At 44.9% G+C, this 143,383-nt stretch overlaps 2 protein-coding genes across 3 annotated transcripts; one reads left to right on the top strand and one right to left on the bottom strand.

Annotated features, from left to right (window-relative positions):
• Window positions 1-31,097: 31,097 nt before the first annotated feature.
• Window positions 31,098-77,687, top strand: SPATA6 (spermatogenesis associated 6). Its single transcript, XM_054165448.1, has 13 exons — window positions 31,098-31,212; window positions 37,844-37,981; window positions 39,474-39,522; window positions 40,602-40,643; window positions 42,976-43,100; window positions 48,455-48,535; window positions 51,862-52,140; window positions 55,157-55,244; window positions 56,922-56,959; window positions 58,481-58,656; window positions 66,952-67,051; window positions 71,637-71,725; window positions 77,414-77,687. Exons 1-13 carry the CDS (start codon window positions 31,165-31,167, stop codon window positions 77,580-77,582), a joined length of 1,422 nt encoding a protein of 473 aa, XP_054021423.1. The 5' UTR covers window positions 31,098-31,164; the 3' UTR covers window positions 77,583-77,687.
• Window positions 77,688-93,311: 15,624 nt separating this feature from the next.
• Window positions 93,312-120,312, bottom strand: SLC5A9 (solute carrier family 5 member 9). Of its 2 annotated transcripts, none has more exons than XM_054165175.1 (14): window positions 120,220-120,312; window positions 118,855-118,926; window positions 116,239-116,343; window positions 114,198-114,362; window positions 110,832-110,937; window positions 110,018-110,098; window positions 108,093-108,298; window positions 106,918-107,053; window positions 105,551-105,658; window positions 105,218-105,368; window positions 103,901-104,069; window positions 103,065-103,280; window positions 97,106-97,247; window positions 93,312-93,554 (listed from the first exon to the last, which is right to left on the bottom strand). In XM_054165175.1, exons 1-14 carry the CDS (start codon window positions 120,295-120,297, stop codon window positions 93,346-93,348), a joined length of 1,944 nt encoding a protein of 647 aa, XP_054021150.1. In that variant the 5' UTR covers window positions 120,298-120,312; the 3' UTR covers window positions 93,312-93,345. The 2 variants fall into 2 exon arrangements, with proteins under 2 accessions (XP_054021150.1, XP_009907314.2); XM_009909012.2 differs by having other exon boundaries at window positions 93,312-93,546; window positions 97,125-97,247; window positions 120,220-120,294.
• Between the last annotated feature and the right edge of the window lie 23,071 nt (window positions 120,313-143,383).

The following is a 143,383-nucleotide window of genomic DNA, read 5'->3' on the forward strand; positions in this document are numbered from 1 at the left end:
GAGGCAGAGAAGCTGTGTGTTCTCACTTCCCTGTGCCTTTCAGGTCTTCCTCCCAGGGTCCTCATTTATTTATTTTTGTCTCCGTGTTTATCTCTTCAAAATACCACTGTGCCTTAGGTTGGTGATTGAACTGCGGAGACACAGTCGATGGTGGCAGCTGCGACAACAGTGAGGAGGGGAGGGCTGGTGGAGCTAAAGCCTTCTAAGCCCTGTGCCCTGTCGGCCCCTACATTATTTTGATTCTTTTAAAATGTATTCCAAAACCTCCTTCTGCAGATAAAAGCAGAAGCACTGACAAACACTCTTCTGGTCTTTCTGTGTGTCTGTCAACAGGCATGTCTGGTGGGGTCCAGTTTCTCAGGTGTGGGGAGATCAAGAAACCTGGGTTTCTCCCTCGGCTCTTTTCCTTTCAGTTCTCCCCGAGTCAGCTGCATGGCCTTCAGTAGGTTACTCCTGGTAGTGTGGCTGTGGGAATGGATAGGTCTTTCCCTTCCTAGATTTCGTGTCTCTATATGAATTAGTACAGCACCAACACCACCTTGGCCTGGGTCTCCAACTGCCATAGTGAATACAAGTAACCACTGTCAGAGGGAGCAGACAGAGTGCTTAAAGAACAGATCAGGCACAAGCACAGGAGCCTCTGCATTTGTACCCTGCCATAGCAGTGGGGGGTGAATGAGTGAAATTGGCAAGATATGGCAGGTACTAGAGGGGCCAGGAGCTGACTGAGAGGGCATGTTAAAGGCTCGTTGGAACCTCTTAGCTGGTGTGAGCAAGGGTGACATTGTGCTTTGATTTCCTTCCTTGGGATGGGAACAGCTGGTCAGTTTTTGCTGCTTTCACAAAGCAGAAGCCATCAAAAGGTCTATCTGCTTTTACGTCTGCAGCACTGGGGGAGGTAAGTCATGCTCTTCCAAAATAAATAGGAGGTGCAGCACCACAGAGTTGGAGCTTGGTACATGCGGGGGTTGATGACGGCTGCTTGGGCTGAGTGTGGAGGGACCCCGTTCTTGGCAGTCAGTCCAGGCAGCGCTGTAGGGCTGCCACATCCCCTTGCAATTCAGTCTCCCATAAAAGCTGAGCACAACGGTGTGAGATGTGCCACTTGCTTGACAGAGCAGGGCTTAGGCACAGGGCAGGGCTGTGACTGTCTGGTCACTTGTGCCCAGCTGGCTGTGAAACACGAGTGTGACAGGACCTGGAGGAGAAGTGGTGAGAACACTGAACTGTGAGAGGGAGGATTTAAGAGAGGCCTTTAAGTAAACAGGTTATATAAGTAAACAAAATAGAAATGTTACAAGATTAACTGATAATAAAGGATAGAGAAGTACTTTTCCTTAAAGCAGCAAAAATTGATCTTGCACACTGTAAACACACACCCAGCAGCACTTTGTCAGAGAAACAAGTAGCAAGACTTATCAGAAACCAAAGCCTTACAAAGTAGGTCTGTTCCTCTGGACAAGCTGTGGGAAGCCAAGGAGCTGTTTGTGTGATGCTGAGTTGTGACGAGCTCAGATCTCATCCCATGAACTCCTGGGGCACCACCACAAAAGTACTTTGTATTTAGCATAACTCTGCTCCTGTGGAGGTCAATAGTTAAACTCTTGCTCTGCTAGGACTGTAGCCCACAAGGTACACTGGAAATTGAGCGCTGTGCAATAGTGACAACTACAGTTTTGCATGACCATTAGATAACTGGAGCTAATGGACATAGAGAAATAGCAGTGTCACATCAGAGTCTTTGAAGGCATTGGTCTGGATACTGGAAACACCAGATCATGTGTTGGGTGATGGGTGTTCCCTGGCCACGCAGCAGGAGTCTGTCACTACAGAGTTTAGCCCCAGCTGTGAACACCCCTGGCAGTGGGGTCAATCTGCTGGTGAGAAGACTTGTAAACAAGCTGTCCTCTGAGGAGCACATGACCCAGAAAGAAATATTCACCGTGATACAAGGGCTGTTAATGAGCAGAAATTAAGTGAAACATTCCAGGCATGTGGGGACTGCAGTGAGGAGAAAACAGTGCCAAGTGCAGTAGCCCAAAGGGAAGCAGTCAGGACCTTCTCTTGGAGAGCTCAGAGCTAACACAAAGCCCTTGAAGTTTCCTGGAAGGACTAACCCTGCTCTGGCCAGAGGAGGATGGGACCAGCTGGTCTTTAACCACCTTTAATTTGTCTCTGGCTGCCAAAGCTTTCCTTGCAGATGTACTTCACTGCAAGACTTTACACATGGCTTCTCCACAGAGCACACTCCACAGACACTGTACCTGCTGCTGAAACTCCTGTGTTTTACAATACCTGTCCTCTCTCTCTCTCTTCCTTTGGCAGGAAGGAAAAGCTGCCGGTTTTTAAAGGCACCACCCAGAGGGGCGAAGGGAACAGCCATGCTGGTGGCAAGCCAGAGAAGAGAAGCCAGGTGCATCTGAAGGAGTAGTGTCTCTCCACATGGTGAGAGGAGAAGAGGAGAGAAGAGCTGGTCTGTGAGGCATGGTGGAGGAAAAAGTTGTGGTCTGGAACCGATGGTGTTTCTCTCCTTTTCCCAGACAAGTATTTCTAAGATAACAAATAGTCCAAGGGAGAAAGAGGGAGAGAGAAATTAGCTAGACATTTTACTATTGATTCTTTTTTATTTTATAGATGGTAAATCAATTTCAATGCTTTTTCTTCTTTTTGGTTTTGTTTTTGACTTTTTGGTTGGTTGGGTTGGGTTTTGTGTTGTGTTTGGGGGGGAGGGGTGTTTTTGGTGGGATTTTTTGGTTAGTTGGGGTTCTTTTGTCTTTATCTCTGGGGGGGAAAAAAGAAGAAAAAAAAAATATAGAGTGACCCAATAGATTTACAGAACTCATTTGTGGTGGCTGAAAAGCTATTTGTTGAAATGAGAAAGCCTCCCTTTTCTCCACCAGCCTCTCTCTCTCTCTCTCTCTTTGAAGGGGTAATCCATACGATGGGCTAAGGAGGGAGTCCTGGCTCCCCTGCTGCACCATGTGATTTGTCCCCTTTTAGTGTCAGGCTCAGAAGCTCTTACACCAATTGCATGTGCTAGCCCTGTTAGCTTGCATTAAGAGAGCCTGATAAATAGCTTCTGGGAGTCAGGCAAGTGCTCCTCAGTGTGCCGTTCATCATCTGCTGCATGGGTAGGTTTTTTGCTCTTCTATCAGATCATTTGAAAGAAAAGGGTCATATGAGAAATGTTACTGTCAGGCTGCAGGCATGAAGCCCACTGCAAGACCTGTCTAACAGGGAGGAACCATTGTCCTCCAGTATAAACTAGCTGGGGCCTAGAAAGACTGGACTTCCCAACAGGTGAGGCAGTGTGAGCAAGGGGTAGGGCTGAACTGGAATAGCGAACAGTGTTGTGCAGGCAAAATCTCTGCTTGAAGCCACCATCTCTAGGCAGTCTTGTCTCTTGTGTTCTGTGATGAAACATCTGCCAGTGATGTGGATTTGAAGTGGAAGGTCAGTGATTCTCTAACTGGAGGAGAGAGTAAAAGAGAATGACCTTGAGAAGAGCCCAGGTGTCTCACAGGAGAAGGGAAGAGAGAGTGCACTTCAAAGTGCCTCTTGCCAACCTATCAGAAGCCTTGGGAAGCAGCTTCTCTTCACTATCTTCTGCTAGTGGCTGGGTTGCCATAGTGGCTTGGAGGAGAGAAAGTGCCAAGACACAGGAGAGACGGAAAGGAACCAGACTGAAGATGAATAAAGACATGTGAAACAAGACAGAATGAGCTCCACTTGGTGTGGGGTGACCCTGAAGAAGTAATAGCCCCAGGTACTCCATTCTCTAATAAAAGAGCTGGGTTGGTTGTTCCTCTTGTCTTTCCAAGGATTTGAGTGCCATGGTCTAGGAACACAGTCAGACTGGGTCCTTGTGCTGGCCTGTGTGTGAGAAGAATGCATCCTAAGGATAAATGAAAAGGTACAGAAGAATTATAGGCTAAAATCAGACCTTTCAGGTAACTTAAACTTACTGTCCCTTGTGAAAGAATACTCCCTGATTCTTAGCAATGGAGACCTGGCTGCAAGGCCTGAGTGTGACCAACACTGAATCAAGGTACAATCCCAGAGGAACTGAAAGCAGCCTGGGCTGTATTTGTGCAGCCAGGAAGCTGGCAGGCCCTCATATGTGCTTACATGTCTTTGAATATGGTTCCCATATCTGTATCCTGAGCAATAGAAGGGAGTTCTGTGTAAGGTCCTTGAGCTCCTGCCCATGCAAGTAAACACAAAGCAAGCAGGGTTAAGGCTGAGGTCTGTGTTCTGTATCTCAGGATCCACCCCCCCATTTCTGAAGTCCCATTATGACAGCCCTCCTGTGAGCCACTGGCACATGGCTTTCATCCAGTTAGCATTCCTGCAGCCAGAAAGAGTGAGCAGGTGCTAGTCAGGACAAAAATTTGGCTTTGCCTGCCTCTGAAAAAGGACAAAGTACTCCGGATCTGACAAGGCTTGAGCTGATTGTGTCTGTGCATTAGCCACCTGTTAGCTGGGCTTTCATTAGTTAGTGTATCTCTGATAAGGGGAACTTGGTTGAAAACAAGAGAGAGACACCCCCACTGGAAGGAAAATGATTTAAAATACCAAGCAAACCTGATGTCAGTATTTCAAGGTGAGGGGGGTTAAATTGTGCACATTTTTAGGGAGAATAAAATGCTATGATGAATTTCAAGGCATCCAAAAGGCACAGGGCTGGCTCTCTGTCTCCAAAAGCAGAGTAATGAATAGCAGTGACAGTGTGATAATTAAAATGACCTCTTGGAGATATGGATTAGAAGGTATGTGGAGGGGGGGATAAGTTCTCCTTTGAATTAATCTAGTTCTAATTTATGACTCTCATTGGGTTTTATAGGGCTTTAGTGGAAGACTTTCAAAGTTGTTTTACTGGGGTGATACTGCTCCTTCTGCATATTCATTGGAAAAACACTGGCAGAATTCCTCATTATTTATTTCTGAATGATTATATATATACATGATGAGAGAGTTTCAGGTATTTGCTTAGCTGCTAAGGAGTCTACTTTAGAAATGTGAATAAAATTATAAAGCAGCTGTGGAACGAGCGTGTTGTTTCATTTTCATTCCTTCCTCCTCACAGGCCTCCAGAGTCACTTTGAAACCAAGATGTGGACAAGTGGCTTCTGGGAAGCCCTGGTGTTGCCCTGCTCTTGGTTGTCAAGAGGCACATAGATTCACAAATTGCACAGGGGTGGAAGAGACCCTCAAAGGTCATCTTACCCTGTAGTAAGCAGGGACACCTCCAACTAGACCAGGCTTCCCAGGGCCCCATTTTGTCTTGAATGTCTTCAGGAACAGGACCTGGACCATATCTCTGGGCAACCAGGGCTCCCTCAATCTGACTTGCAACTCTATAAGTTCAGATTTAATAACTGTCTCCACTTCTTTTCTCCTGCCACCTCTATCTGCAGGTTCCAGGTCTTAGAACAGACCTAATGTAGACTGCTCATCTCCACCAGAGATGCATCTGTTCTGCTGAGATATCCCAAACTTTTAGCTGGACAGAAAGAACAGATTGGAGACAGTTACCCATATGGGAAATGATGACATCCCATTTGTCAACTCCCATGCTGGTAACCTTCTTCCCATCCTCTCCACCTGCCTAGCAGTACCATGATATCCAAACATAAGGTTATCTGCCAAGAGCATCTGCCTTGTTCCTCAGTCAGGCAACATGCCCATTCTGGAGCCCACCCTCTCCATCCTTGTTCCAGCACATCATGTTCAAACTCTTTGCTTTTGCCTCCCATTTCACTCCTGTCTCAGTTTGTCCCTGGCACCTTCTGGTCCACCCACAGCCACAGCTACCCTTACCCATTATTTTACCCTGAGATCCCAAGCGTGTCTCTTCTGAACCCTACAGGCAGAACTGACTCTATTGTGCCTTCCACAGAGACCCACCTCTGCTTTCAGGGTCCACCAAAAAAGCATGTTTCTTGAAAGTTGTCCCTAACCAGCTGAGGATGGGAGCCTCAGCCTTTCACTGTGGGGTCTTTGCTACCTTGCAGAGGGCTTTCACTTTGGTGTGGCAGTGTGCATGATATGCACCTACCATTTCTCAAACTCTCGGGGGGACCATCATGGCAGCCGAACACCTGAGACCTTTCACTCCCAGTCTCTAGTTTGCTTTCCTCCCACATGAGCACTGAAGTTGTTCTCCTCCACCTGAGCAAACAGATCCTGCTTCAGAGCCTACTTCTAGCCTGCCATGGGTCTCTTGTGCCTGGAGAAGAGGATCTGTGTCTCGGATGTAAGTAACATGTTGTACACTCAACAGTTATTCTTTACTAGTCACTTGTGTCAGGTTTAAGGTAAGGAAACACCAAGGATTTTGAAAGGTTCAGAAGCCAATGTGGGTCCAAAAGTGGGCATCTAATTTGACAGAACAGCATTTAATCTTAGAACAGAAGCACGGATTTATCTGAGCTCCTCTTGTGGGGAGACCTGCCTGGGGAGCTGGACGTCCCTCCCTTGGAGCAGGAGCAATGTATTTATTTCCCTTTGTACAAGACTGGGAGATGAATATTAAAATGCTGAAATTAACTTGTTTTCTGTGCATTCTGCTCTCCTGACAAGAAAATCCTCCTACAAACCCCTGCGCAGGCCGCCTAACTGCACCGCATTGGACCCTCACTGTGAGGGGATTATATATTCTGATTGGGGCTGCATTTGCAATTATTTTCTCTGCCACACCAAAGACCTTTACTGCAGAGCGGCAAACCAGTTATAGGAACATGAAATGCTTTGACTTCTTCACTAGGGAAACATTAATCCAATCACGGGTTATGTCCATTACAGACTATGGCAATATTGTATACAGGAATCCCCTGGAGAAGGTTCTACAAAAATTGGAATCTCTCTATAACCATGTTATGAGATTTACTGGTGTGGATAAAATGGGCAGAGTTAAAATTACCAGGCTGGCTATCTCTAAAAGACAGGTGAAGTCTGCTGGCTATCATTGCTTCATAATATTACAAATGGAATAGCCCTGAAGTAATTGAATAACACATCTGCTGAAAAAGCCTCCTGAACTGCTAGAACCTAGAGATAGACTGCAAGGGAACAATGTATGTACAGCACCTCTTACCCTGTGCAAGAAGATACCACAAATGCAGATACAGATTCTCTCTTTGCCTCCTAGATTATGTGTGTGTGTGTGTGTGTTTGTGTCTAGCTACCTCTTTTCATATAAAAATAAGTTAAACCAGTTCCCTCAGCAACCAGAGGCATGGTGCTGGATGGTAATGATTCATAAGCAGAGCTCACAGCACTTCCTTTTGTACTGGAGGTTGCTAAAAACATTTGACATGGCTTGTGAAGGAGGTAGTTCCTGTCTCCCTAAAGTGTCTCTGTCCTGGTGCAGAAATAGATTTCAAAGTACCCTGCAAGAGCTGATGAAGCTTTTCCCTATGCTTTAGTATCAGCATTCAGCGGACCACAGCCATGGTTTAGTAGAGAGCAACTTCAGCGGGTGGCTGCAAGCCCAGGGCTACAGGGAAGGTGTGTATTGACACTGGTGCTGCAGCCAGGTGCAGACTGTCTGTGTAGCCAAGTGTACCCTGCATGCACCCTTCAGAGGAGGAGGATCACCCCAGCCTGCAGACTGCCTCAGCACTGCTGTGTAATGCAGTTGGCTCGCCTCCGGCCATGGAAGAGCCACATGCTCCAGACCCGGCAGGGCTGACCAGCCATCACTTCATCAACCATCTGTTCTCTGGAGGTAAGTGTGCTGCACTGGACTTCCCATGGTGTGTAAAAGGGGACTTCAGATCCAGTAAGACACAACACATCCTTCTGTGGTTCTGCCTGGGCATGGAGGAGCACTTCTCATTACTCATGTTCTTCCCCAGCTGGTAGCTCTGAGCAGAGATCCAAGGGTACCTGACATGAACTGCACTGCAGCAGCATGGCATTCAGGGGTTGTCACTGCTGGTCAGTACAGAAGGTGTGCTTTATTTCACATTTTATGCACCTCTCTGTGGCACACTAGCAACCATGGAAGGCAGGCATACATTTGAGAGAGTCTGGAGGAGTTTGAATCCTCCTGTGGAATGGACACAGGGTAGGCTTAAGAGCATGAGTACTGATGGAAGCAGTATGCAAAAGGACTTGGGAATCAGAGTTGTTAATTAAATAAGCTCTTTATCATTTGAAATTATTTGGGTTTTGGGTTTGTTTTTTTCATTTTTGTTGGTGGTGGTGATTTGGGGGTTGGTTTTGGGGGGTTTTTTAATACAAATTTATGAAATCTAAGCCCACTGCTTTTCCAGTAAGGGTGGAAATTTGCTGTTTGGAAGCAGTGGGAACAGCTCTAACTTAAGCTTCAGTATCAATAGCCTGGCTGCTAAAAGGAAGATTTTCTTGCCAGGTAGTATTTGGAAGAAGAAAGTACAAGAGCAAGTTTTACCTTTGGAGATGAAGTCTTTCTCACAGTCATAAGGGTGCCAGTATCCTACTGTGGTCCCTTGTTGCATACACAAAATTATACTGAGTACAAAGAGTCCCCTGTTCACTTGGCACATTCAGGGCTGTTACCCCTGGTACTTTCAGCCAAAGCAGCCCCAACAAGTACTGAGGATTTGTGCACATTTCCCTTCAGTGCTAGGTGACAGTGGGGGATGTTTTGTACCATGTGTGTACCACTAAGGTTAATGTTCTGTATCATTTATGACTCATTTTAAGGCTGGATTAATAGATTCCTGGAGGTGTAGGCTTTCCAGGCCCTAAGTGTTACCCATGTTAGGTGATGCAGTTGCAAGACACCCCTTCACAGAGCCCTGCTGCCATAACTGATGGGGCCATTTGATGGTGTTGGCAGAGCTGAATGCAGAGCACAGTCCTGCATGGAGACAGTGTGCTCGGGGTTGGGGAAGTTGGTGTCTGGCAAATCCATGTTGTACTTAGCACTTTCATTTCTTTCTCCCCCAAGGCAGACTCCTTTTCCCTTTCAATTGGTCACAGCCCTGTCACACTCCCAGAGAGTTTGAGCAGCTGATCCTGACTCACCAAGTGGGGAATAAATAGCACATCTTGGCTAAGGAGTAGGAGGAAGATGGGACAAAAAAAGATGAAGGAGGGTGATTTAACTTCAGCTCAGAAAGCTGGTTAGAGTACAGAGGTGCTCTTTAACATGGAGATGGCTCTTGTAGAACTTGTTCAGCACTGAGGGCTAGGTGATATCTTTGGTTCTTTTAGGTGCAGAGGAGTTTTGCTATTATTCTAAACAAATGCAGGGCTTCACCCTAGAAGTCTTCCATGCAACTCTCAGCTCTTCCATGGATCCTGATGTTGTAAAATTGAGGCTAAGGTGAGGGATATTTCTTTTTGTGATTGATTTAGAATAGAATAGAATAGAATTAGCCAGGTTGGAAAAGACCTTTGAGAACATCAAATCCAATCTATCACCCAACACTATGTAATCACCTAAATCATGGCACTAAGTGCCTTGTCCAGTCTCTTCCTAAACACCTCCAGGGATGGTGACTAATTTCTACCATGCAGAACCCCACGATTATTCTACCTCATACCAGGATATACCTTTTTCCCATGTGAGGAAACACCCATTTCTTACATGGTGGCCCAAGACTCAGGCACCTGAAGTGAGCTGAAGCAGGACAGAAATGGGTCACAGAGTTAAGGAGGGAAGTGAATGAGACTCCACAGCTGAGCCACAGCAGCCAGCTGAGAGATGGCACTGGGTGCTTTGCTAAATCATCACAGATGCTTCCAAGGCGGTGCTGGCAGTGAGCAAACAGTAATTAATAACAGCTGTTAAATGCAGGTATTTCATACTCCTCAACCTTGAAAAAGTGGGGGAAAGGATTTTTGCTAAATACTTCCTTTTCTATCACTTTCATGATACATGTTCAGTTTTCCATCACTTTCATAGCACATGTTCAGCACACTGTCTCCCTAAACTGAGCTGTCATTGAGCCATCCTGAGACTTCCCAAACTATTCATCTATGGATTTCTGACTGAACCAGCTGTAAATATCACAGTCTCCAGGTTATTAGCTAGCTCCATGCCCACAATACCATTCCAGGGATGTGTCAGATAACATAGGTTGTGTGGAAAGACACACAGAGAACCACCCCAGAAATCCCCATGCCGCTTAGAATCATAGAATCGAAACCTCTGTCAATCATAGAATCAATAAGGTTAGAAAAGACCTCAAAGATCAGCAAGTCCAACCTGTCACCCAACACCTCATGACTACTAAACCATGGCATCAAGTGCCACGTCCAAGCCTTTTTTGAACACCTCCAGGAGGGTGACTCCACCACCTCCCTGGGCAGCCCATTCCAATGGCTAACAACCCTCCCTGTGAAGAACTTTCTCCTCCTTGCTATAATCAGTGTAGGTGCCACTTTTGGGGGTTGCCCAGGACACCCTCAAGAAGTCTTTGATGACAAGTCATAGCTTTCCTTGCTCATCTGTATAGTCCATAAACAAAAAGCTAAAAAGAACACACTTCATTTAGTCATTGCAGATAGGTACTGAAGCTACTGGAGCAGTTCTGCCATGGATGTCATCTGTCCTCCTTCCTGATAAAGTGGAAGTGCAGGACATAAGAGGGACGATATGATCATGCAAAAAAAAAAGGTCTTCAGCATGAGATGGTGTTTGACTGAAACTGTTCCCTGATGCCAATGCCACTTTTAAACAGTTGAAACTATACATTTCAAATCTCTAACTGGATTTAGAGCAGCCTGTGCAAAAATCTCTAGCATTCCTTGATTTAGAAAAACGGTGCCAGTCTGCACAGTGCAGGGCCAGAGGTGGAAACCCAAGCTCTTTTTTTTTTTGAGCTAAGGTGCCATGCAGCATAGAATAAGCCAGGTTAAAAGGAGGGCACACTCTGGGAAGAGGAACCTGTATTTGAAAATAAACAAGAACTATCAGAGCAACTAGTGCTGTCCAGGGCAAATTTGCCTGAATTTTGTTCCAACCTCCTTGCTCTTTCAGGATCTAAATGCCTGCAGTTTGTATAAAAAGAGGTTTGTTCTCCAGGCTGTAGGTTCAAAACATTGCAGGCACAGAGAGGGAAAAGGAAATGTGCATTGCTGTTTCTTTGACATGAGTTTATCAGCACGTTTGCAGTCAGTGTCCTCTCTGCGTGTTTCCATGATGCAGAAGGGGTCCCTGGGGGTAGCAACAACCCTCAGATATTTTTGTAATCCCTTACTCTTAATTGCATCTGGGCCAAAGTCCTTTGTTATAGTGAGTGCTTTGGTTGAACAGCTCTAAGTGAGTTAATACAAAGAGCAATAATGATCATGAGCATAGGTATGAGCACAAGCCCTGTGCTTCCCTACTCGAGGAGAAACACACCCATCATAGCCCCCTCTTGGCTGCCCCAACGCATTTCCTTGTGCTGTTGGGAAGATGAAGAGTGCTGTGTGCTTCTAGAAAGGGGTCAAGCAGTGAAGCTAAACACCACTAACCCGTTGTTACCCCTAGGCTGGATGTTAGGAAGAAATTCTTCACAGAAAGAGTGACTGGCCATTGGGAATGGGCTGCCTAGGGAGGTGGTGGAGTCCCAGCACTGGAAGTGTTTAAAAAGAGACTGGATGAGGCACTTAGTGCCATGGTTTAGTTGATTAGATGGTGTTGGGTGATAGGTTGGACTTGATGATCTCTGAGGTCTTTTCCAACCTGGTTAATTCTACATTCTGTATTCTGTTACTGCCTGCCACAAACTTAACCAAATCTCGCAGAAATAAGGAAGCATTCCCTGGCGTAACCATGGACAGAAGTCTGGTGTAACCCCCACAGACCACACACCCAGGCAGGGACAGGGCTGCTCACCATGAATCAGGCACCTCCCAACCCCAATTGGGACAGTTGTGGCACTAGAAAAACAGTTCAGTCCCAAACTGAGCCATGAGGCTGGTCACTCAGCAGCACAACTGCACCGATGCCAGTGCTGAACAGCAGGAAAGACTCTATCCCCATGAACTTTTACATCATCAAGCTAATAAGTACTCTGGATGATAAGATGTAATCTTTTAAATGCAGTATGGATTTCTTCCCTGAATTATGCATGATAACATCTCTAGGTGTGAACTTTTTTTTTACTGAAAGAGCTGTCTTTTGTGGTGGTGGTAATCACTGTGTTTTACAATTCAGCAGGCTGGCTGGGGGGAAGGCTGCCTAGCACTAGACAATCTCTGCTAACTACCTAGGAGTGCTGGGCCCTAGGATGGTGCCAGAGCATCTCCTGGAGATACAAGGCTGTTAACTCACTGGTTTAACGAGCTGATCCTGGTGTCCAGGCAAAAGTAGCCAAATCTCATGCTTAGAGAGATCAGCAGGGGGAAAGAGAATGAATACTAGGATTTCAAAGGCAACCTGACAAATTCAGGTCAAATCTAGTCACATGCAGTCCCCATCTGCAGCTTGCTTGCTTGTTCAGGGGTGTATGAGCACAATATGTTATACAAGAGGCAATGGGCACAAATTAAAACAAATGCATGAATCTCCACCTGAACAGAGGGAAACTTTCTAATTGTGGGGATAGTGAAACACTGCAGCAGGCTGTTCAGAGAGGCTGTGGAATCTTCATCCCTGCAGATATTCAAAATGTAGCTGGATGTAGACCTGGGCAACCTGCTCTAGATGACCCAGCTTGGGCAGAGGTGGTGGATGAGATGACCTCAAAATCCTTTCCAACATTACCCATTCTGCTTCATGTTTCTTATACCCATTTCTGCTAATTTCACTGGTCATTTTGTGGCAACTGGCATCTCAATATTTGGCTCATTGATCTGAAACGCTTTTAATGAGGTTTGTAGTTAATCATCTCTTTTTAGGAGCCAGGTGAACTAGGGCAGTCAGAAATCAAGTCATTTGCTTAAAGACATTGAGGAAGGTAGGAGCAGAGGGACATAACTTCCTGAGTGTCATCTCCCACCCCTCAACCACCACTGCAACTGCAATGCCTGCACAAGTGGTGTTTCAAGAGAGATGCCTGGTGTATCCAGCACCCAGTGACAGCAGAGGCCAAAGGCACTGCATGCACTCCAAAGGCACTCCATCCGGGGATGCAGCCTGTAAATCACAGCAAAGGAGAAATGCTTTTGTGCTTTGCCAGGGAGACAATGGCACAGGCAGCTCTGCTCCACTGAGCTCAGCTGAACCACAAACAAGCAAGCTGGTGCTTTAATGAAGGCACATTCACAACTGGTAAAACCAGTCTTTACTTCCCAGTGCTTCAAGCTGCAGCTCTTCTTACTGTAAATCACAGAATATTTATTTTTGTGCTCCAGTGCTTTTCCTGCAGGTCGCAGATTTGGCCAAGTTGCAAGATGTAACAACAGAAACATTCCTTCTTAATAGTACTGTCATTACTGGTCCTTAGAGACTGATGTTTCTAATAGCATAGAAGTTCCTTCCCTAAAGCTCACATGGCTGTGATTTTGCATCTCAGTGTAGTTTATCTATTGACAAGTACACATTTATGTAAGTTCTGATGTTTCTCATGAATATTGAAAATCAGACAGCAGAGCAGATGTGTGTGCACGTCTACAGACACACAAGCACAGAGCTACCATTTAAGTGCTTGCTTAAATCCCAGATCCTGACAAATAGGAATGATCTGCTTGTTACTCTTTTGGTGAGCTGAATAAATACATTGTCTGTGTTTGTGTGGAATAGAGGAAGCAGGCAACAGCCATTTATGGACAATTAATCACAGCCATGTATTCTTTATTTCCTATTTATGGGTGATACAGTGGGCTGAATTTTAATCAGCTCGCACGATGATGGGTTTTCATGTTTCTCCTTTCAGCAGTTAATGCTTTAGAGATATCAGGAAAGGAAATTAGTAGAATGGCTATGGACTGGGATCACACTCTGCTTTTAGCAATTGTTTTGCTTACTGCCTTTAGAGATGGAATAAAATGCCATCTCAGGAGTGTGGGCTTCTGGGAAGGTACCTTGGAAATGGGTGCAGTTAACGACAACACCACGTAACAGTGAGGTAAGTTCAACTAAAACCAGCTCTGAACCCAGATTTCCTGCTTCTAATACCAATGAAAAACACAGACCAAAACGGTCCTGCTAGCATGAAGGGAATATTCTTGTCTGGAGGTGCTGCACAACCATTCAAGTGGGATAGTTGTAAGCAAGTAGAAAAGGGAGGCTCCTATGTTGTGCCCGGCTGAGTCTGTGATTTCTCTGACATCAGGAATGTCTACAAATGAACACAGGGATTTAACATGGGGGGGTGGGGGGGTGGGTTAACTTGTCATTTGATAGCCAAAGCTGCCTTTCCTTAATGCTCAGAACTGGGAGCTACCCTAGCTTGGGAGCTGCCTCCCATGGCCTCTGACCCTGATACCGTTGTAGCTCGAAAGATTGGCAGAGCAAGTGCTGTAAGACTTCAGGTAGAGCTCAGCAAGGCTCATTTAGAGATTACTGCAGGAATGGCTCCTTGTTTCTTCCTTGGTTTTTCAACTTAAATATGCAGTACAGCGGAACACACTTCAGCAGAGACACAATCTTCATTCCTTTGTTCAGGGATTGCAGAGAAGAATAATTAACAGAGCCTTTAACTCTTCTCCTTGGATGATGCTCAGTTTGAACTTTACAGTACTAAAGTGGTATTAAGATAAGAATCGTGTACTGTATCCTGACCTCAGTTACACCATGGTACAGCTGAATTTGGTATAAGACCACTAAAGTAATTAGAATTGACTGGGACTAAGACTGTTGCAGGCAGCTATTTGGTATTTCTGGCATTTATATTCAAGGCAGTCAGTGGGATCCATCACATCACCCCACACGTGCCCCGTGCATGCCACACACAATGTGTTTATTACATGTGGCACTAATGGCACAGCAGGAGATTAAAATGGAGAGCATTTTAAAAGTCAAATTGGCCTTTTACACCACATAATTTGGGATGGAGGCCAGATTGCCCTGGATGATTTAGCTACCTAACTCAATCAATGAGTATGAGGCATCGAAATGCCTTTGGAAGAAGGGGGTGGGGGGGGAAAGAAACCCTGCAGTCCCTAATCTTTAAATTTCATCTTTAATTTTGGAGTGAAATTGGTGCTTAGAAAATATAGCTCAGGGAGGGCAGAGAAAGAAGAGTCCAGTGAGCAAAAGTGAAATCTCGCTGAGCCAGGGACTGTCGTCAGCTGAAGAGGAGATGGGAAATTAGCACGCAGCTCAGCCTGGCTCACTCGCAGGAATACATTGACAAAATCGATGCAGGCAGATGATGCCATCCAGCCCCTAAAACCCTACAGTCCTTTAAAATGAGGTCCTGGGGTGACAGATACTTTCCCAGGCATTAAGACTCTGGCATCCTAACCAAAGTACAAGATCAAGAAAGTAAATTTGAAGGAGTTACTTTATTACAGATAACGCTGCCTTTTCCAGATAGCCACGCTTCAGTTAAACCCACTGAACCAAACACCACATTGCAATTCAGTCAGGAAAAGCAGCTTGCCCCAAGATATGATACAGGACAAGCAAAATTAATAATTTTGAGACCTATCATCATGGGAAGAATATGAACAATTTTTTTTTTTCCCTCCCCTTCTTTTTATTGCAGCTCTTGAGATTCTTCTCCTGGGCTACCACTTCAAGCCAAAGTTTGTTCGTGCCTCTTTGGATCCAGTTCTCATACCCTGGCCTGAAAAAAAAGGCCTCTGAAGAGGAAGCAGTGCCATGTTCTGCTGTTTGCAGTGGGCAAAGTGGAGAAGAGCCACTTCATCAACGGGTGTTACTCAACGATAGGAAGAATTTATGTGATTTTCATGAAATGAGGCTTTAGCCCACAAAGGGGCTTGAGGATATGAAGACTTTAGAGATTTGGAGGCAAAATGATAGAACTTTCCCTCAAAGTCAGCCTGTGACTGCAGAAAACCAGTCTGAAATTACCTGTTGGCTTCCCTTGGTGTTGAGAAGAGGATGCTTCAACTGAAGCTACTCAAAGTCTTCAGAGCAGCCAATATTCCAGCACAGGAGATCTGTGTAAGTTGCAACAGACAGGACTTAAAAGGAAGAAGTGCTGTGCAAGTACAGTCATGGAGGTAATGAAGTCTATTCCTGGACACACAAACCGCTTCTGGGGTGTCTCAGGGTCTTACTCTTCTATCCCAGAGAAGAGAGGTACACTGTTCACTTGATCACATATGTCTGAGTGTTTGTGCAAGGGCACATAGGTGTGCGTGGCAGTCAGGGGTTAACAAAAGATTTCTGTCAGTTCCCATAGCCAGTTTGTCCTCTGCTACACCTAGAAAGTGTGAGCAGCATGGAAATGCAGATCTGCTCCTCGTGAGTAATAATTTAGCTCTTTTACATAAAATACTGTAATGAAGATCATTAAAGCTGTCTTCACAACTTCCAAACCCAATTGTTCCCTATTTCATTAGGAATCAAACTTTCAGATCCCACATGTGGCTTTGAAAATCTCCATTTTTAGGTCAGAAACACTGCAGAGATTTGTAACAGCTTACTCCTTGCTGTAGGCTTTGTCCACAAACAGACACAGATCGATGGAGTGAGACTCAAACAATGGATGCAGGCCAATGACCATCACTTTGTATCTTCCAAGCCCTAGGCCAACACACTGTATGTGGGAACCACAGCAGAGAATCCAGCTGGCAGAGCATGCCCAGGCCAGTCTTAGCTTACTGCATGAAAGTTTCATCCAGTTGCTCTTTTTACTCTGGGCTTCCAGGGAATATCATCTTAGAGCCATGATTTGATCTTCAAGGGTTAGACCATACAAGATGCAAAGCCAGCCTGCACAATTCTTCTTCCACAGGCAAGCAAATTAGTATGAAATTCAGGTGCATATTTGATTGTCCAGCATGGGGGGCTGAGGGCTCAACAATGTTGGAGACAACCATTACAGCATAAGCCTCAGTTGTGAGGAGCCTTATACTAATTTCCTTCTCTGATTTCTAAAGTACATATGTTTTGTTTTCTAGTTTATATCTAGGCAAATGTTCAAAGACACCAAAACTACTGAAGAATAGACTAAAATCTGAGCTAGAGGCCAAGCCAACAGGTCAATGGAAGTGTAGGTCAAGATGTCAGCATCACTCAGTCCCCCGTGCTCATGTATCAGCTGAAAGGAGTCAGAGAAGGATTGTGCCTTCAGTCTGCTTGGGTTTGTCCTCCACTAGGCCTTTGTAAGTCATGACAGCAAGTGTGGGTCCCCAAACCCCAACAAGTTTAGAACAGCAAGCTATTCTCAGGGTGTCTTTCTGGGAGCCACCAAGTTGCAGCTTTAGACTGATGTTTATTTTTATTTCACGATCATGGCTAATTAAAAGAAATTAATAGAAACATAGCCAGATCCAAAAGTTTATGAGAAAAGAAGCATTGTAGTTTAATTATGCCACTATGTTGTGTATGACACAAAGCCCACTGAAACCTGAATACTTGATGATCTCTGGAATTTGACTAAGAGCTCTTCGGCCTCAGGGAGAAACTTGACAATTGCTAATCTACATATGCTGACAATCTCTACGTATCAGGGGCCTCGTGAGGGTCTTTAATTGCTCTGTAAACTTCAAACTGGAGTGTTCTTCAGCTGAAAAAAAACAACAAGATGCTGAATTCAAGCTAAAGGAAAGTGGTAGTTGACATGTTTATTAAATACCAGCAGGCCTCGAAGGATTGCAGGGTGGAAGGTTCTCTGAGTAGAAGAGGTTATAAATGCAGCATCAGATTTATTCAAGACAGGACAATTATGTGTGAATGCTCAGGAGCAACCACGGCATGGTGGATACAGGAAAACATTCTGCAGAAGCACTTTTCTGTTCTCTCACTTCCACAGCCCTTTCTGCTATGTTTGCTTGAGCTTTATATCTGTGCACACAAGATGTCCACATGAATGGAAGTGAGCAGTGGATCTGATAAGGTGCTGACCTGAGCTTTAAGAAAGAAAAATGCCTTACTGTTGCATAATTGCAAGCAATGAGTTTTGTCCATTGTGATGGGTTAATGCCCATCCTAGAAGCAAGGCGGGGAGAGCTTGTAAGAGCATTGCCCTCCCTGAAGGCTGTTTTCCCCCTGGACCACAATTAATCTGTTCCACTCTCCCTCCCCTGCCCAGCAAGGGTATAAAGAGGAGGACACTGCAGCCATTAGCTCTTGGGCCCTGCCTTTGCCTGGACAAGGACTGCTGGTGGCTCCCTGCTTCTCTGCCACGTGGTCGGGCCTGATCCTTCTCCCTGCTGCCTCCACGCCTCTTCAGAGAGGCTGGTTTTGTATTCTTGGGTTTTTTTCCCTCCCATCCATCCTTGCTCCCTTGTGAACCTTACCTGTTATTGTTTTTTTTATATATATATACATATATATATATATATTGTTTAAAGAAAACTCTTTACCTCTCTACTTCTAAGCCGACTCCAAATTATTTCTTGGTGGATTTGCTCCTTCCCTTTCTTTTTCCTCTCCATTGGGAAAGAGGAGGGAGGGAGCAGGAGAAGGATTCCCAGCCTTGCCCCTATCTGAACTCTTAAGTCCCAGTTAAAGCTCAAACCACTACACCCATGTATCTGGCAGGGAAGGGAGTTCTATCCTGCAAGGCACCTTTAATACAGGACCTGAATTTATGCCAGTAATGTCAGTAGGTCTAGCTTAAAATGCTGCTGCAGGAAAACTGATCATTTCATAGGAGGACTGATAGCTCCACATTCCTTCCTTTTAATTTACAGGTTGACACAAGCTCACACTTTGATGATTAAGGTTACTTGTGTGTTATGGCCAGTGCAGAAGGTTATTCTGGCTCATCCTCCTGTTGCCCTATTGATTTGCTGATGTTGGCTTTGATGTTTACCTTGTACGTTGCCATAATCACCAAGCAAATTCTGATTGCTTGCTTTCCAATTTTATTTCTCTGTATTTCAGGAATGTCTAGAGTTATCCTCCTGCTGCCCTGAGGCTTCACTATCCCTGCTGAACTGGCCACAGTGCATGGAGAAAGAAATAGCACTGACCCCTCCAGAAGCCATCTGACACAGCAGCATTGGTTTTGGCGAGGGGTTTTACAAAGTGCTTTATCATTTCTGGGGAGCAGAAGGAACAGAGGGAGCTTGGACTGCATCTCAACAGGATGTGCAGTACTCACCATTAGATGAACGCCTTATCCTACCAATGAAGTTGAGCATTGAATCAATGAAAAGACCTCAGGGATCATCAAGTCCAACTTATCACCCAACACCTCATGACAACTAAACTATGGCTTCAAGTGCCAAGTCCAATCCCTTTTTGAACACCTCCAGAGATGGTGACTCTACCACCTCCCTGGGCAGCACATTCCAGTGGCCAATCACTCTTTCTGGGAAGAAATTTCTCCTCACCTCCAGCCTAAACCTCCCCTGAGGCAGCTTGAGACTGTGTCTTCTTGTTCTGTCACAGGTTGCCTGGGAGAAGAGACCAACCCCCACCTGGCTACAACCTCCTTGCAGGTAGTTGGAGAGAGTAATAAGGTCTCCCCTGAGCCTCCTCCAGGCTAAATAACCCCAGCTCCCTTAGCCTCTCCTCATAGGGCTGTGCTCGACACCTCTGACCAGCCTCGTTGCCCTTCTCTGGACACATTCAAGTGTTTCAATATCCTTCTTAAATTGAGGGGCCCAGAACCAGATATAGTACTCAAGGTGTGGCCTAACCAGTGCTGAGTACAGGGGCAGAATGACCTCCCTGCTACTTCTGGCCACACAAATGAAATAATTGGAGGGAATAAATCTGGAACCCCCCCCAGTGCCAGCTGCATTCTGGGCTCGAATGACACAATCCCAACTTCTGAATTTGGGGAGCGAGTTAGCGACAGAACACGTTAAACAACCTTAACTCCAGCACGCAATGGCACCACTATAACACTTGTTTATTAGCAAAATGCATCTGATCTCAAAGGCCTGCATGACAACTTCATTACATATCAATTTAATTAGCTGATTTACATTTAATTTACATTTCAATTAATGTCTTTAGCAACAAAACGTTGCCTTAATAGGGTAATTGCCTGTTAGGCAATATGTAAAAGAATAAATAGCCACATTCTGAGGAAGAATTCCTATTTTCAATTTTTTATTACCATAAATAACCTAAATAATTATTGCTCTTAAGGGGCCATGTCCCAGTTCCCTTCTGGGCCTAATTATAAAGACTTAGTACCTCATTAAGCAAAATGGTTTCGGAGTCACAGAAAAGCATTACTCTAATCGTGACTCATTAGTTTCAACAAAAGAGGGGAAAACTGCCGAAGTCGGCACATTTCGCCATATCCTCCTCGTGGTTCAGCAGCAGCAGCAGCAGCATTTGAGTACTGGCTGTTACAGCTGTGCAGGAGTTTCTGTCATGAAGCCCTGTTTTCAGAGGTTTTGGATGGTGGGTTGTTTTTTTTTGGTGATTAAGACTCACATCCAACTGGAAAAGCTGGCATGTGCACCCCTGGCATGGAGCAAGAGGGACCTTGACCAGCTGGACAGATGGGCAGAGTCCAACATGATGGCATTCAACAAGCCCAAGTGCCAGGTGCTGCACTTTGGCCACAACAACCCCATGCAGTGCTACAGGCTGGGGTCGGAGTGGCTGGAGAGCAGCCAAACAGAAAGGGACCTGGGGGTGCTGATTGACACCCACCTAAACATGAGCCAGCAGTGTGCCCAGGTAGCCAAGAAGGCCAATGGCATCCTGGCCTGCATGAAGAATAGTGTGGCCAGCAGGAGCAGGGAAGTCATTCTGCCCTATACTCAGCACTGGTTAGGCCACACTTTTGAGTACTGTGTGCAGTTCTGGGCCCTTCAGTTTAGGAAAGGACATTGAGACACTTGAACGTGTCCAGAGAAGGGCAATGAGGCTGGGGAGAGGCCTCGAGCACAAGCCCTGTGAGGAGAGGCTGAGGAGCTGGGGTTGCTTAGCCTGGAGAAGAGGAGGCTCAGGGGAGACCTTATTGCTGTCTCTAACTACCTGCAGGGGAGTTGCAGCCAGGAGGGCATTGGTCTCTTCTCCCAGGCAATCAGCACCAGAACAAGAACACACAGTCTCAAGCTGCCTCAGGGGAGGTTTAGGCTGCAGGTGAGGAGAAAATTCTTCACAGAAAGAGTTGTTAGCTGTTGGAATGTGCTGCCTAGGGAGATGGTGAAGTCACCATCTCTGGAGGTGTTCAAGAGGGGACTGGACGTGGCACTTGGTGCCATGGTTTAGTCATGAGGTCTTGGGTGACAGGTTGGACTTGATGATCTTTGAGGTCTTTTCCAACCTTATTGAGTCCATGATTCTAAGAGGCTTGAGCAAATATTTGATTTTCTGTTCTCTAAGTGCTCATCTTTCCCCCATGGGGCCACATGCACAGTGGCTTTGATTGAAGCTGTTAATGTAGGATCCATCTTCTCCCATGCCAAAAGCATTGCTTTCATTACCATAACCTATCCCAGTGAGTAGAAAATGGATGTGTCCTTTAAGATTTGTTGGAATTGAATGATGCTTTATCACAGTGATTCTTCCTTGTAACTACATAGTGTGTGACCAGACTGTGACGTTAAGCCTCCTAGTGTTGGATCCAAACCACTGTGGCAGTGTGATGTCTTTTCCAACCTTGTTGATTCTATGTAAAACACTGATCTCACATACGCTTATCCTGCTGGTTTAAGTTTGTTCAGTATACCACAGAAGGTTTGGCATGGTGCTGGCAGGGTTTACACTATGTTAGGCATTGCCTCTCTGAGCTAGTCTAACATACACTAGATGCAACCTCATCTGTCCTTGGGCAGCCACTGCAAAGCCAGTGTTAAAACACGGAGGTGGCACAAACTCTGTGTCAGGAGCTCTGGCTGCCTTGATCCAGAACTGATGACTGGAACTAAGGCATTGACTGCATTTGTTTGAAATGAGGGACTGATTAAGATTTTGTTCAGCAAATAATAAATGAATAATATCCTAGGAATATAGAGAGCTTTGAAAAAGAGAAGTGTTTAACTAATGAGAAAACAATCTTTTCATAGAGTGTTAGTTTCCTCATTAACCTTTAACAATGACTCATAGATAAAAGAACCCCAAACTCATGACCATGCTATTATTTCTGACATTGCAGATAAAGCCAAAGCTGGAAACAGGATTTATTTATTTTTTAATAATGGCATTGTGCAGCTTCTAAGAGCAGATAATTGGTGGGGGTTTCTTTCTCTTTTAAGTGACTGCTAATGTTCTCATTTTACAGGTAGCTAAAATGGCAGCATAGAAATGTTAAGCAGTGCTTTGTACCTTAAGAGCTGGATGGAGAATCATCCCTACCCTCACAGTTCAGCCACCCTGTTCCAATGTCCACTGAAGTCAGCAACAGTTCAAGCGAATTTTGGAACTCATCTCCAACCCCAAGGTATTCAGAAAACTCAAAGCTGTGATGCACACACTGCTCAATTCTGTGTCAGATGCTTGCCTGGTGGAATGCATCCAGCTCCAGAGGTAATTCACCTGAACTATGTGCTTGGGCAAACTTATTGCCAGAGACAGGGCAAGTTCCAGTTCCTTGGTGCTTCATTTTCCTGTAGAATAGGAATAGGAATAGGAATAGAATAGAATAGAATAGAATAGAATAGAATAGAATAGAATAGAATAGAATTAACCAGGTTGAAAAAGACCTTCAAGATTATCGAGTGCAACCTATCACTCAACACCATCTAATCAACTAAACCATGGCACCAAGTGCCTCATCCAGTCTCTTCTTAAACACTTCCAGTGATGGTGACTCCACCACCTCCCTGGGCAGCACATTCCAATGGCCAATTACTCTTTCTGTGAAGAACTTCTTCCTAACCTCCAGCCTAAACCTATCCTGGCACAGCTTGAGACTGTCTTCTTGTTCTGGTGCTGGTTGCCTGGGAGAAGAGACCAGTCCCCACCTGGCTACATCCTCCCTTCAGATAGTTGTGGAAAGCAATAAGGTCTCCCCTGAGTCTCCTCTTCTCCAGGCTAAGTAACCCCAGCTCCCTCAGCCTCTCCTCAATGGGCTTGTTTTCCAAACCCCTCCTCAGCTTTATTGCCCTTCTCTGGACACGTTCAAGTGTCACAGGATCGTTCTTAAATTGGGGGGCCCAGAACTTGTCACAGTACTCAAGGTGTGTCCTAACCAGTGCTGAGTACAGGGGCAGGATGACTTCCCTGCTCCTGCTGGCCACACTATTCCTGGTACAGGCCAAGATGTCACTGGCCTTCTTGGCCACGTGGGCACACTGCTGTAACTGGGTGCTGTATGCATATACTATTAAGACAGTGAAAATCAGGTGAGAGTTACTTTCTTCTAATACTAAATACAGCCTTCTTTAGGGTTAAGGAAGACAGTGCTGCCTTAAGAGAGAAAAAGAGAGGGAGAGAAGCTTTCCCTTAAAACAAGCACACAAAAAAGTCTTACTACTTTCAGAATTTAATTGCTTAGGGCTCAGAGCTATCTCCTGGTATTCTGCATTTTTGCTCCCACACTTGATGGATCTGGAATTCTCTTCCAAGCTGCTAACTCAATTTTTGCTTTTAAAAGCTCATTGAAAACATTTCCTACTTTCCTATGTCTGTGATTAACACTGATGCACTCTACCCTTTCTTTCCTACTGCTTCTTATACTTGCCCCTTGCTGCAGACAGCAAGGATTCTAATTGGCATCTGCTCCTCTTTTTGGGTTTCCATTTTCTTCTTTCTTCCTGCTCCATTTTCTCTCTCTGTTACTATCTGGGCTGCTCTGTGCCACCCTGTTATACTTTCTAGCCCAGATCTGCCTAGTGCTGGAAAGGATTTGATGATTTTCTTTAGGAAAGACTCTAATAATAGCCTCAATCCTGCCCCTTTACAAATCTTCCTTACAATGAAATGTAAAAAATATGTTCTGCCCTCCAGAGTGAATTCCATTGAAACCCAAAAGTTCTTGTTAAAAAAAAAAGAGAATCCCTCTCTGTTCTTGATGGATTGGAAAAATTTTAAAGGAGACATGTTATAATTTATGGGGAATTTGAGCACAGATCTCAGAGCTCCCTATTAGACCCTGCTAATAACTTCAGTTGTTTCAGTTTTCTTCTCAAATACAAGAAAAAGCTTCCATCTATAACGGGAAAACAAACCAGCCAGAAAGACCTTGAGGTTCTCTAGTGACTTTGCTGTTGCCAGTCAAATTAACATGGAAGATGCTCAAACACAGCTACTCTAATGGGCAGAGGGACAAACCTCCTGACACAGTGCAGAGAGGCTTTTGAAAAACAAGCAACTAGATGCCATCTGAGCTGGATGAGTCCAACAGAAGTCAGTGACCAGGACTATAATGGAATGTGATGGATTTCAAGCTTTAACTGCCATTTCAGGTGGCCTATGCCAAAGCTGTGATTTCTCAGCCCCTTATTCAGCTGCTGCCTCAGCCTGGCTGCCCAAAGGTGTTGCTTTTTTCTCCTGAGGATTGGTGTCTGACACTTGCTTCCTGGCCATGCTAAGAAGCAGCTCAGTTAAGACAACCTGGGTAAGCTTGAAGCCCATTTTATGCCTCAGCTTTCAGGGCCTTAGAGCTACCAGCACTGCCCACTACCCCCAGCATCTCCTTTGGCAATGCCAGGTGCTGCACTGCACAAGCTCCAAAGTGAATTATTCAGAGCCCTCTCCTCTGTTCTCTGCTCAATAAGCAGCAGCAGCACTTTACCATCTAATTTCTTAACACAATTTACAAAGTCAGAATGTTTACAGACTGAACATTGAGTTAGACCATTAGGGTAGCTTCCTGTACATCAGGGACCATTAAATGTTGTTGCTACTCTTCTTGCTGTTTGAATGAAATATGTTTTGTTTTGGCAAAGTATTTCTTTAGTCAGCCTCTAGTTTTCCTTTGGTACTGTCAGAAAGTGGAGAATTCACTTTCTTTTTGATAGCCTGTCCCAGTGGTTACTCATTTTATCTGTTATGTTATAATGCTCAATATTTAATTCACATTTTTTTAGCTCTGGCTTCTAGCAACCGCCTCATGCTATGCCCTTCCCAGTTATATTAAAGATCCATACAGTATCCTGCATTTTTCAATACACAAAGGTACTATCCACTGTAATCAAAGCCACAGCTTTTGGCTTTCTGCTCAGGCCACTGTGCTACTGCTGCTGCAGCTAGAGCCATCGCAGCTAACTCCCTGTGAGCAGCAGCTCTTCGGTGCAGAAAATAGGTGCCCTTTTGTACGCTTCCAAGCCAGCTGCTCTGAATTACTGCAGGACCAGAGTCATTGTCTCTGAGATGGCAGAAGAATGGACAAGAATAGTTGGTAATTTCTGCTTCCTCCCCGATGATCATCTTGGGCTGCTTTGCCAACCCAACAATGCTCTTTTCTCTGCCTTTTTTTTTTTTTTTAATACAAAGCTGTACATACAGAAGGAATAAAAAGCTCTAATTTATTCTGCAAAAGTGTTCATCAAGTGAGAGACAGGACTCTAGGAAAAGATTAAGAGCTTACATTTTTCATTTGACTTATTTCACATAAAATTTCATAGAGGATAAAATGATGGGAGGCAAAGAAGCAATGATATTTCTGTTTTATCTCTGTCTAAGGACTATAAATCTTCCTGAAGTATCATTAATTATAGCAGCGCCATTCACAAGGCTATTGTTAAGGGCCTATCAGCAGCCCCATTATAAACCCCCTATTTTCAGGGGTTTATAACTTCGTTAGAAGAATTTTGTTTCAGGCACAAAACTTCACTGGAGCAACGTCTCTATCTCAGACATGCATGTACAAAACACAAAGGGAAGTGTTACCTCTTTTGAACTGACTTAAGGGAGAGCCCAGGAACTTTCTAGGGCTACAAAGCTAATGCTGCCTTGGCTGATTGTATCTGCAGCATTTGCAAATTCATAAGACTGTGTTCATAGAAGTTACCTCTCAGATGAATTTAGATAATTCCTTTACAACACAAGTTTCCAATTACTGCAACTGAATTCAAGCTCTGGAATATTCCTCTGGTGGCTGTAATCGAAGCAGATTGGATTCCTTCTTTAGCTGCAGCCAGTCAGAAAAGAATTTAGCAGACCTGGAAAACACTTTATGTGTTAAGAAATCTTCACTGTCTTTAGGTAGCTTGCCTTTTTTTTTGTTGCAGACATGAGAGACATCAAGGATCAGTGAAGTTAATGGTGACACCCACCACAGCAAGTATTGGCTTAGCAGGAACACAGAGGAATTTCTCTGTCACGGCAGAGCCGTGGTGAAATGTTAGGAGAGCACTGAGTTTCCCCAAATGCACAGTGAAAAACAATCACTAGGCACTAGTGAGACCAGAAGGACACAGGGAAGAAAGGTTGCTGCTTCATCTGTGTAACACAACCAGGTGGCCTTTTGCCTGTAGCGACTTGCAGGTTCATCAAGGAAGCCAGAGAGCTCTTTCCAGTTGCATCCTTGCACATTAGGAAAGAGCAAGACGCTCAATAAGATGGGATCGACAAAATCACTGTGGCCTTTCTCTAAAGCAATAGATATTAATGAATACTAACTTCTGGGCAACTTTTTTTCCCCCTGCTTTAAAGTAGAAAGATTAGATGAAAATGTATTTTGTGAAGAGTGCGCTGACACCCTCAGGTAATCTCCATCGTCTGTCCTCATCAATAATCTAACACTCTGCCTTCCCTGCTACATTACTGTCTGCAGTAATACAATTCACTTTGGTCCCCTTAGATCCTATTAGAATCTCTCACATTACAGAATTCTTCCAGCTCTGCTCTACAGCGTACTGGGATTGTTTAGTCATAGCTTCTGCTGGCTGTTTTCCTCCACTACAATTCTTTGCACAGGAATTGACTTTTGTGAATTGCACATTTAACCTAGCACAGTGAGTGAGAAGATCAAAATAAGTAATGCATGTGGGTATTGTCCTGGAGGGTCCCTAAAGCACTCTGATTCTGCTTTGAACACAGTTGAATGTATCTTGAGATAATGAGTTTCACTATCTAAAGTACTTTCTTCTATCAGTTTTGATTGTGTTGTCTTTTAATTTCATTGTATGTGTCCTTTGAAAGGATAAACAGGCATGAATAAATAGAAGAATCCATTTCTACATATTATTCAATCCCTTATGTACCTCTTCTGTATTACATCTTATTTTTCTTCTCTCCAAAGTAAAACAGTTTTAATGCTTTGCTTGTTTGCCTTTTCTAGTATGGAAATCTTTCCATAACTCAAAATTTGTTGCTGTTGTTTGAGCAGGTGTCTTCCTGGAATTCTCCACAGTTAGTCATGACAAGGCAATGGTGGTGATGTCTAAATAAAGGGCTCGATGTGCCGTAAGGCAGAGGTCTCTTCTGGCTGCTCCGTCAGCAGCAGGGCCTGAGAGGAGACAGCAATGGCTCTCTGACAACACTTCTGAGAACTGCAGTAGAGGGTGGAAAAAATGTGGAAAGCTCCTTTATTTCCCTCATTCTTATTGCCAGAATGACTGTGCAATGACACCTTGCACCCAGCATAATGCTTCCTAAGTTTATGAAAAAAACCCTCTTGGTTTCTTAGCCAAAAGTGAGTCTCTGACAAATGCAGTGATGTTAGACTTGCTCTCTGATCTCCAGTCTTATCTGATCTAACTCTATCTAACACGTAATCCACAGTATTTTTTAGATTCTGAACTCTAGAATATCCCCTGTTTGCAAACCTAACTCTTCCTATTTGTCCCACTTTACACATTTTGTAGCGTATTTCAATGCACTGAAAATCCTGAGGCTTGCTCATCACGAGCCCCCCAACAATATGGTATAAATCGTCTGGCAGTTATTGTAAACCAGTGCAATCTCACTCTTTTGACAATTACTCTGGGTTTGCAATGACAGAAATAAGAGCAGAATTGAGTATTTTGATGACATCGGGGTTCTTTCACAGAATCAAGTCAGAAGGCCTGGAGGACAGAAAAAGATGAGGCTTTTATATGGAGGAGATTGAAAAAACCTTAACATAATATAGAGCTGTCATCCAGGCTCTGTTATTACATGGAACTAAGCATAAGTAGCATTACAAGAAGATTTACTTTAGTAAAAGCAAAGGAATTCATGCACTTTCACAGCAGGGAAAATTTAGAGCAGTTAAAACCTCTCAGGTCTATTAAAGTAGCACACGCTTTCTGTGTGTGTGGTTTTGCTTATCGGTTTTGACTGTCAGCAAAAAGATTTGTGCTGAAAGTCAGAGTTTCCCCAAACTGCCCCCCAGATCTCTGCATCATCGATTTAGCAGTGTAAATGTAAGGCTAAATCAGACATTTCACTTCAATGAGAGGATCCAGATGGATCTCACACTGCTGCAGAAAGGGATGGACAGGAAAAACACTGCAGCAGCAGCAGCCTTTCTTTCCAAGGCCCAGCAGGGCAGAGTGGCAGAAGCTCTGCAGACCAGAGGGATGGAGAAGCATTGCTGTGCAGAGTGCATGTCCCTCCCATCTACCCTTGATTTCCCCTGGTTTACCAGGAAAAAGCACTGAAATTCATCGCTGCCTTATCACCCTGGAGAAGCTTTCTGTCCTGCCTTGTGCTCCTTTTTCAAGGGTTATAAAGTACTTCTGTTCCAGGGCACTGCACATGGATATTAAATTTTCATCACAAACATGATGCCATTTTTGATTCCAGCATTTATCTATCTTCTGTTCTTATATGGCCACACTTACCATAATATCTCATACTTCACAATCTTTAACACATTATTTATCCCTGCAAAGTGCATGTATATGAAAGGTACCTGAAAATAAGCAATAAACCATTTTAATACTGTTACCAGCTGATGCTATGGATCTTTGACGATTTTCCTCTCACTAACTCTGGAATGCTATCATAGCCTTGAGACTGACAATGCATAGAAAGTTATTTTATCCAAGTGTCAGCCCCATCTTAATAGATGTATTATAGGTCTGCAATTCAAAAAATGAGTCTTTTCCAGGCTCAAACTACAGAGCTTTGCTCAGGAAAACAAACACACACTCCCACACACCCCCAAAACAAGCAAATACAAAGACTTGCAGCTGTTACAGAAGTTGTGCTCATGCGTATCCAGCCATTTATTTATTGATTTTTAATGACTGGTATCAAGTACTAGCAATGATATTTGAGCCACCTATAAATTTCACTTTTCTCTGCACAGGCATGTTATGCTTTGTGCAGTTACAAACAAACAAACAAAACCCCACAAACAAACATTTTGAGAAGGCTGCTTCTTTCTAGATCACTTAGCACTAGCTTTCTAGATTACTCAGTAAGAATTTTCTTTGACATCATCAAATTAAAGTCATAGGACGCATTTAAGTCACTGATCTCTTTTTGAGGGGACTGAAATTGTCCTTTCAGTTTCCTCCTCTCTCTCCAGCTGCATTTGTGAGTTTGCACAGAATATTTAAAGGCTTGAACTTCCTCACAGTCTGAGGCTGAAAAAGAAAAATCAGAAAGTCAAGACTGTTTTGGTGTATTACATGACTACAAACACTCTGAGAATAACATAACAGCGAAGACATAGAGGAATGCTCTTGCCATTGTCATATGGTGATCAAGACCAGTGGCATATGTTTGAATTTGTATAGCAATGAAAGCAGAAAGTTAGGCCTGAGGAGACAGCTTCAGATAGAAGTGTGAAGATGAAACTGAAGATGGGACCACTCAGCATATGCCACATCCACTCTGTCTCTCAGAGAGGATATTAAAACAGTATCCTCAAACAATCAAAAGGACCTAGATACCTCAAGCAGGGTGTAGATGAAACATAGGTATGTATCAAAAGAAAAATACAAAAGAAAGCTTAGAAATTCACAGCTTTTTAGCTATTCAGCCCTTGAGCTGTGTAAAACTTGGTTGGCATCCCCATTTCTGCATGGAAGGTTCTCTTTGCCCCCTTCTGCAGGAAACCCAAGAAGACAGAGGGATACAGATATGTCCCCTGCTTCTGGATCTTTGTCTATGCACTAGCAATCTATCTCTCGACACAGTCACAGTGTCACTGTGGCTGTGTGTCCTTTGGGAGGCAAAGGGATGGGAAATGATTCCACTCTTGATACACCCTAGCAGCACCACAGGGTTCTGTGGGAAATGCCAGGAGAGGACAGACTGCTGAGTTCAGTATTAGGGAAGTGATTGTTCCCCCATACTTATCACCCTGAGTACTGCGTTCAGGTTTTGGCCCCTCACCCTGTGCACTGTGTTCAGGTTTTGGCCCCTCAATACAAGAAAGTCACTGAGGTCCTGGAGTGGATCCAGAGAAGGCCACCAACACCGGTGAATGATTTGGAGAACAGGTCTTTTCAGCAGCAGCTGAGGGCACTGGTGTTCTTTAGCCAGGAGAGGATGCAAGGGAGGTTGTAGCAAGGTGCACGTTGGTGTTATGTCCCTAGTAACATGGCACTTGGTGCCATGGTTTAGTAGTCATGAGCTCTTGGGTGACAGGTTGGACTTGATGTCATCTCCGAGGTCTTTTCCAACCTTATTGAGTCTATGATAGGACAAGAGGAAATGGCCTGATGTTGCACCAGTGGAGGGTTTAGTTTGATATTAGAAGAAACTTCTCCACTGGAATCCCCATTCCCTAGAGGTGTTGAACATACACAGAGGCTGTGGTGAGGGACATGGTTTAGCACCAGTCTTGGCAGTTAACGGTTGGGCACAATGACCTTAAAGGCCTTCAGCAGCCTAAGCGTGTTTATGATTCTAAGAGAGCAGGCGGCATCAGCTGCGCAGACCGTGCAGTTACACAGGTACACGGGCAGAGGAGTACACGGGCAGAGGCGTACCCAGGCGAGCCCGGGCAGGGGCTTGCTGGGAGGAGCACGGGATGCAGCACGAGCCCGACATTGCAGGAAGGGCAGCCGCCCCTGGCGCAAGGCATGGTGGGAAGGGGCATGCGCGGCGTCGCGGAGCATTGTGGGAGTGGTGGTGGCCGTGAGCCTGTCGGAGAGCGCAGGGCCTTGTGAGCAGACGGCAAAGCGCCGCCGCAGCCGGGAGCTGGTGCCGCCAGGTGCGACGAGGCAGCCGGCGAGAGGCCAGCCCAGTCTGGCCCACTGTGACCGCATTGGCCCCGCGGCTGCTCACCTACCCGCCGTGCTTGGCGCGCATGTGCGGTGCCTGCCGGAAGCGCCCTGGTTGCCATGTCAACAGCGTCGGCCCCGCGGTGCGGCTGAGCCGGAGCGGCCCGGGAGCTGGCGGGCATCCGCCCTGGCCCTCCCATGCCGCGGAAAGCGCTGGTCTGCGTCCTACAGCTCGACGTCCGCTCGGTGAGTGTCTGGACCGCGGACTCCCGCCGTTCTGAGCCGGGGCGCGGCGAGTTGCAGGCTGGAAGAGAAGCCGCGGCTTGCTCTTCCGGCGCTGCTTCCCGCCCGGCTTCCCCCCTTTAGCCGCTGCCTCACTATCCCGGCCCGGGGAATCTTAGGGGAGGCTGCTTCGGGCGTCGTTGTTAAGCGAGAGGCCGTCCTCCGCCTGCAGCTCCAGCTCAGGACTGGCTCCTGAGCGGCTTCTGCTCGTTCTGTGTGCGCGCCCTCCGGGAGCCTGTCCCTGTGCCCCCTGTTGATGGTGCAAGTAGACGCCCTCCTTCTCCTGCACAGTTCTCACGTTCCTGTAGAAAAGCATATTTTCTAAGAGGCACTGATTCACTGAGAGGCTCTATAGTGCGAGGAAAACACTCACGATAAGAAAACAAACAGCCAAACCCAGCCAACCAAACCAACTCCCACCGCCCCCCATCAAAAAGAAAAATAAATCCAAACAACTATTCCCCCCCGCCTTCCCCCCCCAAAAAAAAACAGGGCAAAATGAACCCCAGGAAACAGTAGCTTGTACATGGTATATGCAGCCGTGTGAGGGACTGGATATTGCACCGAGCAGCTCAGAAGGATGTGGGTCTTACATGGTGGGGGCAGGTCAGTCCTTGTGGAAGTTGAAAGTTTATACATTAATCACGTTAGAACCTAGTGCACTTTGTAATGGCTTCTGCTGATATATAAGCTGGGAGCAAAGCAAAAGTCTGTATTGCTCCCCTGACAACTTTTACAAAGTAGTGGAGGTTGTCTGTTACTCTGGAATTGCCTTCATATGCCATTGTCACTGTGTGCTAGAGGTTAGTGCACCTCATGGGGCAAGGAAAAGCTGAGGTGCCATCAAGAAACGAAATCAAGTAGAGATTCAGGAAGTACATACTGGGAAATGGACCCAGTATAACCACTTGCTTAGCCACCTTTGTTCCCACCCTTGTGCCAACTGTGAACTTCTCCACACTGATGGGGAGAGTATCACCCTAGCAGTGCTGCTCTAGTCTCTAACAGCTAGTGTTCATCTTCATGCTGTTCCTGGAAAAGAGTAGCTCTACTGTCCTTTTCTGTTCCTGTTGCCCTGACCTACTCCTTTACTGGGGAACGTGTTCTTCCAGCGCTAGGCTGCTTCAGATGTGGGTATTTGTTGTTCACCCTGCTGTCAAGGCTAGAAATAACCCTGCAAGAGGTCAGAACAGGAAGACTACAACAGTGCCTGGACTCAATGATCTTGAAGGTCTTTTCCAACCTGGTCTGGTCCTGTCCTATCCTATCCTATCCTATCCTATCCTATCCTATCCTATCCTATCCTATCCTATCCTATCCTTTCAGCACATGTGAGCCATTCAGTTATGTCCCTGCTATGCTATATAATTTCTCTTAGATAATAATTTAATTTTAATAAGTGTATTTAGTCTGGTTTTGAACCACTTGTTTTGCCTTTATTTTTTCCCTGCTTGGAGCCTACTTTGGCATTTCATTCCCAAGATGGTCTGGAAACTTTATAAACTTCCTTCTAGCTAGTTGATGCCCTACAGAAATGTCAGCACTAGCCTTTCACTTAAGTAATTTTTTTTCCTTCCTTGGTGTTTGCACTCTTGATGTATTTTTTTTGGTCAGTAGTTCTGTCATTTCACAGTTGATCTTTGTTAGCTAAAGAGACCTGGTTCTGTTGGTAGTACTTTTTGTGATAAGCTCAGAAGTCTTCTGATCATCATGGGGATGTGTGCTACTCTTCCACTTTGAATTTGCATTAATCAGGAGATTTAATTCAGCATTCCAGAAGGCATCTTGCTGTTGCCTTAGGTGATGTCATTTATTAACACACTCCTCATCTTCCTCTCAGCCAGTCTTGAAAGTTAGCCCCCGCCACAGTGAAAGCAAAGAGTGGGAGCATCTCATCTTTATTACTGTGGTCCCACAAACAGGTTTTTCTCTATCTTTTGATGGACCTCTAATGATTTTGGAGTTTCAGTTGGAAAAAAACCACAAGAACACTCTGACTTCTTGTATCAGGGTCTTTAAAAATATTAAAAGGCATGAATCCCAGGATATACAGAAGAATGTTTTTATTAGTAACCCTCAGCTTGATGCTTCCCATTGTTGCATGTTATTGATACTGTCCTTTTACTGGTCCTCTACCACCTTAGGACTTTCATGCTGACTCCCATCTTCTGCATCATAAGCTAAAACTTGTAGTATCAGATGATATCTTTTGCCCAGAAAAGAGGCTTCCAAGAAAACATCAGATTTGGTTTGATTGATCTACAGCTGGGCTTTTTTCTTGTCAAGCTTTCATCCATGTCTTTGTTCTTTACTTTTGTGTATTTAAATATCCTGATTGATGGGGCTATAATTTTTCAAATTGCATTCTCTGCCTCACGTGGACCTTGTGTTGTTTGGGGGTTTTTGTCAGCAGCTGGTACTATCCTTGTTTTCATAACATAGGTTTTAGTTATGTACAGATCCAGCAAGAAAAATTACATTCTTTCAGAGCCTGGGCTGAGAGTGACTCAGCCTCCCTGTAGCTCCTTGGTCCTGGTGCATACTGGGTACATTCTGTTTCCATAATTTCACTCTTTAAGTTGTTTGTGTGTTTGTTTCTGGCCTTGATTACGTGTCATTAAAACATAGGCAAACTATTCAGTTGTATTTGGGACACAGATTTGTTGGTTTTTTACATCTTGGCTGATTTATACTACATAAAGTCTTGGCCAAATTTCTGATACCTTTTCCTGCTCTTTTACAATGCTCTGCCTATTCCTTAACCCTCTTTTAAACCTATCCACTTGTGCTACAAGTTCAATTTTCTCTGGTTTTCTTTTCTTTGGGATGCTGATGGATTTTGCTCCTTTTGTCCTAATGTTATTCCAACACATGTTTTGATCTGAGTCTACCAGTCCTTTGCTTTATCTCACTGCTGGTTTTCTTCCTTTCTGAAAGGCTGCTCTTCCAAAATGGAAAACCTGAGTTAAAGACCTCATTTGGTTTACCCTGCCATTAATTGAAATTGAATAATGCATGATTGCTCAGACTGAGATTTCATTGTTATTTGGGTTTTTGAGACTAATTTTGGTGCCTACCTCTGCTGCTGGCATTTAGATTGCTCATGTAGCAACAGAATGAAATTCACATTTTTCTTCATGTCATTCCTACACGGAGAATTCACAAATGAGGCCGTGAAGTTGGATAAAGCTATAAGCACTAAGATGAATTAATAGCATTGTGGATTATTGCCAGGTAAGGAGACAAAAATGGCATCTCTTCCCATTGAGAGAATTATTTTTGCAACTATTCTCTCTGGAAGCTTGCACTCAGCAGAAGTTAATTCTGTCCACTACCCTTCATAGGGAGTTACTCTTGTTTTGATGGTAACAGGCAATTAAAGGCATTTTTTCAAGGCCTGCCCTTTCTTCATGGGTTACATGTGCAGGTGCAGGTTTAGAATTGCACATAACAACCAAATGCCATAGGGCACTGGGGATCAGTAGAATTCTGTTCATTTCCATGAGATCATAGAATGGTAGGTGTTGGAAGTCATCTCTGGAGTTCATCTAGTCCAGCACCCCTGCTCATGCAGGTACACCTAGATCAGGTTACACAGGAGTGTGTCTAGGCAGGCTTTGAAAGACTCCAGAGAAGGATGCTTCACAACCTCTCTGCAAAGCTGGTTCCAGTCCTCCATCACTCTTGAAGGAAAGAAGTTTCCCCTTAATTCAAGTTAAACCTCTTATGTTCTAGTTTGTATGTGTTTCCCCTTGTTCTGTTACTGGCCACCACTAGAAAGAGCCTAGTCCCATCCTTATGACCTTTAGATGTTTATATGCATTTATGAGTTCTTCTCTCAGTCTTCTCTTTTTCATGCTCAGGTCTCTCAGCCTTTTCTTATGAGAGAGATGCTCCAACCCCAAAGCATTCTTGTGGCCTTCCATTGGACTCTGGTCCAGCAGTTCCTTATCTCCCTCTTCAACTGTGGAGCCTAGAACTGGATATAGTACTCCAGATTTGGTCTCACCAGGGAAGAAGAGAGCAGGAGAAGATTCAACCTGCTGGCCACAGTCTTCTTACTGCACCCCAGAATACCATCAGCCTTCTTGGCCATGAGTGCACGCTGCTGTCTCATGGTGAACTTTTTGTCCACTGGTGCTTTGGTGATTTCATTATGTGGCTGTTTGTGACAGTGCACATTTTCCATTCTCTTGGTGCCTGCAGCAGAGAAGTCCAGGGTAACACTGTCACAGACACTGATCATAGGCCTCTTAGCTTTTGTAAGATCAGTTAGTTGTAGCTATGATATTCTGTTCCATAGGTAATACTACTACAGTTTTACAATGATCCCTCATCCTGTCTGAACAGCTTGCAGGCAGATACCAGCTTCAGTCTGTCTCATTAAGAGTTGTGCAGCTCCATGCATCACACATTACACAACAGATTTCCTGAACTGCAGGTGTGTGTCATTCTCTTTTGGAGCTGCTGTTAAGTTACATGAAGATGTAGATTTGGCGTTCCAGTCCAGGCACTGAATTGTGCAGTTTATCTCACGGCTAGCAGAAACACAAGCTTCCACTTGTGCAGTCTTTGCCCCACATGCTGATTTGTAAGAATGTCTTTTCTTTCACAGGATAGCCAGAATAGATGGTGCCTGTTGTTTGCAGTTTTGCCCTCTCTAATGTCTTCAAACCTCTCATTTTTTATCTCAATAAAAAGCCAATGTTGATTACCTTCTTAAAGGTGAAAGACATGAACCCCCAGATAAAAATGGTTATGAATTCTACCAAAATGTCAAGAAGAAAGTTGAGAACCAGTCTAACACAACTTGTAGTATGTAGTTTGAGGGGTCTTGCCTTGTATGAGCGAAATCTTGTGCACTCACTCCTATGAGGAGAGGCCAAGGGAGCTGGGGTTGTTTAGTTTGGAGAAGAGGAGGCTCAGAGGAGACCTTCTTGCTCTTTACAACTACCTGAAGGGAGGTTGTAGCCAGGTGGGGGCTGGTCTCTTCTCCCAGGCAGCCAGCAGCAGAACAAGAGGACACAGTCTCAGGCTGCACCAGGGGAAGTTCAGGCTGGATGTTAGGAAGAAGTTCTTCACAGAAAGAGAGATTGGCCATTGGAATGTGCTGCCCAGGGATGGGGTAGAGTCGCCATCACTGGAAGTGTTTAAGAAGAGACTGGATGAGGCACTTAGTGCCATGGTTTAGTTGATTAGATGTTGTTGGGTGATAGGTTGGACTTGATGATCTCTCAGTTTTTTTCCAACCTGGTCTGGCCATTCCATTCCAATTCACACTTGCAACTGCCTGAGTGTCAAACAAACTGTTTAATGCTTCACAGTCTGATTCAATTGGGGGTATCTATTATTCTGGCACTTTTCATGCAGATTTTAAGCCCATATTTACACAGAGAGGAAACCCTTTTTTACCTTTTTCCTTCCTCAGATATTTATGAATAGGAGTACTATTTTTTTTTAAGCTTATACTGTATTTATTATCATCTATCACAGTTTGTTTTCTGCTGTTTCTTTCACCTGAGGCTATTTTTCTGCTGTTTATATAGTTTTCTTTTAAATACAGTTAGGATTTCTCAAGTAAAACATTCATTTTGGAGTAGAAGACTGTAACCAAAGCACTTATTTTAATTCTTGTCACTCTCCTCCTTTGTCTTTCTACTTGGCAATTGAAAGTCTGAACGCTTTCTCTAGCAACCTTATGTTGGAAGAGACAACCTCATATTTATTATACTGTGATAAAAAGTGAGCAGTAGAGCTGAAGTGAAAGGTGACAATTCTCTGGCTGGGTAATAGAATAAAACCATGGGGCCTGGAGAAAATAGCAAGTAGTTTTGCAATGAGCTGTGTACATCCTTGCAGTGAAAACACAAATAAGAACATCTGGTGTTCATCAAAGCTTTTAAAAGATACCAATTTCTTCTCACTTAAAGAATACAAATTGTCCAGAGAAGGTTAAGAGATTAATGGCAGGATCTGGCAGCCTGATGAGGAGCCTTTTCTGCCTTGAATTACCCTCCCAGGTGGTCAAACATCTCAGGTAAAACTTTGTGTGCCATGTGTCTGATAGTAATAGGTTTCATTTTCTCATTTACATGTTAGAAGACAGAATTCATATAATATTTGCAAATAAACTTCCCCTTTTTGATGGCCAGACAGAGTAGGGATTTCTAAGCTTCAGTCTCTCTGTAGCTAGGCTAAAATTTGTATGGGCTTTTGCGTCTTGGCATCACGTAAACTTGTTCTGTGTGACTCATCATGTGGAGCCTGATGGGACCCTTGATGATTAACCATCATATAGTCAGTGGGACTGGGATACCAGGTTTCAGTTGTGCTTGAAGACACCGGAGTATGTTTATTTACAGCAAGAAGAATCTGTTCCTGATTACTTTCCAATGGCCACTATTTTTCCTGGTCAGTCTGTACAAATGGAATTGCTTTAGAAAAGAAATTTTCTAAAGGACAGACTTCAGTCTGCTATAATCTGACTCTCAGAAATCAAACATTTCAGCCCTGGCCATTTCATTTTTATCTTGAAAACAGCCATTGCTTCTGTAACTCAAGTTCAGTTTGTTTAACGAATGTGTTACTCTTGCAGATAACTTGCCCTGGAGTGCTGCTGAAAGACAAAGAGGAACTTTATCTCAGCGTCTCTGTGCTTGGGCAGTACAAAAAAACTCAGCGTGTCCCTGCAGCATTTCCACTCTTCTTTCAAGAAAAACTAGTATTTGAAAAGGTAAGATAATGTCAAGAGCTAACACAAGCCAAACAAAACCCATCCCAAAGTCCACAAAACCTCCCTGTGAAATCCCTGCCTACAAGTAATCGCACCGAGGATGGCGTAGTATTCCAACTCCTGCTTCTCTACAGCACAAAGGAGGTGTGTGCCTACCTTATCCACACAGTGGCTCAAGAATTATGTGGCATTTATAACGTATGATAAGATTTCTTAGGTGTTCTTTTTCTTTTGTGAGATGTCTCTTTTCAGTGTCTCTTTTGCTGGCTTGGAAGGAAGTGAATGTTGTTGTCCTAAAAATTATGGCAAGGTGAAGAACAAAGACTACAGGATATAGGAGAGTCAATTTAGTAGACAGAATAGCAGCTCAAGCCTTTTTGGTGACGTCTTTCTCCCTTTGAGATACTTTTTTTTTCATGGTTTGTCACCAGAATTCCCAGGCTGGTACTCTGGCCTTATAATTTATAGCTGTTTATCACATATTCTGAGTCCCTACTAGCTTCATTATTAGTACCACAGGGATAATGAAACACAGTATCTTAGAGATATGATCTGGCTTCTTGACTACCTGTGAATAATAATACTTTGCCCTTTCTACTTCTTTTCCTTTAAGCATCCCCCAGCACTTTGAAAACCAGACTGAGTAAACATCAGTGATGCTCCGGTGGTGTGTGTAAGAGACAAATGCTGATAGTTTCACCAGCTGCTGAAGAGTAAAAAAGGCCATAGTTCTTTAAAGGCACACATACCCCACACTACTTAAGGGAAATGTACTGAGTCCTGTTTTCAGTGCAATTTAGGGGAGCTCCACTCTATCTGCTTACAAAACAAGAAAGCTGAGAATAGTATCAGAGAGATGTCTTCCTACAAATTGTTATTGATTAGGTCTGGATACTGGTGGTACTCCAGTATTTGCTGTTGTTTCATCTTTGGTGCCTTGAACAGCAAAGTGATCCACAGCACTGTGCTGTGACTTTTGTACAGAGGGAGGGGCAAGTTATTACTTGGTGAATACCCAGTGCAACAGCCTCTCCTGTTCCTTGCCATCTGTTCACATTGGATTCAAGTTAAAAAAAGCCCTGAATATTACTCCATATGTGAATAATCACTTCCAGGAAAATGAAGCTTAAGTCTTTACCAGTATATTAGAGAACATATTCTTCATTAATCAGAATTGTGGTACATTCTACAATTTAGCTTGAAATTTTTCTTGAACACTACTTATCTCTACATGTCCAACTCTTCACAATACCCCCTAATTTAAATATGGAGAGTAATCCAGGCTAGAAAGCATATGACAAGAACTGCTAGCTTTCAGTTAATTTGATCCTGTGCCAAATGGTAATTTCACTTTCCTTTCTTTTTTCCAGTGGGGATTGTACTCTTGGCAACCATTTTGGCAGTGAAGAATATTAATATTTTATTTCCCTTCTCTTTTCCCAGAGATCCATCTGACTGTGCCATTATTACTATTTGTTCATTTCTTTCCCAGGCATTTGCTGATATAGTTGATCCTGGAGACCTCGTGAAGTTGCTGGAATGTAGGTGCTACTTTTTGTGGGTACTATCTTGTGTGCATTAATGTTTTGTAGGTATGGGCTCTAAAGACTTTTTAGAGGTTTGAAGTATGTGATAACTTTTCAATCAGGAGCCTGTTCTCTGAAAAGCTAGTGGGTAACCAATGTAGTATGCCATGTACTAAATACATGGGGGAATGGAATGAAGCTGAGGTGGGGAGATTCAGGCTGGACATGAGGAGGAAGTTCTTCACCATGAGAGTGGTGAAGCCCTGGAATGGGTTGTCCAGGGAGGTGATTGAGGCCCCATCCCTGGAGGTGTTTAAGACCAGGCTGGATGAGGCTCTGGCCAGGCTGATCTAGTGTGAGGTGTCCCTGCCCATGGCAGGGTGCTTGGAGCTAGATGATCCTTGTGGTCCCTTCCAACCCTGACTGATACTATGAAATAAGTAGGACTAGCACTAGTGAGCTTTCAAAACAGTGCAGGCAGAGGCTTTTTGATGTCTTTGGTTACTGGCAACTTAATCCAAATACTGTTACCTAATAAAATGCCTCTAGAAATACATGCTACATGCTTTAAAACAGGCAAAGGTTAAAAAGTCATCCAGATAGGTAATGGATTCCTGTATCTGGATTAATTTTTAAAGACTACAAGCAGAGACATTCAATTTTTTAAAACTCATTCTTCTAAATTTTAAAGAAAATGATGGCTTGGCACATGCAGAGCATAATAAACTACTGTGAGACAACACTGACTCTGAACTTGAACTTCAGGAATGTGCTCCCTCATACTAAGAGTTGTCTGAAAAAGTGGCAAAATCTGCATCCTCCCCTTTAAAAAAGGGACAAACTTGGCAGCAGATAGAACACAACAGTTTCTGAGTAAAATTTAGGGTTGTCATTTGCTGCTAATGCCATTGTGTTCTTCTGTGGTATTTATGCAAGCTGTTCTTAATTTTATTGTTGGTGGAGTAGAAATAGTGCAGCTATTTACAGTGCTGTGAAGCTTCAGTCAGTGAGCCATTTTTCTTGGGTTGACTAAGAGAATTACTTTCTATTTTGGTTGGTTTTAACTCATGAAAAACTTTTTTTCTCCTTTCTAGTTGACACAGCAGTACTTGAATTAATACAGCTTGTTCCTCCAGGTATTGTATCAGGCTCTTCATAAATTATGCAGTTTGGTAGGTGAATTTCCATGAAGGCATTGCTCATTACAGCACAATCACCTTTTTCAACACACAAACAACACAGAAAGCTCTTGCACAAATAGTCCTCTGACTATACAATGTTAATAGATCAAGAGGATCTCATTCTTGAAAGAGAATAATAACTGAATATTGAAATGTACCATTCTCGGGCTTAGGAAAGTGATAATGTTTTAAAATGGAAAATAAACTGAAATCATCCAGTGCACACTTATTAACTGCATCACAATTCACTTGCAAAGTGGCTGGCTGTGAAATTTCAGAGTGCATAATCTTGTTCTCAGAATGACACCTTTTTTTTTCCCCCCCTTCCATTTTAATGGTGACCATTGGGAAAACTCTCATCCTCCCTGTAAGTATTATAGGCCTCTTGGGATATGTGAAGATAATAAATAGTAATTTGTCATACTTCTGTTATTGGTTTCTGTGATTATAAAAATCTATTTTAATGAAATTCAAGTGTTCCCATGAATAATGTAAATCTATATTTTATTGGAAATAAAGTCAAGTTTTAAAGAGGACTCGTTTGGAAACTGTGGTATTGAAAGCACTCTCTGTCACTTGTCCTTGGTACTTTCAAGGAAATGAGTGCTTCTTTTGGGTACCTCACCAGACTTTTTATTTGAAGAAATTTACTGAATGTAGAGTCTTGTTGTGGGAAGGTAAAAGATCTTGCATAGGGAGTTTAATTTCAGGGGTAAGCGTGATGCAGCCCACCATAAGCTGAGATTACTACAATACAACTTTGGTTAGCACAATTTTTTTTGTATAATACCTAGACAAGGTTTTCTAATATACATGCAAGGGTTTCCCTTGGAAAAAAAAAATAAACTAATAAAAAGTAGCAATCAATAATAGTGGAAAAAAAATCTTGAGATAGTGATTTTGATGTTGCCTGTTTCTTTCTTTCTTCTATGCCTACTATTACTACTGCTATTACTGTTCTGTAATATGGAATGATAGATATTTTCATAAGGGATTGGCTGCCAGTAAAAAAATACTGGTTTCTTCTGTGGCATGGAAGGGAAAGAAAGAGGAAAACTACTGAAGAATGATCGGGGGCTGGAACACCCCTCCTGCGAGGACAGGCTGAGGGACCTGGGGTTGTTCAGCCTGCAGGAGAGAAGACTCTGGGGAAACCTAATAGTGACCCAAAGGGCACCTACATGAAGACTGGAGAGGGACTGTTTACAAAGTCATAGGACAAGGGACAATGGTTTTTATTTAGGGAAGAGTAGACTGGACATCAGGAAAAAGCTCTTTGCCATACAGGTGGTGGAACACTGGAGCAGGTTGCCCAAAGAGGTAGTTGGGGCCCCATCCTTCGAGATAGTCAAGGTCAGGCTCAACAGGGCTCTGGGCAACCTTCTCTAGTGGAGGATGTCCCTGCTCACTGCAGTGGGATTGGACTAGATGGTCTTTGTAAGTTCCTTCCAACCCAAACCATTTTATGATTCTAAGATTCTTTATTATTATTTCTTTGTGTGTATGCTATAACAGTGAAACACTTTTAGGGTAGATTCTGCACATTGCTGCTGATGATTTAAATTGCTGAGTTCAGTTTCTAGTGTGACAGCAGTTGTAGAGCCATGCTCTTAATTTGTGAAAGAACAAAACAGCTCGACATCTTTCCTAAACTGAGGGGCTCAGAACTGGCTACACCTTGAGTCCTGTGTCCTGTTCTGAGCCCCTCAGTTTAGGAAAGATGTTGAGTTGTTGGAAGGTGTCCAGAGAAGGGCAACAAAGCTGGGGGTGAGGGGGGTTGGAGCACAAGCCCTATGAGAAGAGGCTGAGGGAGCTGGGGTTGCTTAGCCTGGAGAAGAGGAGGCTCAGGGGAGACCTTATTGCTCTCAACAACTACCTGAAGGGAGTTTGTAGCCAGGTGGCGGTTAGTCTCTTCTCCCAGGCAACCAGCACCAGAACAAGAGGGCACAGTCTCAAGCTGTGCCAGGGGAGGTTTAGGTTGGATGTTAGGAAGAAGTTCTTCAGAGAAGGAGTTGTTGACCATTGGAATGTGCTGCCCAGGGAGGTGGTGGAGTCACCATCACTGGAAGTGTTTAAGAGCCTGGATGAGGCACTTAGTGCCATGGTTTAGTGGATTAGATGGTGCTGGGTGATAGATTGGACTCGATGATCTCAAAGGTCTTTTCCAACCTGGTTAATTCTATTCTATTCTAAAATTTATCTGAGTTTCAATGTGCTCTAGTGTGTGGTGTCTGTACTATATGGCTTTGTCTATTTTCCCATTAAAGTATATATTTATTTTTTTTAGTAGGAAAAATTCTAGCTACATATGAAGAAAATACAAGAGATTTCCTGTTCCCTGAGCCTAAGCTTACCTGTGGGCACCATGGTTTAAATCGTGAGATTTTAATGAAGAGGTCCTCCTCTTTCACAGTGAGTGAATATCTGTGGATTGTATTTATGATACAGTGTGTTTCACTGAAGAAACCCCTTGAACTACTTCAAATGACAAGTGATTACTTCTGACAGATGTTGCCATTTCAGGTGTTGAATGTACAAATCCGCAGCTGAACTGTGGTGAAGGGATAATCTTTTCATCAAAATGCTTCAGGAAATTGCTTGTTGTGAAAAGTTTGTTACCACTTGGTTTGCAGCGTGGCACCATGACAGGTTCTCCACGCAGTTTAAACTGTGCTGCAGCTGGTGGTTGAAGGAATGCAAGGGAAGAGGGAGATGTCATAGCCGCTTCACAGTCCTTAACAGATAAACCACGTAACCCTTCTCTGAGTATCTCTGTGGCATTTTGTTACAGACCATTTAGGGCAATGACAATCAGTGAAAATTTACAGTGCTGTGCCTTCTGACCTGATGGCCTCTCTGAGGTGCAAGACCACCATGAAAATAGCAAGCAACTGAAACTTAGCTTAGTACTCCACGGCTGTTTTTCAGTTCCATAGCCTATTTTTTGAGGTCTGTCCAGGCCATTCACTTTCATTTAGTAACTTGCCTTTTTTAGAGTTTCAAAAAACTTATGATAAATGATAGCTAATAGGCAGAATAGGCACAATGGATCAATGCTAATTTTCTGGAGATAAGGGCTTAAGTGCACAGTGAATGAAAATGGATTCATCTCCCACCGCCCTTTCATGGAGTTTGTTGAATCTTAGGTGGAGTAACTCAGGAAGGCACTTTGAAGAGGATGGTGCTGATGTGGGGGACACTTGGGGGCTTTGTTTTTCTTATTTTGGTTAAGTTTTACTAGTGGATTGTCAGGACATTTGGTGTGGGAAGAGAGGGACTCGGCTGTGATTGGATTAAAAACACATGGCAGGAGGGAAATGCTGATTAAAGGTCACTGGCATCTTTTAACTGCTGTAATCTTTCCCCTGCAAGGGCAACCTGGAAATTGTGCAGTCACTTGCAATTAGAAGTGCTAATTTGGTGCCTAATGCCGTGTGCTACATTGGAATGAATGAAAATTGTCATTCTGTGATACAGAATGTATGGTTCTGTGGCAGATGGAGGTGTCCCTGCAAAAGCAGCCATTAAGTTTTGGCTCTGGCACCTCTTTGATATGGCTTACCCTGTGCGTGTTAGTGGTGGCTCTAAAGAGGGGCTGGGCCTGTATTGCTTTCACATGACTTACAGAATGGGTGGTTTCCTGGTACTGAGAAAGAATAGCTAGGGAAGCAGTAATAAAGGAGGTGGTTGTAGCAAAATGGTGTCAGGTTTTTGTAAATGTGTGCTATAATGAATCTTTGTAGCAGCAGAGGCACTAGAGAAGCTTGAGAGCTTTGCTAAATTCTTTAGTACAAAAAGTATGTACTTTCTACTGAAATACATTAAATATAATGAGGCACATACAGTTCTAATAAATTTCTCTAATAAAGAGAAAGTGCCACTATGTGTGAGCTGTGAGCAGATGTGATTAGTGTCATTTGAATGTGTAGCTGACTGGTGACACTCAACTAGGTTAAAAAAGTTGACTGATGGAAGGCAGACATGTACTTCCATGTCCTTGCCAGCAGTGTAAATGAAACCCATCTTTGCCCTGGAATGAGGACTGCAGAAACATCTGTTGCTGTCACAGAAAGAATAGTTTAAGAAAGAATTTTGGCATACTGACCTGGTTTCCAGGAAAAATAGAGAAGCTGTGTTTGATGGGACTGGAGGGAGGTCCCCAGAAAGACCTTGTGCTTCCTCTCCTTGCGTGCGAGAGTAGCTGCAGGAGGCTTTTTACCTCCAGTAGAAATGCAGTCTCAAGTGCACCCATCTTCTAGTGTTCCCTAAGCTTCACTGGCAAGTATCTCCTGCTAACTCTGTCAGCACTGAGCACTGAATGTGAATGCTAAGCAAAAGAGAAAGTGGTAAAAAAGGTCGTGAGAACCTGCACATTATTCCTATGCTAGTCAAGCCATGTTCTTCCCACATGAAAAGTTATTTATAGCTGGCTGAGATGTTGAATATTTCTGACTGACAGCTGTGCTTCAGTGCCACTTGGGTTCCCCATAAATTTGCCTTTTATTAAAAAAAAAATAAAGGTAGCAACAGCAAGGTTACGGTTGTGGAGTTCAGATAGGCAGTGACAAGCAGTGTCTGATTAACACTACTAATCTGCCAGTTGGAAGGAATCCCAAGTTGAGAGGATCAGAACTCCTCCAGAAATCTGGCACTTGGCTGATAATGTCTCTGGCTAAATGTCTTATGAGGCTTACAAACACAATACGTGTACAAGACGTGCCTCAAGTTATCTCTTCTGGTCCAGTGTTGCCCAGCTGAGGCTTTTGCTGGCTCCTCTGTATTTCTCTGCAACCCTTGCCTTGCAGAATGTGTTTAAGCCCTGACTGCTGATTTCTTACAGACTTTCTTATCTCCATTCCCCACTCTCATGCAGTATGTACCATGTTGCTTAAAATAGTTTCTTTTTGGTTATGCTGTCTTTCATTAGCATACCAGTACAAGCCCTATTATATTAATATATACTTTGTGAAGCTACAGACTTGTACCCATGCTCCTTATAGTCAAAAGCATTTCTTGGACTTGTTTTCTAACTTGTGTTCTTCTAAATATGAACCACCTTTGCAGCTTTTGTATGACCATCTGAATATTATGTCCATAACACTTCTGTTTGGTGACTGGTACAGGAGGAGCCTGCTCAGGAGGGCTGCAGACACCACTAAGCCAAAGGCAGAGAAATTAGTTCAAACATATCTTTCTGGCCTATAAGTTACTTTTGACATAGCCATGCCTTTGTGTGTGAGTGCCATCCTGTATTCCCTAGTCACAAACCTGAAGAAACCATAGGTTGGTGTGATTTGTAATTGTTTGGGTATTCTTTTTAGCTATGGGTATTTTAGAGTTCTGTAATCATTCCCAGTCTCTGTAAGAGCAGTAGGTCCTTTTTTATTGCTTTTTATAGAAGACTGACTAATTCTGATGGGTCCTTTTTTAAATTGTTGATAGCACTTGACAATTCATTAGTAATAAAAATGAGTTGATTAAAGATGGACAGCTCTTTTATATGCTGTAACTTGACTTGATTGAGTCCTGGACTCTGTTAATTGCTATAACTGAGCTTTCCTGGCATTTTTGTCATTTCATTTCCATAATCTAACCTGGAGCTAGATCATATTCCCTTATGGGAAATCAGTGTGTGTTTAGGCAGGTGGTAGAGTAAATTTCACTCATGAAGTTCCTTCTAACTGTTAAGGAAGAATCACAAACAGACCAGCTCCTTTTCATTTCTCAGGGATTTTTGTGTGCTGTTGTGCACAGCTCCCCATGCATACAGAAGCATTGGGGCAGCAACTCCATCCATGTTGGAAGAAGAGGGGCTAGAAAGTTGTAGAACACTTGAATTCCCTCTTTGCTTCTGAAGAGCTGGTTAGGCCACACCTTGAGTCCTGTGTCCAGTTCTGGGCCCCTCAATTTAAGAAGGACATTGAAGCACTTGAATGTGTCCAGGGAAGGGCAATGAGGCTGGGGAGAGGCCTCACGCACAAGCCCTATGAGGAGAGGCTAAGGCAGCTGGGGTTGTTTAGCCTGGAGAAGGGGAGGCTCAGGGGAGACCTTATTGCTCTCCACAACTACCTCAAGGGAGTTAGTAGCCAGGTGGGGATTTGGTCTCTTCTCCCAGGCATCCAGCACCAGAACAAGAGGACACTGTCTCAAGCTGTGCCAGGGGAAGTTTAGGCTTGAGGTGAGGAGAAAATTCTTCCCAGAAAGAGTTGTTGGCCATTGGAATGTGCTGCCCAGGGAGCTGGTGGAGTCTTTGTCCCTGGAGGTGTTCAAAAAGGGATTGCATGTGGCACTTGAAGCTATGGTTTAGGAGTCATGAGATGTTGGGTGACAGGCTGGACTTGATCATCTTTGAGGTCTTTTCCAACCTTACTGATTCTATGATAAGAGGCACATAAATGATTCCTGTTTGTTTTTAGAATATGTGCCTTTCTTTGCTGTTGCTGTTTTGGGAAATAGCACTTCTATGTCATAAGCTCTGCTATTTACACCCAGTAAATCGAGCTATATTTAACAAGAAATAGAACTCTCAGATGTAGACATGGCTGTAGTAAAAGAAGATGAGTTGAACAGAAACTTTTAGCCATGTAAAGATGGGGGAACCTGCTGACCACTAGTGCATGTTGGGTTACCTGCACATTAGTGCAGTGCTGGTTGAGCAGGATGCCCAGCTGTATCACAGTATAACTAAGGTTGGAAGAGACCCCAAGGATCATCAAGTCCAACCTGTCTCGACAGACCTCACAACTAGTGCCACGTCCAATCTCCTCTTCAACACCTCCAGGGACGGTGACTCCACCACCTCCCTTGGCAGCACATTCCAATGATGAATGACTCGCTCAGTGAAGAACTTTCTCCTCACCTCGAGTCTAAACCTCCCCTGGTGCAGCTTGAGACTGTGTCCCCTTGTTCTGGTGCTGGTTGCCTGGGAGAAGAGACCAACCCCCTCCTGTCTACAATCACCTTTCAGGTAGTTGTAGAGGGCAATGAGGTCACCCCTGATCCTTCTCTTCTCCAGGCTAAACAATTCCAACTCCCTCAGCCTCTCCTCATAGGGCTTATGCTCAAGGCTTCTCCCCAGCCTTGTTGCCCTTCTCTGGACACGTTCAAGTGTCTCAATGTCCTTCTTAAACTGGACCCTACTTAAGCTGGACCCTACTGTTTCCACCTAGGGCTGCCTCTTGCCAGCCACATGTGTAAGACTGAGAGGAAGTGGAACATGGTTATAGAGCATGGGAGACAACCCGCAGAAGTCAGACTTTGCTCTAATGGTTACAGAATAAAGGGTGTTCTCAATCATACTGATACAAAGTAATAGTTATTTGCAGTGTAACTGACTACTTTTCAAAATGCTTTTACCAAAAAAAAGATCACACAATTGAGATTTATTTATAAATAAGTTTGCAAACTAAGGAAACTTCTAAGAGTATGACTGGAATTTTTATTGATGTTACATAGCATGGCATGAAAAAAATCTTTGAAAGTGCTTTTGGCAAAAAAAGGAAATGCATTGAAATAAAAGTCAGACCTTAATTGTTGTATGAAAGCAATATAATCATCTGTAATTGAATTGTCAGAAATGCAAATGTTAGCATCTTGACATTTAGCATTGCTGTTCTGTCTTTTCTAATTATCTTTATTAAAGGCTGAAATTAACAAAGGAAATGGCTGAAAATTAGGAATGGTTTGTTACATTAGGTGACATTTACTTCTTTGGTACCCTTTATCTTGAGTTGGAGCTTGATGTTCAATTATTGTCTCTCTTCTAGGGGATTGCACCAAAATTGAGATTTTCTACAAGCTCCCTTATTACAGAAAGACTGTTAAGCTCAGGAAGGAGTCACATACAGGTTAGCATAATTTAATTGTTTGCAATTTAATTCCTAGATTTAATATTGATAGCCCTGGTTCCAATTTTTTGCATGTGCTGCTCACTTCAAACTTTCTCTCATTCTTTTGTTGTGGTTAAAGCAGTTATCATGGGTGCTTGACAACTTGATTAAATTTTTAATAAGTATGAGTAAAGAGTGGGTTTGGTGCATGACAGTAAATGCTGAGAGTTTCTTGAATCTGAAACAATTATCAGCTGCTGTGTTCTATGATCAGCTGAAGTGCCAATCCCTGGTGTATTTGTAGGTGGGAAGAAGCCTTCTCACCATTCCTCCTGACACTTAAAATGAAGAGCAGCGAAAGCTAGGTGAAGTCAGAGAAGCTGCATGACCAAAACCAAGCCAATTAATTTAATTGTTTTCCATAACAATATCAGCAGCAGTAATGGAAATGAAGATTTTTGTTGAAAAGGCTGTCAGCAATATTGTTCTGGAAATGCTGCTTCTGCAGTGAGCAAAATTAAAAGGGAAGTAGCTGAAGAGACTAGAGGGTGGGGGGGAAACACACCGCTGTGATGGGTTTGTTCATTTGATAGCACCCTGATCCCAGGGACTGGAAATCTGGTTGAATTTCCTGGTACAAGCTGCCACATGAAGTTACTCTTACTTCTTCCCTTTTTTCCTATATTATTGAAAAATGGTTCAGCATCATGAAAATGGAATGGTTGTGAGGAGGGCTTGCATGCAAAGATGTTGAGGTGAATTTTGTGGCATTGTTCATTGAGAAGGTTCTTCCAAATTTGTCAAATGCAATGTGATGAAACACACAGATAAAGAATTAAAAAAGAAATAAATCTGTGACATTGTCATTGTCAGAAAACTTAACTGAGGCTGAGGGAGCTGGGGGTGTTTAGCCTGGAGAAGAGGAGGCTCAAGGGAGACCTTATTGCTGTCTACAACTACCTGAAAGGAAGTTGTAGACAGGTGGGGATTGGTCTCTTCTCCCAGGCAACCAGCACCAGAACAAGAGGACACAGTCTCTAGCTGTGCCAGGGGAAGTTTAGGCTCGAGGTGAGGAGAAAGTTCTTCACAGAAGTAGTGATTGGCCATTGGAATGTGCTGCCCAGGGAGGTGGTGGAATCACTGTCCCTGGAGGTGTTCAAAAGAGGATTGGATGTGGCAGTTGAAGCCATGGTTTAGTTGTCATGAGGTGTGTTAGGTAATAGGTTAGACTTGTGATCTCTGAGGTATTTTCCAGCCTTCTTGATTCTATTCTTTGAACTTACCTGAAGGTGACTTCAGTAAAGTCAATTTGATTTAAAATATAGAAGATCCTTAAAAGTATTCAACCTGTTATGAACAGCCATCCAATTTGCATGTATTGCAGTGAAGGTCCAGTTTTACAGCTGGTGCAAGCCAGAAGCCCAGCCTACTTCTGGTGAAATCGAAATTAATCTTAGAGAATTAGGTGTGATTTTGTTTGGCCCAGTTCCAAACTCTGGCACACGGTGAGCTGCTCAACCTTTAGCACAGGCATGAGAACGACAGTGGCATGAGGGGTCAGTGCTGACCCTAGGTTCAGACTGTGATGATGCAGAACAGACAGCCTCAGCCTCCCTCATTGGGTCTCTAGGGAAAGGCTCGAAGGCAAGCTGGACCGTTCAGATTGGGTGCTCTGAAATGAGGTAGTGCATGCAGCTTTCAGGTTTAAGACCTCCATTTTCCCCTGCTTGGAGAAGAATTTCTAACAGGAAGAAAAGTCTTGCCGTGCCATGATTTTTATCTCTTGCAGACAAATTTGACCAAAATGCTAATTATCCATTCAGAGGCATTCAAAGTTAAAGCGTGCTGCTAAGTAGCCTGATAAGAGTTGTGTAATCTAGAGTGCCTTGACCTATTTAGCTTGCAGACTAATTGAATGCTCATTTAATGCCAGAAATTACAAGGGAGTGTTAATGTATTTCAAACAAAATGTCAGTGCTGGAAGCAGTTTCTCAGAATCTGAAATCAGTAGCTGAAGAAGTTAATGGTTTCTTGGAGGAGGTGTCAAACCTGAGTGTTAGGTAAGCTTTGCTTGTAACAACAACTGCAACAGCACCAGCCCAGTCCTGTTTTGTGGGAATAGAATAGAATTAACCAGGTTGGATGAGACCTTTGAGATCATCAAGTCCAACCTATCATCCAACACTATCTAATCAAGTAAACCATGGCACTAAGTGCCTCATCCAGTCTCTTCCTAAACATCTCCAGTGATGGTGACTCCACCACCTCCCCAGGCAGTCCATTCCAATGGCCAATCAATCCTTCTGTGAAGAACTTCCTAACATTCAGCCTAAACCTCCCTTGGTGCAGCTTGAGACTGTGTCCTCTTGTTCTGTTGGTGGTTGCCTGGGAGAAGAGACCAGCCCCCCACCTGGCTATGACCTCCCTTCAGGTAGTTGGTAAAGGAAGGTTGTGAGGTTGGTTGATCCCCCCCCACTTTCCTTTATTCTGCCATTTGTAGGCATTGTCAAAGCAATATTGACTCAGGGACAGACTTTTCAGGCAATAATGGATAATGGCAAGATTTTTTACGAATTTTAGGTTAAAAAAAAGAAAGAATCCCTGTTTTGTAGGTTAAGTGCCACTTAGGCAAATAAACAGCTGCTTTGCCTCTTCTTTTGCAAAAGCAATGATGTGATTTGAGAGGATCTTTGGAATACGATCTTTCAAGTTGGGGCTTTTTAACTAAACATAGCTTCTTGATTATAACTCTTTTAAAGTACTAGTAAATTCACCATGATCTAAGAAGATATACATTTCAGAGAATGTAATTACACATCATTACAATCATATTACACTGTGAAGCTTTAGGCAACTCTAAATGCATGTAATTTGAACTATTAAACAGGCTTCTATTTTTATTTGTGTGTTTTATTTTAAAGGGTAAGAATTTTAAGAGGCTGGGTTGGGGGGAAAGGTTTAAACAGATGAAAAACATGCTTCAAATCTGTGTGCATCCACTCCAGGGAGAAGTTTGTTTTAAATGAGCTTGTGACAAAAGTCAGTCCCCTTTTTTTGCAGCCTTTGTACAATAACTGTGTGAGAAAGCTAATTGGGTAGGTATCGAATATTTAACCTAAGCATCTGACATGTGGTAATGTGTGTTTTAACCTCCTTCTGGCCTCAGAGAAAATGGTAAATACATTGTTGTTTTCAAAATTGCTCTTTGATTATAGTTTTGTGAGGAGAACTTCAGCTGACACGGCACCTATTTCCGTTAAAATTATTAGTTCCCGGTGCCATTATTGTCAGTGATCTTTGTTCTGCATGCTGTCATAACAGATAATTTCTCTCTTTCACTTTAGGGTGGTTTGAACTGGGTACATCACTGCACTCCAAATGGAAAACTGCAAACAAAGTTGCCCAAGAAAAATACTTTTTCACCCGAGAAAAGCAGGCACAGCTTAGCAACAAAGAACTACGAGCAGCCTACGATCGCTTCTAAATCGCGCTCTCCATCTCCGTACACCAGAAGACGAATGTGCGAGCTCTCAGAAGCAGCCAGGCAACGACTGGCCCATTTAAACCTCGGTCCTTATGAATTCAGAAGAGAAACAGATAAACCTCCATTTGTAGTTAGACGGGTTTGTATTCTCTCCAAAGTGCTTCCAGCTTAAGCTCAGCTCAAATATTGTTCTTGCGCTAAATACTGTGCCAAAGATTCATTCCTTCAGCTCGTAGTTTAGATGAATAATTTTGCTCTCCTTAGCAGTCTGTCACATAGTGATTTAAATGTGAAATTAACTAAAATAAAATTTCTTTTATCCACGTTAGTAACAGACAAAGATCAAATTCTTTCATGAATATCTTGGTTAAATTCTCTGAGGCTCCATTTCTTTTCTTCCAGCGCACTAGACAGGATAATAGGTGTATAAATTCAGCTTGGAAGTAATTGATATTAGTATTAAAAACTCCTGAATAAGACTTGAAAGAAAGAATGTCTAGTCACATTATGAACACTTACACTTCCTCTCTTTCAGCTTTTTTATGTTGGCATCCTATAATCTTTAAAACACTTCCTTTGCCCAGAGCTACATCTCTTAATGCTTTGCCTTAACAGTTCATAACCAGCCTGAGTTTAGCGCTCACATTAGGACTTCTTGCTAACCGTACGTGAAAAAGTGTTCTGAAATTAGCTACTTATTTAAACCAACTTCAAGTGCTTTAATGCAAAGAGAACAGATTTCCCAGGTTCTTGGAGGATCACAAGAATGCCCCTGTACTCAGCACTGGTTAGGCCACACCTGGCGTACTGTGTCCAGTTCTGAGCCACTCAGTTTAGGAAAGATGGTGACTTGCTGAAACGTGTCCAGAGAAGGGCAACAAAGGTGGGGAGGGGTTTGGAGCACAGGCCCTATGAGAAGAGGCTGAGGGAGTTGGGGTTGCTTAGCCTGGAGAAGAGGAGGCTCAGGGAAGACCTTCTTGCTCTCTACAACTACCTGAAGGGAGGTTGTAGGCAGGTGGGGGTTAGCCTCTTCTCCTAGGCAACCAGCCCCAGAACAAGAGGGCACAGTCTCAAGCTGTACCAGGGGAGCTTTAGGCTGGATGTGTTAGGAAGAAGTTCTTCATAGAAAGAGAGATTGGCCGTTGGAATGTGCTGCCCAGGGAGGTGGTGGAGTCACCATCACTGGAGGTGTTTAGGAAGAGACTGGATGGGCTGCTTGGTGCCGTGGTTTAGTTGATTAGATAGGGTTGGGTGATAGGTTGGACTTGATGATCTCTTAGGTTCTTTCCAACCTGGTTAATTCTAATAACTTCTAACACATTCTCTTTTCTTTTCTTTTTTTTCCCCTTATGATGGCAATAATCCTTTATTTTTAGAAGCCCACCTTAAATGCATAGGGGACAGAAATGGAATCATTCGGATTCTGTGCTGTGACATTATGATTTGCCTACCATTCTGGATCCTTGTCACAGCCATTGAGATAATTTAGTGTTTAGTTAGCTTGATTCTCACTTTATTTCATTTGTTTCTAGTTTATGTACAAATAAATTAATAATATCTTGTCAGATTTGTAGAATTCTTTTTCCAAGTTCCATTCAACCTATAGATTCCTTTTAGAAATTCAAATTAGCCTTAATAAGCCATTAATCATTCATCAGCCCACTGTTTCTCTCTGATCTCTCAGATATTTTTTGTTTAATTCATTTTAATCAATGCTTCTGTTTTCTGATCTGTAGGTGAAGTTCACAGTTTAATTAAAGCATCTTTAAATACTGATTATAGGTTTTGATTGTTTGGTTGTATTTGTATGAAAAAGAAAGTAGCTTGTCACTTAATATACCAAATCTTCACTGTCATGGCCTTCCTAGACTGAGAATGCTTCTTTTAGGACATCTTTACTTCTGAGGACTCTTTTGGCTTGGAGGTTTTGTGTTACATAAAGATTAAAATTAGATGATGTTAAATGCAACTTTTTTTAATCAGGAAGAGATTCAGATCTCCCTTGGTGAGATCTGGACTGTGTGGAATAAATATGAGATACCATGAATTGCACACTATTATAGATGAAAGAGAAACAATCTATTACTATTTTTTTTTCTTTGAACAATGTGATACTCAGAGTTTTCTAGACCTTTCTGGCACCATTTCACAGTATCACTAAGGTTGGAAGAGACCTCAAAGATCATCAAGTCCAACCTGTCACCACAGACCTTATGACTCGACCATGGCACCAAGTGGCACATCCAATCCCCTCTTGAACACCTCCAGGGATGGTGACTCCACCACCTCCCTGGGCAGCACATTCCAATGGCGAACGACTCTCTCGGTGAAGAACTTTCTCCTCACCTCGAGCCTAAACTTCCCCTGGCACAGCTTGAGACTGTGTCCCCTTGTTCTGGTGCTCGTTGCTAGAGAGAAGAGACCAACCCCTTCCTGGCTACAACCACCCTTCAGGTAGTTGTAGACAGCAATAAGGTCACCCCTGAGCCTCCTCTTCTCCAGGCTAAACAATCCCAGCTCCCTCAGCCTCACCTCATAGGGCTTGTGCTCAAGGCCTCTCCCCAGCCTCGTTGCCCTTCTCTGGACACGTTCAAGTGTCTCAATAGCCTTCCTAAACTGAGGGGCCCAGAACTGGACACAGGACTCAAGGTGAGGCCTAACCAGTGCTGAGTACAGGGGCACAATGACTTCCCTGCTCCTGCTGGCCACACTATTCCTAATGCAGGCCAGGATGCCATTGGCTTTCTTGGCCACCTGGGCACACTGCTGGCTCATGTTTAGGTGGCTGTCAATTAGCACCCCCAGGTCCCTCTCTGTTTGGGAGCTCTCCAGCCACTCCGACCCCAGCCTGTAGCTCTGCATGGGGTTGCCATGGCCAAAGTGCAGCACCTGGCACTTGGACTTGTTGAATGCCATGCCATTGGACTCCACCCATCTGTCCAGTCAGTCGAGGTCCCTCTGCAGAGCCCTTCTACCCTCTAACTGACCAACGTCTGCTCCCAACTTTATGCATTTATGCACGGTAATGACAATACTAAACCTAATGTTGATATGAGAATACTTTAATATTCAAATAAGATTAAAATATTTCAGGAAGGATTTGATGTAGCCTTATGAAGGAAAAAAACCATAATTTTACTGTATCTTTGATTCAGATTGAACAGCCACCCCCTGGTATTAGTCTTCATACCTGTTGTCCTACACGAGAAAGCACAGCAGAAGCCTGGAGCAATGTAGACCATGGTCAGTATTTTCCAGTAGATTATCTCATTAATACTTTTGCTGTTTGTAGTAGTTCACTGGGGTTGTTTTGTTTGGAGAAAGGGCTGCTCTTTCTTCCTGTTCCCAGGAAGAATTCTGAATTAGCTGCTGCTGCAAAAAGGTGGTTTGAATAGTTCTTTACAGCGTGACATTTGGAACATGGTTCTACATGATGGGAAAGTAGGAGTAGAAAATACCAAAGCCCGGGCAAGCGCTCTGTTTCACTCCACTTGTTTTGATGAGTTGGAGAGTGGAGCAAATCTGCACCACAGTCTGTGGGTGTGTTGATCAGTCTTGGAGTATTGATCATTTTGAAGTTCAAGGGCTCTGTTGCTTCCAAGATGAGTAATGTTTGCTTCAGCAGCATTCGTGAGTGGTGGATCGGTGACTTGGCGTTATTAATGAGCATCCTGGATGTGCTCCTGTATCTGTTTTGGCATTCACTGGAATCAGTAAGTGAGGATTTAATGAAAGGTATGGGACTAGAAATTTAAGAAAGTACCCTAAAACTTGATTTTATTGCATATGTCTGGCAATATGAGGATTTTAATGAGTCTCATCAGTATTTGTTTGTTATGTGTGCTCTGCCTCAGTTTTATTGCACCTCCTCACTAATTATAAATTGTTATGGAGCAAATCATCATGAACTTGTTATTTTTCTTTTGTTCTTTGTAATAGCACTGGGTGCAAGGATTTCAAAGGTTTCATGTTGCCTCTGGGAATATGTAGTAGCTGGGTAACATAACAGACCTACTATTATCTGATACTGCTGCATAATTATGAGATTATTAGTGGTTAGAAGACCAAAATGTACCTCGTTATAAATGTCTAGAGGTTTCACTGGTCACCTGCCTGTGTCCTGACTGTAACTTCTGAAAAAAAACAACAGATTCCTAGGATAAGAAATCTTGATACAATTTAATCCTTTTTTGCTTTCATGCAGGTAGCTAATAGCCCAGTGCCTTTATATTTCCATACAACATAGAAGGCTTGGGTCTGTTATGGCTTGGGCCTGATGGTGGTTCAGTACAAACTAGTAAAACTGATGAGGGAGGCAGAAATAATTTAATGGCAGTCTCTCAGAGATGAGATATGCCTGTTGATGTTGGTGAAACATCCAACCTGGGAGGGACCTAATAGTTTCCCCGTGGTGTGTTTCTATGGGTTTTGTACTCATGTCAGTGGCTCAGCGTTGAGGGAAGAATGAAGAGGTGATAAGGAAATGAAGAGGTGATAGGAGAGAGATGATCACAAGGAAGTTTGTTCAGTGAAGCCTAGTAAGCTGGTGCAATGTACCTGAGAATTTTTAGGAATGGTAGAGCTTGGTTTTCTATTAGGCAATTAACAGCTTAACGAAATGTGCCCCTTCTGTCCCTGTGCAGAAGATAGTGCTTGCACTGATTCATTGTTGCTATAAACATTGTACTCCACTAAATATGAAGTCATAGTTTTCAGCTACAGAAAATGATTTCCTGAAATGTTATGAGGAAAGTGTTTAGAATTTCACCATGTGTGATAAGAAATTGCTTTGGCACTGCCTGGGAGGACAGGTAAGCTCTTTTGTAAAAGATATCACAAAATTCAGGACATTTGAATTTTGCTTTGAGTCTCTCCTGGTTTGCACCTTTTTTTTTTAACTCTTTTTCTCTTTTTCTCTAGATCCTTCTCTTGGCAGCTACAGACCCAGGAAAGCCAAAGTGAGTACTCTCAAGTGGCACTGTTTACAGGTAGTTTTTTGGGGATCTCTGAGTGAGGAGGATTGTCTTGCATGGGTGTTTTTGAAACTTTATCTACTGCAGTATCAAAAGCAAAACAGGGACGTTTTTCAATCTATTCTAACCCAGTTTAGGCCTGTGACAGATGATTTACAAACAGAAATGTGACACAACACTCTGCAAGAGATTTCATGCCTATAGGTACAGAACTTTGTTCTCCTTGGCATTAAGGCTCGTGAGAAGGCTGTAGAAGAGCCTTTGCACTTGCCTTCCCTGTTATTCTCTGAGTACTTTTCATTCTGGAATTGTATGGAAAAGCATCACTGGTATGACTGGCAAGCCACTGTTCTGTTACTTCACATCCTCCCTCTCTTAGATTTTAGATGCTTTGTGTATTAAATGCATCTGAAGATCAATGTTAGGAGTCTGGGGTTTTTTCTCTCTTCTTTCCATCCTCATTTAGATGTTTTTGCCTGTGTTCCTGAAGTATTGTACAAATTGTGGGTTTAGGCATTTAATTATGTACTGCACTCCCTTAGATTCCATAATGGGTGGGGAAACTGATGGTACCAGGGAGGAGGAAAGAAAGAAAATTACAAGGATAAACCTTGGTGTATGTTAAGAGCACTTCTGTCAGATTCTGAACTTCTATTACCAAGGACTGCAATTTTATGTGCCATGGAACTCTAATATATTGTGCCACTTTTAGATTATCCCATAGCTGCAAATGAGAAACTGTAAAGAAGAAAATGGAGAATTTCTACTAAATATTCTAAATGGGGGGGGAGGAGGAGGTATTCTTTCAAAAAATTATAGCTATTTTAAGGTCCTGTTGTCTCCCCCCATCCCTCTGGCTCCACTGCCAATGGGAAAGCAGATTGTAGGAGCAGTCATTGGAGAATGCAGATAGCTGAGCTTACAGGTTAATTTATCATGTTCTTGACACCACTAATCACTTGCATTCTCTTCAGTCCTGGTTTTGTGAGAATCACATCTTTTTCATGCCAGAACTGTAATACAGATTTGTTTAAGTGGAGCTCTTTCCCAAAGCTGAATTAAAAAAGCCTTGCAGCCTGGAAAGAGCTAATAAATAACCTGATTGTTGTCGGTCTGGGGGGTTTTGTGGTTTGGGGTTTTTTGATTCAGCTTTGGGAAACAGCTTTTTGTGAAAGTCCCCATGCCAGGTGAAAGGGAGTAACCCATGGAGACATTTTAGTGGCATGAGATTCCTGGGAAGGGTAAGTCTTTAAACTGAGCAGTTAGAAAAGGTGATGAAAGGGTTGTTACAGCAAACTTTGCCATGAGATGGTGTGTTAGATGTCAGCAGAGTCCTCTGGCACTTAGACCAGAGGTCTTTCTATGAAATGAGGGTCCTTGTTCTTTCCTCAGCAGGCAAATTTTCCTGCATGTATGTGCAAACTTTAACATTCTGGTTTGGAAACTAAAACATTGAAATGTACATAATAAATCTTAATACGGTTTGCTGTCTCTCTTTTTTCACAGGCAAAATCTACTCACAGAAAAGACTTTGGGAGTTCTGGTGTTTGCAATGAGGCTATGATCTCAGATCCACCCAACAGACAGTCCCATTCTGCTGGTTCATTGGAGCATTCAGCACCTCCAGCTCTTCAGAAGCACTCTCCAAGCTCTGTGCTCAATCGATCTTCTCTGAGGGAAAGGTAGTGACTTGGTTTGGTTTGGGAAATGCTGGAGTTATTAACGTGAGCAGATGATAACAGTTCTTGCATGACTATAGTTTGCAATTTTGGAGATGTGCAGGCTGAAGAGACTTGAACAATCTTTTCCCCAACAACTGTCTCATTGTGTAATTTGTCCTCAAGTGCTGTGCTTGTCATCACCTCTCTGCTTAATGAATACAATCCTAATAATACAGCAATGAAAAGGACCTTTGACGTTTCTGTTGCTAACTTTCTCTGAAACAGTGAAGCCCCAGATTTCAAACTGCCAATCTTCCTCTAAAAGAGAGGATAGTTAAATAAATAATCACTGTTTCAGAGGTCATTAGAATCTCAGGAGTGTAACTACAGATACATGTCAAGTAGGCTTTATGGGGTGTACTGGGAAGCGTTTCCTCATTCTGACTTCTGACTAGTCTTTGTAAGTACATACTTGTGGCTTTGCTGCTGTCAGGTGTGACTACTGTGTGCAACATGCTTGGGCTAGCTTTAATCTAGTCAGTGTATTATTTTCCAGTCTTTCTGCTTTGTTGACATCCTAAGATTTTGTTTTGTTTGGAGTCTGGACCTCTACAGCAATTGTGTGCATGTCTATTACTACATTTAAATTGGTTTTCTCAGTATTCTTCACTGACACCAATGGAGTTGGGGCGAACACAGTTTCCAATACTCCTTAGTTCTGTGAATTTCAATCCCTGGGTTAATATTTGGGGCAAACCTCACAGCTTCAGAGTCTTACGAGGGTAGGAGGGAAGAAATAGCAGAAAGCAACATAACTTTTCATGCTTCATGCTTCTCCCTTCAAGGAGACCATTCCCTACCTCCTGTTGAGTAGAACATGTGCTTAGTGCGCAATGCTACTACTGTACATTCAGTTCAGGAAGTTACTGGACAGCTTTCTGGGAGCAGAAAAACTAGACACAAAGCTGGGCCTGAATAAGAGAATGCATAAAGTATGTGGGAGAAGCTGAGGATCAAACTGATGGCCTGCCCTAAATGCTGAAGTGTTTACTGAGGCCCTGTTTGGAGATGTCCTTTGCGTAGTTCCCACTCCTTCCAGGCTGTTTCTTCCATTGTTCCCTCAGTCAGTGCTCACAGGGTGCATTTTGTAGCCTACACACAGCCTTGTGGCTTTTTCAAAACAGGAAAATAGTCTCTGTTTTTTTCTTAAGAAAAATGACAGATGGCAGGTGGGAATTGAATTTTTAATACTCATAAAGATCAAGTTGGTGTTTTAACATCTCCCTCTGCTTGAAAATTTGCTTGTTTGTTGTTCTGCGTAATAGAATTTCTTGAGAACTGTTACACAGAGATCCAGAGGGATCTGGGGTTTGGAGGAGGTTTCTTTGTCATCTTGTTTACATCCCCATTCTCTTCTGACAACATCTGGGGAAGAGATATTGTAATGGTGACTTCTTTGTCCTTTTTTGTCAGATGGACTCCTAATGAAATGGAGAGGGGGTAAATTCTAAAATGCATTGTATTTAAATAAAGCTGACAGGGTCCTTTATATGGATGACAGGAAAGTCTTGTGTGTTTTGGTCTGCTGTTACATGCATAGCAATTCAGTCATCTGCCAGTTAATCTTGAACCTGTTTGAATGTTCTTGCTCTTTCTCTTTATGAACCCTCCCCAGAAGAGATTTGTGATCTAGTGAAATTACTCTTTTTTTCCTTCTTCTCATTAGAACAAACGTTCTCAGCTCTTCAGAGATGTCACTTCGTGTAAAAGATGGAAGCATTTATTTTTTGTCATGAAAAAATTCAAATTGAGGTAGAGGACATAGTCTTAAAAAATTTGATCTCTGTTTCATGCTGCTGAGATAACAATGGTTTTAGCTGACTGCTGGAATGACAATCATGGATCAAAGGTCAGCCTTTGGAAATGCATGCAAACACCGCTGTTCAGATCATTGAAATACAGAGAAAATCAGTACTGCTGAAAGTATGTAAGTCTTAGTGTATTTGCAAGAATATAGTCTTATCTCACAGTGTTTTGGTGTTTATTTCCTCAGCTGTATTTTGAATTACAAAGACAAAGAGCTTAGCAAATCCATGGCATTTCTTTCGATGCTAGTCAACCCACAGTCAATATGAAATTTGACTCCCAACCTCAACCTTTAGTTCCTTTTTTTCCCCCTGTATTTTTTCAAAGGTAGTGTGAAGTGAATATCTGCCTTCTTGGGAGTACTTCCCAGAACCCTGCTGAGCAGTTGTTAAGCCACTGCAATACTTTTCTGTGATACAGAAATTGGGGTCTTGCAGAAGGTCCTCTGAGCCTTTTTGTGTCCTTTCTTGCAGTTTCCAGTCCCTTTCTGTGAGCCTGCTCAAGAGACCACGAAGCAGTCCTCTCCCCTTTTCCACTGGGTTTGAGCCAGAGGCAGAACTGTAAATAGATTTGCTATTGAACAAGGCAACATAGTTTTGAATATTTATATTTCCCATTTTACTGTTGCATCTTTCATTAGGGAGGTCATCTAAGGAAAGAATTTGCTAACATAGCAAACTACCAGCCAGCAGAGTGAGGAGCCTGGAGAAGAGGAGGCTCAGGGGAGACCTTATTGCTCTCTACAACTACCTGAAGGGAGGTTGTAGCCAGGAAGGGGTTGGTCTCTTCTCCCAGGCAACCAGCACCAGAACAAGAGGACACAATCTTAAGCTGCACCAGGGGAAGTTTAGGCTGGAGGTGAGGAGAAAGTTCTTCCCAGAAAGAGTAATTGGTCATTGGAATGTGCTGCCCAGGGAGGTGGGGGAGTCACCGTCCCTGGAGGTGTTAAAAAAGGGATTGGACGTGGCACTTGAAGCCATGGTTTAGCTAGTCATGAGGTGTTAGTTAATAGGTTGGACTTGATCATCTTTGAGGTCTTTTCCAACCCAGTTGATTTTATGAGGCCATGCAACTCCACTCTTTGCTTCTCTTTCTGGTGCAGTCTGACAGCACAGACACGCTCTTCGGTCCCTGCCCATAGTGTGTTCTAAGATCTTGCAGATGGTGGTTTTTTCATGTTATCTTAACACTTTAAGAGTTCTTTCTCCCAATTGCCCCCACTTATGGTAGCATTCTCTCCAACTGTAAATCTGGTACTACAGGACTTCACTGATTTCTGTCTTCTGATGGTTTGTCCTTGTATGTGGTTTTGCTCAGCATGAAGTCTGTCTTTGAAGCTGATGAATTCTGCTTGGAGGCCACATGCACCTGAAGGGAGGTTATAGCCAGGTGGGGGCTGGTCTCTTCTCCCAGGCAACCAGCACTAGAACAAGAGGACAGAGTCTCATGCTGCATGAGGAGATGTTTAGGCTGGATGTTAGGAAGCAGAAAGAGAATCTCTCTTCACAGAAAGAGAGATTGGCCATTGGGATGTGCTGCCCAGGGAGCTGGTGGAGTCACCATCACTGGAGGTGTTTAGGAAGAGACTGGATGAAGCACTTGGTGCCATGGTTTAGTTGATTAGATGGTGTTGGGTGATAGGTTGGACTCGATCTTGAAGGTCTTTTCCAACCCGGTGAATTCTATTCTGTGCTATGCTATTCCATTCAAGGCTGGGAGGTGTGCTGGTGGGGGAAGGAGTCACGATGGGCATTGCAAATATTCTGCAGTAGGCTTTTGCATTAATTCTTTGGATAGGAACTGTATTAGTATCTCCTGCTGACATGTGATATTAACATTTGTGCTGTGTGCAAGTGGGTGATTGGATTGTCTGACATTTGAAAACACTGGTTTATTACATGTCTCAAGTTTGCAAGCTGCTCTTTGAGTGGAGGACATGGCTGGCTGTGTTCTGTTTGTATTTCTAAATGGAGTATTTCATCCTAATGGCTAAAATTACACATGAAAATAACTTTCATCTTTAACAGAAGCTCTAGACTGCCTGCTTAGTTGCCTTTTTTTTTCCCCACATCTAGGTAGATGTTGTCTGTATGACCTTAAAAAAAACCCAAACCAACCACCACCTTAACTCCTAAAAGAAAATAAATGCCTTTAGTCACATTCCAAGGGAAAATGGTGCTGTTTCCTTGATCAGGCTCGACACAACATCTTTGAAATTAATCTGGAGAAGTTCTCTGATTGATCTGGCTTTTTCTAGGTCACTGAGCTATATTTCCAAAGTGTTTATACAATCTATTGGAATCAATAAACAATTTAAACCGATGTAGCTGCAGAATGTTTGCAAGTCCCGGGGAAAATTGAAAGTATGACAAAGAATACAGCTGAAGAAGTTTATTTCGTTTATCAGGACAAACAGTCATCGAAATGAAATGACTTTCCTTTCAACATTGCAGTATGATAGTGACACCTTGATCACATAAATAAGTAGCTAGTCATTTTAAAACCTCGTTATTGGTGATTTGGGGCAAAATGGAATCCATTTATTTATACTCTAGGAGGCTGTGCTGCAAAGCCTGCTTTTATAAAATATTTCCAATAGCAGAATGAGAATATCATGAGAAGGTTTCGCTTCAGATTATGGTTGTGCCATCTCAGGCAGGTTTTCATTTTGATTCGAGTCTTGCTTGTTGTAAATATTAACATCATGACTTCACATGTGGATTAGGCTCTGTTGTCAGTTGTTACTAAAATTAGACAACAACAGTGCTGGAAAGGCTAATTGAAAAGAAGCTGGTACTGGTTTTAATCACACTTAAGCTTTTGATTTTGGGGTGGGCATAAATGAAGTTTAGGGTTTGTGAGAGCAGCTGAGAGTTTCTTATACCACAGCGCGCACTAGTGGTTGGACCAATAAAATCAACTGAAGACATTTAACAGCTCTTGAATTAAGTTCTTAAATCATCTTCTTGCAGACATAGCCACGTATTTTCTAAATGAATGCAACAGCAAGCTGGATTTTGGGTTTTTTCCCCCCTACAAAAGTGAACACATTTATCTCCAAGGATATTTGTAAATTTAAGATGAATAACAATGATCTGAAATCTTGAGTGCGAATTTCATAACATTTATTTCCCAAAGGCAATCTGTTCCAACTTCTTTTCTCAGTGCCAGCAACCTGCATGTTGGAGGAACAGGAGCTGCTGTATTAATAAGAGAAAATGCCATGACTTTGTGGGGCTGTCTTCTATTTGTCAAATGGACCATGGTTCCCTCTTACTGCATTTAGGATGCAGAGGTTTAAACATACATTTCAGAGGTTCTTTCATGTTCGTGTTTGTAATGCTAATGGGAAGTGATAAGATGATAGTAGCACTTCAGCCCTATGACCTGCTTTCTTTAAAATAAAAGTAAAGCAATGTTGGGTTTGGGGAGTTTTGGTGTTTGGGTTTGTTGTTTTTTCAAAACACCACCAGTGCCAGAGCACATGGGTTGTAATGCAGTGCATCAAAATGGGCTTGACTGTGTTAGGGAAATGAATGCTCCTATCTGCTGAAAGGACTGAAACTTTTATTTCTTTAAAGGCAAAGCTTTCCTCCCCTACCAGGATTCACAAACTATTTTGCTTTCTTTTAGATAACTTCAGTGAGGTAGAATCAATAAGATTGGAAAAGACCTCAGAGATCATCAAGTCCAACCTATTACCTAATACCTAACACCTCCTGACAACTAAACCATGGCTTCAAGTACCACATCCAATCCTTTTCTGAGCACCTCCAGGGATGGTGACTCTACCACCTCCCTGGGCAGCACATTCCAATGGCCAATAACTCTTTCTGGGAAGAACTTTCTCCTCACCTCTAGCCTAAACTTCCCCTGGTGCAGCTTGAGAGTGTGTTCTCTTGTTCTGGTGCTGGTTGCCTGGGAGAAGAGACCAACCCCCACCTGTCTACAACCTCCCTTCAGGTAGTTGTAGAGGGCAATAAGGCCTCCCCTGAGCCTCCTCCAGATCTTTTAGTGCAACAAATCCTTAGATTCTAGTATGCAAAAGATTGAACAGAGTGGATTTGCTGTATGTGCTGTTTGCTCTGAAATGAGTTGTGTATGTTCAGGATGCTAACACCAATGTTATGGACAGCTTTTTGAAAATCCTTGCTTGTAATGATCCAAAGATAAACCATGTTCTATGTCATTAGAAACCTGGAAACTACACCCCCCTATAGATTATATCATTCATCTTTCTCATACTGTGTCACTTCTTGGCACTTTTTCTTGAAGAAAAGTGGAAGCATTCAGAAAGAGACAGTTTGATTTAAGGAAGCTTGTAAATAGGCTGAAAATATTTGGGCTGTTTAGGACAAGGAGATATTTTTGGAAGGGTAAGCAATAATAAGTGAGTCCAAATAAGTTGGTTAGATACAGGAAAATAGAAGAAAGTTGCTTGAGAGCAGAGCCATGGTCATTTTTTACTTCTATTTCTGTCACTCTCTGGTAGTAGAAGGAGTGATCCAAAGGACTGCAAAGGTCTTCTTGCCCTGCCTGTAACTTTCAAAGCAGTCTGGCACTTCCCATTTTCAGGATCCAGCTTCCATTAATTTTAATGTTGCCAAGTTACTTGTTTGGGACTGAAGCTTTCTATGTGTACTTGGTTTGTTCGTTATGGAAGGAGTTGTACAGTTGTTAGTCATACTGAGATTTCTGGACAGTTCCTGAAGGTGAACTAAGCCAGGCATGATTGAATTGGGGATTTCAGAGTGATAGGAATACTTGTAGTCTCAGTCCTACAAACCCCTCAGAGCCCACTGCAGACTCTCAGGGTTCAGGGTCATGATGTTTTTTCCATTGCATCAAATTTGTGAAGCTCACTATCAAAGCATGTTTCCTGTACTCCTAATCCATCAGTATGGCAGCCAAGGCTGCTGGTGGCTGTTGTTCCCTTAGCTCCAATTGCAGTGGTGTGGCTTGCTGGCTCACAACTCCCCTGGTGATCTGTATTCATATTAGCATGATACCACATCATGGGGGTTTATTTTCTTGGTGCAAAGTCAGGTTCTCAGGGGTTAGAAAACATTGAAAGGAAGATGCACAATCTTGATTTGGTGCCCTGTTTCTGTCTGCTCCGAGCTTGTGTAAGTGAACAGTTCATAACTTTTCCTTAATGATATTTTCCTTACATTGATCTCTTCTTTTACAAGGATTTTATTTTTTTGTTAAATAGTGCGTTTTTGAGTGTAGTAGCTTGTGGTTGGTGTGTAAGTGATGCTGTCCTTAAAATCTTAGTTGGATCCTTTAACAGTCTGAGAACAGCTATTGATGTGGGGTTCCTGCCAGCTTCTGAGCTCACTGAGATGGATGAGGACTTCAATAAAAAAAAAGTGGGGGCAAAAAAAACCAACTGTGCTGCAAAACATAAAAGGCTAAAATGCAAAAGTAGCTGGTGGTTTTAACTGACTCATTGTCCAGTTCTGGGCCCATCAGTTTAAGAAGGACATCGAGACACTTGAACGTGTCCAGAGAAGGGCAAGGAGGCTGGGGAGAGGCTGAGGGAGCTGGGATTGCTTAGCCTGGAGAAGAGGAAGCTCAGGGGAGACCTCATTGCTGTTTACAACTACCTGAAGGGGGGTTGTAGCCAGGAGGGAGTTGGTCTCTTCTCTCAAGCAACCAGCACCAGAACAAGAGGACACAGTCTCAAGCTGCACCAGGGGAAGTTTAAGCTAGAGGTGAGGAGAAAGTTCTTCACCGAAAGAGTCATTCACCATTGGAATGTGCTGCCCAGGGAGGTGGTGGAGTCACTGTCCCTGGAGGGATTCAAGAGGGGATTGGATGTGCCACTTGATGCCATGGTCTAGTCATGAGGTCTGTGGTGACAGGTTGCACTTGATGATCTTTGAGGTCTCTTCCAACCTTGGTGATACTGTGATACCAAGCAAGCTACCTGGTTTTTAATGTAAATAAGTAACTAAAAATGCAGTTCCATCCTGTAACAACTGTCAGCTTGTAGTTTTTTAGCTCTGTGGACTTTCCAGTTTGCATTGGGGTTATCTTCCTGTTGATTTATTTCAGTGGAAAACATTTTATGTCTGCAATACTTCCTTGAAAAGAGGAAAACAAAACCTGATCACTGGGAATAGAGTGCAGTATAGCTTGTTCTATTCAGGAGGGACAATACAAACATTACAGCAATATTACTCAAGTTATAAAATCATCAACATTTCCTTATGTTTCACATCTTCTGTTGGTATTGTGGATGTATACCACTTATGCACTGCTCTGAAATGCTTCTTTACTTGTACCCCAGAGGAGAAAAAGAATTGGATGTAAACATTGCATATGTTCCAAATGGAAGGATGTAATGCATGCTTAGTCATTTCAAAAGAATAACAATCTAGGACAAAAGTATGTTTGGGCTTTTCCACAAGAAAATACTTACTTTGTTTGCTTTTCCTCTTCTAGATTTAGTTCTGGTTGGCCTTCACCAGCAAATGGAGATGAGATACATAAAAGAGTGAAAGATATTTTAAGGACACACAGTGCCAGACAGCGCCTCATCTTTGTAAGTTTGAATGCAAACTAAATCCTTTCTTTCCTCCAAGGTGGGTGAGGAAGAGAGCTGTGCCTGCAGTCTTGGATTTATTGTAATGTTACCCTCTGAAGCAGCCTTGATTGCAGAAATATGGATTCAGTGTATAAACTGAACTATTTCACTCTGATCTATGTGTAAGTTTTATGGACAGCTGATGTAGGTAAACCTCTCACAGGTTATTGAGAGCAATTGTGGCTTGCTTTTTTTCATATGTGGTTTTGCAGTTGCAGTTTAAACAAAAAATGTGTTACAGATCTGTAGAACATCCAGGCTTAACATGTTGTGCAGCTGCATATCAGCAGCTGCTTGTGTCCAGCTGTTTGTAGAGCTAATATTATTCCTCACACATGTGCTTTTTTTTCCCCTTAATTACCTGGCTTCCAATGAACAGAGCTCTTCAGCTAACAAGATTATGCCCAGGATCAGAATATGTTGTCCTTGGACTGGATGGTGTTTTAAAGTGTGGTTTTAGACAGATCATTTTTTTTCCTAGTGCAGCTTTGAGGAACCCAGTTGTGGCACAGGATGTCCTTGGCTATAGCATTGTACAAACTGAATAACAAGGTTGTTCATCTGCAAATAACTTAGGATCTTAAGGGTGAGGTGAGGTGAGGTGCTAATGCCTACCAGTCTATGAAAGGTAAGACAAAAGGACATAAGGATGAGAGGTAGGTAAGATTAAGATGAGGAGCTCTGATGAAATTAAACTAGTCTGGCAATCTAGCACACAAATATTACTGATTGCACTGAAGAGACATGAGTCTCTCAAAGTGGAGAAAGGCATCTTTATCTTTTGCTTCAGTATTTCATCCTAGAAAAAGGAGTGTTGGCAGAAATCTGCTTTTGAATGTTGCTGCAATTTTAGGTTACTGCTGTCTCCAGATGTCAACCTTTCCCCTCTGACATAGCTTGCTTTATCAGTGGGAAGCATGATAGAGAGTGTGAGAGCCCTGGTCTCCCCACCTCATGCTGCATCACAGAAATAGCAGGTATCCTGCTGTATGAGCTGTGCTGGCTGGGATGCAGAGACTCCACTCACTACAGTAAACCCATGTCAGAGGGCTGGGCTGATGTGAAGGCTGTTGTCTCAATCTACTGCTGCATGACAGGCTGATAAACCTCTCTCTTAGTTCCAAATTCAATATTTATTTGTTTATTTCCTCAAATTTAGCCATCCTAAGCAGCTCTTTGTGTTGCCTGCACACACACTCAATCTGATTCTATCCTTGTTCCTGTTCAATATTCATTTTTTAGCTTACTTGTTGAGCTTTTTGCTCTAAACTCCAAAGAACATTTTCTCATGCATGCTAGGACTGTTTAATGTAGTTCATGCTATACCTCCCTAAGTTTGTTATGAACTTTATGATCCTGTGAGCTGTCACCTGTCAAATAGATGATGCCCATCACATTTGTCTGTGTTTCAGCCACTCCAAAATAGGTACAAATCCTGTCAAACGCTTCTCTGATGTTTTAGTGAGCTTAAGATGATAAATTGCATTTCATGATGGTCCAGCACCTACATGTAATGAAAGTCTGCACAATCTCAGCTATCTCCAGTGGTCCTTGACTACTTTCCTTGACCAGCAGACTGTGACTTCACAATAAAGGATTTACTTGTTTGTTAGGGGAGCTGGATGGCTCGTTACACAGTCTCTCCATACAGTCATAAAGACTACTGAATTTAATAATGTCTAAAGGAGAATTTGATCTTTTTCTTCCTATTTCTTTACTTTTTTTGTATAGCTTAAAGCATTTTGCTCTAAAGTGATTTACATACATGCTGGGATTCACTTGTTGCTGTAGTATTGACCAATGAGGCTGGGGAGAGGCCTCGAGCACAAGCCCTACGAGAAGAGGCTGAGGGAGTTGGGGTTGCTTAGCCTGGAGAAGAGGAGGCTCAGGGGAGACCTCATTGCTCTCCACAACTATCTGAAGGGAGGTTGTAGCCAGGAGGGGGTTGGTCTCATCTCCCAGGCAACCAGCACCAGAACAAGAGGACACAGTCTCAAGCTGCACCAGGGGAAGTTTAGGCTTGAGGTGAGGAGAAAGTTCTTCACAGAGAGAGTTGTTAGCCATTGGAATGTGCTGCCCAGGGAGGTGGTGGAGTCCCCATCCCTGGAGGTGTTCAAGAGGGGATTGGACGTGGCACTTGGTGCCGTGGTTTAGTAGCCATGAGGTCTGTGGTGACAGGTTGGACTTGATGATCCTTGAGGTCTCTTCCAATCTTATTGAGTCTATGATTCCATGAAATGTACACAATTTTGCAAGCATGCTACTCTCTGTTGGCTGTCAGTGCACATTGTCAGTTCCAGTATTGAATCTTTGCTGAATGCTCACAGGAGTTAATAATAGAGATGGTCTTCTTCTGTTTGCTCTCCTGTTGGAAAAATTTCATGTTTCTGCCCTAAAAAAAATCCAGATATCAGGGTATTGGGAAAGTTTTTTCAGTCTTTTAACTACCAGCCAAGGCTGGAAAAAGACCATTTTTCTTACTCTGTTTTCTTCCACTGAGCCAAAGCAATGGGAGGATGTCACAAAGAAGTCTCATGGTGTTTGATAATGTAGGTGCACAGCTAACTTGTGAAAGCTGTGCTAACAGCAGCTGACCTGCTTCCAGTGAGTGCTATAAAATACACTGAGATTAGTTGTGCTTCTCTGAATGGCCCAAAATCTAGGCTGCATTGCTGCACAGTGGATGGATGAGGTAAATGGGTCATCTTGAAGGTGAGGGAGTAGTAAAGCAAGTATACTGGCAATGTGGTGAGTCAATTTTGGCTCCAGCCTTGTTCCTCTTCCAAACTCTGAAAGGTTGAAAACTCTCTGTTTCACTCCAAAGAGCCTAATGCTAAATAACCATTCCCTGAAGCATCCAGATGTGTTTTCCAAAATTTTATTTCCATCATCCTCTGTAAAAATAGTGTGACTGGAGCTCTGCTGCTAGTTCCTTAGGGTGTCCACTGCAGCAGTCTGCTGTGATGTTCTGACACGATCATAATTAAGGCTGGGGGGAGGCCTCGAGCACAAGCCCTACGAGGAAAGGCTGAGGGAGCTGGGGTTGCTTAGCCTGGAGAAGAGGAGGCTCAGGGGAGACCTTACTGCTGTCTACAACTGCCTATAGGGTGGTTGTAGCCAGGAGGGGGTTGGTCTCTTCTCCCATGCAACCAGCACCAGAACAAGAGGACACAGTCTCAAGCTGTGCCAGGGGAAGTTTAGGCTGGAAGTGAGGAGAAAGTTCTTCACTGAGAGAGTTGTTTGCCATTGGAATGTGCTGCCCAGGGAGGTGGGGGAGTCAGCATCCCTGGAGGTGTTCAAGAGGCAGTTGGTGCTATGGTCTAGTCATGAAGTCTGTGGTGCCAGGTTGGACTTGATGATCTTCGAGGTCTCTTCCAACCTTGGTGATCCTGTGTTTCTGTGATTCTGTAATGTTCCCCACATTTTTTGCTTTCCAAAACACAATTTGCCTCCAGCAGATACTGCAGAGTTTTATTTGCCACTATACCCTGATTCCTCTTCAGTGCTTTGTAGCCTGTGACTGCTGAAGGAAGAGAGATTTCCTGTTTACAAACATACTTATTACCTTGTATTTCCCCACAATAAATTGTGTTATTTTTTCCTTCATCCCTACACCTGCTGGAATATGCAGGTTCTGCATCTTGTCACCATCTACCACTGTATTTACTGTCTTTTCTCCCAGGTTTCTGTTACCAGCAAGTGTGATTACTTTTACTGCACAGTGTTGTTTTTTTCCCCCAGTCACTTCTTCTATAGCTTGAAAGATTATTTTGTTTACTAATCCTTACAGCAATTGGCTTCTGCTGAAAGCATCACTTAGTATCACCTCTTAAGTAGCATCTTTGTTCTTCAGAGTGGAGTGAATATAGTTGTGTGTGGTGGAATTTCTTACTGTCCCCTCTCAGGTGAGCAATTGGCTCCCTTCACATGAGATGTTTTGTTTCTTCCTTACCTTACAGGGTGAATATGGGCTAATTAATGTCTAGACAGCATTTGGAAGGTATGCCCACTTTATAGCAGCTTGAAGAGTAGCACTGAAGGGTCATTAAGTGTGTCATAGATATTTCTTAAAGTTGGGTAAGCATGATAGCACTCAGATGTGTGGAATGGTTCTGTCTGGTACAATGCATTAAATGGATCATAATAGCTCATTATAAATGCCAATAAATAGTAAGTTTTAGATTCTTTTTCCCCTTTCCTGCAAGAAACAAAATGAAGGCAGTGAACTGTAGGTTTCCCAGCATTTCACCAACATGTTTGTTGGGGATTATTGAAGCTTGTGCTGTCTACATAGTTCTCTAGACTTTCACTGTCTAGAAATGCTTTCCAGTTTATTACCTGAAAATTATTAGCTGAATTGTGCTGAACTTAATTAAAAGTGTTCATAAATGGCATTTGGCTCATTACACTTTGTCCCTTTTTCCCCCAAGAAATGTAAGCACTTTAATAGTCTCCTACTAAATGGAAAAGAGAGTATTTTTGAAATGAGATCATTGTAATCAGAAACCAAGGTAATGAGAATTTGATTTCTGTTTTTTTCCAGGATGAGAGTCACTCATCAAAAGGAGACTTGACTAAGACAAGAGAATCTGTGCATAAAGCACCCTTGTCCACGAGTGAACTGCAGAGCAGGTATGGAGTTTTACTCTGACCAAGACAGAACCTACTCATGATATTGCCCTTTAAATTTAGCTAAAAATGTCTCTTCCTATTCTGAGCTATGTAATAATTACACTAGGAAATGGCTTCTGTAGGAGTTAGTCCTACTAACCTTTCTCACTTAAAAGCAAAATACAGCTAACTATAATTATGCCTTTCAACTTAGTTGGCACTATGTCAGTAGAGTCTTCAAAAGCACTGATTTTGGATCCAGACTTGGTCATAAAAATGGTCCTAGGGCAGTAGGTTTTTTGGATTTTATGAACTGGAGAGCAAATGTCACTTAAAAAAAGTATGCTGTTGGTCACCTTTTCTTCCAATTATGGGAGAGCAAAAATAAATTTAAGTTTAATTGGTGATATGATTTGAGATTGGTTTGTTCTTTTCTTTCCATGTATCTGGAAAAGAGAAGATATCTTCAAAAAACACAGCAAATATACATACTCTGGGTCAGTGATGCAGTGTGTACCTCGTTACAGAGGGTATCCTGAATATCTGAGACCTTGAAAGCATGGTTTGTATAGGTTACTTACTCTGGGTACTCTTTACATACATGAGTAGGGTTTTATTTGAATATTCTACTTAAAAGACACCAATTGAATTCATGGTATCATAGTATCAGTCAGGGCTGACCACAAGGATCATCTAGTTCCAACCCCCCTGCCATGGGCAGGGACACCCCACACTAGAGCAGGCTGGCCAGAGCCTCATCCAGCCTGCTCTTAAACACCTCCAGGGACGGTGCCTCAACCACCTCCCTGGACAACCCATCCCAGGGCTTCACCACTCTCATGGTGAAGAACTTCCTCCTCACATCCAGCCTGAATCTCCCCACCTCCAGCTTCATTCCATTCCCCCTAGTCCTATCACTACCTGAGATCCTGAGAAGTCCCTCCCCAGCCTTCTTGTAGGCCCCCTTCAGATATTTGAAGGCCACAATAAGGTCACCTCAGAGCCTTCCCTTCTCCAGCCTGAACAGCCCCAACTCTTCCAGTCTGTCCTCATAGGATAGGTGCTCCAGCTCTCTGCTCATCCTCGTGGCCCTTCTCTGGACAGTTTTCAGGGGAAGTTTTCAATAGTGATGTTCTCCATGCATGCACACACTGTTCTGTATGTTTTAGGTACTTGCTGGAGGGGAGTAAGTAATAAAAAATACTTCTGGGGTTGTAAGGCTTCTTTCTTTTTTCTTTTCTTTTTTTTTTTTTTTCCTTAAGAGAGAATTCTTTGGACTGTGGTGCTGAGTTTGAGAAGTCTTGAGAAAGGTTTTGGAAAAGTTTGAAGAAGGTTTTATTTTGAATATGATGCAATACAATGGCTTCTCAACTCATAGATTCATCAAATGGTTTGGGTTAGAAGGGATCTTGAAGATCATCTGGTTCCAACCCCCCCCTGCTATGGGCAGGCAAGCCTTCCATTAGACCAGGTTATTCAAGGCCCTGTCCAGCCTGGCCTTGAACACCTCCAGGGAAGGTGCATTCATGACCTCTCTGGGAAACCTGTTCCAGTGTCTCAACACCCTTACTGTAAAGTATTTCCCTCAGCCCAAGGTTCTACACAGAGAGAGTGATTGCCCATTGGAACGGGCTGCCTGGGGAGGTGGTGGAGTCACTATCATTGGAGGTGTTCAGGAGGAGACTTGATGGGGTGCTTGGTGCCATGGGTTAGTTGATTAGGTGGGTTGGATTGGTTGATAAGTTGGACTTGATGATCTTGAAGGTCTCTTCCAACCTGTTCTATTCTATTCTAAATTCTCTGCCATGACCCCATAGTGCTGATCCTCTACTGCTGTACCCCACTGAAAGGAGGGTAATTCAATGTGGGTGTCATACTCAACTTTCACTTGCAATTAGTAAGCTCCAAAAAAAGTTAATGATTTGGTGGCTTAAAAAAAAACAACCTCCTGAAATTTGTATCCTCTTTGCAAGGGCTCTTAGTTAGTCACATTTTCACATGTATTTGAAGTTGCTGCTGAAGCTGTTAGTATTTCTATACCTGTGCTCACTCCTGTATTCTCCATGTAGCCTTTTTGCTCCCTTATCCTTTGTCCTGACAGCTGCTGCAATTAAATTGTGTAGGATGTGTTTGTGAGAGAGAAAGTGCAAGTTTTTGTTTTGTGGCAGCTTTGGGACTGTGAGGTGGACGCTGAAATGGCAGACCATGGAGGAAAAAAAGGGGGGGGAGGGGGAAAAGCCCCACCAAACCCTAATACTACAGAAGCATGAAGTGATGGGATATGAAATGCAGCACTCAGGCTGGGAAAGGACGGCTCCTCAGGTTTAGAGGCCAGCAGCAGCAGTCCCATTCACCAGAGGGCGAGACATAAAGGACTGGAGGACGGTCTGATTGCCGAGTGTTTGCCACAGTGCTCATAAACAGGATACAAGGACAGAGACAGAGTTCACAGAAGGACGTGGTACTGTCGACCAAATGCTGGCAGTAAAGCAGATAGATGATTGAAAACCACTGGGAGTAAGGAAAAGGTCCGTGTTTTGTGAAATATTTAGTATATGATTCACTCAGAAAAGAACTTCTGGGACTCTTAAAGGAGATGTATGAGGGAACAAAAGCAGATGACAGGTATTTCAGAGCAGGGAGTTGCGTGCAGAAATCCTGCTGTTAATATGATTTGTGAGTGTAATTCCCAGATTGCTTGGCTGGGGCTGTCAGCTGGTTTCCAGTTGAGACAGGAGAGGGACTCTTCTCTCGCTTGGCTGTGTCTTTGTCCACACCAGTGCTGAGTATCTCATGTGCAAGGGCTGGCTAATGGGAGTGCATACACACACACCCCCTCCTCAAAAGAAAAAGAGGGGAAAATGAAGCTTATGTCTCTTTTCAAGACTTTGTCAGTACCAGAGAAAGGAACTTGTGAATGTTACTATTGCTTTTGAGGTTTGGGGGGGTTTTTTGTGCTGCAGTGAAAGTGGTTGGATTTAGAGTGTCTCCATGTAGATTAAGCTTTCAGTAGAAGAAAAGACAAGCACAAGGCTGACTGCAGAAAATGGATTCCAAGCAAAAGAGTGTCAGGGCTGTTGGTTGCATAGTTCCAAGTGCTGCTTCTAGTGCCATGCTTATTTGCTGTCCTAAGAATTCTCCATCAGAAGTGAGGTGACGTGAAATGCAGAAGGGAGAAGGTAAAACTTCAGCTGTTGATGGATCCCCAGGGTGTTGACTTGTCTACATTTAACACAAGCCTGAATAACTCTTCTATTGATTTTGCTGTTTGGTGTGTTGGTTTCATTGTGTCCAAACTGCGAAGCAGTTCTCTCCTGGATGAAAAACAGGTTTCCATTTGCTTCATGTTATTGACTGCTTTTAAATGTTGGAGCTCCTTTGTAAAGGTGTGAAAGTGGCCTTCCTCTCTTTTTAATACTGGAGCCACGCTGAGATCTTCTTGCAGCTTCATGTGGTATGTGTTGGCATCACCCTGGTGTCTGAATGGAAGAAATCTGAAAGCCAAAGCTATTCCTTTTTTTTGTTTTCCATGGGACACTGCAAGCTTAGGAATGCAAATTGGGAAGACTGATCCTGCATCTTCCTCTTCTTCCCTCACCATTTTCCTTTCTTAAAGTGAAAACCTTGTGTTTTGATGCAGCTAGCTAGAAGTACATTTGAGTCCTTTGATGGAAGGTTTATTTCCATTTGTCACAGGTGTTTACTGACCTTAACTTGAGAACTAAGTTTGAAGCACCTGTTTGACCATATGTGGTAGTTTTAGGCCATGCCTTTAAAATTTAGCTACAGGTTTTGAGCAGAAAAAGTAGAAAAAATGTAAATAAATCACTATTGGGTGTGGAAAGGAAAAACAAAGATAACAATAAACAATTTCACTGGAGAAATATCTGCTATAAAACTGGCCGTACCAAAACAAAGCTTACGAGGGGTTAGCAAAGCTGGTGAGGGGTTTGGAGCGCAGCCCTGTGAGGAGAGGCTGAGGGAGCTGGGGTTGTTTAGCCTGCAGAAGAGGAGGCTCAGGGGAGACCTTCTTGCTCTCTACAACTACCTGAAAGGAGATTGTAGCCAGGAAGAGGTTGGTCTCTTCTCCCTGACAACCAGCACCAGAACAAGAGGACACAGTCTCAAGCTGTGCCAGGGGATGTTTAGGCTGGATGTTAGGAAGAAGTTCTTCACAGAAAGAGATTGCCCCTTGGAATGGGCTGCCCAGGGAGGTGGTGGAGTCATCAGTGTTAAAGAAGAGACTGGATGGGGTGCTTGGTGCCATGGTTTAGTTGATTAGATGGTGTTGGACTCAATGATCTGAAAGGTCTTTTCCAACCTGGTTAATTCTATTCTATTCTAAAAGAATTTTTTTCCTCTTCTGAGCTCATCTTGCTTCATGCTCTGAAGGGACACTTGACCTTGGCTGCATTGCTTTGGTGAAGTCTAACTGCTACTTTCTCTCTGCTTCTTTCTCCCTTTGGGACAGGGGGTGGGGCAGAGAGACAGCTCTCCTGGTCTTTGCCCAGGGGGGTTCTTGTGTTGTTTGTGTAATTGTAGATACCTGTAAGTGTTGTAACCACTGTATGTTTTGTGCATGTTCATTGCATTCCACTGTAGATCGTAGTTTGGCCTGTAAATACAGCTTTCATTTGCTTCCAGCTGAGCTGGTCTAGCAAAGTTCATGTTGGGGGGGGGGGAAATTTCAACCCTCCACACCATAGTAGGTTAATAAGTTATATAAGGCAATGTAAAGCTTCCCTGTGCAATGTAATCCATGTCCTAAGCAAAGATGGTCACAGTAAGCTTTACATTTCCAGTTTCATTTCCCAGACTAAGAACATTCACGGAAGGCTGAAGATAACTCAGTCCTAATTTTAAAGTGTCTTAAGTGCCTAAATCTCTGAGCAGATGTGGAAAATGTCACCTCAGTAGTCATTTTTTGCTTCTGACTTTGGAGTTACTGGCTTCATGCTTTATTGCAGGCAAATGTAAATTTCATTCTCCCACACTAGCCTCTGCTCGAAAGTTTCAAGAGAAGGCAAATAGTCACAAAGTTTAGAGAGATGGAGTTCAGATTTGTCAGTGTTTTGGGATGCCTTTCAGAGAACAAATTTGGCTTCCACAGATCTAGGAAATAATTTCTCAAAGCAGCTGAAATATGAGACTCTATTTGTGTTCAGGATTAAAACAGGGGCACAGAAGACAGGGTGGGGACAGAACACTCGATTGCCACTATATCATCATGTATTTGGTAGAATACTTAATCCAAGATGCTTCCGATAGAGCACTTTACAGCTGCAACCACAGTGATTTAATATACCTCTGATGGATTGTCTTCATATTGAAATAGCTGCTTGTGGTTACATTTTAACCTTCAAAGGACACAAAAAAATCCTACTGTGCTGCTCTTGCACAGGCTTAGTGCCTAGTCACACTGCCGATCAAAATGAAGCAAAATTACTGCGTGCTCTTTGAAAAATTAATTCTCTTTCTGTTGGGGAGTTATCATCAAGTGCACTCAGATAAACGAGGGAGAATCTGTGGGGATGAATAACCTGCTGCTCTCATTTCTTACAAGTAGCTGCAGTGCAGCTTTTACTTCAGTTTCTGAAAGGTGATCGGCGTTTCGCAGCTCTGCGTTTGGATTTCTGCTGGGTTTGTGCTTCTGATTCCACCTCCTTGTCTTGATCTGATTGTTATTTCTTGCTTCCTTTCTGTTGACAGTTTACCAGTGCAGCAGAAGTCTGCTGCCCACTTGGATAGCAGTGACTACTGGTCAAGGCGTGCAGCTGCGTACAAGGGGAAGCCTCGCAGAGCCATCTTTGAAGAGAGCCTGGAGAAAATATACAGAAACATGTACCAGAAAGTTTCTGGCACTGTTTTAGACTCCTGATAGCAATTCACCTGAAAATACACAGTGTTCATCTTTGTAACGAAGCCTATTTTTATGCAACAAATATTTGTATTCTATTTTTGAGGTTAAGGTTGGGCAGGGCTGCGGAGAAGCAGGGTTTTGGTCTGGGTTGCCAAAAGGAAACTATTGACATCCCACTGCTCGCCTCCCACCCCTCCCTAAAACACCCAAAGAACCAAGCAAACAGCAGCTGAGCCCCTCCATGGTTAACCAAGGTGGTGGTGTTCCTTTCAGACTCTTAAGATAGCCACTTGAAGGATGTCTGCTGGGCATTCCTATCTGACATCAACTCAGGTTTCAGCTGCAGCCAATTCTTATTAAATAATTAAAGCTGTTTAGTAACATAAACAGAGCTGGCCGAGGGAGCAATATGCCCTAGCGTTCAGGGAGAGGGACTGAAGAGGAAGGTGAATGTGAGTGTTGATTTAAAAGTGTCCCATCTGGGACAAGGGAATTGTTTTCTTGAAAATTGCCTTTGAATTATTTATTTTTGAGAAGGGCAGAAAGTGTGACACTGACCTATAGACAAGCTTTCAAAGTGGTTTCCAGCACCTTGAGTCACAAATCTCCTAATACTGTCGAATTTTAAAAGCAACCCACCTAGCCCAGCAGCCTTTGTATCTGAGGAAAGGTCATCCTCACACACCCTGTGCATTTGAAAGTTTCCAGGTTCTCTTGAATGCAGCCCTGGCATTTGCCAACTTATTTGTAATTTAAGAAAAAAAAACAGGAATAGGAAAGGATTGTGGAGGGGGAAAGACTGGAGCTAGTCAGCAAGCTCCTCTCATACACCCTGTACAGGCCTTCTGAAGTTCCTGCATCACAATCCCACCTAATTTGGAGCCCGTCCTTCCCAGTCTGCTGGGATCCCCTTGGCAGAAATCGCATCGTTTTTGCTAAAGGCCACCAAATGTTCATCGGCAGTTCGAGGCTTTCCCTGGGGATGGAACCTTTTCAGCCTTGCATTGAACAGATCCCACATTAGCAGACCAGGGCATATTGCCCATCTATTGAGAAGCAGAATGTTCTAAAAGGGCAAGAGTGTCCATCTCCTGCTTCCTTTCAGAACAGGGGAGAAAACAAATGCCTGTTCTGGCTCCTTCCCTGACTGAGCGAACAGATTCAGTTACACCAATGCCATTTTACCTGTTATGATTGGCTAAAGGATAAAGCTAGCAGTACAGATGGCAGAACATATGACTGTAACCTGCCAGCATGCATAGATAAACAAAAAGTTGGTCTACTCTGCCTTCCGTCCTTTAATGCTGAGACAACATAATTGATTTGAGAGAGCAGTTGGTGAGCAATTATGCTAGTGGGAAAGCATGTTGAAAGGCTGTGTGCTTCTGCTTCAGGAAAGGGGACTCTCAGAGGAAGTGTCTTGCATATAGACATTTCTATTCCTTGTAACTGTGAAAGCAGTTGAAGTGGATTAACGCCGATAACTTCCTGTCCCCGATGCCATTTAGCACATTAGTGCTTTCAAAGGGCATTAGTTGCACAGTCCTATGCTATGGCTAAGTGTTGAGGCTCTCCATCAAGTAGCAGTACACTTAGTTTATTCTTTTTGTTTTTCCAAAGGTGAAAAGTAAAACTTAGCCAAGCTGTGCCACTGAAGGTGGTGTGGCCATGGAGTACTTGTGCTGCTGGGCCCTGGTATTCACCTGTTCCTGTGACCCATACAAGAGCAGTTTCTTCCCCCCTGCAGTTCAGGAACGTAGGTATATTCACATGGATCCCAAGTAGGCAGTGCACTTTCTGAGAAATACTTTCCAGGCCCTTGGTTGAAAATGAATCTGCTGAAATCTGAAGGTTGCTGTGGTTTCCTGTCTGTGCTTGAGCCATAAGATTCAGTGTTCTTGTCATGATACCCCACAGTATTCCTTCTATATATTATCTGTGTTTCCCTCCCCAGAACTACAGCTTTGTAAAAGTTAGTCTTCTGAAGATTGGCTGCTCCACTTTGGCCTTATCTGGTTCTGTGACATGAAAGTCCTGTTCAGTTTTTCCCTCCCCATCAATGCAGGAGATTTTGGTGTCTGTTTAGTGTGTAAGCAGGCCTGAATGCTGAGTCTTTCTTTGGGTATGGGCAGCAAAAGTTGCCATGAATTCAAGACTCAAGTTGGGGATGAGGAAGTTTGGAGGCCACTGGGGGGGGGAAAAAAAACAAGGATAATGTTTGCAAGTCCAGAGATACCTCTTTAATTCTCCTAGCTGAAGGAAAGAATCATGTGGTAATATGGCAACCTTCAGTTTTTCATCAAAGGTGAAAACTGGATGGGAGAAAAAAAGGAAGTGCCATGCAGAGAATTTTGACCAGTCTGAATAGTCTCACTCTAGCCTTTGTATGCAGCATAACAGCAAATGAAGCGAACAGACTATGAGTATCTTTGGCCCTGCTCCAGCTGCGAGGGGAGATGATGTGTATAATGTCTTTCTGAATCAGCTGCTGCAGGATATGTGTTTCTCTCTTGGGTCAGAGTCATTCCACAGTTTACATGCTGTGATATAGCAAAGAGTGTTCCCTTCCAAGCGCTGTCCTGGAAATCTGGTTCGGTTAATGGAAAACTTCTCTGAAATGTGACTTAAGACCCAAATTACTCCAATCTGTCCATAAAATCTGCAAGCCACTTTGCTTTCAGAAGCATTTGGCCCCTTCCCTGTTTGCTCAGCTAACCCCCTATTAATATGCATACAGCTCAAGTGCTCTGAGCACTGCTGCTCCGCTGCTACTGCAGTATGTGATAAGTATAGGTTCAGGCAGCAAACCAACATAGTAATAAACTGTAATTGTTTAGTGCACCTTGCCTTCCAATGCAATTTAAATCCCTTCTATCAAATGCAAATTCCTAGGTTCCTGAGTGGAGCTCTAAATAGCATTTTCCATGCTCATACCTTATCTTTTGCCATCCACAAAGTGGTCTGCTAGTGACAGTGGGATGCTTTGACACCCCACACACCCCCCCTCATTTTACCTCCTAAAGGAAGGCGGCCTACTCAAACCTAGAAATAATGGGCTAGATAAAGAGCAAATTAGTGGGTTTCTGTAGGGTTTTTCTCTTTTTCTTGCCCTCCCCAAGCTGTTATAACCCTGGAGTATTCTCCCTGAATGCTATCCAGCATCCGGCGTTGCTTGCAGTGTGCAATCCTTGCAATATTTTAATCACTTTCATTTTAATAAGTCAGAGACTGCTTCCTACTTGCTCCCTTCCCTCTTTCCTACAAGCAACTTGAGAGCAAGTTTAGGATCATGAGGTGCTTTAGGCAAACTACCTGCCTGTGTTTAGTAGAAATGCAAATCCTTTGCTGTTTGGTCACTGCTTTGGAAGTCACTCAGTCATTGACCTGTTGTGGATTGAAGGCAAAATTGTCAAATTAATGATTGGCTTTATCTTAAGTTTTCAGCTACAAGAAGAGAAGCTTAAATGTGTCCCCTGGGGACAAGAGGCCCAGGGATGGCTAGAGTAATGGGAACAGGTAGGAGCAGCTATGTAAGCTAGATAGGCAGCAGTGTTTATATTCCAACTCTAAGCAGCTTGGAAGATGAAGATGAGCTTGGAGGTGATGAGGGCTGTTCTTCAGCTTGTGCAACAGATGTTTGAACTTTACAATTACTTGAGAGGCTACCAAAGTTGGGGGTGGGGGGGAGAGACAAAGCAAGCTACCTATAAGTGTGGGAAATCTGGTTTGGGGATGAAACAGCAGAACATTTCACTCTGCTCAGTATTAAACTTCATTGTTACCTCAGCTGTAACATGGGGAGTTTGTGCTCTATTGAAGCTTACTTAAATGACTGTGAAGTGCTTTGGGATCCTGAGGTGACTATTACAGAAATTGTTTTGTGGAAGCCTGGCTGAAAAGTCCCATCTCATTGCTTGGGATACTGAAAAGGCTTTATCTTAATTTTCCCAGGCTTATTATGTTTTAATCAGACAATTATTAAGCAACTCTTAATCTTATCAGGGTAGAAACCTATTAAACCTAAGAGACAGCTGAAGAAGGTAATGAACTGCTTTACTACGTGTGCTTTCAGGAGCTAATCTTTACACTTGGTATCCTGCTGAACTTCTTTCTGCTGCATGACCCAGGTTCATCTGCTCAAACTGATGGCTCTCAGGATACCTTTTTATTTGTCAAATACACATTTATTTATTTGGTTTTGTCATCCTGCTGTCTTAGTGCTGTCTGCTCTGTGTACTAATCAGCACCGTTCACCTCTCACCGTTCGCTCTCACCCTCCTGCCAGGAGCATGTGTCGCGATGATGTGCCCACCTTGACCGTGGGAAAGCTTGTGTGGTGTGCCACAGGTTTGTCAGTGAAGGTCTGTTGAAAGGACTCTGCCTTTTCACTCCATGTGCAAAGGTAGGCTTAATACAGATTTCTGTCCTAATTTTTAAGCTTAAATGTGTTTTCTGAAACACTGAACTATGCAAGAAACTTCTTACCTTTCCAGCAAAGTGTTCACTTAACTGCGTAAGCCTTGCAACGTGGAATCTCTGGATCAGAGGAAAGCCTACACCACGATGTTAAAAGTGGTTATGGAGTGATCAATAGCAGGGGGCTGAGAGTATCTCAAGAGGTTTGTTTTACTAGTCGAGAAATCTGGGGAGACTTTCAAATCAAGGGAACTTAGTTTTCTTGGTTCTAGTGAAAACAATTGAAGCTAAGGGAGACAGGAGAACAGTGCTTCTGTGAGTGATCTTAAAATGAGCTACCTCACTGACAGAAATGATGGCTGGTTTGGGTGATGGTCTCTGGTCTTTGCTCAGTTCCTTGCAGTTTCAGCAAATAAAGCACTGTCGTGGGAAGTGCTGAGGATCACCTGATATTCCTGTTTGTTATGCAGTGAACTACTAAGCACAAGCCCCATCGATTGCACTGGTTTCTAGCACTTTCTCCATGGAATTCAAACCATCATCAACCAAAGCCTTTAAAAGATGAGGCTGTAGTTCCCTTTGTTATCAATGTTGGCTTGCCCAAGACATGCAGTTTGCTCCCTGTTTGTCTTCAGTGAGAAACTCTCTGAAGTGCAGTGATAATTTGTCTGGATGGCAACCTAAAGGAACCGCAGTCTGTCTTCTGGATCAGTGTGGAGATTGTGCTTTTTCTTCATGTGTATTTCCATTCAGTTCTGGGTGATTGCCACTGACCTAGCGGAGCACTTTCTGAAGTGGTGATCCGAGTCACCTTCTCTCCACTTTCAGGGAAAGGAGCTCACTGTTGCAGAACAGCATCCCTCTTGCTTCATAAGAATTTACTGAGCCTGAGGATGCAGCACAAAAATTTTGTTCCATGGTCAGGCCTTTAGTCTTGTAGAACAGATGCCATTAAATGAGCAGAGCTTCCCACAAAGTGGGGGTGAGAAGCTGAAAGCAGGAGAGGACTCTCAGAGTGGTTTGCTGTATGGCATGCTATGAATTATGCATCTGCCTACCATGAATTGCCAGGGTATAAAATAACCTGCGAGGCTTACACGTAACAAAAGCACCACTTGCATCACGGAGCGGTGGTGAATTCTAATGCTTCCGTCTGTATTGTTACCCTGACTGGAAGTTTTGAATGGTTGGCTAATTGTGTTGTTACTAAAGCTATGGTGGTAAGAACTGTTTCATTCCCTGCTCCAGTAGTAAACATTTGCTAAGGGGTTGCTTTCCCTGCCTGCCTTGTTTTCACCACAGCCATCCACTGTTTACACACATTGTAGCCTCTGTGCCATTTTTGAAGGCTTTATTTGTCTCATTTACATTTTTGGTTTGGATAATACTTAAATGTGAAATCCATCTGGGAAACATATTGTATATTCATGTTGAGGGGTAAAACCAGTTTTTAATTAAAATTTTATACAGCACTTGTATTTCACTTTGTCCTGTTTTATTATGAAACACTTCAATCTTCTTCCTAAAACACATATGTCTTGTGCGTTTCAAGATGTTCCTTGCTGCTCATGCAGAACCGGTTTCTGAGCTCTGTCAGCAGAGTGCCATATGTTCCGGGGTTCATTTAGCTTCTCTGGCGTTTGTGTAGGCAGCATATTGGATGTAATGCAGCTAAGCTCTGCTCCATTCTTTTCTTTGTAAACTTGTCAAGAGATGGGGAAAAAAAAAAGCAGGGAGAAGAAAACACTGAATAATCCTCGAGTGATTTGAATTATCAAGAAGTTAGGGCAGCTCAGCCGATCCAAACGGAGGTTTATTGTCTGCTCGAGGGTTTGCCTTAATTATGGCTTGTGTGTCGCCTATGGAGAGCTGCATCCCCTAGTGCTACCTGTTGTTGCACCCGAAATGAGTGCTGAAGATTGAGATATAACCCGAGCCCTTTGGAAATGACAAGCATTAAGTGCTTTTAATTTTGCATTGATCTGCTGCTCTAAAAGGGAAAACAGAAACAGTGAGTAACAGCAGATGCTCCCGTGAAGGGATCGGTCCTCTCTTCCCTCTTTGTTGTCTTCTGGCTTTGTGGAAAATAACTCTCCCCTATTTCAATGCCTGGCACTGAAAAGAAATCTCCAGAGTGATGGTGCCCTCCTGGTTTGTTTTTGTTTGTTTGCTTTTTAATGAAGTAATTTTTCTTAGCACTCCACTCCTGTTTCTTCCCTGCCCCAAATAATTTTGACCACGGGCCAGCAGGTACCCATCAGTCTGCAATGGACTGCTGGTATGTAGGAACACAGCCCAGGCTGTTAATTGGTAGTGGCCTTCTGCTGTCAGATACTGATCTGATCTGCTGAAATCTTTCCAGGACCATTTTGGTGAATGTGACAAAGTACCAAAGCATTTCTCTGATTCTGGAACTGGAGCTTAAAAACAAACAAACAGAAAAGGAAAGAAAGAATAAGAAACTAGCCCCAAAGGCTCTGTATTAAACTGTTCCCCCTTTGCTGAGGTGTGAGGCCAGAGGGAAAGGGCACGAGTAGCTGCTTGGAATGGATGTGTGGAGGAGAGGGGAGGGAAACTTCTGCAGTTCTGACCTAAGGTCGGTAGGAAATAACCAGCTGGAGTGACATGAGCATAAACCTGCTTGAAGTGACAGGCAGCTCAGCTCCTGGGACTCTATTTACATATGTTTAAAACAAACAAAAAAAAAAGCTGCCTTTGTTCCCTGGGAAAATCTATTTACTTGGCATTCAGCTCATGTGTGAGCTGGCACTTACTTCGTGGAAGATGTAGAAACAAAGCAACTGACGTTTCTGCTTTGATGTGGGGCTGAAGCAAAGATTTCATTTTGAATCATGGAAGGTAAACTAAAGCTACCTCCCATTTAAAGGTGGGCTTTTTAATGACCTTAAAAGTTTTGAGAGGGGGTTGGGGGTTTCCCCCCCCTCTACCCCCCCCCCTTAGGGACAAGAAGAAATTATAACAGTAATCTTACTTACAGCTGTAAGCCTTCAGAGACAGTGACTGCAGGTTAATGAAAAATTGACACTGCTACTTGCCTGTGCTTCCAGCAGAATTTTTCTTTCTTCCAACTGATGTGAACTATTGCACCGTGTGAGTTGGTTATGAGTCTCACATATTAAATTGAGTGCTGCTCTTGTGGATGCTACAGGACACAGCTTCAATGTCTGGGACAACAGCAGCAAAAACTAGGGATTTTTTAAAAGTGGTTACCTTGGTCCTTACCCCTCCCCAACACTCCCCCCTCAGAAACAGCACTGCCTTTGGTAGTCTAAACCAGAAAGGGGGCAGAGGAATTGGCCCCAGTGACCTCCATCCCAGTGCTGAATCTGGAGTGCTGTCCACACAGCCTGGGAGTAGTCTGGTAGAGAAAAATGCCCCCCAGTGTGGGAACTGAGTGCTGCAAGTGCAGTTGCTCCTGTGTCTTGCACACACCGGTGTCCTGTGGCACTCCTACACGCAGGCCCCTTGTGTGGCACTGGGACTCCTCGAGTTGGGGGGGAACACCATGTGGCTCACAGCGTGTTGTTCAAGTGCCCTCTCCAGGAGCATTTCTGCAGTGTCTTTGGGACAGCTTGCTCCTGGGAGTAGTGCACAGAAATGGCATGAGCTCAGCAGCTCAGGCTGACTTTGGTTTGTACTCTGACAACTTAATATCTGTTTGTTGTCCTTGGCGTGGCGGTGCCATCTGGTCTTGCTTCGACAGCTTATCTGTAATATTACGCTGCATGATATTTTGGGTTTTGCTTATGAAACCTTGGTCTGTGCTTGAATGGAACACCAGTACCTTCATGCCAGCCTTTGACCAGATGGCACATTCTTAAATAACATCCCCCCCCCCGTACTGTGATGGAGATGGATGCACAGAAATGTTGGAAACTGCATCTGAGATGAGGGAAGGAAGCCGAGTTCAGGCATTGCCTGTGATCTTGGGTCAGAAATTAGCACAGTTGGCTGTTCACAGACTTCCCTGCTCCCCTTGAAGGACTTTAAACAGGCTCTTCAGAGTGCCTCAGTAGTTGGGTTGAGAGGCTGTTCTGGGGCAGTAGAATTGTCCATCTCTCCTGTAAGAGATTTTCTTCACAGAAAGAGTTATTGGCCATTGGAATGTCCTACCCAGGGAGGCGGTGGAGTCACCGTCCCTGGAGGTGTTGAAAAAAGGATTGGATGTGGCACATGAAGCCATAGTTTAGTTAGTCATGAGGTGTTGAGTGATAGGTTGGAACTGATGATCTCTCAGGTCTTTTCCAACCTTATTGATTCTACGATTCTAGGCTCACTGGGTCATAGAAAGGTGAAGAAAATGCAGGAGTCTGAGGGTTGGGGAACCTTCAGGAAGAGGCAGAGTTGCATGCAGTGGACCTTGGGGCAGTGAGGGGCAATGATGGCAAAGACCCCTCCTGGAGCATTTCTCTGAGAAAGACATCTGTACCTTGGTGTTCACAGTGGATTTATCATCTCCACTGGGGAGATGGTTACGTTTGAGTGATGAGGAAGTCTTTCACTTGTCTGAAGAACAAGCTGTGAGGTTGCCTTGCAATCTTTTGCAGCCCGGGAGCTGCCTTCGCCGCCGCTCGGCAGCGCTTTGTTGGCATGGCAGCTTGGCGCCGTCTTCACTCACGTTCACCTGCTTCAGAGGCTCGTGTACAAAAAGTGCAAATTGTTGTGACACCAAAGGCTCCAAAAATCCCTTTCATCTCTTTCTCCTCGTGCTGCCTGCACAACGCCCCGCGTGTCACTCTTCCTGCTCAACGCAGGCAAGCTGCAAAGCGCTGATACCTGGCTGGCTCTGGGAGAGCACCAAGGTCGGATGACACCTCCCCCATCACACTGCCAGTGGTCTGCAACAGAGAAAACCACCTCCATGGAGGGTATGTACAGGACTGTGAGATGAGAGGTTTGAATCTGAGCTTTTTGTCTTTTCTGCATCTGCTGCATTCTATCCTTTGCCACTTCCTGCTGGCTTTATCCCCTTTATGCCTTTCCCTGGTTATAAAGCCCTCTTTCTCTGCAGGCTCTGTCTGTAATTTTTATTTATGTGCTGTAAGTTTGTAACAGAAAACAGCTTAAAGTAACTGCTTAATGAGATCCAGCAGTTGAAAGCTGAAGTGAAATGCTCCAATGTTAGAAATTGGGTGCAATTCCCCCCCCCCCATTCTCCTCTTCACATAAGGAGTATTTAGCTTTTAGAGCATCTTCACTTAAAAAGTGGCTTCTTAGCTTGCAGTCTTTATGCCAGCATTGGCAACCACGCTAAAAGAGCCATGGCTAAGCTGGCATTTGATGAAGAAATAGGCAGGGATGTTTTGTCATCTCATAGAATGGGTTGGGTTGGAAGGGACCTCCAAAGGTCATCTATTCCAACCCACTTGCACCGAGCAGGGACATCCTCCATTAGATCAGGCTGCTCAGAGCTCTGTCGAGCCTGACCTTGAATACCCCCAGGGATGGGGCCTCAACTACCTCACTGGGCAACCTGTTCCAGTGTTGTACTACCCTCATGGTAAAGAACTTCCTTCTAACATCCCACCTTAATCTGCTCTTCTCTAATTTGAAACCATTGCCCCTTGTCCTATCACTACAGGCCAGTGTGCTTATTGTTTAGTTAAAGATCACAAATCCTACCAGTAAATGATAGGTCAAAGTAGAAGATTCAGTCTGGAGAAGTGAAGGCTCCGAGGAGACCTAATTGTGGCCTTCCAGTATCTGAAGGAAGCCTACAAGAAAGCTGGGGAGGGACTTTTTAGGGTGTCAGGGAGTGATAGGACTAGGGGGAACGGAGCAAAACTAGAAGTGAGTAGATTCAGATTGGATGTTAGGAAGAAGTTTTTCCCATGAGGGTGGTGAGACACTGGAACAGGTTGCCCAAGGAGATGGTGGAAGCCTCATCCCTGAAGGTTTTTAAGGCCATGTTGGATTTGGCTGTGAGCAACCTGCTGTAGTGTGAGGTGTCCCTGCCCACGGCAGGTGGGGGCTGGAAGTAGATGATCCTTGAGGTCCCTTCCAACCCTGACAATTCTGTGATTCTATAAGACCTAAGCTCAGAATCTGGTCCTACTTCAGTATGTGTAGCCTGGACATGAGCTCTTGCCACTTACCAAACTAGAGTGTCCCCAAAGCAACTGGAGATACAGCTCCTGCTTAAACAGAGAGCCACCTTGCTTCTCTTGCTAGCTCATTACCTTTCAATCTGCAGCCAAGCCAAACCCTTCTTGGGGGTAGGTTCAGGCTTTTCTTATCAGTTACACACTTTTCAAGACCTGTGCTATAATGGTGACCTTGTCAATTAAAAAATAAACACATAACTAACTAACTAAACTCCAGAAGACATTTTATGTAGCAATCAAGCATATGGGTAAATAGCAGCCCATTTAGTGAGGGTGCTTTTGCTGCTCCACAGAGATACACAAATGCACACTCTGAAATCCTCTTGCCAATGTGTCAGCAGCTTGCAACTGCTGCAGCTCGAGGTTAGCAGGGCTGTTTTCTTTTGTCTGGGATTTAAAACATGCTCCCAACCTGGTATCCAGGTAAGAGAAGATGAATCCACCGATGGTAAAAAGTTGACTTTATTATCTGTAGGAGAAACGCTTCTTGACTACGCAATTCAAAACTGGCTCGAGCGACCTTCTCCTCTCCCTCCCTCCCAGCACAGAAGGAATTGTTGGAGGGCTGGAAGCACAGAAATGGCAGAGTGAGCTGTGCTGTTGAGGGAGGAGGGACAAGCACCTTCCAGACACAAGACTGGAGGAGAGTGGGGGGAAAGAGGCTGGGACTAGGTGACCTCTGAAGGTCCCTTTCAACCCAAACCATTCTATGGTGCTAAGATTCCCATTGCCACACACGTCACAGCACAGAGCCAGGCACATGGGGAAAGTCCTGCAGGCCCACACTGGTGGGTACCTGCCTGAAAAATGGGCTGAGAATCTAAGTTGATGGGTATAAATAAAAGCAATGCAAACCCAAAGCTGCTGTTGAGCTTCTGCACTGCTATTCACAATAGGGGGCCTGGGGGAAGGGTCACAGCTGTTCTTGGGTGTATGTTTGCTGTTTAGTATTGTTTTGCTGAAATGAAGGGAAAGTAACAAGTGTCTGCAGAAGAAAGGGAACTAAACCATGGAAACTTGTTATTTTCCTTTCCTCATAGTGACCAAAAGTGCAGAAGGGTTTGGGGACTCTCTCAGCCCATGTGTGCCCTCCTCTCCTTCAGCTCTCCATGAGCATGGTGGTATTTCCCTCTAAGGAATCCTGCGAGGGCAGTGCTTCCTACAGGGAAGAGAGATTGTGATCCTGAGTAGGATACACTTCAACCCAGCAGCTGTGACTTCCAGCTACCACATTCACCTGGGCGGGTGTCCATCCTCCCGCACCGGGAGAGCTGTGGGTGCTGCTCCCTCCTCAGAGTAGAATAGGAATGGAATGGAATGGAATGGAATGGAATTAACCAGGTTGGAAAAGACCTGAGAGATCATCAAGTCCAACCTATCACCCAACACCATCTAATCAACTAAACCACGGCACCAAGTGCCTCATCCAGGCTCTTCTTAAACACCTCCAGTGATGGCGATTCCACCACCTCCCTGGGCAGCACATTCCAATGGCCAATCTCTCTGTGAAGAATTTCTTCCTAACATCCAGCCTAAACCTCCCCTGGCATAGTTTGAGACTCAGTCCTCTTGTTCTGGTGCTGGTTGCCTGGGAGAAGAGGCCAACCCCCACCTGGCTACAACCTCCCTTCAGGTAGTTGTAGAGGGCAATGAGGTCTCCCCTGAGCCTCCTCTTCTCCAGGCTAAGCAACCCCAGCTCCCTCAGCCTCTCCTCACAGGGCTTGTGCTCAAGACCTCTCCCCAGCCTCATTGCCCTTCTCTGGCCACATTCAAGTGTCTCAATGTCCTTCTTAAATTGAAGGGCCCAGAACTGGGCACAGGACTCAAGGTGTGGCCCAACCAGTGCTGAGCACCGGGGCAGAATGACTTCCCTGCCCCTGCTGGCCACACTATTCCTGACCCATGCCAGACATTGTCCCAGACAACGGGCACAAGGAACCAGCGGGAGGGTGGTGGCCTGTTTGTTAACAGCCCCCCACGCCATGCACCTGGTTTCATTTCTTGCCTTTGTACTAAAGTGTGCCCAGCACAGTGCAGATTCTTTTGAGCAAGGTTTTGAAGCATTTTCCGGTAAATTAAAGTGCTGACATGTTTGTAGGGTTCATTGTTAATTTCATTTCCTTTGGCTCAGCCAGCCAGATAAAATGCAACGTTATTAATCTTGGTTTAAAAGAAGATCCTTTGCTGAGCAGTAATAAATGATCTTGATAGATTTGTCAGGAAAATGAATGATAATCATTTGCAGATAGACACAAGCCTGGGATGGGAGATTAATAAGAAAATATGTATTGGCATCATTAATAACATCTGCTGCCAATGGGCTGCTGTATTGGTTGCAGCTCGGGAAGGGAGGTGGATATTGCTGTTCATCACATGCTGCGAGGAGCCAGGCTCTATAGCGCTCCTGGGGCCATAACAAGCTGCTCCCCAGGAAAGGCTCATGAGGAGCCCAGTGCCAAGGGCACGGTGCCTCCGCCATCGGCTGAGCCCGTCCCCACCAAAGCCCCTGTTCTGCTAGGCTCTGACTTCCCCTCTCACTGCTAAAAACCCTGCTCTGAATTTGCTCATTCCTTGCTTTTAGTGCTATGGCTGCTTGGATCCTCAGAGAATCGTTTTCCCCTTGGAGTTCTGCCCTCATGGTGTGGGCTGAGCAGTGCTGGTGGAGATGCTGCTCCCAGCGTTGTGTAGCCTGGGCTTCAGCAGCTGCAGCACCTGGGATCTGACAGATGTTTTCACTCCGAGTCTGCTCTCGTCCCACCTCATGTATCTCTAAAAAGGTTTCTTCAGAGCCTGCCATGGGCATTTAAGCACTTGTATGTCTTCCCCTGCCACAGCTTTAGAAAACACCCCTGCTTCACTGCATGCACAAGGCGTGAGGAGATAAAGCTCTTCACAGGTGCTGCAGGTGACTCTCATGGGCCTTGGTTTTTCAGGAGGCTCTGGAATGAGAAACAACATGTAAAGAAAACATCCTCCACCTTCCTCTTCAGCCAGGAGGAAAAAAAAATCTCTTCCCTTTTTAGCCTGGCTTTAATTTTTCTTTCTTTTGTTTTATGCTTGGTGGTTTTTTTTCCAGCTGAGTGTAGTGTTTGCCTACAAAATACAAGGAAAGGTCAGGAGCTTTTAAGATGCCTTTGGTTTATTTCTTAAAAACATTTCAGATTTTCCCTTTCCAATCATTCTTTTTGGTGGTTTTTTTTTTCCCCACACCTTAGTTGTTCAAAGCTGAGTAGTAAGTCAAATACATTTGCCAGTGAAATGTGTCTCTCCTGTGGGGTGCACAGCTGGCAGTGTCTCCATTCCTCCCGTGGGCCAAGCTCAGAGGTGCAGTCACTTCTGCCCCTCTACTCAGCACTGGTTAGGTCACACCTTGAGTCCTGTGTCCAGTTCTGGGCCCCTCAGTTTAGAAAAGATGTTGACTTGCTGGAAGGTGTCCAGAGAAGGGCAACAAAGCTGGGGAGGGGTTTGGAGCATAAGCCCTATGAGGAGCAGCTGAGGGAGCTGGGGTTGCTTAGCCTGGAGAAGAGGAGGCTCAGAGGAGACCTTCTTGCTCTCTACAGCTACCTGAAGGGAGGTTGTATCCAGCTGGTTGGTCTCTTCTCCTGGGTGGCCAGCACCAGAACAAGAGGACAGAGTCTCAAGCTGTGCCAGGGGAGGTTTAGGCTGGATGCCAGGAAGAAATTCTTCATAGAAAGAGAGATTGGCCATTGGAATGTGCTGCCCAGGGAGGTGGTGGAGTCACCATCCCTGGAGGTGTTTAAGAAGAGCCTGGATGAGGCACTGAGTGGCATGGTTTAGTTGATTAGATGGTGTTGGACTTGATGATCTCTGAGGTCTTTTCCAACCTGCTTAATTCTGTATAAGCCTCTTCCCATGGGCATGGATGGATGATGGGACCAAGATCTCCCTTATTCAAAGGAAATCTACTTTTTCCCCTTAGAAAAAGAAAATGCTTGTATTGATCTGCAGGAGCACAGCACAGACCCCATCCTGCAAGGCCAATTCAATCCCTGTCCCAACAGGATAGCTGGGGAAGCCATGACCTGGGTTTCCAGCACCAGGTGAGCACAGAGCCTTGTTTGTCCTCTCCTGGCTGGATCATGACTCATTTTCTTGATCTTCACTGTGCCATGCTTCAGCACATGCCCTCACCTCCACACACAGCCCATGTCTGGTGGCTTGGACATGCCCTTGAGATGCTGGACTAGAGGGTCACAGGCCTGTGAGTGTTTTCAGCCTTCTCTCAAGTGAGCAGCTTAACCACCAAACAAAGATGTTGGCAGCAGGCATTGGTGTCTCTGGAGGTGGTTTAAAAGATTATGGTCATGCTACATTATATGATGCAACCACACGGGAGCACAGAAGCCTGGACTTGCTCAGGAAAGAAAGATCCAGCCCTGGACCTGGCCCAGGGAGGAATATTTCTTTTCCCTGCCATAGGAAGGTCACTGTGGTCCCAGGGTGATCTTTGCACGTCACTGCAGGATGTATCACCACAATAACCCAAAGTCAGAGCTGGCTTTGTTACTAAGGCACCTTTATTGCTGGTAATGCTGTTAAGGGGCAGGATTGGCCCAATGAGTAACCAGGCTCAGGCTGCTGTAAGATCCACTGTCACACAGCAGTGTGCAGAGTGGGGGGCTTAGGGCAAAGCCCCTCTCCCCCATACTGGTGCCAGTGGGGCTGGGGGAGCAGAGATGGTGCAGCACAAGTCATGGAATGGCTGTGGGAGTCCAGGTTCTCAGCGCTGATCCAATCCAGTGGTCCCACACTAATCTCATCCGAATGCTGGCCGTATGAGAAGCTGCAGGTAGTGCTGAAGCTTAAGGGAAGCTTAAGTGCTTTCCCTGCAACAATGTAAACCACAATTTCTTTTGAGGTCATTCCTCTAAGAGCAGTGGTGTGAAGTCAGCCCTGAACTGGTGCATGAGGGGACTGGAGACATAGCCATGCCACAGATGGGCTTTCCAAAGCTTCTGTTCCTTCCTAGGCTTAGCTCTGCACCTTTAAAACTGCCCCCACATCTGTTGATTTGACCTGTGTGCTGTCCCACACATCCCATGCATCCTGAAAATGACCCCCACAGCCATTTCCAGCAAGCAGTGCCTCCAGGGAAGGGCTGTACTAAGGGATACCAGTACCTGTGGGGACCATCACCTCTGTCACCCGATTCTTCTAGCTGAGATGTGAAGATGAGGACCCCTGAGACAAGCCAAGGCCACATGCTGCCTGACCCCATCTTAACCAAAGTATGCCCACAGGAAGACATTAATGGTCATCAGGAGGATGGCATTAACATTGCAAACAGCCTTCCACAGGGGCTTTTCCTCGATGCTGGTGAGTCTCCTTTCCAGGGCAGCTCTCTCCTCCTGGGACAGGGTGGGTGTGGGGCCGGTGGACAGTCCACAGAACCATAAATACAGCATTTTCCAGCAGGGAGGCTTGGCTGCTGCAAGGAATGAACCAAAAAAACATGTGTTATTGTCTAGCTGGGACTCTCTCCTCCCTCCTTCCACTAGCTCAGCGGTGCATTGACCAGTGTGCTGTGGGCCTTGAGATACAGCTTGGGTGGGAGATGAAAGATGAAGGAAAAGGGGGGGGGGGGGGGGGAGGAAAAAAGTGGGGAGAAAGAAGGAGAAAAGGGGGGGGGAAAGAAGGAGAAAAGGGGGGGGGAAAGAAGGAGAAAAGGGGGGGGGGGGAAGAAGGAGAAAAGGGGGGGGAAAGAAGGAGGAACGGGGGGGGGGAAAGAAGGAGAAAAGGGGGGGGAAGAAGGAGAAAAGGGGGAGGGGAAGAAGGAGAAAAGGGGGAGGGGAAGAAGGAGAAAAGGGGGAGGGGAAGAAGGAGAAAAGGGGGAGGGGAAGAAGGAGAAAAGGGGGAGGGGAAGAAGGAGAAAAGGGGGAGGGGAAGAAGGAGAAAAGGGGGGGAAAGAAGGAGAAAAGGGGAGATGAAGAGGGGGAAGGGGAGAGGAAAGTGGGGGGAAGCAGGGGAAAGGAGGAAAGGGGAAAAGGGGAAAGTAAAAGAGCAAGTTCTTTCTCAACAGCCTGATTATGGCTGGTTGATTGCAACACCAATCATTAGTTAATTAACAGAACTCTTCCCCCTCCTCCCCAGCCCAGCTCCTATCCACTTTGATAAATTCCTGACAGCACGAGTGTCCACTTAGAGATCTCCTGGCTTATTTGTGACACATGTCATACCAGGTGAAGGCTGTGTTTTAATTGTCAGCCCTGTGCACTGTGTATTTCCCTGGCTGTTCTTTCCAAATATAACCTTTCCCTGACTGCAGAATGTCAGAAGGCCTCGAGAAAGGTGGTCCCTGGAAAGAAGCCCCTCATTAAACTGTCAGCTGCTGAGGTTTGCATTTCCTACCCCACCAGTACTAATTACCAGAATACCAAGACACTTGTTTATAAAAATCTGAGCTAGTTAAATGGAGTAGGAATTGATAAGAACTAATAAATAATGCTGAATGGTTGCATTCAACTTGAACTCAAACTCACTCTTGGAGGGGGGGGAAGAATAGAAAGGGATTTCTTCAGCTGCTCCCTTTTGTTTCGCTTGGCTGTAACTGGGACCAGAGTCCTTGGGCCTGGCCAGCAAAAGGAAGGTGTGAAGAACTCTCCTGTGTGTGTCTTCCTTTTGAGATTTCTGCTCTGTCACCTTGGGAGGTTAAAACCACTTCTGGCTCAAAACTGTAACTCTGCATTTTCAAAACAGATTTGCAAACTAATCCTGTGTCCACCCTGAAAAGAACTTGCCTATGGAGCAGCTTCTGATCCTATTCTGTCTCCTGACAACTCCCTTAAGAAAGAAGGCAAAGGATCAAATTAACTTATTAAATACCTTTGGCTGGGCACACAGCTGTTTGAGCAATGTGGGCCTGAGTTTTAACCATGGCTTATATCATAGACTCATAGAATCAACAAGATCATCAAGTCCAACCTGTCACCCATGACCACTAAATCATGGCACCAAGTGCCATGTTCAATCCCCTCTTGAACACCTCCAGGGACAGCAACTCCACCACCTCCCTGGGCAGCCCATTCCAATGGCTAACAACTCTCTCTGTGAAGAACTTTCTCCTCACCTCCAGCCTAAACTTCCCCTGGCATAGCTTGAGACTCTGTCCTCTTGTTCTGGCACTGGTTGCCTGGGAGAAGAGACCAATCCCTTCCTCGCTACAGCCTCCTTTCAGGGAGTTGTAGAGGGCAATGAGCTCTCCCCTGAGCCTCCTCTTCTCCAGGCTAAGCAACCCCAGCTCCCTCAGCCTCTCCTCACAAGGCTGTGCTCAAGGCCTCTCCCCAGCCTTGTTGCCCTTCTCTGGACACCTTCAAGTGTCTCAATGTCCTTCTTAAACTGAGGGGCCCAGAAGTGGACACAGGACTCAAGGTGTGGCCTAACCAGTGCCGAGTACAGGGGCAGAATGACTTCCCTGCTCCTGCTGGCTACACAATTCTTGATGCAGGCCAGGATGCCATTGGCCTTCTTGGGCCCCTGGGCACACTGCTGGCTCATGTTCAGCCAGCTTCCAATCAGTACCCCCAGGACCCTTTCTGCCTGGCTGCCCTCCAGCCACTGCAACCCCAGCCTGTAGCGCTGCAGGGGTTGTTGTGACCAAAGTGCAGCACCCGGTACTATCTTAAGGGAAGATGAAAGATACTATTGGCATAATATTATAACTGAGGCAGATTTATCCTAGGACATCACAAAGTGCACATGCCTGCTCCCAGCATCTCATGGGCACTTCAGCCCGTGATAGCACCTGCTACTGCATCACTGTCTGAGTTTGACCAGTACAGGCCACACAGATCTAAGGAGGAGACATCTCTAGTCGATGCACAAGTGGTTTATCTCCTAGCAGTGATGAGGACAGAAAGGGATGCCATTTCCATCTGCTGGAAGTGGAAAGCACACAGCTTGCCATGAACATGTCCAGTTCTGGGCTCCTCAATTTAAGGACATTGAGACACTTGAATGTGTCCAGAGAAGGGCAACGAGGCTGGGAAGTGGTCTGGAGCACAAGTCCTGTGAGGAGAGGCTGAGGGAGCTGGGGTTGCTTAGCCTGGAGAAGAGGAGGCTCAGGGGAGACCTTATTGCTGTCTACAACTACCTGAAGGGAGGTTGTAGCCAGGTGGGGGTTGGTCTCTTCTCCCAGGCAGCCAGCACCAGAACAAGAGGACACAGTCTCAAGCTGCACCAGGGGAAGTTTAGGCTCGAAGTGAGGAGAAAGTTCTTTACAGAGAGAGTTGTTAGCAATTGGAATGTGCTGCCCAGGGAGGTGGTGGAGTCACCATCCCTGGAGGTATTCAAGAGGGGACTGGATGTGGCACTTGGTGCCATGGTTTAGTAGTCATGAGGTCTTGGGTGACAGGTTGGACTTGATGATCTTTGAGGTATTTTCCAACCTTATTGATTCTGTGACTAGCATTGTGCTAGTGGGTAGCTGCTGCTACAGTTCTGCCTGCAGTAGTGCTATGGAGCTTCTCAAAGAGCATCTCAGTGAGACAAATAGATGCAATGTCAGGGCCCAAAGCCCCAGTGTCAATGGGGTGAGGAGCAATGTTCCAGCAGCACAAACTTCCACCCTCCCACAGGATCTTTGTAAGTTGTCTTTGACTCCCACCTTAGGAGTCCAGCACATAATTAAGTGTAGAGTGACTGGGGGAGTTCACATGAGTAAACAACTTGTTCTGGAGAGTAGGAGGAAGAACATTTCACTGAAACAGGGCATTTGTATATGTGGTTTTTTTTTTCTCAGAAGTGTCTCCTCTCCCAAGCCATTCAGAGGATGTGCCATGAAGGTAAACACTGTAAGATATGCTGGGAGGACCCAGAACCACAATACTTACATTTGCCCCATGCTTTCAAATCGCTGTACCCATAATCACAAGCCCCAGCTCCAGTGAAGGCAGCAGGTGGGGCTTTAGAGGGGCTTTCCTGAGCTCTTGGCTGTGCATTCACATGCACATGAGTGTGCCTAGTCACAGAGAGCCACCTTACCTGCCTCCTCCTCAGTGGCTGCATCTGCAGCTAAGTCACTCTCTCCAGTGGCTGAATTGATCTGTGCTGCTTCACTATTGTGATTCTTCAGGTCAATGGCAGGTGCTTTCCTGTGTCTTGTCCACCATGTCAGGCAGTCAAGCTTCAAAGTGGGACAGAGAACAAACAGATTATTGTCTATCAGTCCCAACCTGGCAGGCTGATCATCTCCCCCTTTGAGGGGCACAGATCCAAGATGGTGATGGCATTACTCTCACCTTCCTTCTGCACAGGCACTCACACCCTAGAAAAGAAAGCTGAAGCTGAAAAGCTGAGCAAAAAGTGTGAATTAATCTAGTTTCTTTCCTTCCAGCATTTTAATTGACCCCTTCCATCCCTGTGTCTAGCAGGAGTAACCTTTAAGTAGACATTGAAGAAGCAGCTTTCTCTTTGCTAGGCTCACTTGACTGACATGAAATGATGATGATCTGCATCCAGGAAAGCAGCTCTCCAACAAGGAAGGGCAATAAGTCAATTTAAACGAGGAAGCCAAGATAACCCTCTCTGGACTCAGCCTCAGAAAGCAATTTTACCCTCAGTAAAGAAAGTTCAGTTGAATGTTGGCATGCAGGTACACAGCCAAAGGGGCATGATGCAGACACCCAGGCATGGGAACACTGGCATTTGAGCAGCTCCTTCTCTGGGTCACAGGGAGGGACTGGAGGACCTGCTGTCTCAATTGTCACTTTATAGGAAATGAGGAGAGGCTGAGGGAGCTGGAGTTGCTTAGCCCGGAGAGGAGGAGGCTCAGAGGAGACCTTAGTGCTCTCTACAAATACCTGAAGGGTTGTAGCCAGGTGGGGTTGGTCTCTTCTCCCAGGCAACCAGCACCAGAACAAGAGGACACAGTCTCAAGCTGCACCAGGGGAGGTTTAGGCTGGGTGTTAGAAAGAAGTTCTTCATAGAAAGAGAGATTGGCCATTGGGATGGGCTGCCCAGGGAGGTGGTGGAGTCACCATCACTGGAGGTGTTTAAGAAGAGGCTTGATGGGGTGCTTGGTGCCATGGTTTAGTTGATCGGATGGTGTTGGGTGATAGGTTGGACTTGATGATCTCTGAGGTCTTTTCCAACCTGGTTTATTCTATTCTGTTCTATTCTATTCAGGGACTAGGCTCATCAATCCCATTCAAATGCAGCTGCCCAGGTCCATGAGTTGTCTTCCTGCTCCAGCCTGTGGCTGCCCTGCAGAAAAGCTCCAGGACAGGACTGGGGCAGTGCAGTGATGGCAACAGGTCACACATTGGCCTGAGGAGCAGCTGCTTCCCAGCTCTGCCCCTGTGGACATGAACATCTCCTCTGGGTCACTTACAGAGTAAGGTGAGCTCACTTTTTGAGCGTTACACACCGCACTCTAGGCAGGAGTTTCCAGCTGACACAAAATGTTGCATAATTTCTGGAAGATTTATAGCTTTATTTAAATCATTTTCAACCAAGATGAGCACTGGGCAGGGCTAATCTTTCTTGTCATGATGTGCTAAATTGCTTTGATTTGATGATCCTCATCTTTCTCAAGGATTTTTCTTTCTCTTTTCTTTTTTTTTCCCCCTTTCTCTCTCTTTTTTTAATCACTTAGGAAATGTTCCTGAAACACAGCAAAGCTTCAGGATACTAGAAGATTTCCAAACCTTTTTTCTTTTCCTTCCTCTTCCTGTGTGTCACTGAATGACACTGCAGCAATATTGGCAAGGGCTGGAGGCTAGCTGGGGCTCAGAATTTGCCAGGAGTGATTCCCAGCTGGAAGTGGAACAGACACACAGGTCATTCCACTCTCCCAAGCAGGAGCTGGTGCTTTACCCATGGCCAAATCAAGCAAACCACCACCATATAAAGGGCTCCTTGGTGAAGCATCACAGCATCTTCAAGCTCCCCTAGTGGCTGGCTGAATTCTTTAAGTCACCCCTTTCTCCTCTCTACTATCACCAGAAGGTCAGGTGCCAGTGCATATCTGCAGTGTTGTGTGGCCATGGAGGCCACCATGGGGCTGGTTGAACTCTCCTGGCAGAGACTGTGACCTAATTGTGGCCTTCCAGTATCTGAAGGGGGCCTACAAGAAGGCTGGGGAGGGACTTCTCGGGATATCAGGTAATGATAGGACTAGGGGGAATGGAATGAAGCTGGAGGTGGGGAAATTCAGGCTGGATGTGAGAAGGAAGTTCTTCACCTTGAGAGTGGTGAAGCCCTGGAATGGGCTGTCCAGGGAGGTGGTTGAGGCCCCATCCCTGCAGGTGTTTAAGACCAGGCTGGATGAGGCTCTGGCCAGCCTGATCTAGTGTGGGGTGTCCCTGCCCATGGCAAGGGGGGTTGGAACTAGATGATCCTTGTGGTTCCTTCCAACCCTGAGTGATACTATGATACTCTTGAAGAGATGGGCATGAGAGGCAGAGGATGGCACATGCTTTGCATGCCTGAAGAAAGCAAGTATGTAAGAGCTGCTGACCAGGGAGCTGTGTTGGCATAATTGACTCGGACCTTGGAAAAATGCTGCCCCAGGCTGCTGTGCCCAAGGGCAGGGGAGTGGGGAGTAGCTGCTTGGGGGCTCCCAGGGAGCCATATGTGGGCAGTGCTTGAGGAGCTCTGTTCCCCCTCCCTTTAGTTTGCTCCTCTGTGTGCTTAGTTCCCACACGAGCTGAGCATCCTTTGCTGTGGCGCTGTGGGAGCTTCAGTTACAGCACCTCAGAGGGCATGCTGTGGGTTCAGGCCACCAAACTAAGCTTGGTGATCCTCCAAGGCTATGCACCTAGAGCAGCCACTGAAGCCAAACTTCAATACACATCTCCAACCCCAAAGTACCTCAGGTGGAATTGCCAATCCATCAGCCTGTCTGGGTGAGCCCTGAGGAGGTGACCTGCTCAAGCTCTTGTGGTCTTTTGCTTTGTGGGCTGTTCCCTCTCCCTTTTCGCCCTCGCGTTCTCCTTGGGCACAAGAGTTTGCAAGAACTCAGCAAAGCTTTTCTTTTGTTGTTTGTAAACTAGAATAAATCCTTCTGTTCCAAAATGCCATCTGGCACCTGACAGTTGTGTTTCAGCTTCACAGTCTCAAATTTAATTGTAAGCTCTTTTGCAGGGTTTTCAAGGACGGCGTGACACAATATGGACTACCCACAATGAAGACATATGAACTCTGGAGCATACCAAACAAATTCCTTGCATACTTGTTTTTCAGCACAGCATCAATCACCACAGGGATGGGAGAGTGTCCAAAACAGCAGGAGAAAATGCTACAGCTTGCAGTTCTTGGATTGTAATTCATTTAAAGCCAGGCATATTAGCTGTACCAGTCTAACATCAGATACAAATCTCTTTTCTCCTTTTGCCCATTTGCTATCTCTAAAGCATTGAGATTCAATATTTAAAGTTGTCCAGTGTAGATTTTCAGCTGGTGTAAGGCAGCATAACTGTGCTCAACAGCTGTTCCTGGTCTTTGAAGGCAATGGAGCTATGCTGATTTACATCTGCTGAAGTATGATCTATCACTATCTTTCCTTGGCTTTCTCCTTTGCTGGTTTGTTTTCCTTTGCCTTTTGCTTGACAAAATAAATGGTGTAATTCCTAGCTCTTATACTGTGTCTTTCATCATTCCATCTCAAAGCACTGTGTACATAAGGGCTGGCAGAACTAACCTCATTGTGATTTTTAGAGGGTAAATATCTCAGGCTCATAAAGTGAACTGACCAACATATGGGACAGGGAGGCACCAGAGCTTCAGATGTCAACAGGCAGGACACCCAACACCAGCCTCCACCTCTCAGCCACTACCAAAGGGACATACAGGCTCTTCACCCGAGGTTTGCTCACCTCTGTTGGAATCCAGCAATCCAAAGTCACTGATGGCCAAACACAAAGTTCAGGCACTAATTTGTACCCAGAGAGTTGTAGTCCAAACCTGCACACGCTCTCATGTCTAGGGCAAAAGTTGGGATAACCTTTCCTAGTGAAATTTGGGATAAATACAAGAAACTGAAGGAAAACCAGACTGAAATCATACAGAGCCAGATTCTCCCATTGCTACCAAGATGTGGGAAGAGGAAATTAGCTACCATTTAGTAGCACAAAGTGCCTGGAAGCCTGTCTCATTTTCCTTGCAGTGGAAAGGTGCCGAAGGCAGGGATAGGGCACATGGGACATGGATGGTCATCACTATCATCAGACAATTGAGCTGGATCTCTGTGTCCAGCCTCCCACTACCACCAGCAATATCATTAGTTCTCATTAATCTTATTCAGAGTCTTTTATACATATGTGAAGCACTGAGCTCAACACCATGTGAGGTTTCTAGCCTACCAAAACTTATCCTGACCATGCCTCTTTGGAAAATTACTCAGAAGCAGCCCAGCCTATGCTTGTCATGGACAGCACTGCCCTTTAGCAAGCTCTCCTCCCTCCTTGTCCCTCCAGAGGTACTTGGGGGCTCCTTATCCATTGTCCCTCTGGGACAAGTGCACACAGATTTTTCAGACAAAATCCTATCCTCCCATACCACTTCTTTGGTTTTCCTCCCTGCACCTCTTCCAGGCTGAATCCACCTCGATGCCACCAAGAGCACTGGATCTTTGAAGAGCACGTCAAATAAGGTCCCTTAAATCCAGCACCGACAAACCCACCTATTGCTACTGAAAACCTCCTCTGATGAATCTCTGGCAATCATAATGTCTCTTTCCCTGATTCTATTACAACAGATCTTCATCCTGAACTCCCCCTCTGAAATGCTGAAATGTTTCCATACCTCTGAGGTCAGACTAAAAAGCCTGTAGGAGCAGTGGCCAGTTTCCTCATTTCCTGAGCTGTTGGTGTGATGTTTGCTATTTGCCAGTTAATACATCTTATCTTGCTGTTGCTGTGGGCAGGGAGCACTGCACATGTTTAGTTATCACAGGTCAGATGATGAGTGGGAACTCATTAAACCACAGTAATTAATTGCTGGCAACCATCTGGCCACCCCTGAGCAGTAGTGAACAACGTAAGCAGCAGAACTAATGGTGCCTCCTTGCCAGTATTTCTCTCTCCCATGTGGATCCCCTGATAGCTAATAAAAGCTGAAACTTTATCTTAAAGCAGACACAAAGATAGCCTCTCTGTCTCCCTCCCCCTCTCCTCTATCTGAGCACTTGCTTTCATGCAATCTTCAGGAGTTGGGTATCTTTGACACCACTAATATTCCATCAAACATTGAAGGAACTGGTTAATGCTTTACAAGTTATGAGGAAGCAGCAGCTAGAGAATGCTATGATGGCATCACCCTTGTTTCCTTATGCAGTTAGACAGGGGAAAAAATAGGTTTTCTAAAGCTATCCAGTAACCTTTGCTTGGAAGTGGATAGCAGTTTTGTTACGTTGACAGCTGCTTTAAAATTTGGGCCTGGGAAGAGCTGCTGCAAGGTTTTATTACATAAAGCCTCCCAACTCTGCACTGTTCTAATGTGTTAAGTAAAAGAAAGTTGTTTCTGACTCAAAGTTATTAAATGTAATTGAGATCACATTGGGACCAAATGTTATTTTCCTAAATGCCCATGCTGCAAAAGATATTAATCTTGTTTGCCTGCAAGACGGATGCTGGCTCTGCTGAACAGGGTAGATGCTACAATTAGATAGATTTAATTCCTCCTCAGCAGTACTCTGTAATATAATTTCATCTCCTTCCCCTTCTTTTTTGCCTTTCCATTCCAGTTATGACGGGCTGTGGTGTCTGCCCAGCTCTAGGCACAGCATGGGAACTCACACTCAATTTGAAGCACTCAGTGCCTCAGGAAGCATTAACACTATGCGATCTGGGGAACAGAAACCTGAGGAGCAAGGGCTTCTTGGCAGCATAGGCATTACACACCATTTCTTAACCCTGGGAGGAGAAGCAAAGGGCAGATTTCAGAGGTGTTTTGGAACCCAAATGGGGGCTCTGAGCAAAGGGTGCCGCTGCGAGACGCTTACCTTTTCTTCAGGGATCGGTGGGGTGCAGAGGCTAATAAAGACAATGACCATGGCAGTGAGGACACAGAGGATGAGGGCAAAGTAGAGGTAGTGCAAGTCCTTTAGCACAGCTGGTCTTCTGTCCTCCTCACCACAAGATGGTGTGCTATAAATAAACTCCATGATCATCCGAACAAGACCAACAGCCAGCCCGGCCATGAGGCCCCAGAAAGCACCCTGAGAAAAAGCAAGCATAAAGCAAAGGTCACTGCATGCTACCTTCCTTGAAGTTTTCCTTCTCTGCTCTTTTCTTTTCTTTTTTATGTTTCATTTCTGCTCTTTCCTCTTGTCCCTTTTTATTCCCCTCCCCACACACCTTTCTCTGCACTTTTTTATTCTTCCCTGCTCTTGCTTAGACCTTTTGTGCCTGATGGAAACTCACACTGACATGCATCAAAGGAGGATGTTTTCAGTTAAAACGCCTCCATTTCTCTTTCTGCCCTTGAATGTGGTCCGGGCAAAGAACAGGCAATGCAGAAGTCTCCTCCTAAGGACATGCCTGCAACCAGACGTTGACACATCATCCCTAAAGTGCAGAATAACTTTTGCCTTTCATGCTTTCAAATGAGCTGCCAAGAAGCACCACTTGCAGTGGCTTCTTGGAAGCAAACACACATACACTAGAGACTGGGCTAAGATCCACTACAGGATGCCAGGAAAAGGCTGTCTAATTGTCACACTTGAGCTGGACTGGCTTTGAGTTTAGAGCCTGAAAGGCTAGGTGCTGAGGGGACAGTTATTTATTTATTTAACCAAATTAAATATGTATCTCAATTGGTTGTTGACACTCCACTTACAGGCTCATTAATCCTCTTGCAGAAGATTGCCAAGATGAAGAGAGCTGTGATGGGTGGGGCTAGATAGCTGGTTATGGACTGAATGTAGTCAAAGAGCTTGCCGCTGTTGGCTGACTGAATGATCGGGATCCAGAGGATACTGATGACTACAAGGATGAGGATGAAGACTCTGGAAGATAAGGGTAAAATTATTTTGGCTCTGCAGGTGGTGGAGTGCATCTGAAAATGAAGTTTTGCAGCAAAACACACTTCCAATTGCTCCCAGAACCTCCTAGGAAACAGTCCACAGCTCACTCTCAAGAAGACACTTTCCCTCCATCCATAGGAAAAGAGAAAATCTTCCTCTTCTAGAAATTAATTTCAACCAATTCCCAAAGTTAACTTCATAGAATTCAGAGTGAGCTGAGCTATGCATGAGAGATCCTTGTGGGCATAGTGGTTTCCCCCATGAGTTGAATCAGTGCAAGCCCTTCAACCTGGCGTGCCCAAGAGAGCAACATATTCTTTAAAGGACTAGCTCTTGGATGCAATAGAAAGAGGGAGCTGGAAGCCTGTGGAAGAAATCTTTCTTCCAGCTTTCCAAGCAGATAACATGCTCACACTTTGCCAAATTACAGCTCATTTGCTGCTTACTAAAATAGCTTCTGGGGTCTCAGATGCATACCACAACATTCCATCCTTGCATTGTGTGTCATAGATGTTTCTCCATATCGCAGAACAGGAGGTATTTCCCTTCTCACTGCTCCACAGCAGTGGAGTATGAGAGTGCCAGCAGCCTTCAAGCACCCCACAGCAAAGTTCAGAACTTACTGCTCATGGCTACAGAGTAAAAGCACTACAAATCTGCAGAATGCAACTCGAGTTCTGCAGTCAGGAGGAGAACTTTATATGCCCCTGACATAATGCAGTATCAAAGCTTGCTCACAAAGGATGCTGTAACTTACCACCAGAGACAAAGAGCTGGGAGGCCCAGTTCTCTACCCTTTTTCCTGAAAAAGGAGGAATTGCAAAGTGTCCCTCCTGTCTGCTCCAGAAACAACATCTTCTAAAGGTCTCCAATGACAGTGACTCCAGAGCACTTGTTTGCTTTCTCCAAAGGCAGTGTTTATGGTATACAGAAGAGAGAGACAATGATCTACCTGTCTCAGTGTTTCCCCTTGACCAGGCCTATCTAACACGAAGCTCTTTCCCAGGCTGTGTTCTTACTCTATATTTTAGGCACCAGTTTTTCCTCCCCATGCCCAGGCTGAAGAATGTAAATGCTGCACTCAAAGCAGATGATGATGAGAGCAACAAGACATCAAGAAATGTAAAGACCTGCCCACAATCATCAGCTCCTGCTCTGAAGCCTTTCTGCGGACCCGCTGCCAGATGTCTATAACGAAGAGAGTGCTGCTGCTGTTGAAAATAGAGGTGAGGGAACTCATCAAGGCTGCCATCATCACAGCAATCATCAAACCCCGGAGCCCTGGGGGAGCAAAAAAGGGAAGGAAAATCAGAATGAGACCTTTGGCCTCTCAGCACTGTTTTTTTTTTCATCCCAATGTCTAGTTAATGCAGTCAGATTTCTTCATCCTTAGGATGGATAAGAGCAGCATCCTGTGCAGAGCAAGGCTCAAGCCCACCTCCACAAGTGTAAAGATTTCTCACCATCAGGCATGAGTTCTATCACAAGTTTGGGGTAGGCAATATTGGAACAACCCACTGCAGCTCCACAGACCCTTTTACAGATGTCTGGGTCCACACAGCCCACTTCATCTGCAGAAGACAGGAAAATAGCAAGAAGCCAGTATTAACTCCATCGATGCTGAAGCTGTTTAACTTAAGGAAACAAATCTTGATGCCTTGTGTGGCTGGAATACAGCTAGGATGAGCAGAGCTGAGTAACAGTTTAGATCACAAAATAAAGGTGAAACTTCAAGCTGATGTTTTGCAGTTGTGTTCAGGGTGCAGATATAACCCTCCTGGATATTGCTTAATTGCAGTCCTTGATGATTTGTTGTTTGTGGCATCTGGATGTTAGGAAGAAGTTCTTCACCATGAGGGTGGTGAGACACTGACAGCTTGCCCAGGGAGGTGGTGGAAGCCCCATCCCTGGAGGTTTTAAGGCCAGGATGGATGTGGCTCTGAGCAACCTGATCTGGTGTGAGGGCCCTGCCCATGGCAGGGGGGTTGGAACTGGATGATCCTGGAGGTCCCTTCCAACCCTAACAATTCTATGATTCTATCTGGACTGTTTCCATGAACATGTCGACTGGGTTACCAAGGATGTTGCAGTCTGACTTATTTCTATTCAAGGAAATCTGGGAAGGAGGCACTTTTATTTCCAGGAGTTTTCCTCCTAGGCAGAGTATTCTTCCCAAGAAGTGGCATGCTCTGGAGAAGCCAACAATGAGAGCTCCCTGGGAGACAGCAGGAGGGGAACGCTTGCTCTTTCACAAACGAGGGCTGTTTTGTATAAGGCACCAGGGACCAAAAGAATCTGTGTGGTAGATTGCTAATACTCTCAGCAAATACCTAATGAAGGTTATCCATAGGACCTGAAGAAAAACCTCAGTAATTTGTGTGTTCCATCTCACTGACTTCCTCTAGATAGACAGATGCATGCAATGTCCACTGTAGAAGGCCAAGCTCACATCGCCACAGTCCATAGCATGGAGATGTATGACCCCAATGGCAGATTAGAATAGACACCATCTAATCAACTAAAGCATGGCACCAAGCCTCTTCCTAAACACCTCCAGTGATGGTGACTCCACCACCTCCCTGGGCAGCACATTCCAATGGCCAATCACTCTTTCTGGGAAGAACTTCTTCCTAACATCCAGCCTAAATATGGCACATACAGACGCTCCCAGTGACTTCTGCCACTGTGGGAGCACTAGAGGTGGAGGAGGAGCATGGGGAGACTGCTGTACAATAGGAGTCTATATGAGTATGTCTCCAGGACAGAAGTTTGTGAGGTGTAAAAGTACTGGTGGGCCTGTGTGGGTTTAGTGGCCAAGGAACAGGCTTACCTGGGTAAAGAGCTCTGCTGATCATTCCTGGCATGACAATGACAAACATAGGGAATATTTTCAGATATCCTCCCAGCACTGATCCACCTTTGGCATGGGAGAGGTTCTTGGCAGAGAGAGACCTCTGGACTATCACCTGCAATCAGTGAAGAAAGGGAACAGAGAATAAAACAGAAACACTACAGAAAGAGAACAGAGCAGAATAGAATTAACCAGGTTGGAAGAGACCTTTGAGATCATCAAGTCCAACCTATCACCCAGCACCATCTAATCAACTAAACCACGGCACCAAGCACCCCGTCCAGTCTCTTCCTCAACACCTCCAGTGATGGTGACTCCACCACCTCCCTGGGCAGCACATTCCAATGGCCAATCACTCTTTCTATGAGGAACTTCTTCCTAACATCCAGCCTAAGAGCAGGATCCTTCCTCTCTGTCTCTTGTCCTCATGGGTGACTTTCATTCATCAGGATCCCAGAGTGTTTTGCATGCCAGTGGCAACTTTCCCATCTCGGCTGGCTGCAGCCTGCTGCCACTTCTCAGAGCTCAGTGCACAGGCTATAGGAGAGGGCAGCGTGGAAATTTCCTTTACAGGAATCATTTCGCCCTTGACTGAAACGAAGCCACCTTGAGGATTGGAGACAACAGCTGTACGACAGCAAGAGACAAGGAAGGAAGCAGACTGGAGGTGTTTTGGTAAAAGTTCTGTGGTGACTTTTCACAATTAACCCATCTGAAAGCACAAAAGCACTGTGTCTTGAGAAACAAATGCAGGGTATTTTTGTAGCTTGGAAAGGAATAAGAAAGGTTAGACCTCTGGGAGTACGAGTGGCTTGTCTGGAGGTCTAAACAAAGTCACTGGAGAGCCAGTTCCAGAGCCACATTTTCTTATCCTTGTCACACCAACTGAATGAAAACACCTGGTACTCACCAGTCCACAGTGGAATAAAGATGAAAGAAAATAACCTGCTCTCCCTGCATTAAGTGCAAAAAATTAGCAGCTTGCTGAGAAAAAAAAGCAGAGAAACAAAGGAGAGATTTTGGTCTAGGCCAGTAAAAAGGTAGCAACTCCTGCACAGTGAGATACAGTCATATATCAGGTCACAGATCCCTAGAGAAATGGACTGGAAACAACAATACAGAGGTTTCCCTGGAGAAGGAAAGTCTTTCTTTACCTGGTCAGTGCACCAGCACCACAGAGCCAGCACAGAGAGGCCAAATATAAGGCCAGGCCAAGGAATGTCTCCAGTGACCGGATCCCTGAACAAATGAAAGGCGTCTGCACGCGGGAGGTGACAGGTGGTGTTTGGGACTATGATCTTTGGTATTGCTGTGCTGTATTTCTCCTGAAGTCCTTCATACCACCCAACTTTTTCAAATCCTGAAAAGAAAATGCCAGTGATTTAAGGTCTGGTGTTTGCTGCATAGTTATTTCCTTATCTGAGACTCAGGATTGCTTTTCTTTTCTCTTATCTTCCTCTTATCTCCTTTCTTTCATTCCATCCTTGCTTTTGGCAGTCAAGGTTTTTACAGGAGTCAGATGGATTCTGTGCAGAGTCCTTGTGGTTTTTCACAGTGTACCTTAGAAGAGGATCAGTGCAGGAAATTCTCCATGATGCTGATCCCTCTACATCTGGTCTTTGCTCACACATTTTCCAGGAGCTGGATTAGGATGGTATGACATGAAACAAGACATGTCTGTAACTTCTGTTTGCCATGAAGGCTTACAGCAAAGACTGATGATGGCCACTTCCTTGTTGCCTTTCTTTTTTTCTGTTTTTACAATGTTTGATTACGCCCAGATGAAGCCACAGCAACTCCCAAAGTCAACAGGCAAACTCAGCAGAATTACTCTGGATTTACATGAGCGTAGTGAAAGCTGACTTTGGCTCTGAGAAACCAATGTTTCAAGGGCTTTGGCAGCTTCAGGTAAACCTCCACTAATGAGGTGAAGTCATTCAGGAACTCACCTCCATACAGCTAGCACAAACAAGCCTGAAGACTTAGAATAGAATAGAATTAACCAGGTTGGAAAAGACCTTCAAGATCACCAAGTCCAACTCTCTTCTTTAATACCTCCAGTGATGGCAACTCCACCACCTCCCTGGGCAGCACATTCCAATGGCCAATCACTCTTTCTGGGAAGAACTTCTTCCTAACATCCAGCCTAAACCTCACCTGGCACAGCTTGAGACTGTGTCCTCTTGTTCTGGTGCTGGCTGCCTGGGAGAAGAGACCAACCCCCACCTGGCTACAACCTCCCTTCAGGTAGTTGTAGACAGCAAGAAGGTCTCCCCTGAGCTTCCTCTTCTCCAGGCTAAGCAACCCCAGCTCCCTCAGCCTCTCCTCACAGGGCTGTGCTCCAGACCTCTCCCCAGCTTTGTTGCCCTTCTCTGGACACGTTCCAGCAACTCAACATCTTTCCTAAACTGAGGGGCCCAGAACTGGACACAGGACTCAAGGTGTGACCTAACCAGTGCAAGGCACTGGTTACCAGTACAAGGGCACTTACCAGTACAAGGGCACAATGACTTCCCTACCTCTGCTGGCCACACCATTCCTGATACTGGCCAGGATGCCATTGGCCTTCTTGGACCCCTGGACAAACTGCTGGCTATGTTCAGCCTACTATTGAGCAGTACCCCCAGGTCCCTTTCTGCCTAGCTGCTCTCCAGCTACTCTGACCCCAGCGTACAGCATTTCATGGGGTTGTTGTGGCCAATGTGTAGAACCTGGCACTTAGATGTATTAAATCTCATGCCCTTGGACTCTGCCCATCTGTTCAGCCTGTCCAGGTCCCTCTGCAGAACCTTCCTACCCTCTAACAGATCCACACCTGCCCCCCAGCTTGGTATAATCTGCAAATTTACTGATGATGGACTCGATGCCCTCATCCAGATCATCAATAAAGATATTGAAGAGGATGGGGCCCAGCACTGATCCCTGGGGCACACCACTAGTGCCTGGCTGCCAGCTGGCTGTGGCACCATTCACCACCACTCTCTGGGCTCAGCCCTCCAGCCAGTGAGAGTTGTGCTGTCACCATGTTTGTCAGTGTCTGCACCAGACTAGTGTATATGCCACTGCAGGTTCCCCCTACCTATGAACATGAGGACCAAAGCTCCCAGGACCATGATCAAGGTCTGCAGCGCATCTGTGTATATCACAGCCGTTAAACCACCTGCCAGAAGAATCAGACATGAGAGGTAGAATGTGTCACCATGTACAATGATACTGGTAGCTCACCTGGCAAAAAGGTTTCCCTTGGCTCCAGCCCTGTGATTTCAGGACAGACCCTTTGGGAGAAGCTGGCAGTAAGCTGGTCACTCCCAGGAGTATTTTTATAGCTGCCACAAACCCTTCTGTGAGATATGGCCTGAAAGGCTTGTCCCATTCTTGAGAGGGCTTGGAGGCAGCTGAGCATCTTTAGCTACTGAGATGCTAATGTTGTCCAGAAATTACAGAATTAACCAGGTTGGAAAAGACCTCTAAGATCACTGAGTCCAACCTATCACCCAACACCATCTAATCAACCAAACCATGGCACCAAGTGCCTCTTCCAGTCTCTTCCTAAACACCTCCAGTGATGGTGACTCCACCACCTCCCTGGGTGACAAAAAAGAGCAAATATGGGCAATGGCAACTATCTGCAAAGGGAGCCAGGAGCATTCTGTAGTGCTAGAGAATTCTCTAGAAAACAGTGATGGTACCCCATAGCAGTTTCCCTTGGACCAGGAAGGAAGAGGTAACAGCCAGAGGTCTCCAACAGCTGGGAGTGACAGGACATGTACTACCAGAAGCTGGGGGAATCCCTCCCTCAGACCAGAACCTGAATATTTTCCTCCAAGGAGGAAAGGGAAAATGCATATCCTGGGCTCCAGTTTATAACATTTCTTTTAAAATCAGCTATTTACCAGCTATGGTGTAGACAGCAGTCACTGCTAGCAAGACCACAGTGGACAAGTAGAGGTTCCAGCCCAAAGAGATTTGGATGAACAACGCACCAGAAAAAATGTCTGTCTGGAATAGAAAAAGCCAACAAGGACAGCCTGGCATTAGTGATGCTTTGTGCAAGTGAAATCTAAGAAAGCAGCCTGTAGCCCTCTGCAGATGAAAGATCTGATGAGTGAGGTCACCATGAAGGTGAAGTGGGAGAGAAGGACAGAGCATGGAGCTGTTGGCTATGAACCTTCTTTCTCTTGGTGTAAGGAAAATCTTTCATCCAGGTCAGAGCTCTCAGAAGGGTTCTACATCAAGTGACTAACACAAAATACTATATTACAGGGTGTTTGGTGCCATGGTTTAATTGATTAGATACTGTTGGATGATAGGTTGGACTCGATCTTGAAGGTCTCTTCCAACCTGGTCTGGTCTGATCTATTCTATTCTAGTAATCCTCAGTGAGAGAGAGGTGGATCAGTGGAAATTCTCCTTCCCTTTAGTGACTGAAGACATCCATGGGTTGCAGGAGCCCATATATCCACAAACAGACACAGGAGAGCAAATAGCAGAGACCAGGTTCTTCCTGAGACTATATCTTGGTGTCTCACTGGCCAGGAGACACTCCTGCTTGAAAGACATCCGAAAAACAAATCACTGATGTCTAGTGCCATGATTCAGCTATCTGAAAAGGTCAACAATTTGCTTTTCTATTTGTGCAGTTCAGCATACTAGAATGACTCCAGAAAAACAGGTTACTCCTGCTGAGGACCTCACTAGAAATAAGGAAACCCTCACCAGCTTTCATTTTGATTGGACCTGCTGGTAGAGAGAGAGAAATCAGGGGTGAAACCTGAAATGATACAGATAACATCATTCAAATGCAGAAGGTGCTATGGGAGGTATGTGTGTTGGGAAATCAGTTTGAAGGACACTTCAAATCTGGTATTGGGGGTGAGATACAAGTAAAGACACCTGCCCAAGGAGACAGAAAGAATGGGACAAGATTTCTATCTGCTGTGCCTGAAACATGCATTTTAAAAGCAAACACGCGGAGCAGCTCCTGACCTCTGCAGCCCTGAGACAGGACAAACACTGTCAGTACACCACAGAAACCACAGAGCCTTCTGGGCTTTGGTTTCTGAGCAGGAAACACAAACACCTCTTTAGCCATGCAGGATCAGTCCTTTGACAATGCTGTTTATTGAGATCTCTGTTTTCCTCTGCAAGCAGGGAAGGCTCTGCAGTGCCCGAGTTGCTAACCTGTGCTCGGGCAAAAAGCACAGGGAGAAAAATCCTTCTTGTAACCAACTGCCTGCTGTCCATCCAGCCGCTAAATGAGCTCTCCACAAACAATAGCCCTGCTTAATAGAAAGCACCTGTCATGCCCACAACCCCCACCAGCCACATCCATCAGCCACGCGTGAATCAGCTGCACAGAGACAAACCACTGAGACGAGACAGCAACGGCTGAGGCCAGGGTCCTGCTCTGCAAGGCACTGGAAAATACTGCTCTGCTTGAAGGTCATTTTGAAAGAGTGATTTGTTTTTGCCACATACCTTGACTGTGTAACTGGGCACTATGTCAGGCTGCTGCAGGAAAGATTTTCCATTTAGCCCTCATAGGTAAAAGGTTTCAAATGCCTCTGCATAAGATCTCATCCTGGACCATGCTTCAACCCAACAGAACAAAGCTCCTGGAGGCAGTGCTGACAGCAATGGGTGACATAGATTCATAGAATTGTCAGGGTTGGAAGGGACCTCAAGGATCATCCAGTTCCAACCCCCCTGCCATGGCCAGGGACACCTCACACTACACCAGGTTGCTCAGAGCCACATCCAGCCTGGCCTTAAAAACCTCCAGGGATGAGGCTTCCACCACCTCCCTGGGCAACCTGTGCCAGTGTCTCACCACCCCCATGGGGAAGAACTTCTTCCTAACATCCAATCTGATTCTACCCATTTCTACTTTTCTTTCCATTCCCCCTAGTCCTATCACTCCCTGACACCCTAAAACATCCCTCCCCAGCTTTCTTGTAGGCCCCCTTATGACACTGGAAGGCCACAGTTAGGTGGCTGCAAGCTGTCAATGTGAGAAGTTGCAATGGTTTTAAACTGAAGGACAGTAGATGTAGACTAGATAAAATGATGACATTTTTTACAGTGAGGGTGGTGAGACACTATAACAGATTGCCAAGAGAGGTGGTAGATGCCCCATCCCTGGAAACACTCAAGGTCAGGTTGGACAGGGCTTTGAGCAACTTAATCTAGTTAAAGATGTCCTGGATCACTGCAGGACAGTTGGACTAAATGGACTTTGGAATTCCCTTCCAAGCCAAACCACTCTATGGTTCCATGATTAAAGGAAGAAACCTATCCTGTACCCCTAGCCTGGAACTTAGTGCACCTCCCAGCACCTGAGACATAACAAGTCTAGGAGAAAGACCTTGACCCAGTTGCAAAAGGCACATGAGTTTCTGGTCTCTAGACAATGTCTTCAAAGACAATTTGACATCTAAATCAGGGTGTAGTGAAAACTGACTTGTAGAGGCTGCGGGATACCCAGCTGGAGACAAAGGACTGACATTTTCAGTCTCTTAAGACTCTGAAATACAGTCCCCTTCCTCCAAGGGCACAGCTAGTTCTGAGCAGAAGAGCATCAATTCTGCCTCTTTATTAATGGCATGCAAATGAAGAGAAATACCCAGTAGCTGGCATTGCTTTTTAGTTGCAAACAAGGTACAATGCTACAAGCAAGTCAGGAAAGATCTTGAGTTTTGTCCTAAACCAGAGACAACCTCCATGTCACCATATCCTCTATTTATACAACACAAGAAACAAGAGAGCTACAGCCAAAGCACACCTAATGCTAGAACCCATCTACAACAGCAGCAGATTTATGATCATTTAAGAGAATTTCACATCTAGAAGATGCAGGCAGCCAGATCCTCCTATGGGGTGATGCTGCAGTTCCCTGGTAAACATTGTTTAAGGTTTGATCTGATAGAAGACAGAAAGCAGGCAGACAGCTTATGGTGCTTATACTGTTTAGTAATTAGCTGCAGTGCCCCTGTGAAGTTCTCACTATGCATTGTTGTTTAACGAGGGCTTTTGCTCTTAGGATAGGTCTGAGTGATCAATACAGAGGCAGACATTTACCTGAGCAGAGCAGCACACCAACATGCTGCTACTGTTTCTTGTAGCTGAGCTGGTACTTTCAAGGACATCTGAGTTATCTCTGAGCAGCCCTGCACTGTGCAAGGATTGCCTACCCCTTGCACCGCACAGGGATGGGCTACCCCTGCCCTAGACACAAGGGTCGTGTTCATTTGGATACATACGGATATCTTGGTGAATATATAGAGAATGAGGGAGAGTACAGACATGTAGATTTGTATCCTCTGCCCTCCAAATCTCTTCTGCAGGTACTCAGGCATGGTGACAACTCCTGCTGCGATGTAAACAGGCACAAAGATCCAGCCGAGAGCCAGCAGAGCCCAGGTAGCCTGGTAAGGAGACAGAGAAAGTAAAGGCACATGATTCAACACAAGGCAACAGCCTGCTCATCTGTCCTTTCAGGGGCCATCCTAAGAGAGCAGAAAGGTACAGTGCCAGGCAATACATTTGGGAAGCAGTCTCACTCTTCCTCCCTGCACAGACGATGAGATGGCAAATGGAGAAACTACTACAATACAATTAGCAGCATACCATTAGTTATCTTCCTAGGGCCTGTGTCTCTCTGTCACAGGTGACACATTCTCTTACATCTCCTGGTCTTTCGGGCAAGACAGTGTATTCTATTGCTCTGGTTCTCTGAAATGTGATGATGTATTTGGTGGCCTTTGAAAGCAGTGGTGCTGTGGCAGTGAAGAGTTAAGTGATTCAGAGAAGGATGGGAGCATCTGTTTGTTGCTTGATTAGCAAGTGATGAGGCTGAGGCAGCAGGCTGTCCCTGCAGAGCATAAAAATAAGCAACAGCAAGACTCTGCTGGGATGTTCTCCTTGCAGGCTGGCACAGACGTGCTTCTGTTGCTGGTAGATAAAGGAGCAGTTTAGTTGCTTTGCCACAGGTGAAGGTTCCTTTACACCCTCCACCTTTTGGGAGGTGTAAAGGAATCTCCCATCAAGTATTTCCTCTCTGCAACCCAGAAAAAACCCAAACAGGAGATGTCAGACATAAGTAAAAAGCCATTGGATTATCAATCATCACCTCCTGGCTGTGTCAGGCCATTAGCTTTCTTCCAAGTACCTTGCATGAATCCAGATTTCACTTTGATCAGATATTTAAGTTATCAGAAATGAAACTGATCCCTGCGAGCACAAATTGCCAGTGACTGAAGAGAGCAGGCATGGCTTCTGCAGTGGCACAGCCTGGCTAGCTAGAAGATGCCCGTGTGATCCCTGCAGCTGAGTGATGTCCCTTGACAAAGGGAGACAATAATGGCATATCTGAAGTCCTTTTCCAGTCTGAAAGAAATTAATCTCAGCTCATGGAGGTAGATTTGCCCTGACACACAGTCTCATCTTCATGGGTTTCTAACACGCCTTGAATAGATTTTCTATTCAAGTACAGCAATATTGGTGTGTCCTACGAGCACCAGGCTGAGCACAGGCTCTGGTTTCTTCACAAAGGACTTAAAGGTGATCTTCATGCTTTAGAAAGAAAACAGTGCAGTGAATAGATTTCCCAGGGAAGAGCTTCTGGTGGGCCCTGCCTGTGCTTTGCTAGCATCCAGCACTAATAGCAATCTCTGCTGATACAGACAAGAGATTTAGAGTTAGGTGAGTGATGTTTATTGTGAGGCTGGCACTAATCTCACTCCTCATCACTGCAGCTGAGAAATTTCATTAGCATCACACACAAAGGGCCTGGTTTTCATGCTCTGTGTGGTGTCAGTGGCAATTTTCCAGGCCACTTCAACAGGGCAGAATGAGACCTGCCTCCACATCCAGATGTTGGCCCCAGAGACGTCACATTTGGGCAGCTGACAGGTGAAGGCAGCGCTGCCAATTCTCATAGCTTCACGTGGATTTTAGGAGCAAAGCTGCTTTTTTCCAACTCCTTGTACCCTAATCCTGTGATTATCCAAGTACCTTTTCAACATTCATTATCTTTTATTTTAATCTTCATGAGTACAGACTAAAGCTTACAAATATGGCCATGTGCTCGTGGGAAGGTCAAGGAGCTAATAATTTTACTGAATTCCAGTTAAACTGAAATAAAGATCTCATGTTTTAAAGGCTGTCTGAATGTCTGGAGGCTTCTCTCCTGAGGCTTCAGAACTTGTAGTTGTAGATACTGCTAGTGTCTGATTTTGGAGACAAATTCCTAGTCCCTTTGTAAACAGTGATATCTTAGTTGACAATATAACTGACTCTTACATTCCACTCAAAGCCCCCAACAGCAAGGCCTCCAGCTGCTCCAGTGCCTGCCAGGCCAATGAGTAAGCCACTGCCCACATTGCTTGACATCAGGGATGCTCCGATCTGAAACACATAATGCAGGCACAAAATCCAGTAAGTCACCTTAAGGAACTTCTGTACCAGCCCAAGCACTTTCCCCAGGCACTCTCTTTCCCCAGGGCCTCATATCTCTGTGGGTAGGTAGCTGGAGGCTAAAGAAGAGTTGGGTTTTCCTTCTCCTTTTACAGAAAGCTATGGTTTAGTATCTTAAAGTGGATGTGTCAGCCCCTACTCCAGTGCAAAAGCTTAATCTCAGAGTTGGGTTCACCTTGCCAATGGTGGTCCTGAGATACATGCCTGTTATAAGGAGTGCAGTGGGGTGAGGGAAGTTTGGTGGCAGCCACGGACACCACAGTGTCTGCAAAACATCATGGATTTCTCCATTCCCTTGTTTCTCAGCCAGCAGTGTGCCTTCTCCAACCTTGCTGACCCTTGCTCTACCTCTCCATGTCTTACTGACAGCCCAGTCTCTTCAAAGTCTTGCACTGAACATGCATGGGGTGGTTTATACAACCATCGTGACAGGAGTGCTCTATTGGAGTCCCTGCTAAGGGAGGAGATTCCTGAACCATAGCAGGGAGGCTGACAGAAACATGCAGGCCTTCTGTGTTTAATGTATACCCACAGGTTCAAAGACAGCAAGCTCTGCAGTGGGCTGGAAAATCCTAATGCCTCAGGCTAACTTTATAAGCAGGCTGTGGGCATGGTTGGCTGTCGCTACCCTGGCTCACTGACACCTTAATTGGAAGAATGTGTGGTCCAAGGTGCTTTAAACAGGGCAAAGTCTACCTGACTTGATTACTGCTTTTACTTGGCAGAAAGCCTCACCTCCTTTCTGTATGCCAACATCAAATCTCTCTCAGGGTCAAATGAGAAGTTACCCACAGGACAAGCCCAGCCCCTTCATCTCAATAGGAAGTTTGCTTTTAGCCACCTTGCCTACAAGTAGCTTTTCTCCTCTTAGCACTGCTCCACACAAAACAAGGAATGATGGAATTTGATCTGCTTCTCACCTCTGAGCAAAGTAAAGCATTAATATGGCATCAACGCCCACGCTGATTCCTGCCAACAGCTCTGCCTTCCTGCCTGTCTAAGAAAGCTCTTGATTAGAGAGCTGGCTGCTGCAACATGAATTTGCAACTGTGGTGGGGACTCATGCTCTCAAGAAATGTAAACAGTTTTCCTGGTATCTGTATCAGACACAGAAATACAGAAGACACATCACGCAGGAGCAGCAAGGTGGTGTCAGGGTTTGGTTGAGGCTATCTAACACACAGCAGAGACGTCAGCCCCATAAACAACACAATACAAGTAAGCCAGTCCTGTACTCAAGGTGAAGGCCAGAGAAGTGGAGCCTGCAGGAGAGCTGCAGAGGTGGAATCAGCTTTCTGGCAAACAAAACTGAAAAGTGAACAGCATAAGAGGTTGCTTTAAACCTAGAATGGTGAGTTGGAAAGCCAAGAGCCAGCCAGTACCCAGCAGACTCCTTGGCCAGCTGTGGTTGGAGCCAAAAGCAATAAGAATGCTTTTGAGTTGTTTGGTTTTAAAGAAAAAAAAGAACAAAATTGGGGGTGGGGAAGGCGGGGAGGGAGGGAAACAGTTCCATTTTGGTATCTTTCCATTTTTCTCCCCTTCCTAATTAGAGAAAAACACCAAGCTAAGATTTTCCATTAAACGTCACCTGCCCAAGACAGAAGCACAAAGAACATATAAAACATAACACAATTTAGAGAGGTGTATGTGTCTCTGATGGAAGAGGTTGAAAATCTAGCCTGCTGAATTTATGGGCAATGCACATCCAAAGGAAAGAGGCAAAAAATACAGTGTTTTGGTTGAGAAGTGCATTCCTCTACCCACGACTCACTGGAGAGATATACGGTGCTGGAGTCTGGCATTGGCTGAGAAGGATCTTTATTCCTGTGGTGTTTTTATTCCTTTCAAACTTTAAATTATCTTTATATGTACCTTTCACTCCCAAGAAAAGGTGCCTTCTATAGATTTTATATTTTTTTTTCTCTCTTCATAGTGAAGATTTATACTTTGGTGGTTTGAAGTTTATATCCTTCGCATCGTTAGTCAATAACCTCAACTTCACTCCAAATAGCAAGGGCTCAGAAAATCCTGGGCTTTGGGATTGTTTTCTCTTCGGTCTCTAAATGCTTTTTCACTGGATAGCACATTCCTAGATTACCTAATGTCCTCTTGTCTGGGGGACAGCAGTATCTTTGCTGAGTTGGGGTCAAAGAGTTTCAAATCTAGGTAGGCAGTCAGTGCTGCCTTACCCCCCTTACTCCCATCAAAGCAGAGAAATGAAGAGTGAAAGACAAAAAAACTGAAGATGCTTAACTATCTTTTTGGTTTAGCAGCTCCATGCTATAGCCCATTAGTAAATCTGCATGGGATGATTCCTTGAGGGTTCCTCTTCATCTCAAGACTATACTCTAAACGTGGTCTGGGTCCCCTCACTAGACCTGTCCTCCTTAGAGCTGGATTTGCTTTTGAACCATCAGAAGCAGGGGAATGCATTTCACTCACAGGCCACCAAGTCATGGATCTTCCAGCTAGGAAATAGCCTCCAATGGTCCCCCGGCTTGCTCTTATCGACGACTGGAAACACAGGAAAAAGAAAAGTCTTTCCCTTCATTCACACACCCTCAAGTCAGACCCAATGCCCATCCCAGAAGATTTACAACATCCCTTCAGTTTCCTGCACCAGCCTAGTTCTACTTTCCTTGGTGTCATTGCAGTCATCTGGCTTGCCCTGCTCAGAGAGGTAGCACACAGCTCTGATGCAGGGCCTCTGTGAAAGGCATTGTATTTTGAGATATCTGGGGGTTCATCTGCTCTCAGCTGTGTGAAGATACATGCTTGCAGCTCCAGGAAGAGCTGCTCACCTTCTGCCAATGATATGCATTAAGAGGAAGCATTTCCCTCCTCACCGTTCAGCACTCCCAGCAAAGACCTTCAAAGCCACAAGGATGAGAACCAGAACACAACTGGCATGGGATGCCATCAGGGTTTGCATTTGGGTATGAAATGCAGGTGCACTCCAGGACGGCTGCAACGCTCTGCTGCAGCTCCTGCTGCACTGTTGTACATTCAGGGTTTCCAGGAGCCCCACACTGAAGGGATTTCAAGAGCAGTAGGATGTCTATGGGGCCCTCTGATGTGACTGAGGCTGACTGTGCTTGCTGTTTGTAGCAGTCAGGAACTTGCAGCTGGACACCATACTGAAATGGCTTTCCTCAAAGCAGTCATTCACATGTACCCAGACTTGGTGCTGCTGGTGAGCAGCGCTGGCACCAAGCTAGGAGAAGCCTGACTGCCTGGTCTCAGCATGAGCTCCAAAAGTTTTTGTGCATATCTGCTAAGAATGCCAGGTTTCATCCATTGCTTCTGCTTCTCTTTGTACAGGTTTCTGATAGTACAACTTTGGAAGGAAGCTGTTTGAACATGTTTAATGAGTTGTTCTTGAATACACCAGCTGGGAAAGAACAAACTTCAGCCAACCAGAACATGATGGGTCTCTATAAAAGTGGCTTTCATAAAGCAACATGAACAAATAGCTTGCTATAATCCTTCCAAAGCTTTTTAAAGTCCCATTTCATCCTTCTCCATCCCAGCCCTGGCTTTTCTCTCGCCCTTTGCCTGCCCACACACTGGTATGAGACTACTTTGCAGCATGGGAGGTAGACATCATTCCCATAATAACCTCCATGAACCCCTTGGTTGTAGGGGTGAGGGCTCATAGGAAGATCACTGTCACCCTCAAACTTGCTTAACAGTGTGCACAGAGGATGTCCCTTGCAGGGGGCATCCTTTGTACCCAGAAGTGGTCCACAAAGGATCAAAGTCTCTCTGTCTCAGGCAGATCTAAACCAAATCACCTCAAGTACTCACCCATATCCCAACAGCGAGGACAAAGGCAAAGTAAATAACCACAACGATGATGTCTGCCACCCCAAAGGCCACCGTCATGTCCCCTGGTATTGTGGGCAGCTCTGTGGCAGCTGGGGTCAGATGGCTCATGGCTGTCAGCAAACTGATTTTCTCTCTCACAATGGACTTTGGTGCACGTTGGTCTTCATCGCTTCCCTTGTAATAATTAACAGGATGGAGAAGGTGTGAGCAAGGAGTGGGAGCCAGGCACCCTGGTTAACGTTTTCTCAGCAGGTCTCAGCACGAGATTTGGCTCTGTGGTTTATCAACGGGGACCTCCCCACAGCTCTGTTGTGAGCATCCCTCCCAGATACTCCTGGATCCTTTCACCAGCTGTTCCATCTCCTTTCCATCTAGCCACTGGTGACAGCCACCGGGATGGCAAATGGTTAATTGTCACATCATGTTGTCACCCTCATCTCCTCCACATCACTCACTCCACAGCATGAGAGAAGCTGCCATAGAGGGGAACTGGACTCTCTTCCAGGCACAGATGGTGAGGACACTGATCTGTGCAGCATGGGTGCAGCACATGCACCCACCCCACAGGGAAAGAACCAGCTGCTGGCAAGGGCCCTTTCCTCACTTGGGCCAGCCATGTGCTGCCTCCTTCCCCATCCTGTGTAGCTCAGGAACGCCCCATGCTGCATAGAGACCCACAGCCCCAGCAGCCAGGGACCATGTGTTGCACTGTACTTTCACTTTGCAGATAGCAGCAGTGGAAAATGCAGGGAGGAGACAGCTGAGTTTCCTTGTCAGGCACTCCAGTGTGCTTGTGGCCAGCAGCAAAGGGGTTAAGCTGCTTGCGTGACAAGTGGAGCCGGTGCCAGGTCACCTACTCGAGTTGGGAGAGCTGCAGCGGCAGCAAGGGCAGCAGCTGTCTCAGGACATCGGCAGGTAGGAGGGGGCTGTACCCCTCCACAGCAGCAAAATGCAGACCTCAGGTTGTGCTTCTTGTCCTGCCAGTTACCTGGTGCAGCAGAGCAATTTCTCAGCTGTGTGGGATGTCTCGCTCTCCTCCACCTCTCAACGCTGGGGCCAGGCAGAACCTGTGATTGTACTCCCTGTGCACCAGGGCCTCAGAAACACTGGGAGAAGTTCAGGACAGTCCCTGCAGCTGCTTCAGTTGATGGTCATAACCAAGGAACCCGAGACAGGTAAATGGGCACAGACCTGGCTTCCCAGTGTGGTTCCTAATGATTCTAATAGACACTCACCTCCCACAGATTTCTGGCTCCTGATACCACCCTCAAAGCCACAGGGGCTTCAGTTCCCTGCCTTGTTTCCACCCCCCTACAGTAGCACCAGAGAAATCACGATTATGCTGGAGATGTTTCCTGAGCACTCCTATGGAGCAGATGCTGCTGTAGAAAGACAGGGCAGTGGGTTGGGCTGGCAGGGAAAGGCAGGGGCTAAAGACAGATGTCTTTGGGAGAGATCTGACTTGGGGCTGGCACCCTGGCAGGCTCAGCAAGGCTTACCCTGGGACCCATCAGAAAAGAAATCATGAAGGACTCTAGCTGAATGCTAGAGAAAGAGGAGAACACTTAGGACACACATAGGGTGGTCCTGGCTATTGTTCCAGTCCCAAAGATTCAATCCCCCACATAGCTTCAGACAGAGATACTGGAGGGACTTTTGCAGCCATCTCATACTTGCCAGTGGGGACAGGACACTTCAGGTGACAGCACTGGTCCTGGTCTGGAGGCACACTGGGGAACAATCCAACTCAGAGGACAAGGTCATGCCAGCCCTCTGCTCCTTTGCTGAAACAGCTTTGGGAAGGTCACCCAAGGCTATTGCTGTGTTTGCAGAGGCATTACAAAGCTGTCTGCAGGGCACAAGCCTTCTCCAGACAGACCTTGGTCCTCAAAACAGATCCATCTCCTATTTCCCCCCACCCTCTGCCATGCATGGTCCCTCATACTATGTCATATGAGGCAGGTACATTTTATATTTAGGCAAGCTTTGCTTAGTCTTGGTGTCAAGGGAGTCAATGAAATCTCTCTCATTGTGTTTTATTCCTCCTCTCCTTGTTTTCTTGCAAATGCTGGCTACCTACTTGCTCATTAATTGCACTGCTAAAGCAAGGCCCCTGTCCACCCCTGCTCCCCAGTCTGAGGCTCTCTGGGAGCGGTGGCTCCCTGCAGTCTCATTATCCACAAGAGGCATTTCAAGACAGAAATATTTCAACAAGCTGAAGTACAGTTACCAGAAATTAAATATCTGGAAACCTAAATCCCCTGGTGTGAAGAGGCAGCTCTCCCTGCACAGAGCTGATTTACACTCACCCACACACTCTCTGTCCTTAACACCATGGCACCCAAAAGCAGAAAGACCATTACCTGGTCTTGAAATGCATCGAATTCCTGCTCAAGAAGCAAACAGAGCCAGTATCCCCGACATTCCCAAACCAGGAAGCTTGCTCCTCAGGTGGAGCCCCTCCTAAAGTACTTGCCCAACCCAGTCCTTCACCCCACCTTCCCAAAGCACTGTACAGCTGACCCTTGCAAACACTTGAAAGCCTGCATCCCTGAAAACTAAGTACATCTAATAAGCCATTCCCAGCAGCTGTGAGCTATCACAAGCCCATTGGACCCAGTAGAATGATGCTGGCTTAGGGTGGCAGGATATTATCAAATATTATTACACCAAGTGGATCATCCCAAGCTGTAGTGGCCAACCCCACTGCTGGCACAGTTGGGTAGGGTGACAGTGGCTGCATCTCAAATGTGGGCAATACCTCAAATGCATCTGCAGCAGTCCCTTCTTCACTGCTCAGCAGTCTGGTGGCCCTCCTGCCTTCGATCCCATTCAGGCAGGAGTTGCTCTGCCCACCACTCCTCAGAGCCAGTCACAGAGGTGTGCTCCTCTTGCGCTCCCTGGGACGTGGCTGCCGTCCCTGCCCACGGCCAGGAGGATGACTCACGCCGGTGTTGCGTGATGCTTGCTCTGGTTCCGGGCCCCGTGGCAGGAGCCCCAGGTGAGATGCGTGCACAGCTCGAGATGCGCAGCTCCACCGGGCCCCAGCAGCAGGGAAGTGCTTATCTCCTGCTCCATGTACTCTTAAGTCAACACTGGTGGTTATTCACCCCCAGGAGATGTGTCACGCCTTGTCCCAGGGGTGGATCCGGGAATTCACATGTCTGGGAACAGCAGAAGTTCAACAAAGCTGACCAAAAAAATCCCCCCAAAACCCCAACAACAAAAAAACAGCAGCTATTGGAGTGAAAGACAGTGCAGCAGCAGCAGCCTAGCAGGTGCAAGCAGGCTGGTCTCAGCTCTGGGGGAAGCACATGCCTTTGCTTCTGCTTGTCTCCAGGGGACCTGGCAAGGGACCTGGCAAGGGACCTGGCAAGGGACCTGAGATGCTCTAGTTAAGTGCTAGGACAAACCCATCTTCCCCAGCAGGCAGAGCACCTCAAAGCCTCTCAATCCTGTAAGCAAAGCTGAATTTTGCTTCCCCAAGGCTAAGGGACAGGTTGGCTTCTGTTGTCTGTGTTGGTGGGAGCGGTGGTGGCAGAGGAAGTGCTGGGAATGGAGAAGAGGTGAGAGCCAGTGAACACTGGGGACAAAGCTGTTTTAAGGTGTCACCTATGGCACTGACTGCAACAGTGCTTGTGGAGGTGTTGGCTGTTACTCCAAGAGTAATGGGCAAAAGAAGGATGAGCTGAGGATTATAGATCATCCTCCTCTCCTCTTTCACCTCCTGAGACATTACTCCTCTGCCTCATGAAAAAATACACCTTTCCTCCTCCCTCCAAGACTCACTCCCTGGTGCATGCCTAGCTTCATACAGTCTTTCTTTTGTCTTTGCAAGCACTGAAAGCAAATGATGGGGAGAAGACAGCCTCTGGAGCTCAGACAATGAGGCTGCAGCTGCCTCAATATATCTCATTTCCTTGGCCAGAAATGGGCCCATCGACACTAAGCCCTGAAGCCACAGCCTCTCCCAGACCCATCGTGATGCCCAGCAGAGGCTTGGGACAGGCTGCAGAGGAGCAGCAGACCTGTAAAATCAGTACCTCAGAGCTGCAACTTACCTGCCAGAGGCCTCCTGCAGCACTGTTAATACCCTCCCCTCTCCCTGCAGCAAAAGTGACAGGACGTTTAGTGTCCTCTTGTGGAGCCTGTCCCTCACTCATGTCACAGCAGCTGAGGAGGAGTCCTTCAGGGACGGGGGACTCGTAGGTGGCGTTTCAAAGTGTGCAGCTCAAAAAGCAAATCTGTGTGCTGCAGAGCAAGTGCTTCTGGGCAAAGGATGCTCAGTTAAGTGACAGGCAATTATTTCCTCAAATGTTAAGGAATAAATGGACTTCCCCTTCATTACGAAGCAGCTTCAGTCGTCAGCAAATAGGTCCAGTGACAATTAACGGGGTTCTAAAGGGATTGAGCAATTGGCTAATGTCGGGATAACAATGCAATGAGGCAAGGCGATAGCCGAGGCTCACTTCTCACCTTACCTCCCGGGGGGATTTTGTTTGCCAGCGTGGTGGATGGGTGAGGCGTTCAGCTAACCATTATTTTCTTCTCAGCCCTCTCTCAGGGGGAATGCCTCTTGGATGAATTCCAGCAGTTTAATTTCGGTTTGATACGAATGGGCTTTAAATGTATTTAATGTTTAAAGGAAAACTATTCAGCTCCGAGCCCGCTCCGGAGGAACAGCGCAGTGGGGAGCAGGCACAGGCAGCGAGAAGAGGAGCAGACCCCCGGGAAGCTGCGGCAGTGCTACCACAGCTCTTTTCTTCCCTCTGCAGGCCACACTCTGATTTTCATTCCTGGATTGTCCCACGAACCTGGAGTAAGTCCGTCACTTCCAAGGCTCCTTGCATTGCTTTTTTTGCTGTTTAACCCTGGGATGAGTGAGGGATACTTGGGCTGAAGGCAGTGCTATAGGCTCCAGGGAAGGTGCTGGTTTCAGTGGGATCCTCAGTACCTTGGTGTGCTCCTTTGTGCATCTGTTATGCCAGTGGGAAAGCTCAGAGGTCTGTGAGCTAGAGGCCACCTATGTTCTCTCCTTGATTGGTGATGGGCTCCACAAAGGATGTTTGCCCTGTTTCAGCCATGCCTTGCTGTTGAGAGGCAGGTGAGCTCACTAAAGGAGTTTTGTTTGGGCTTCTCCTTGGCAGAGACATGCAAGCATGGACCTCTCCCAACAAGTGACACTGACCATTGCTTTCCCCCTCCTCACTCTACCCCAAATATCACCTGTATGTCCTGCCTCAGCACTGTGAACCCACAACTCTGTCACCTGCATGTAGATTAAAGATAGCCTTGACCTACGAAAGGCAGGTTCAAGTTAGGTTTTGCTGCAGTTAACTGGGACAGTTAAGTGAGAAAAGACACCTTGGCCTGAGCCTGGTGTCACCAACCAGTCAGTTTAGGCTGAAGTGAACATCATTGAGAGTGGAATCTCATCCTTCTGTCCATATTAACTCATCTGCCAACCTGAACATGGGTTTATGCCTTTCTCTTCAGCTGAGCTGTCACAACTCTTCTGGTCACCCCTTCTGCCTTCACACGCATCCTGCTGGGAAACTTCTGTGACTGCTGGGAAACTAAGGTGAGAAGCCATGGGAGAAGTTTAAAGTCACACTTGCAGACATGGCTGTCTAGAACAATCATTTAGGACCAAGCAGACTCAGGCTGGATAAAATATGTCGCATTTACTGAGTGACTTTTCTGACTAACAGCCAGACTGTGAAAGATATTAGCAAGGGTAAAACATTAAGTGACAGAACAAGGACACTTTAGATGAAGGATGTTGTTCTCCCTTTAATTTACTCCTCTGTACAGCCTTGCAAAGATCTCAGCAGAGTAAGTGTCCTTATTGATGGATATGCTTTCCTTGTTAAGATGGGACAATATACTTATTTACAGCTTTCATCATTGTCACAAAGGCACAAAGCAAACAGATAGAACTAATGAAGATTTAGCTATTACACAATGTCTTTGCCAACTCTGGGCAGTGGTCTGGGTAGAAGCCCTGGGAATAAATCTTTTGGCAAGAGCATTTTTGAAGCATTTAAGACACAAAGAGATCTACCTGTAGTTGTATTTGAACTCTGGGTACTGCTTTTCTAGAAGGGTGGCTCAGGTTTGGAGCACAAATGGCCTGAGAAACATGAAGGAAGTGAAAGCCTCACAAGCCCTATGATCTGAGCTGTGAGTTAGTGTGTTCCACAACAAGGCTGTGGTGAACAATGACCATTAGCTGCCACCAGCGAGATGAAGACTCACTATCAATGAATCAACAAGCAAAAGAGAAGGAGGAATTGCATTAAGAATGTGTCCACCTTGTTTTATCCTCTCCAGGTGCCTCTGAAGATGATAGCTAGCCAATGGGGAGGGCAGGAAGCAGCGAGCCATGTCTCCATGCCTGGGAAGAAATGCTTTACAGCAAAGCAGGTAAGGTAGTGTTTCACAGCCCCTGCAAGGGGCTGGTTTGGTAGGTACTACAGGAACAACCAGTTTTCTTTGATGTTCTACTGCAATCTGCTCTCAGAGAATCACAAGGACCAAAACTGGTAAAACTGGAGGTGGTGTGTCATCACCTGGAAAGCTTCAGTGGGGCAGTGAATAGGATGCCTGTCTCTGTTCCCTAGTATGGCCCTGCACAATGCATTTGAATTGTCACCATGAAACCCATTTCAGGAGGAAATGCCCCATGACAAAACTACAGATGTCAACAGCCTGGATGTTTTGGAGCTGTAGATTCAGACAAATGTCAACCACTTGATCCATCTCTGCTCAGTGACTCTTTGGAAAGTTGTTCTTCTTCACGTCAGGGTAAAAAAAATGGCAAGGAGGAATTAGATCCTTCATTTTAGAGTCAGGAGGCAGGATAATGACATTCTCCCTTGAAACAGATTAGTCAGTGTTTGGAGGCTTGGCAGTTACTCTCACCAGGAGGTGAAGCCTGGTGCAGACCTGCTTGTTTAGAAATATTGAAGTCCAACAGGAGGAATTAAGGAATTGTTTCTTCCCATCTGGCACTCTGTCCCACAGCTCCACAGGGGCTTTTATTAAAGTTAAAAGGTCTTTCCCATGATTTTTCCTTCTCCTTCTTTCCTTCCCTCATATGCAGATCCCTCACTCAGTGTCTGTTCCCCACGTCTGCCTCAGGGCCCCAGAGAAAACATCTCTGCCACTGTGATTCGGTTGCTGACCCTCCCTCGAATGCCGACCTGAGAGACTGGGGCAGCAGCTCCTCTTGCTCCACTGAGTGGTCTATGAACACACAATTTCTTTTCACATCCAGGCAGGCTCAGTGAAGGCAATTATATTTCATTGTCACTTCCCCGTGGTCACTGTGTTACAGACTCTCACAGAACAGGAAATGAAGCTCTTTTGAGTCAAACCCTATAGCTGCAAGGGCCTCTTTTTAGCTCCAGCAAGAACTTTCTACAAAGCCTGTTCATAAGAGCCTGCACATCCATTTCTAGTTGGAAAACATTTCAAAGCAAACTGGACAGATAAGGTACAACTTTCCTTGTTGTTGTTTTTTTCCTCAGAACAGAAAATTTTGGAAGGACTCTGCATTTTCTTTGTCTAGCTGATAAAATAGATACTGAGAAGCTCTAAGGTTGAAGGATATAGATGAAGGGAATAGTCTTCAGAGTTACTATCACCAAAGAAATGAACCAGAAACGAAGGCTGAGCCAAAATGGCTGCTTAAAGAAAGAAGTGGAGGGGGGGAAGGTGGGGGTGGAAATTAAACAGAAAAAGAAAACGAGTAAAAATCAAACTTAATGGTTTGTTACAGTTTGTGGGGACTAAAGAAACAAAGTCTGGAGCTGAAGGAGCTGTCAGGCAGTGAGATAGGGTTACACTTCCTCCACACAGAGCCTGCAGTGTTGGCTTGATTATGTGAAAGAGCTTGGGATGGCTACAGAGAAAGCTGCCTTGCTCCCTGTCAGCTTGCAAAAGCTAATCAGCATCCCCAAATGACAGCTCTCTCCAGGGCTGAGATTTCTTAAAAGACACACACAAAAAAAGCTAAACTAAAAAGTCTCTTTGGTCCAGTTTCAAACCCAGCTGCACTACAAAAAAAATTAGCATGAGGTGGGGGGAAAAAAAAATGATGGCATTCTGCAGCAACACCCCCAATGCTAATCTTCACTGTGATAATAAGTTACATCACTCCCATACCTTAGTTGAGCAGCTTGTGTCCTGAGGAATACATCGGGCTTGATAAACTGCTGCCATCAACTTGCACAGTGTGGCGAGACTCGGCGTGGGAGGACGCTGCTCTTTCGTGATGCCCTGGAGAAGCTGAGGACAAAGTGTGATAAACAGCCCCATGCAGAGCTGGATTTCCAGAGGAGAGGCTTGAGTACATGGGAAAGGATTCTTCCAGTTTGGGATGCTGGCCAAGGCACACGAAATAACGCCCTTAGTCTTGGCCAAAACACCAGCAGAGTCTCATTGCTGCCAGATCCAAGCCTTCAAAATTCTTGAGTTGGGGGCCAAAATTGGTAAGGTTGGGGTTTTTTGTTTGGTTGGGGTTTGGGTTTTTTGTTGTTGTTGTATGTTTGTTTGGTTTCTTTCTGTCTGTTTGGGGTTTTTTCCTTCTTTTTAGCAGTGAAGGTTTTTTTGTTCTTTCCAGGTTCTGTTCCCGGAGGGTTCATTTTTACACTTTCCTCCGCCACAAGCAGTTCTGGAAGCGAGTCCAATGTTTGTATGAAGTTTGGGATTTATACTGCAGTCCCATGGCTCCATAAACTGGGACTTTAGGGAAAACAATAAATCTCACCAGTGCCACGGGAGAGTTGTCAGTACCGGTGTTCATCTGAGACCCTCACTCCCCTAGCACAGCCTACGCTCTTCACTGTAGACCCTTCCAGGATGCAGCTCCAAGTGAGTGTCTCCAAGAGGATATCAAGAAACAAACTCTTCTGTGAGCAATTAAACTTAAGAAATATGCTTCCCTTTGGATCTATGTCCTAGTGTAGGAGGCTCTAGTGTCACAGGGAGGTACGAGGCCTCACACATCCATTGTGGTGGTCAGGTACACTGCTGCTGTCAATTCTCTCCTGGTTAATGAGCATTAAAGCTCACACTTCCATTTTTCCTTTACTGGTGGGACTGATGGGGTCTTTCACCTCTGCTCCATCACTTATTTTCACAAGCTTTGAAAAGGACTTCATATGTTCAAAATTATTAGTTCTCTGCCATGTTTAATTAATAGGAACCAATGGACTCTTGCCACCTCCTCCCTCTGATCACCCCAGGAAATCTCCCTCTGAAATCCAGGCAAATAAATCCCTCAGCTCACTTCTGGCAACATCTGTGAATTTTTGCCTACCACCTACAAGAGTCCTGCATACAGGGAAAGCAGGAGCAGTGTCACAGAGCCTGGCACTGTCTGGGACATTTGCACACCTATTAGCTCTATACTATAACCCAAAGCAGAAGGGGTGATGTGTTGAGCTGTGTAGAAAGGGGACAGATGCCTGCTGGCAGGTCACACAACAAGCCATGCTGGACCACTGTGCTACATGACATACCAGACAAGGTCTGAGATAAGAGGGACAGCTGCAGCACAGGGCTGTGGGCAGGGAGAGGTAAAATCAGCACCATGAACCTACTGTCCACACTGCAAGGGACAGTTACTGTTCTTGGGACAGATCAGGGGCTCATCTGCCTCGTATAGTCAGCAGCAGAACACCTCTCAAGTTTCAAAATCCAATTTAAAATGAGTAAAAAAATAAATAACCCCAAACTACAATCCCCACTAGTCAAAGAGACAGGTTCTCAATAACCATTCCACTTTTTGCTAACTTGCTTTTCTGTGCCTAAGTGACCAGAAAGCAGCAGAAACATATTTTAACAGATTACTTCCCACCTCTTCCCCGCCTCCCCAGACAGGTTTAATATCTCTCCAGAACAAAAAAATCAGCCTCCAATAAATCATCAAATTTACTGCAGCTCTTAAACCCTGCGTGTCCTTCAGTGCTCCCCTGCAGTGAGACTGAGTCACACACACCCTGAAGTGAGTTTTTGCCGGCTGTTGGACACAGCTTTGCCCCAGCTGGTGTGGGAAGCCGGCGGCTCCTGCTGCGGGTCCCTGGTGCCCCAGGGATGCCCAGCCCCGTCAACAGCAGGGAAAGGTCCAGAAGCGCAGCACGGACCGTCCGGGCTCCGGCACGGCGCAGTTACCAGCAGATGGCAGCTGGAGATCGCGGAGGTGCCGCTCCACAGCGGCAAGGAGGGAAATGTGGGGTTTCTCTGGCCTTGCAAGTGCAGCCCGCAAATACTAGGTGACCTTGGCACAGGCACGGCTTCACCACCAAGCAGGGATGTGACCTTCCTGCTTTTCTCCCCAAGTAAGTGGTGAATGTACTGGGAGCCTGAGCAAAGACAGAGAGAAGAGGCTAGGAAGGACACAATGCTTATCCTTCCTTGCATAGGAAAAAGGAGAACAACGAAATCCCCAGCACACAAAACAAGCCAAAAAATCCCAATCATCCACTTCACAGACTCCATCTTTCCTCCCTCCACCCCAAGCTCAACCACAGAGTCATTTAGATCTCATTTCTAACCTGATTTCTCCTCAGATTTGCACATTCAGGCCCCAGCTAGCCTCCAAATGCATTTCAGGCAGTTACTCAGACTACAGGAGCAATCCATGCTCCCTCTAGACACCAAAGTCTCATCCACAGCACTGAGCTCCAGCATTTCCCTTCAGCACCAGGCACAGAAGCAACCATTAATTAGCATGTTACTATCATTTACTAGCTTTATTTTCAGGTCCCACTGCTCAGAAAGGTTCTACACCCCCACCCCAAATCAGTCCTGCAATAGGATCATCTCACTGTACCATGCCACAGTCCAGCTCCACATCCTTTGCTGAAGTGCCCTCATTCTTGCCTTTCTTGTTCTTCTTCCCCTCCTCCTCCCAGCTGATGGCTTAAGTGAGCTGTCTCAAGGAAGGGGAAGGTAGAAATCACAACTCACACAGAACAGCTGTGAAAAGTGATCACCACACCCCCCCCACCCCCACCCCCCATCTCCTCACTCAGAGGAGCTTTCTTTGATGAGCTGCAGAAGTGAGAGGATCCAGCCATTCCCTAATTGTCTGAATAAGTGACCCTCTGTCAAGTGGTCATGATGGGCTTTGCTGGGGCAGCTGCTGGGGTCACCCTCTCGAGCCAGGGAAGAGTAATGCTTTATACTAAAATCTGTGAAATTCCCAGAAATACCTCATCAGCTTCAATAAGTCCCCTGTTGCCCAAGGGCCAGCTGCACACCCAGTGCCAGGCTGTAAGAATCACAGAATCAGCCAGGTTGAAAAAGACCTCAGAGATCATCAAGTCCAACCTATTAGCTAACACCTCATGGCAACTAAACCATGGCTTCAAGTGCCACATCCAATCTGGTTTTGAACACCTCTAGGGACAGTGACTCCACCACCTCCCTGGGCAGCACATTCCAATGGCCAGTTACTCCTTCTGTGAAGAACTTTCTCCTCACCTCCAGCCTAAACTTCCCCTGGTGCAGCTTGAGACTGTGTCCTCTTGTTCTGGGGCTGGTTGCCTGGGAGAAGAGACCAACCCCCACCTGGCTACAACCTCCCTTCAGGTAGTTGTAGAGAGCAAGAAGGTCTCCCCTGAGCCTCCTCTTCTCCAGGCTAAGCAACCCCAGCTCCCTCAGCCTCCCCTCACAGGGCTGTGCTCCAGACCCCTCCCCAGCCTCGTTGCCCTTCTCTGGAAATGTTCCAGCAAGTCAACATCTTTCCTAAACTGAGGGGCCCAGAACTGGACACAGGACTCAAGGTGTGGCCTAACCAGTGCTGAGCACAGGGCAGAATGACCTCCCTGCTCCTGCTGGCCACACTGTTCCTGATCCAGGCTAGGATGCCATTGGCCTTCTTGGCCACCTGGGCACACCACTGGCTCATGTTCAGCCATCAAGGCTAAGGAATCGCTGAGTGCCAGCTAGGTCCCTACACAGCTATGTAAGGCAGAGCACAGGTGGTATGTCCTACCATGCTGACTCTTGGGGAGCCTGCAACACAGCTGAACCTGTGATCCCTAAGCAGTGCTTTACCCTCAGGAGGATACTTTCTGTCCCAGCCCCTTGCAGCCTTCCATGGGCAGGACAGAGATGACTCACACAAGATTTTCCTGGCAGGGAAATGTCATTTTGTGTGTGGCCCCCAGCCTGCAGATACCAATGGAGCCTCAGAAAGGGACTAGGAGACACATCAAGCACTACCAACCTTAGTTCCTCATTTACCAAAGTCAGCCTCCTATCCCAGCTTCCTCTGGCTTTCATCTCTTCTTTTATCTGCATTCTGTCTCTGGTTTGGCCCTTCTGGTTGCTGCTGCTTTGATCTCTTGAACCTCTGTAATCCAGAGCTGAATCCATGATAGCTTATGCTGAAGAGTTTGCACGTTTTCCCTGGGTTTACACTCTTTAAATTCTTTCTTTCTATTTTTTTAACTTCCCTGAAATTTCAGGCAGATTCATTCTGTGCACCAAATGGGCATTTTAGCTGTCCACTTGGGCATTTGCATCCCTCTGCTGCTGGGTTTTGGTTTCTTCCATCACAATATTGTAGCAGTGCCACTGTGCAGGCTAAGGGCTGTGCCTGGCTTCCAGAGGTCTGAAAGGGTCCTAGGATTAATCACATTATCTGGTTCCTAGGTAGCACAGAGAGTGTCTCCTGTTCCATGAAGAGTTTCATCAGACAAGCATGAATCACCGTGGGAACTCAGCCCGTGAGCTACCTCATTGGATTTCATCTATTCTCTTATCCAAAAGTAGATGCTAGTCCTTTATTTAACCATGAGTATGGTGAGAAGTAAGAAGACAACAGATGAAAGTGTTCTAAGAAAGCTTTGCTATTGCCAGAAAGGGCTGTAACCACTGAGCAGTTATGGAAGCACTCATCTCTTCCATCCTGGAGAGTGCAGGAGCACTGCATGTGGATTCCATGTGAGTGGCACTCAGCTTGTTAGCTCAAAGAGCAGCTCATCATGTTGCTCACCTGTAGTTTTAGAATTCCTTTGTGCAAAGCCAGTGCCTTCAGTTTTAATTACAAATATAGGGGATGGGGGAAAGGAGAAAACATGTTTGTGCCTTCAGCCTCTGATTGTTCACCGTAAGGGACCATGTAATCGCAGAGCCTGTTCAGGCTCTATCTCTGCCTGACACAGACTCAGTCCAAAAGGGGCAGCAAGCCATTATGCTAAGCTTTCTGCCCCGGGCTGCAGTGGTACAGATCTACCTCAGATCAGCCACTTCCCCTCCTCCCCAGAGCCACTGCAGGGTGGGGACTCCCCTGCTGCTCAGCTTCATCTCAGCATCACGGGGTGGCAGCTGAAGCAGCAAAGCCTGCCCCTGGCTTACCACCAGCCCTCCCCAGCTAAGAGCCCTGCTGTCTCTCCTCAGGCTGATTCCTTTTGAAAGCAAAGCACATAAAATCAGGCCCGTGTTTATTTTCCCCTGAAATTAGGGTGGCTTGATTTTAATTGAGAGATCTGCCAGAATAAGGCACGTCTGTGCAGCTCTCATCAGAAATACACACTTGACTTTTTTCTTGTTCTTTTTTTCTTCATTTTCTTTTGTCTTTTTCTTCTTCTTTTCCTTTTTCTTTTGCTTTGTCTCTTCCCTTTCTTGTTATTCTTATTTGTCCCTTTTAATTTTTCTTTTTATTTTTCTTTGTCTCTTTCTTTTTTCTTGTTATTTTTATTTGTCTCTTTTTCTTTTTCCCTCTTTCTCTTTCTCTTTCTCTTTCTCTTTCTCTTTCTCTTTCTCTTTCTCTTTCTCTTTCTTTCTCTTTCTCTTTCTCTTTCTCTTTCTCTTTCTCCTCTTTCCACCTTCATTCCTTCCTTTCTCATTTCTCTTCTTCCCTTCTTGCCATTATATATCAATTGGCTTGATGCAACCCTTCCTAGGCTAAGCTGCCCCACTTACAGGCAAGAAATAGGACAAAGGAGGAATAATTCCAAGGGGAACTCTGGGTGACTCAGCTGAAGTGGAGGTGTCACCCTCCTCTGAGGCCAGCCTTGTCTCCTGTATCTGATGTGCAGAAAAGATGCTGTGCTTCACCTTCCATTGTTCCTGGTGATTTTGCACAGTTGTGCTCATCTGCTAGGTTGCATGCTGATGGGACTGGCCAACCTGTGCATGATACTATCCAGAGAGAGGGCTGCAGGGGACACTCTGACACAACACATGTCTCACAAGGACTTTTCCACAGCTGTAGCCCAGTCTTCCCTAGAGTACATGGAGTTGGGGAAGCCAGATACTGAAGGAGGGCTCCAGGTCTGTGTCATTCCCAGACTCATAGCTGAACAGCACAGCTCTCATTCAGGGCTCTGATGGACAGTGGTCCTAGATATATGACACTAGGAATGACTCTGAAAAGAGCAGTTGCCCAATAGAGAGAGTGGTCTGGCTGAAGTTCTGTATGACATCAACACCTCTAGCCCCTTGTTCTGTATCCAAGAAGTCCGCTTACATTATGGAAAGCAACCAGGGAGATACAACTCCTTCTGATCCCTTTTCTCATGTGGAACAGCTGGAAAAAGACAGTAGCCTGAGAAATTGGCTGACCTTCTTGCTGAATTCAGCTGTCTAGCTTTATATTTGTCATTTAAATAACTTGCCAAAGACCAAAGAAACTCAAAACAACCAATCAGCTGGAAAGAAGACCCCAAACAAAACAAGAGAGACTTCCTCTTCCTGCCTTGCCCTTCTGCAGTAGTTTAATCTAAACCAGGCTTCTGCAATTGCTGAAGAAAGCGATGTCCATGGTGGGTATTTAGAGACTGGGCCTTGCCTACACTATGCAGGGCTTTATTACCTGCTGAAAAAGCTTAATGGGCTTCAGGTGCCACATGATATCCAGATGTCATGGCAGAAGCAGCGTGGAGAGTGGTGGTGATAGAACTGCTGCTGGGTGAGCAGGGACATTAGGGCTAAATGTGATATGCAGTCCCAGCTCACCTATTAATACAGTAACACAGGAATGGCCAAACTGGTTGGGACCAAAGGTCTACCCAGTCCAATACACCCTGGCAGCCAGCTGCAATAGGTGCTTAAGGAAGGATATCAGAACAGGGCATGCAGATCGTGGCTCAGGGCCAGTGATTTGTAGTGCTAGGTTTTCCAGAGCCAGACATAGTGTCTTTGTATTTAATAGCCCCTGGTGAATTTTGCTTCCAGGAATTTATCCAGCTAATTCCAAATCTCTTTGTATCCACAGTTTCCTGTGGCAAGCAGTTTCACAGCTTAACAACATCTATTGTTTAGTGTTGCCCGTGTTTTCATACCCTGAAGCTGAGTGAGTTTTCTCTGTTGGATGCCACTCAAGCTCGGTCCTGAATCCAGCTCACACATGAGAAATGGATGGATGGGTGCATGGACTCTGAAATAATGTGGCTGTTGTGATCAGATGTGCAATTATCAGTAGACCACAAGCAGGGTGTTGTTTTAGGAGCCAAGACACAGCTTGTTGCCTGCTTGTTAACAGTTCCCATGTTGCTGTCTGCATTATGGAAAAAGTGAGTTTTCACAAGGGAACAGGAGAAGATGGCACAATCTGGGGAGTGAATGAAGAGAAGCATGGAACAAAAGGTGTTTCTCAGGTTGCGAGAGAACAGAGTAACTGAAGGCAGCGTTGCTCATCAGGGAAGTGGTAATAGTGTTTGAACAGCTTTAGACCCAGTTCAGGTAAGTAAAAGAGGGTTGCAATCAGAAGCAAAGCCTTCAAGTGAGACATCCTACAGGGAGAAGGGGTACAGCTTCCACTGTTGCAGCACAGAGAGGGCTGATTTGTGTGGAGCTCAGAGAGACTGACCCAGCAGACGCAGTTGTCTCTTTTCTCTGAGAAGTGACAACATTACCACGTTGGCTATTCTTTTGCAGGGTGGACTAGCTGTGCTTGAGTTAGGTGACCCAAGAAGTTCATCTTATCAAAGTCACCTGCATCATTTCCAGCCTAATTAGGAACACTAGTTGATGGGAAATGATCAGCAAGCTATGGCTCAGGAATGGGGGACTTAGAAATTATTCTGAATTCCACATATGGTAAAGGTGTTAGAGTGCTTGATTTCCCCACCAACACGGCTGGGGGAGCAGAAGTGGGAATGTTTTCCACTTAGGGTCCAATTTCCAGAATTGCTGAGCTCCCATTTAGGCAACAAAGTCATCGGCCAGATGTGGGGAAGAACCAGTCAAAGGCTTGGTGCTGAGCAATTGTATGGCATCCCTTGCCTGAATCAGAAATTCAAAGCCTTCTCAGCTGACTGGCAGCCTTGTCCAAGGGCTATTTATGGATCAGGAGCCAGTTTAAAAGCTGCGTGGCTGACCTCAAGCACAAGATAGATGGTCAGCACATATTTTTTTTTCTGGGGAAGTGGAGTGTGACTCAAGATTTCTTGTAGCTTTTTTTTTTTTTTGTTCACCTGACACACATGCTCCAAAGACAGTGAAAGATGAGAAAATAATATGGCCTTGATAAATGACCAAAAGAAAGTTTCCGATCTGTAGCGGTTCTCATTATTCTTCTTGTTCTTGGCATCAGCAGTTATGGCAATCTCCTCCCCTGTCCTCCCCCCCACCCTTAACATTTATCTTTCTTTTTCCCCCTGTCAAATTCACCAGAGTGGCACCTGGGAGCATTTTGACCACAGGGAAATCGACTGAGCAAAGTTGCCTCTTTTCAAGTGCACCTTCAGAGGGGAGTGGAATGAATGAGGATGGTGGCCATAACACGGCTAAACGGGCTTTGTTCAACTTAATGCAATGTAATAACCTGAGTGTGGCAACACAGCTCCTTGCTGTGACATCCTTTTTCCATTTGCTTAATTTTCACCCTAAATGCACACACAGTTAATAAGCTGCTGAGAAAAATGCAGCTCTTGTGACACAATCCAGAAACGGGGACCCTGCACGGTGCGTTAGATACACAGCGCTTATTTGGACTGGCAAGTGGCACTGAAATTGGCATTGAAAAATAGGTCCATTTTTCTTGCTGTCAGGTGGGATGGACGGGTGGAGAGAGAGGGAGGGCTGGAGAAGTGGATGGCAATAAGCAGAGAACAAATAAAATGAAACCCCTGATAGAAAGTAACACATGAGTTAGAATCAACATGTGATTGCCAAGAGGGAAGTGCAGGATGCAGGGTGCTGTGTCAACAGCCAAAGTTAAGATAAATGTCACGCTGGCACGGAAAGCTGCAAGGTTAAACTCCTTCTAGTGAATTTAAATTTAAGAGAGAAAAGGGCAGACAGGCACCCAGTGACTGGGCTCCAAAGAAAAACTCTTATTGACTTTAGTGGGTTTTGGTACAGGTCCAGCACAGTAAAGGTCCAGATCTCTGGAGTCGGAGACTGTTTAGCCATTGATTTTAATCACAGAATCATAGAATTGCTAGGCTTGGGAGGGACCTGTTAGGAGAATTGTTAGGCTGGAAGGGTGAGGGGTTTGGAGCACAAGCCCTATGAGGGGAGGCTGAGGGAGCTGGGGTTGCTTAGCCTGGAGAAGAGGAGGCTCAGGGGAGACCTTATTGCTCTCTACAACTGCCTGAAGGGAGGTTGTAGCCAGGTGGGGGTTGGTCTCTTCTTCCAGGCAACCAGCACCAGAACAAGAGGACACAGTCTCAAGCAGCGCCACGGGAGGCTGGAGGTTAGGAAGAAGTTCTTCATAGAAAGAGTGATTGGCCATTGGAATGTGCTGCCCAGGGAGGTGGTGGAGTCACCATCATTGGAGATGTTTAGGAGGAGACTTGATGGGGTGCTTGGTGCCATGGTTTAGTTGATTAGATGGTGTTGGGTGATAGGTTGGTCTCTTCCAACCTGGTTAATTCTATTCTATTCTATTCTATTCTATTCTATTCTATTCTCAAGGATCATCTAGTTCCAACTCTTCCATAGGCAGAGACCCCTCACACTACATAAGGTTGCTCAGAGCCACATCTAGCTTGGCTTTAAAAACCTTCAGGGATGAGACTTCCACGACCTCCCTGAGCACCCTGTGCCCGTGTCTCACCACCCTCATGGTGAAGAACTTCTTCTTAACATCCAATCTGAATCTACCCATTTCTATCAGGCTCATAATCAGAGTTTGGTATTCATTTTCCAATTTTGTGCTTGCTTTGTAGTATATCTGTGAGCCAGAGTGGGTTTGGGGGGGCTCAATAGAAATAAAGAAGGCCTGTCATAAAATTTGCGACATCTTTAAACTAAAACATCATTTCTGTAAGGAATAATGACTAAAAATAATGACTAAACCTTTCCCTTTCGTTTTCCCAAACCAGCCCATTGTTTTAGAAAAGCCTGAAATAAACTCTGGTTTTGTACAAAAAACCCCCCCCAACATATTGGAAGTTTCACAAAGTGCCCTGAAGATTGATGGGGGGGAGGACATTTCCCCTATGAAAGATGGCCTCACTAAGAGAAATCTGCAAAATACAGCATTTTATGCAATGTGTATAAAACAACTGATGCAAAAATAACAAGAGACTACTTGAGAAAAAGGAAGAAAGATGCAAAGATGCTGGTTCCCAGACCTTCATCCTTCCTGTACCTACAACATTCTCTGTCTTTTCACCAGGGGTTTACAAAACGCAGTTGAAGAGAGCTTGCTTGGCTCTGGATATTGAGACCCAACCTGCAGAAGCAAGGATAGAATGAAACACAATTAAGACATTTCAGCTTTGGCCACTCAAACCCTTTCTAAGGGCCTAAAGCATGTTTTAAACAATAAGCTTAGTGTTTGTGGAAGAAGTGTTCAAAAGGGGATTGGACGTGGCACTTGAAGCCATGGTGTAGTAGTCATGAGGTGTTGGGTGGCAGGTTGGACTTGATGATCTTTGAGGTCTTTTCCAACATTATTGATTCTATGATTCTAAGTGTCCAGCACATTATTTGTTTTGTAGAAAATGAAATGTCCACCTCTGTAAGAGTGGATGGTTCATAAATACATAGAAAAGAAAACAGATAAATACAGTCAAGGCTTTCCACATTCTGGAGGTGACCATCCAGGGACTCTCCAGGTTGCTCTGTTAGCTCTGGACAATTTGACCTTGCATTCAAGCTAAAGCAGAGATTTTTCATTTGATGTACTTCCTTAAGGAATACTTAGGTAGTGAGAGAATGGGGGGGAGCCAGAGGTAAACTGCAGCCTTACCCATGAGATCTGCCAGGGATGGTGAATTCAACCATATTTTATTTGATTATTGGTGGGTTTAGAATGGCATGGCATGGCATGGCATGGCATGGAATGGAATGGAATGGAATAGAATAGAATAGAAATAGAATAGAATAGAATAGAATTAACCAGGTTGGAGGAGACCTTGGGATCGAGTCCAACCTATCATCCAACACCATCTAATCAACTAAACCATGGCACCAAGCACCCCATCCAGTCTCTTCCTAAACACCTCCAGTGATGGTGACTCCACCAGCAGCACATTTCAACGGCCAATCACTCTTTCTATGAAGAACTTCTTCCTAACCTCCAGCCTAAACCTCCCCTGGCACAGCTTGAGACTGTGTCCTCTTGTTCTGGTGCTGGTTGCCTGGGAGAAGAGAACAACCCCCTCCTGGCTACAACCTCCCTTCAGGTAGTTGTAGAGAGCAATAAGGTCTCCCATGAGCCTCCTCTGCTACTAGTTTACTAATTTATGAGTAGGTTTTCCTTTCAGTTATATACTCTGGGAGCTGGAGCTTTAGCAGGTGACACCTAAGCTATTGTTAAACACACACAAAAAAATCACAAGGTCATGGCAGTATTACACATAGATGTTGCCAGCTATGAGCAAACAACATTTTTGGTGACATCTGTGAATGCTCTGGTACAAGTTTTAGCAAAAGGGGAGATAGAGCAGCTTCCATGCTACAATTTTAAGTGCAATGAACAAACACATGATGTAGTTCAAAGGAGAGAGTGCAATCCACAGAGAGAAATGGAGTTTACTGAGCTCCTTTTAAAAGCCTCTGAAAACAAGCAAGGTTCAAATCTGAAAAGCCCATGACTTACCAAAAGAAGGAACACAACATTTCATTTCATGTGATAACTACCAATAAAACTTTGTGCCTCGTTTTCTGTAGCCTGACTGCAGATTTCTGCAGAATCTCTTCTTTCTATCTGCTAAAGACAAATAAAATGGATGATTAAAAGTTTCCAGCGTTTCAGAAGTTATATCAGGCTTTATCAAAGAGCTCCTGGGCAGTTCAAAGGGCTGTCTGAAGGGATTACAGCTCGCTCTTGTTAGTGGAATCCTCTGCATAAAGCCCTAGTTCAACAAAGCTGAGTCAGAGTCATGGTTTTGTGAGCAGAGCCTTTTCTAAGTCGGGAGTAAATCCTTCTCTGTGCCGTGCTCTGTCATTCTGACTCTTGCATAGAACTGCAGACAATTCTGGAGCTGAAATTTCTGGTGGACAGGAGCCAACATACAGCACAGGTATTGTTCTGGACCAGAAACCACAGCTGTGATCACCCAGGAGAGGAATGATTAGCTCTGTGGGATAGCTAGCAATCACACAGCTGAGATGGGAAAATGTCTCAATGCCAACACTAGGAAAAGAAAGAAAAGTTAAAGGCATAAAAGAAGGCATCAAGTTTTCCCTGTATTTAAAAAAGAAGTTGATGCAGCAGTTGCTTTAATGCATGAATATTAGCAAAAACCTCCACAAAAGATCTCTACTTTGAAGAAGGGAGACATCTTCATCACTCAAAGAAGGAGTTCCTTGCTGCTGGAGTGTTATGGGTTTAAGAACTGGGATATCTTAACCGTAGAGTACAGTCAGCCTGAGAGGTGAACACTGGAATAATGTAATCTTTGTTATTTCATTCCCATCAGCCTGCATCTCCCTTTCCTATATAAACTGGCTGCATAGTTATTTTCACCCCTTTTTTCTTCCTCTCTCTCTGCTCCCAGACAGATCTTATCTCTTGTGGGGGAGGTTTGCAGCCTGGCTCGGCCTTGGCAGAGCTAATTTATTCTGCACAGTTCGGACCTAGGAATGGGGCTTAGGGAGGTGTTGGGGGGGAGGCATTGAGGCCTGGTGTTTAGGCCTGACTGCAGGGGGAGGTTACTGGGAGGTGTTGGCCTAGTGAGATCTTAGTAAAGCCCAGGATGGAGAAGTGGGCTGAGGCTGAATATGAATTTTGTGCATTTTGTATGTTATAGAATAGAATAGAATAGAATAGAATAGAATAGAATAGAATAGAATAGAATTGAATTGAATTGAATCGAATTGAATTGACCAGGTTGGAAAAGACCCTTGAGATCATCAAGTCCAACCTATCACCCAACACCATCTAATCAACTAAACCACGGCACCAAGTGCCTCATCCAGTCTCTTCTTAAACACCTCCAGTGATGGTGACTCCACCACCTCCCTGGGCAGCTCATTCCAATGGCAAATCACTCTTTCTATGAAGGACTTCTTCCTAACCTCCAGCCTAAACCTCCTCTGGTGCAGCTTGAAACTGTGTCCTCTTGTTCTGGTGCTGGTTGCCTGGGAGAAGAGACCAACCCCCACCTGGCTACAACCTCCCTTCAGGCAGTGGTAGAGAGCAACAAGGTCTTCCCTGAGCCTCCTCTTCTCCAGGATAAGCAACCCCAGCTCCCTCAGCCTCTCCTCATAGGGCTTGTGCTCCAAACCCCTCACCAGGTTTGTTCCCCTTTTTGTAGTTGTGAATAGTACTTCCATTCAAAATTCCATTTCTTTCCAATCCTGTGTGGAGCCTTTTTCTTTTACTCCTTTGGGGAGTGGTAAAAGAGTTTCTGTCCACTCTAGAACTATGACATGGATATAAGAAGTCAGCACAGCTGCAATATCTTAGAAGTCTTTGGCATGGTATGGGCAAGATTGCCCACCTAAGCTACAAGTAGAGACAAACACAAATCACACAGAGAAATCCAAACTCCAAGAAGTAAAACCCACCAATGTAGAGATGTCTGTCTCTGCAAGGCTGGGATCAGATCTCACATTAATTGTGATTTTTGTTTGACATTATAAATACCTCTGGAGCAGCCTTTCTCTAACAGCAGCGGTGCTGGAAAGCAAAGGTCCTGAAAAATGTCTTCATACTTTTCTCCCTATGTGTATAAATATTACACTGCCTTCCTTTCAGACACAGCATTGAACTCTGTGCTTGTTTGGATGTTGAACCTGGAAACTTCTCAAAAGCTTTGCCTGTGGATAATTCATGAGTTCAAGCCCGAATTGAAATGCCACGTTACAACTTGTAGAAATGTTAGACAAATATAATGACCATATTTTCCAGTTACCTAATACCCACTCAAAATATAAACCCCAAAAGAACAGAATTGTTTTCATTGCTGTTAAGCAGACAATATCACTCCCAACTAAATATAGTATGTGATGAAACCAATTTAAATATTGCCCAAGTATTTAACACTGTAAATATTAGACTTAACACTCCATAAAACCAGGCTTTGATGATGCAGGCTGACAAAAGGAGACTAGTTAATTGCAGATTACATCATGGCTAGGACAGCATCACTGCTAGGACAGCCACAATAAATGTGAGGTGCAAAGTAAATCTAATAAAGTAAAACTAGTCTCTGTTCAGTGTTCACCTTTATCACTTTTGCTAACCTTGCTTAGCAGAGACAGGGGGAAATGCAGTCCTAAAGCAAAGGAGTATCTGGAGTTTAGTCTATCCATGAAGCTTGCACTTAGGACCTGAGTAAGTGAAACTTTGAAACCTGTGTTTGACTTCTAGGATGTGTTTATGTCCCTTTCACTGCAACAGACTCGTATGTTCTTCTGATATTTCCCCATGGTGGGAAGCTTTCCCAAGTTGGGTTCTGATCTCTGTTAAACCTACTGCAGGTTTCATGAGGGATAACCCCATGTTAGTGGAAAGCATGGCATGGCTCCATCAGAGCTGAGGAAACAAAAGATTAAAGCTTTTGGATATTGATAATTTAAGTGGCTATCTTGAACTTCTGAGCTCAGATAACTGTGTTGAAAATGGGGAAATTGCCAGCATTACAGTCTTGATTTTCTTCTTGCATCCGCCCTGGATCCTTGTGCGTCTATCAGGTCAAGTTAACTTTCATTGATATCTGCACAGATATTAATGTCAAAATGGATGCTTTCTTGTGTTTGAAGAAGGCAGGTTCTGTGATAC

Source organism: Dryobates pubescens, chromosome 11, assembly GCF_014839835.1.
Source record: "Dryobates pubescens isolate bDryPub1 chromosome 11, bDryPub1.pri, whole genome shotgun sequence".
Classification (NCBI taxonomy): Eukaryota; Metazoa; Chordata; class Aves; order Piciformes; family Picidae; genus Dryobates; species Dryobates pubescens.

Coding starts and splice junctions, on each gene's coding strand:
- SPATA6 (XM_054165448.1), top strand. CDS start 31,165: ATGCCGCGGAAAGCGCTGGTCTGCGTCCTACAGCTCGACGTCCGCTCG. Junction 39,523..40,601: donor CCTCGTGAAGTTGCTGGAAT/GTAGGTGCTACT, acceptor TCTCCTTTCTAG/TTGACACAGCAGTACTTGAA. Junction 58,657..66,951: donor CGATCTTCTCTGAGGGAAAG/GTAGTGACTTGG, acceptor TTCCTCTTCTAG/ATTTAGTTCTGGTTGGCCTT.
- SLC5A9 (XM_054165175.1), bottom strand. CDS start 120,297: ATGACGGTGGCCTTTGGGGTGGCAGACATCATCGTTGTGGTTATTTAC. Junction 110,099..110,831: donor TGCTGTCTACACCATAGCTG/GTAAATAGCTGA, acceptor TTCTTCTGGCAG/GTGGTTTAACGGCTGTGATA. Junction 105,659..106,917: donor CAGCAGAGCTCTTTACCCAG/GTAAGCCTGTTC, acceptor TGTCTTCTGCAG/ATGAAGTGGGCTGTGTGGAC.